Here is a 125,289-nt window from a genome sequence, read left to right as displayed (position 1 = left end):
AGTGTAATGCCCAATAGAGGTGTCTTTATTTTGAGCAGAGGAAGGACACAAACATATTCCATGAAGGGTTTTTTTGTTATATAATTCCCGTCATTCCTTCACAAAAATTACAAGGGGAGCACATTAAGCCTGACGGTCCAGTTTCCATGGTAATCCAGGTCTGAAAATCCCGGATGATGAAATTTAGTTTTGGTGTCTAGCCGATCCACCAAAATAGGAAATTGTACTCCCATGGGTTTAATAGTTTTTTTTTAATGTAATAAAGTTCCACATCAGGACGGATTCGGTAGACATGAGGAGGACGTTCCCCATGAGCAACAGATTTCGGTGAAGGTGCTGGAGTGACTGGGCGCTTCTCGACGCCTCCTCTGAATATTTCCAGATTGTTCTGTCCTCATCTGATAGGCACTTGGCGCGCATGCGCTGACCAGTTTTGTCGGTCCCCTGTTACCGCATCTTAACGCAGGCGCACTTCTGCCTTGCATGTACACGCTTAATATAGTAACAAAAGCAGAATGATGCCGTGCCATGGATACAGAGCTTTTACAAACAATTGACTATATTTGAAATAACTCAGATTAATCATTATAAAGATTTCCGGGCATGAATGTTAAGAGGAGTGAATAAACTGAAGACAAAGGTTCAGCCACCATTTAGAAAGAGTTGACAATTGTTCTTGTTTGAAATATTTAACTTATCTTTATACTGAAAACACCATAGACATTTTATTAACAGGCACTGTCTAGCATTTAAATAATCAACACTTGCAGCTTTAATTAATCCCTCATCACTTCTTATCACCTTTCTCTTGAACCTTTGGATATAGGCCATTGTTTCTTGTTACTTATTAGCTTAAGGAAGACTCAGGCCAGATCAAAGTTCTTGACTTAATAGCCCCATCTTAGTTGTATTTGTTTTGCCAGATACCATGTATTGCATGCAAAATACAAGAGTAAAGCAGAATAAAAAAAAATAAAACACCATTACAAGAGGTTTTTTTTGGTCTTTTGTGTTGCTTTGCAGTCCTGTGTTAAAACGGAACATGTTAGGGTATTCTTTTTTATTACAGTAACCTTTAATTTGCAAGATATTTAAAAACATAAAGTACGGTCTCCTCTGAATGTCAAGTCAGCTCACAAACCAAGTTCCTTTACAATGATCCCTGTCACTTTCAGTAATTCTAGTCATTAAGGCTGCGGCTACACGGAAACGTTTTTCACTGTAAACGATACTTTTTCTTATCGTTTCGCTGTCGCGGCCACACGGAGCCGGCGTTCCCACTACCCCAAAACGATAGTTTTTGAAAACGGGTTCCAGAGTGGGAAAGTTTGAAAACGGCCTCGTTTCGTTTCCATTGTTACAGCGAAAACGTTTTTGCGTCAGTCACACGTTGACGCTGTGAGCCAATTTTAACACCTCTCTATTGTCTCACAGCGTGGCGTGACACAGTGGCGTGTGTACTGCATCGTTTCATCGTTCTCGTCTGGACAGCAGCGCGTTTCCGTGTGGTCGCAAGAATTTTCGTACCCGTTTTCAAAAAAAACCTCGTTTCGTTTTCGTGTAGCCGTAGCCTAAGTGTAATTTAGAGTTTTGATGATGGAGTTGAGTGGGATAGATGTAGTGTGGGTAAAGGCATTAACAAAGTAAAAAAATTCTCTTTAAAGTTGGGATAGGCATAAATCAGGAAAAGGCAAAAAACATTGACAGACTGTGAAAACACAGCCCCTCTCTTGCAGCCTCCCTTCTCTGTCTCTGTGAGCTGATGTTGCAAAGGCATATTCATGTGCTTTACACGCAACACAAACATGAAATTCAATTAGCCACAGCCATGAGCGTTCATCTATGGTTAGTAAAACACTAAACTAGAAACTACATGCAGTATAGCCACTCATTGGCTGCTTTCAATAAAACGCTACCTACACAACCTAACCAACCCTTGCTACATTTAGATATTACAGCAAAATAAAGCCCTCAGCCTAACTAACCAGAGGAAGGGAAAGCTTAGAGGCTTCGAGCTCAACAAACATGTACACACCACTAGTTTGAACCCGCACACACGCACATCACTAATACATAGCCCTATTTTGGGGTCTCTTTGTTTCTATTAACATGCTTATTGCTTTTGTATTTGTACCATTTCTTTTGTTACTAACAGTGTTCTTGTTTGTAATGCTTGTCTTTGATTTTTATTTCTTTGCTCCACCTAGCCTGCCTATTTGGACACCAGATGGAAATTAGCATTTGTGCTAAAATCTGGCACATTTCCATGTATGTACACTATGTATATGTTCATTAATGTGCAATGTCCTGAAAAATAAAAGTAAAGTAAAGTAAATGTAGTAGTTACTGGATGTAACTTACCAGCACTGTAAAGTGTGGAGATAGAATGGGCAGGAGGCAAAGTTATTGCTGAGCAGTAGAGGAAGCCCCATAGTCGATTCAATGTCTGCGGTCCTTGTCACACATAGATAGGAGTAAAATGCTGCAAGGGGGGGCGGGTAATGCTGCCCCTCTTTGTACCTTCTAAAAGCACACAGCCATTGTGGAATCAAAAGGAGTAAATACACATCGGTCTCCTAGCTTCCCTTATCTACACTTGTTGATTTTTTCAGATTTGTGATTACTTCGAAGACTGGATTAAAGGAGATTCAACTTTTTGCCCCCATTCCCGCTTCAAACCTTATGGACATAGTAACCAGGATGAGAGAAAATGACTAGTTTGTAATGGAGATCCACTGCAATAGAAACACCATTCGTCTGATTCTACATATGACGTATTATATAAAAAGCACACATCGAGGTGGTACTACGCCGCCTCTTTTTGGTCAGTGTGAATGAGTAAACGTGAGCAACAGAAGCACAACCTGAGTGAAAAGGGCTATTGACATGTTATTTACCAAAAATCTCCTTTGGATCACTCTGTCCTCCTGTTTTGGGGCTGCAATGATGACACTTGTTAACAGTGCTGGAATACCAGCTTTATTCTGTAGGATTTTCTACTATTTGAATGAATGTACCCCTGCTCTTGCATTTGTAGAACAGCCAATAGGAATACCCTCCCTATGTGATTGGCCAGTGTCATGGGTAAAATCCTCTAAAGCATGAAAACAAAACCAAACAGAGCTTCAGATGTCTACTTTAATCTCAGATTACAGTATGTCAAGAGGCTATAATGGAATCTAATCTAATATAATATAATGGAATGATAGCAAAAAGTTACTGCCTACCTCAGCTATTGTTTAGAGATGCAAAGTCTGAAGTGTTCCTCTGATTTACAGAATTCTGTTATCTACAGGTATGTAATGTGTCAAATATTTAATGGGGTATAGATATATTTCACTTTGTTCCAGCACAATGCTTTACAGACACTTCCCTCATGCCAATCACAGCTGTCCTTTCACTTCCAGTTTCCTGCACACAAGTCTCTGCTTCATCACCCAAAAACACACAACCTCAGTTTAGATGGAGGGACAGAAGCTTCAAACCGACTGAAATTCTGCACATAGGCCTACAATTATTTTTCTGGTGTAAAATGTTAATGTAAACGTTGTGTTTTAGATTGTAATTGTAATTAGTTATATGTGCATCCATCCAATTTTCAATCCTATGATGCTGGTCAGGTTGGAGACCATCCCAGTTACACCATGTAACCGCTGTTCTTTGCTCTAAATGACAAAACAAGAGCTGGGGAATCTAAAAGCCCCGTTCTTCTGTGCTTGATAAGAAAACAGTTGTGGCAATTGTGATTAATAAAATATTTGACAAGTTCCAAACGTGGGTTTATTTTACTTTGCACAGAAATTGCTTCACTTTTTTGTACTTAACTGGAAGCGATGGGATCCTTGTGCGAGTCAAAGCGTCTCAGATGTCAAAGCACCAACACTCAGCCAGGGGTTTTCTAACGCATGCGCACGGGGGGGCGACTATCTCATCGGGGAGAAAAAAAGAAGTTCTCACACAAAGCCACGCCTGCGCGGTGTGCCTCTCATTACAAGCGAAGTTGCTGCATCTTTTTAGGAAGCTACATGCTTTCTTTCGACACCCAAAGGTCGCATGGTGTCAGGGACGCGCCTAGTCACGGGAACAGACCGGAGCGCGTTCACGAGGAGGTGCAAGATCGCGCTTTTAACAGTGAAGAGTATCAAACAGCGTGCGGGGATCCAACCTTAATGGTTTACATTGGGTCACAACGACCAGTCAATGATTTTCGTCAAGTATCTTTTTTTCTTGTTCGGCGCTTATTCTGCAGCTCTTCTGTATTTTGCACGCGGAGAAACTGCCACAGCTAACTCATCTGTATGATCGGGCAGCAGGAGCACACAGTATGGTCCGGGAAACCAGACATTTATGGGTGGGAAATTTACCCGAAAATGTGCGAGAGGAGAAAATTATTGAGCACTTCAAGCGGTGAGTAGGAGCACCATGGAGAGAGATGTGTGTGTGTGTGTGTGTTTTTTTTTTTTTACATTTTTTTCTTCATGTAATGTAACGACGAGTGCACAGCCAGCATCTCCCTGCCTCTGTTGTGTCACATTTTAGTGAAGTCGGGATGAAGCAGGAGGTTCCCCTGTAGCAAAGTCCCATTTGGCAGCTGTGCTGTCAGCTCTCCGTGAGCAACATTGTGTGTGTGTGTGTGCTGCTTTTGAGCCGAGAGGAAAAAACAAAAACGGCTTGCACGCCTCGGCCAGCCAGCTCGCGAACATATGGTTTTGCCATTCTGCCACGGACACCAACTTATTGTTCGACTGATAACTTAACGCGTGCCCCCGTGTCGGGTGATTGCACATTTCTACCAGGTAGTGACTTACAGCCTGGACTTTGGTCCAGATCGGCACGAGGAAAACACCGTTTTCCCTTACGTGGATATTAGACGCACACAAATCAGTGTAAACAAACTTCAACCCACTTGGAGAGCTGCTGGCGTTGCGCGAGCAATGCCTTTACCAGCCTGCATCTTTAGTCAGAGCACATTGAGTCTGTCGCCTGGCGTTTCTGATGTCTGACGGAGGTTCTGGGGTTTCACTTGACTCCGCGAGTTGGTCAGGTCACTGCTTCCAATCAGATCTCTGCACAGAGTGTGTGTAATTGGCATACTGTGCACTCGTCCATTAAAATGGACCGCAGCTGGCTGTAAAAACTCATTTTTACCTCCTAAATCTTAACATTATTTTTTTGATTAAAAAAAACAAACAAAAAAAACCCCTCAAAGGTGACGCGACATCACGCTGCAGCATTGTTGCACACCGGCTGTGATTGAACGGGCAGCATTGTACTGCTTTAGCAGCCTGCTTGTGTTTACTTTGTGCGCCCATGAGCGCAGAAAATGGTTGTCTACTCTGCCACACTGAAGCCGCGCCGCTTCCCGCAGCCGCTGACCCGCACAGCCTTGCAGCGGGATCCGAATCGAGCAGAATCAGACTCCGCGCATCCATATTTCAATTTAGCCCGCGATATTCCCACTAAGCTGCGCTCGTTTGTTTTGGGGTGGGGGGGCTGGCTGCTGGAGCAGACCAAGCCCATGCACAATTTATTGGCTTTTTAGCTCTTTGTTGTCTTCAGTGGACTGAAAAAAATGTAAATATGTTTGTGTGTGCGTGTGTGTGTGTGTGTGTGTCTGTCTGTCACGGTTGTCTGCGCGCTCTCGCCTTTCTCCTCGGCTGTCAAGGAAATAGCAGTCCGCTTCTCCGTTCATATGTGCTGGAGACCAGACTGCCACAAAACACTATAGTCTACTTATACTTTACATTTACCCCCATCCCCTCCAACTTAGTTGACGTCGCAAAATTGGACGAAAGCCCCAAATATAATATAATATTGGGGGAAAAAATTTAAATGAAAGGCAAAACATACCCCAAAACACGGTCGGATGGAATAGCCTATATTAGGTTGTATTAATGTGGTGCTTTTCAGGCTTCCTTTTATTCACGGTGGACTGATGCAATGCACTGTCTCAAGCAGCCTCGCAGGACGCGCTGTGATGAGCTACCTATATACTGTTTTATTTTCATAATCCCCTGGTATGATGTGCGTAACGTTTTGTTTGGGGGATGGTGACTGGCAGCCTGTTATTGTAATAGCAGAGGGGAAACGGTGCTGGCGGCTCCTTTTTTTAGCATGCTACCTCATCCCCAGCGTTAACCCAGAGGTAGTCAGAGTATGCAGGTGCATGACAGCCAAATGTGTGATAGAAGTCATTGAAGATGGGGGACGGCAGAATGAGTAAGCAGTGTGAACAGCTTTTCTAAAATGGCGTCGGGGGCTGTTCAATGTAGGGAACTGGCATGCCAATAAATTTATGGGCACCCTACTGTCTCTGTCAAGCAGCAAAAACCCACTCCCGCAGGAGAATTATTTCTTTCTTTTCTTTTTTTCTTTTGAGCTGGACTCGCTGCAGAAAGATGATAGCGAGTTTTGTAATCACTTGGACTTGTACATTTTGTGTAACAGCCTTCCTATATGTCAAATAAACCATGATTTATTAAGGGAGTTTGGCATTTACAGCTTGATTACTGGACAATTGTGTATATGTATACATATATATATATATTAAAAACTCTATTGCCATAAGAGGGTATTTTTCAAGAATGGGGGGGTGGGGTAGAGAAGGAATGATGTTCAAAATGTAAAACTACACCGTTGTTATGCCCTGTTTTAATTCACAAAATCAAGACCTCTGTATAAACAGCTTGGGCTTCTGTGCGTTTCCCAGTGGCTATAGTCTTAGGAGAGCTCGAGGACACGCTAATGTCAGAAATCATATGCATTTATTAACATGCAATGTTCCAAGGTTCAAGTCTAGTTGCTGGGTTACTGTTGCCTTGAAGCACAGAGAGGAAAGCAAGAGTAACAAAACCACCTTACCTCCCACCCCTTCACCCACACGGAGCTCACACACACGCTCGCTCGCTCGCGCGCGCGCGCACACACACACGCCGCGCACTCACATTGACACAGTGGATTTCAGCAATATGGTATTTGCAAAAGGTGACATCTGTGAAATGACTGATAAATAATGAATGTTTTGAAAGAATTCAAGCAGAACACCTTGTGTTAGAATCTGTAAGCACCAATGCAGCATATTTGAGTTTGAAAACCTGGTGATCACCATGCTTTTCCTTTTGTTTTTTTTTTTGTTTTTTTTCCTTCTTAAATCTTAGATATGGACGAGTGGAGAGTGTCAAGGTCCTGCCCAAGCGGGGTTCAGAAGGTGGAGTTGCAGCCTTTGTGGATTTTGTGGACATTAAAAGTGCTCAAAAGGCTCACAATGCTATCAACAAGATGGGGGACAGAGACCTGCGCACTGATTACAATGAACCAGGCACAATTCCTAGTGCAGCGAGGGGGCTGGACGATAGTCTGTCCTTAGGCTCTCGTGGCCGGGATGTATCAGGGTTCACAAGGGCGGCAGGGGGGGCTGTGTATGGGGCCCCCACGTCGCTTCACAGCAGAGATGGACGCTATGAACGCAGACTAGACGGGTAAGTGGACAAAGTTTCTCTGAAGGCAGGGCGAAGCGTGGTTTCTGGTAAACACATTGCCTCCAAGCATCTTTCCACCATCTATTCATTTACTTGTTTGGGGGTTAAAGAGGAGGAAAAGAGTTCATGCTCAAGAATGAAATCTTTTAGGGATCCCATCTAAGGTCCTCAAAGTGTGGCCAGAGCTCCTGGATTCATATTTTCAGTTAGACACTGATGCATTCAGAAATGAGAGCGTGTTTGTACACAAGTGTATCTGTTGCTTACATGAATAGGAGGTAGTTTAAGTGGCTGTTGGGGATTATCTTTGTGAGCTTAAACATCTCTTTGAGGTGGATGTATCAGTTGCGGCAAACACGATCAAAGATTGGATATCGTAAAATTTCCCGGGATTATTGGAGATTGCTGGAGAGAGAAAGAGAGGGAGAAGGGGAGAGAAAGAAAGACAGAAAGAAAGAGAGAGAGTGGTCCAGCGGCCATCCCTGGGATTCCCCTAATCTGGAGTTACGTACCCTGTTCGATGGATTAATGTCACCAATTTTGCCTCATGTAACAAACCAACCAAGACACCAACACACATTACAGGTATAAGACACCATTGTTTGGATTAGTCTGATTTTGTTTTCAGTTATTGTGCTCACCTCACCGAGGTGCTCACTTCTCTCGTGGGTTGGAGTCATGTGGATAACCTACACAGGATATTTATTCCCCACTGTTGGATTAACACTGGCCAGACACATGAAGAATAAGCTATCATGCTAAAGGTATGGGTTGCTTTCTCTGTTTTTTTTTTCTTTTTTCCTTTTTGTTTATGGTTTTATTTGGGATTATATCTAATCAGGGCATTACAAATTAAATGCTGGGAGAACTCTACTGGTAATCCAACTCAGTAGAGACAACAAGTGAGCAAAAGACTTCCTTTTTTTTTTTTTTTTTTGCCTGCCTTATTTTTGTGGAGATTATTTTTACGCTGCAATGACTGAGATTTGCTGAGGATCAGCAAGGACTTTGTTTGGATCATACAAATCAAAGAAGCATGCTGGAAATGTGACTGGAGACATGAGCAACCTTTCCAATGGAGATAACCTACTGCGTGTTTGTGGATTACTGCCTCCTTTGTAAACGTGGAACTATACAACTAAACTGTGGATACAATTACTGAATTGCATAGAATCAGAGGCTAAACTGCACCTGTGAACCACACTTCCCATGGACTCAGCCCAGGTTTGGACTACACACAATCTGTTCTTCTCATGAAAGAGATGATGGACAGACAACAGACACGGACATCCATGAGGCTCAGAACTGTATTGTATCATCTCCACCCTTTGGATGAATGCAACGCCACTATGAACATTAATCTGGATTACTTTACAAGACATCTTCACTCCTAATCTTACCTGGGTCAAATTTTCCTCCCTGTACAAGGAATTTGATTCCTTCACGGCTGTGCACAGTGTTACCAAAGTGGATGTTCGGGACTTCAGAAAAGAAGGTGCAAGACTTTAATTTTCACTTTTATCGATGCTGTCGAGGAATCGGTGACCAATTTACCGAAGATGGGCCTCTGGATTTTTGTTATTTCACTTTGACCCGAGTGCAACACTTCTTTTCCCACCTTAAGTTTGGATGGATATATGAACTCTGACATTTTCCAGCGTGCAAAACAGCCTAACTTGGATCTGTGAATTTTAACTAAAAGAGACATTCCAGTTTGTCTGTGGACATGAGGTCCCACGCCAAGAAGATGAGGATTATGCTTTGAAACGTGAACATTTGTGCTTCGATTTTTTTTTTTCCCCTCCTCCACTCAACGTTTTTGCCCATTTTTTGCTCACAAAGTTCTATCTCCCTAAATTGTATTTGGAATTATAGGTCAAGTTACCACTCTCTCAAAAGGTTGGTATGTCCTGCCCTGTGTATTTTAGCTGTCCTCTCTAACCCCCTAGTTTGAACCCCTGTCTCTCTCCATTTTCCCCACTAACCAAAATAGCTGACACCTAGACTTTTTATTACTACCTGAATGTCTGTATTCAGAAATTTGTAACTCACCTCGTATTGTTTTCCTTTCTCTTCCTCTCACCTGACCCCACCCTCAGCTCCTGCCCCTCTGTTCTCCTGTGTTTAATAGTTTTATAATGCAGCTGGAGATGAATGAAAACGTTCCTTTTTAGATATATATCGAACTGCCTTCATTTAAAAAAAAAAAAAAAAAGTATTGAGCCAGTTAATCTTTTAAAAAGCCCTTTAAAGGAAAATTTAAAATTTCCCTTTCCCACATTTGTAATTTATGCGGAGAAATGAAGGGAAGTGATGTGCTTCAGGGCTGACATTCAACGATTAGAGGAAGAGTGAAAGTAAGGGCACGTTTTAGTCTAAAATGCTAAATAAATTAATGAAATGAGAATTTTTTCCCCTCAGTGTTATTTTCTTGAAAATGATATTTTGAAAATAATATCTCAGATTGCTCAGTTCTAAAAAATTCACTAGGTCAAACTTGAACATTTTTACAACTGTTATTAACCACTAACATAGTTTATTAACAGAATTGTAAAGATGAACTCAAAATGATCAAAGATTTTCGCTTGATATTCCATTTTTCTCAGCTGTAAATACATTTCAGATTAAAACGTCTTTTTTTTTCAGACAAAACTAGATTCAAGAAGTAGATTTGGTGGCAAAGATAAGTCGACAAAATGATTGTTTCGTTGAAAATAAATCTGAATATTCAGATCTGTAATAAATATAGTATTAACAGTTTGATCATGAGTGTCTTCTTCACTGCAAATGCAGATTTGAAGTCGTCTCTTCCTTTTTAGGGGAAAGGAATAGAATAAAACAACTGTAAAACTGGTCCCTGCAGACTGAAACTGGATTCTCAACCATACACTGCAGAGAAAATTGCATCCATTTTGAATAATTTTTGTTGCGCTCGTACTCTGTTTCTATTAGTTTTTATTGTAAGATTTATGACTAGTTTATGATTTATCGTTCTCTAGTGTTTACACAGGGGTAGCTATTCCTTTTGTTCCAGGTTCTCTTATAGGGCAGCAGGTAATGTTGCAAGTCATCAAGCACAATCCATTTGCAATACTGGGATCACTAAATTGTCAGTTTGATGGATTACATTGATTTGGAATCCATTTACTCAATTACCACAAAACTGGCTTGGTTTATTTCCAGATTCCCTTTCAGTTTAGTTTGCAAAGAGAATGCAATATGCTATGCTTTAATATTACAACATAGTATTATGAAATCCAAGTTCCATAATTTGTGCTTTAGCCTGTTGGGACAAGTCAGTTAATCCGTTTAGTCATGAGTCTGCATGTATTGCACCCATACGACAGAGTCCACGTATATAGAATGCCTTTTTTTCACGCTGCTGGAATGCGTCCTCATAATTATGCTGCTCACGTAATCCCAAAAACGGTTCATGTGCTCAGCATGCAAAAGAGTTGACTAATAATCACATACTGATGGAAATTTGGCCCCAAAAAAAGTCTAACTGAATTATTTTTTAAGCTCTATGAATAATGTAGAACCTGATTTGTGTAAAGTTAAAATTGAAGGGTATCTGTTGAGCAGTGAGCCTGCGCCACCAAATTAGCATTTTTGGAGAGCATCTGGGGGTCAAGGTAATCCATCAATTTCACAGCACACATCCTTACGCCATAGATGTTATTCATGAATCCAGCACACAGAGGATTGAATCCAATAAGCTGAAACAGAATTTGCCCCCAACCCGTTGTACGTTTCTGTATAGTGCAGGGACAAGACATGGCGCTTTTCTCCTAAACCAATTTAACGTCAACGTTCGGGGGAGTATGTAAAGCCTGTACAATCTTTTGTCTTTTTACCCCATGGCTAGAGTCTTTGGTGGAAAATGCCACAGAGAACAAAGGGTTTTTTACAAAAAGGTTTTGGTTTTTTGTACAGAGGCTTACAGGTTCCTCTAGGGAAGTCCTCTCAATTTTGGCAGTAAAATGTAGGTGTTAGGTGTAAAGGCTAATTTGAGGATTTTTAAGAAAGTCATCCAAGCCATCATTTACCAAATCGCCTTTCAGGACATCGTAGGGCACCAGTGGTGCAGAGGAAGATGATTATGTGATACATCTTCAGAGAATTGGCAGCAGCCCTCTGTAGCACACGTTTTCGTCGGTTTGGATGCAGGCAGCTCATTTCAGTGCAGTTTTGAATTAACGAAATTGAAATGGATCAATATATAGCCGCTGATGTTTGCTTTGAATCACCCTGAATAGAATTTGATTATACATTTAAATATTTTAATTTGCCAGATTCAGTTTCCACATAACTGGTTGACAAATTCCTTCATCCAAAAACAACTAACGGGAAAAATTTTAAAGGAGAAAAGCCATATGTTGAAGCTGTAATAACACAAAAACATTACAAACACATAAGGAAGCAATGACCAACTTTTGCATTTGATATTTAAAATAAAATGCATTTGACTGACATTTTTGTTTATATGAAAAGCAAGTGAATTTTTGTATAAAGATTCTAACCACAGAGTGTCTGAAGTTTGGACTTTACAAATGTCTTTATGTAAACAGTTAAGCAGCCAGCACGCATTAATAGCATAGGCTTCTTAAAGAAGAATACATGTCCAAGTAATTCGAAGATTTAAACGATTTAGGTGCTTTCAGTAGTTTTGACTGAGAAAAATTGTATTAAATCTCTCCAGGAAATAAGCTTCAGTCTCCTACGGCCCTGAACAGGATAAAGCAGATATGAGGATTGATGGATCCACCAAGGGAATAAGCTGGAGTTTCATTCCTCTTTTCTCATATATGATATAATGATCATTACTCTGTAAGGAGGTGGAACATCTAATTCAGTTGAAATTCAAGCTGCGATTACACTGAACACATAACATGTGCAGAGCGGCTGCTACAGTAACTCTTGCACTATAATCAATAAAGCTGGGTACGGCAGGCGTGAGAGCAGCCCGAGATCCTCTCTGCAAATGTAAAAATAGGTCGGACTTCCTTTTGTATTTTGAAACAAGTTGAGTGTCTTTATTTTTTTAAATTAAAACACCAGAAGACAGACGTGATATTTATTTTTCCGGTGAATTCACATCACTTTGCTGGTCCAAAAACTGAAGATGCATCACATACCCGAAACAAAAACATGGTTGTGCTTTGTCTTTGACACACACAGTCGTACTCTGTACCTGTGCTGCCAGGGAACCAGTAACAGGATACAGGATTGGTTGCGGTCGAAGAATCAAAAAAATGACCCCCTATCGACGTATCCTAAGCTCTTTTCCTTGACCTGGTTGGAAAATGTTGTGGGTTTAAGATGGTACGAGAATTTCTTAGAGACTTCAGAAAAAAACAGCCACGGGGTAATGAGAATTGGACCACACTTACACTAAGCTGTGATGTGGGTCTGCAGCACTAAAACTACACTAAAAGTGCTTTAGACTCTTCATCTAACGCATTCTTATCAAGCTGTTTTAAAGAGGCTATAACATGAATATCATATTAGTATGATAAGATATAACAGACAACCTTATTAACAGGTTCATAATTTAACTTTAAAAAAAAGGCTCAAAGTGACTCGCGTTGTCATGGGCAGCTCACACTGACCCTCCTGTCCTCATATTTATGCACACAAATCAGTTAGTTAGTAGGATGAAAATAACCAAGCCTCGCTTTGAATTTTGCAGCTGCAGGGAATTGTGGGACAAAATAATCTCCTTTCTTTCATAACAGACGGTCCAGTGTTTCCTATGTTAAGGCAGATAAAAGAAGCACTGAAGCTCCTTTCCTTCAGCATTTAGAAAATTCAAACACGGCTCTTATCACGGCTGCGACTTAAATACTTCCAGGCGGTTTCGTTCGGCTGGGAACCTTCCTAAACAAAAATAGCCTGGACCCATTCTGTGGTACATGTCCAGTGTAGCCAAATAGTTTGTTATAGTTGCACCATTCCAGTGTAATTACTTACTAAATGTTGCAGCATCAGGAGTATGGGATTTACTCATCTTTCACAGAATCAACCATAGGAAACAAATTGCAGTTTTACAATATGTCCATTTTAAAATATTATGTTATTAATATGATTTTTTGTTTTTTTTTTACAAGCAAGAAATGTTGGATACCATCATTTTTGTAGAATTTGCAGTACATTATTTAAAGTGTTCACTTATTTAGTGCAATTCATGCTTGCTCATTACTCCCGACGGGAACCTGGCCTACATACTAAATGTTTCTTCAATAAACTGGAATAATGCCTTCATTTTACATTGGCATATCACAGCAGAGCTTCATTTAGTCCTAAAATCCCAAATATTTCTCTTGGATGAAAAATTAAACAGTCTCTTATTTAAAGTGGCCTTTTAATGAGGAGTTTAAGTTTTGTCATATTAAACCATATTGGGCCCCATGTTGGAACACCATGGCTAATTTACTGATTATAATTTGATCTAAACTCAAACAGCAGTAATTGCTGTCCTGTCCTGCTCATTAGGGTGAGTTTTGTAATATGACTGCTGTAATGACACAGCAGTTGTATTGCCAAATTAAATTCTGATTGCCATATTCAGAAAGAGGATGTTCAAGTCTGAACAGAATGTCCTTATTAGCACAGTTTCTAGGGTGCATCTTGCCAAAAGATGCTTTGAAGAGTTTTGTTTGTCAGAAGGAACAAGTGATGTTAAATTATAAACAATAGGCTTATTATTAGTCACATAGAGAAACCTCAAAATAAGCTCTTAGATTCATGATTAAATGCTTCAAAAAGTGGCCTTTCTTATATTTGCTGGATGTTACAAGATCAGCATGACTTGGCAGTGTACAAAGACACAATCTGCCATTCCTTTATCAAAACTAGTCTTTTGTGCAAGCAAGTCTGCTATGTTGTTCAATTAAGCTTTGAATTAAGCTGCACACTTCTGTTCCTTTATACACCAGGTGTCTGGTGTATATGCTGAAAATGTCCTCTTTGTGTGCTATGTTGACTTTTTCTTTCTTTTCAGGATAGTTGTAGGTTCTCACCACTGTAAGATCCAAGTATTTCTCCGATGTTTAAGCGGGAAAATTTGTTAAAAGAAACACTATTTCTCTGAGATAGAGAAGATGTTTGTTTGGATATAGTAATCATAAAGTTTACAGGAATGCATAAAAGATAGTTGGCTTACAGCGTTTTCTGTTGCTCTGATGACGGCAGAGAAAACGGATGTGTTTAATCTAAAGACTTGATGCTCACGTATCTGAACCAGTCAATCATTAAAACCCACTTGTAGTTCAGTCTGCACAGCAGTAAAGAATTCTCTTTTAAGATGCAAAAAACAATTTGCTCCTTCTTTCCCCGCGTCTAAAAATGACAAACCCACCATACGCCTGGTGAATTTTTGTTCACTGTATGATGCCAGCACCTGTCTTGAATGACTCAAGTGTAACTGCAAAGTAATTTGCTGTCTCTTCATGTTCTTTAGGACTGCTGAAAGTCGGGATCGGGCGTATGATCACGGTGCCTATGGACATCACGAACGTCCTGGAAGCAGTTTCGACCGTCAACGGCACTATGAAACAGACTATTATCGTGATGCAAGGGAGAGGACTCTAAGCACAGCTGGGAGTGGGTCTGGTACCTCCAGTGGAAGCGGTACAGCCGTGTCCTCAGGAGTTGTAACTATAGTAAGCGCCGTTCCTGGAAGCACAGGAGCTAGTGGATCAGCCGGAGCCTCAACGGGAGGAAGTGGAGGATCTACATCCAGCGGGGTTGGCTTCTACCGCTCCCACAGCAGGAGCCCTTGTCGCTTTGAGGCACCAGAGCCTCGCTATGAGTCTCGTGCCAGAGAACCTTTTGCTTTGGCCAGTGTGGTTCACAGGGACCTTTATCGGGAGGACCGCGGGCGGCGGGGAGAGCGGTCGTACCGCCACAGCCGTAGCCGGTCTCCACATTCAACACATTCACGAAATCCCTCTCCTCAGAGACTGGTGAGTCAGGCTGCCCGTCCTCCACGCTCCCACAGTGGGTCAGGCTCTCGCAGCCGCTCCTCCAGTTCAGACTCAGTCAGCAGCACCAGCAGCAGCACGAGTGGCAGGTGAGTGAAGCTGAATCATGCCATCAACATTTCCTCCCTTGTACATGGCTGTTGTTTACCCTTGTGCATCCTATTCTGTGGCCCTTTTGGATCCAAACTGACTTGTATGCATTGAAATCAATTGAGATTTCACATTAGCTTCGGTTGATGCCGTCTTCATGACAATGTCGTTTCTTCAGCATAGGTTTTTATCAGCTCTACTGGCCCAATGAAGTTATGCAACAGTTTTTAAGTTGAGACCACATTCTCTGACAAGCTGATACTTGTGTAAATTTAATTTCCGTCGATGGTTAGCAGGGAGTCTTATCTAGGGCTAAATATTGCTCAACATGCATCAATTCAGAAGCTGTGGTTTGTCTTATCAGACTTAATGTTATATCCCTTTATACTCAGTCATCGTGTCAGTCCATTTTTAATGAAATAAGATTAATATTTTGGTGATGATTTAACTTGTGCTCACTTTCATCGTATGTAAGTTCTTAAAAGAAGAAAAAAAGATCTAATATCACGGCCAAACTTGGAACGTTTGGTTTTCTTTAACTCAAGACATACATTGTCAGTGTTGTCATACATATCTTGTATGACCCATAGGGTGGAGCCTCAAGTGTCTGCTTGTTGAAAAAAATCATTTTAAAGGTGGTGTCTGTTTATGGGTGACAGCCTCTTTTTCGTGTTGTCACTTTGCCCCTCTGGTGTAATCATTAGTGAATTTTTCAAATGACAAAGCCATTTTCACGGGGCTGTTGGATGAGTAATTGCTGGTAGGAGTCAAAGTAACAAAAATAAGAAAAAAGAAGACCTTTGTAACTGCTTTAATGACACACTTTTTGTGTTGTTAAGATTGGGTTAAGGTTCGCTTTGCTTAGCATGGAGCAAGTCTCCTCTCCCCATGCTTATTTGTTAATATTCACTGCGTTCGGCTGGTGTTTGAGGGTGTTTCTGGTTACCTTATGTACTGCTATCGAACAGTCATGTGACTCATCTGCCACCATAAATGATTTAGCGTCTCATACTCCATCTCTTTAACATTTCGTTGAGTGATATTAATACAACAGGCGTAATTACTACAATGACTGCTCTGTTTGTAATCCTGACGTTTTCCTTGCTGTGTTTTGAGTTCAGGTGTTACAGGGACCATCAGTCTTGTAATGCCATTGACTCCTGTTGGTTTTCATTTGACTTGCTAATCCAGCCTTTTTGTTTGATGCAGTGTGGCTCTGTTTGTAGTAACAATTATATTTTCAAGTTCTTTCAGATGAATTAAAAACATCAAAATAGTCAAATGGTGGAGAACTCTTTCCATTCGGATTTCTACCACTAAATATAGGCTATTTACTTAAGTCCACTTCAGTTGTTTGTTTTTTTTCCCCCGACTGCATCACCTTTGGACACAGCTCTGAACGACATGTAGCGACACATGTGGTTTGATGAGGAAGTGCTATGGGGGGCATTTCAGGAGACGGCTGCTATATTTTTCTCACTGCCTACCTCTGTGTATGGGTAATTGCTCCCCCCCCTCCGTGAGATCCAGTTGGAACTGGAAATTTCTGGCCAGTGCTGGCTGCCTGCCCACTCCCACAGGCCAGGCTCTGTCAGCGGCACTTCCGGGAGAGTCTGAGCACAGGAGGAGAAAGTGAGAAGGAAACAAACAGCACAGGGCCTAGAAAGCTGAGACAGACATGGGAATCGTTTGAGAGAGAAGGTGGAGGTGGCAGCCATGAATATGCCACTCATGCAAATCCTTATTTTTGTAAACATTATTTTTTTTTAATACAGAGTACCAGATGCACCACATAAGTGTCAAATGAGGAGGAAAGAGCCAACAAAAAAGGCACTGAATGAACCATTCACGTCACATTACATAAGCTTTGAATCTGAAAAATGCGTATAATATCGTCTTTTCAAAACCTTTTGTAGTCTATCCTTTCATCTCTGGGGTTTAGACAGAACAAACCCGGATTTTATCTCCTTTGAATCAGTGTTTATAACAATCATGTCACACATATGTTATTGAGTATTCATTATAGAATAACTAGAAGCACTGCACGATAAATACAAATCTTTGTGTTTGTTCAAATCAGTTTGCAGCAGATGTTTAGGATTACCTGAATCTCTGTAAAAAGATCCTATAGTGTTGGATGAAGGCAGTGACAAGACAATAACACTTTCTATCATACATCTTCAGAGGTAAAATGTGAGGCTTGTTTCCATTTTTAAATTTGTGTTCCTCTTTTGCTCCAGTGATTCTAGCAGTAGCTCAAGTGACGACTCTCCAGCACGTTCTGTGCAGTCTGCTGCTGTCCCGGCACCCTCAGCTCTTCCTATATCCTCCCTTGACAAGGATGAACCACGTAAAAGCTTTGGCATCAAGGTCCAGAATCTTCCTGTACGCTCCACAGGTAAGTTTAATGGTGCCAAAAAAAAAACATTTTTTAAAATGTTTTATTTCTCAACCCATGATTTAGTTTAAGAGCCATATTTTATTGAAACAAATCACTTTGAAATGTGGAAAAGGTGATGCATTTGATATATTTTCTACAGATACAAGCCTAAAGGATGGTTTGTTTCACGAATTCAAAAAACATGGAAAAGTAACATCTGTACAAATCCACGGAGCTTCAGAAGAGAGGTATGGGCTTGTCTTTTTCCGCCAGCAAGAAGACCAAGAGAAAGCCCTTGGAGCATCAAAGGGAAAGCTTTTTTTTGGCATGCAGATTGAAGTCACAGCCTGGAATGGCCCTGGTGAGTTTTGTTCTTTAATTGAACCACAAATGAATATTGGCAAATCCACATGCTCACACTCTGCACCTTTCAGAGACAGAAAGTGAGAATGAGTTTCGGCCCTTGGATGAGAGGATTGACGAGTTTCATCCAAAGGCCACAAGGACATTATTCATTGGAAACTTGGAGAAGACCTCCACCTACAATGACCTGCTTAATGTCTTTCAACGCTTTGGAGAAATAGTGGTAGGTTAACATTGTTAAGTGGTTGAGACTCTTGCTGTATGCAATGAGATTACCATGCTTACAGACAGAATTTATTTGTTTTCACCGTCTTCAAAGGATATCGACATTAAGAAGGTGAATGGAGCCCCACAGTATGCTTTTCTACAATACTGCGACATTGCCAGTGTCTGCAAGGCCATTAAGAAGATGGATGGCGAGTATCTTGGTAACAACAGACTAAAGGTGTGTTTTATGAAGATCTGATTTTAAATCTTACCTTTACAACACTACGCTGTTTTGTCTCTCCGGACTACTCAGCATTAATAATGAAAACTACATGTATAAGGTGTTGAATATGAAAAATAATTGCTGATGTTTATTCTTTATTTTCCAGCTGGGCTTTGGAAAGAGTATGCCTACAACATGCGTTTGGCTGGATGGATTGGCGTCAAACACAACTGAGCAGTTTCTCACACGTCATTTTTGCCGCTATGGACACGTTGTCAAGGTAAGCTCGTGTATTTTCCTCCTCATAGTGGTCAATAGTTGGCTTTTGTCTCCTTCAATTTTACTGTGGCCTGCAGGTTGTGTTTGACCGGATGAAAGGAATGGCCCTCATCCTGTATAACAACATTGAATATGCACAAGCTGCAGTCAAAGACACAAAGGGGTGGAAGATAGGAGGCAGTAAAATTAAGGCAAGTAAAATATAGCTTTCCTTTGAAGTCATATTGATCTCTCAGTGCTTGATTGGCTGTAACGTTGCAACTGAATTTTCTGTTTCTCATTTAGGTGGACTTTGCAAATCAGGAAAGTCAGATGGCTTTCTATCGCTCGATGCAGGCGTCTGGGCAGGATATTCGAGACTTTTATGACATACTCTCTGAAAGAAGGTTTGTGTTGTTTTTTTGTTAAAGAAAAATGCTTTTGCCTGCGTATTGTTTGATACTAAAACTGAAACCATTTTAATTTATTCTTTTGCAGGGATGAGCGACGAACCCAATACGAGTTTCAAGCCGAGAGGCAATATTATGAGACTGTACGAACACCTGGAACATATAGTGAAGATCCACGACGTAAATACTCTGCGAGAAGCCGAGAGTTCTACGCTGAATGGGACCCATATCAGGGAGATTACTATGATCCACAATACTTTGAGGACCCTCGGGAATATCGGGAATACAGAGCTGATCCTTATGAGCAGGACATTCGCAAATACAGCTATTTGCAAAGGGAACGTGAAAGAGAGAGGGAGCGCTTCGAAACGGATCGTGGACGTGATCATGGACGGAGGACCATTGAGCGTAGCCAAAGCCCATCTCACATTTCCACTCGTCGTCCTGCTAGCCCTACGGCATCTCCTTCACTCTCTGAGAGGATACCGAGTGATTCAGATCGGCGAATTTGTTGTCCATCCTCTGAAAGAAGTGGTAGCTGCAGTTCAATATCCCCTCCCAGGTTTGAGAAAATGGAAAAGGCTCGATCTGAAAGATATAATAAAACTGAAAAACTTGAGAAGGATCGAGTTTTTGAAATTGAAAGGGGGAATTTGGTTGAAAAGGAAAAAAGAACTGGGCGAAAAGAACGAGGTGAAAAAGACAAAAGTGAAAAACAGAGGCTTAAGAAGCTTAAGGTCACGTCACCCATTACCCAGACATGTGAGACAGAACCTGAGCTTGAAAGAGATTTGAGCCCTGAGTCTGCACTACAAAGCAAGACCGGTAAAATCTTAAAGGAAAGCTCAAGCAAAGGAAGGTTAGACCTTCTCCCATGTGTGGTGCAGTTAACACGTGTTAAAGAAAAGGAAGGAAAATTGATTGGTCATGCTGTGCAGGAAAAGCAAATACAGAGAGGTGGGAGTGACAGTCCTAGATTGGCATCACCTACAGCTGATCAGAGGAGTCCTTCATTTCGCTCAGAATCATCAAAAGGTGACATCTCTAAGCATGGGAAGATGCCCAGAGACAAAAATCTGCACAGCCTAGTGGAAGTTACTGACAAGGACAGTAAAATCAAATCCAAAAAACATGGAAAATCTGAAATTGGATTTGACAATAGTATTTCTGTGGATATTGACCGTTTAGCTGCAAGGAAAAGGCGTTTTGAAGACTCCGGGAGAATGGATCGACAAAAGAGAACAACTGAAGAGGACCCTGGTCGACCTGGACTTTACAAACTGTGGAACAATGCAAAGGAGACAGACTTGGAGAAGAACCTTTTGATACGAGGAATGCATAAAAAGGAGCATCATAAGGATAAATGTGTGCGGATGGCTTCAGCTAACAGTCCTAAAGATGGACTAGACAGTGAAAGCAACCCTGTAGGACTTCCTCTGGAGAGCCAGTCTCATCTCAGGGAGCTGCGTGATGACTCTGTGGAGCAGATAGGCTCTCCCTACCTTAAAATGGATTTAGAGGGCTCAAAAAGTGAAAACAGTTCCATTCTCACAAAGATATCAGATGACGGCAGTCTTGATTTGGATGAATTAAAAGAACAAAAACTGGTTTTGTCTGAAAATGAAAAAGGGAGAGCAAAGTACAGAGATTCTGATGGAGATGAACATTTTGTGAACATTGACCAGACTAATATTTGCACAAAACGAATTGAACAGAGTCAATGGCTGCGATCCAAACTCGGTGATCCTGATAAGTTAACTAAGTTTGAAAAGTCACCCAACAATGATACGTTTGATTTTGAAAAGGACTTCATCATGCATGATGTTGGGAAATCGATTCAGGACATTTCCAATGATGACTTCTCCTCTAGTAAACGAAAGAAATTTGAGAATTTTGACTTTGAAATACTCAAAGTAAAACGAGAGTGCAACTTTACAAGTTCTCAAAAGTTGAACGAAGACATATACAATATACCACCTTCTAAAGGAGCTGCTCAGTTTTCTGAAAATGAGGAGGATGAAACTGCCCAGATCTCTTTGTCAGTTACAAAGAAAGAAAGAAAATCTTCTCCAGCAACAGATAAATTTTCACACACAGAATCTTTGAAGAACAGTTTTGGCCTTACAGCCAGACATTTTCAGTCTTCTGACAGTGAGCTCTCAAAGCTTAAAACATCCTTGCTTGGATGTGATGATGAATTAATGCAACATTGGGAAAGACGGATGAAATCTGATTCTCTAAGAATGGAAATGACATTCCCAAGTGATATTTCTAAACGAGAAAGCATCCACAAACGCATTAGCCCGGATTTGGAACCTGGAGAAGTGCAGTCTGATTCTGATGATGATGGAGAAAGTAAGCACATCTCTCCTAAGTCGAGCAGTTCCTTGTCTTACATCCTCAGGGATCGCGATGAGAGGATCACAGATCTCAAGCTTTCAGGCTCCTTGGAGAAAAATAAGTTTTACTCATTCGCTTTAGATAAAACAATAACTCCTGATACAAAAGCACTCCTTGAAAGAGCTAAAACTTTGTATTCCTCAAGGGAGGATAATTGGTCTTTTCTTCCCTCACGCTTTCCAGTCTCCCACAGCTGTTCAGATAAGGAAAAGGCAGAGCTAGCACCACGACCTATTCCTTCTTGGTATATGAAAAAGAAAAAGATCCGTACTGACTCTGACGAAAAGCCGCATGATAAAAAGGAGGAACTCAAGCCACAGGACCAAGAGCGTCAGGAGTTATTTGCCTCTCGTTTCCTTCACAGTTCAATTTTTGAACAGGATTCCCGGCGATTACAGCGCCTCGAACGGAAAGACCATGATTTTGAAAATGGAAGTAGTAGGCCTTTTGCCAAGCTTGGTGCGTCTGAGCCACATTCTGAATCTGGAGGAGCTGACATCCCACAAGAGCCCATAGTGCTTTTCCATAGTAGGTTTTTGGAGCTTCAGCAACAAAAAGACAAGGAGCATCTCTCACATGATGCTGAGAATGATTCAATGATGGAGATTAAAAGGGATGAAGATCACTATTGCGATAATGTCATGTCTGATAAGGAATCTGAGCCAGCACTTAAGGCTAACGACAAATTGGCCAGCCCCCCATTAACCTTGTCAGTTTCACCATCTGTTTCTTCCCCCAAAGAAGCATCTCAATCAGAAAAGAAGGATGTTTTGACTCCATCCTCAGATCAGCCTGTGTCATTTGTCAAAGACGAAAAAGAGGAGCCACTTCTGGAAATGTCCCCATCCCATTCTCTTCCTGTGGAAGATTTAAAATCAGCTGCTCCCAAACTAAACATTGCACCTACACTTACAATTTCAGAACCAGAAAATGAAACCGAAACAAAAGCCGAGTTAATTGAACCCAAAATTAAATGTGGTGATAGTTTGGCGGTGGAACATAATCCTGTTGTGGAAGATAAGCCTCCCACTCCTGGTGGTTCCCTAAGTGCCTTTGAGAAACAGACTGCAGAATTTGCTTACTCTGATTTCTCAAAAGTAGAAGAAAAATTAGAGATGATGAAAGAGTCTGAAATTAAAAATGAGGAAACAAAACACTTTGAGGAATCTCAGAAAAATGAGACAGATAGTGAGCCATGTATGCCAGAGCTGGAGGCTGAAATAAAACCATTACCAAACCGCAGACAGCCTAAAGGTAAAAGGGCAAAACCCCTGTCTGTACTGCGTACTGCACAACCAGCTCAAAATGTCAGCACTGAAAAACCGGCAACGCGAAAAAGTGAGCGCATTGACAAGGAAAAACTCAAAAAGGCCTCTCCTCGAGCAGAAGCACCTAAAATAGCATTTGAGTCTAAGACCACATCCAAGTCACCAATACATGCGTCAGATTCAGAGCAAAACCTTGAGCCAAGTTTGATTCTTGGGAGAACACGTCGAAGGAATGTAAGGTCAGTCTACGCTACGCTACATGAAGATGAGCAAGCTGCTAAAGATGTAGCAGAGTCATCACGCTGCATGCGTAAACGTGCTGCTGATAAAGAACCAGTGCAGCAAGATGTTCAAGTTCCTACTAATGCCAGACGAGGACGCCCTCCTAAGAGAGGCATTAAACGAGCTGAGGATTTATCACCTCAAAAAGTGGATCAAAAGAAAATATTGGAACTAGATACAGAGGTCAAAGAGACATTAAGTACTGTAGAAGTTGTAAAAGCCTCTGAGGGATGGCGTTCACCCCGCACACAGAAACTGCAACAAACACCACTAACTCCATCTACTTCAGTCAACAAGAAAGGAAGTAGAATAGACAAATCTTCTGGAAGTAAGTCGGTGTTAGCTGAACAAGCTAATTCAGCAAGTCATGATGAGTCGGAGCTAAACGCAAAAGCTGATTCTGAACTGTTTGGCAAGTTATTAGATAAGGAGGAAAATGCAAGTTCCCCCGTGCACAGAATAGAAAAAGATTTAAAAGATTCCAGTGGAAAAAAATCTACTGATGCTGATAATGAAAAGATAGACACCACCTCCTCTGAGAGAAATCAAGAGACTGAAAAGAGTATTAAAATGAAAACCCCGAGGCTAAAACGAAATACAAAGCAGGTCCCTGAGGACAAATCACACAGTTTAAAAAATCTTGAGATCCGTGTTAGTGTTGATGATGTTAAAGGTTTACTTCGTTCTCAAGATGTTGAGCCTGAGACTTTTAAAGCTGCTACGATAACAAAAAGCAAGCCAGTAGTACAAGATAATGAGGGAGAACAGATGATAGACTTTCCAAAAGAGTCCGAAGAGTTTGTTTCACAGGAAAAAGAGGACACACTTTCAGAACCTGAACTTCCTGCTGATCCAGCTGCTGTTCTGTTAGCACAACAGATGGAACTAGAGCAAGCAGTAGAAAATATAGCCAAACTTACAGCTGACCAACCTTCTCGACAGTATAAGGAGCCACCCTCAGGACAACCTAGTGTATCCACCCCTGTCATAGTGGAACCAGAAGGTGAAGTTGAGGAGGAGAAGCGAACCATTCCTGCAAGTGAAACTGAACTTGCAGCTGCTATTGATTCCATTACAGCTGAGGAAATCTGTGCAGATGCAGATGGGTTCACAGCTCCCCCAACTTACTCTACTCTTGCTCCTACCCCTGAATCTGTAATATCCTCTTCCTCATCCTCCAATGAGATTATGGAACCTGAGACACATATGGTAATCAATAGTATTCTTGCCGGGGACCTAGATGATGATTCCCAGTCACCAAGCCCAAAGGGGTCAGTAGTAGAATCTAAGGCAGCTGATGAACCTATTCTACTTGAAACACCTAAGAAAACAGGTAAAGTTAGAGCCAAAACCCCAAAGAAGTCAAGAAATCGTAAAGGTGCAGCTAACAGAAAAGTGGATACTGCTGAAGAGGTTTCTCAGTTGGAACCCTCCCCTGTCAAGTTACCTGAGTCAATCCCAGATGATCCAGAAACCCTTAAATCAAAAGCACCTACTGTTACAGCTGGGGACACTGCAGCAGCTTCTTTGGTCACTGCTGTTGCAACTTGTAGGCGTGATGTTACAAGTGCTATAACTGTAGACACACCCAAAGAGGCAGAACAACCGGAGGTTGAACAGCCCGTACCCAAAGAATCTGCATTTCATTCAGACACAGGCAACATCTCTGCGAGTAAAAAGCATCCCCTTGCACCAGAGCCATGTACTACTACTTTCAGCCCTGTACGCTCTCAGCCTGTTACCCAGTTCAGTGCACCCCTCGCGAGACCTGCCAAAATGCCCCTTTCACTTGACTGGCCTCAGAGATCTGAGGAAAGCAGAATCTATGTGGCTCCGTCATGTCACGTCACAGTGGTAACTCCCTCTGTACCTGCATCGACTGCACTTGGAACCCCTTCAGCAAATCCCCCAATGCCCCCTGACACCAAGGCCTCTGATATTGACCTTAGTTCCAGTACTTTAAGAAAAATCCTTATGGAACCTAAATATGTGACAGCATCAAACAGTAATTCTATACCTACGACTAAAGTCACAACTGCACTGTCAGGTCCTTCCCGAATGTCAGAGGGTTCAAATCCCACCGATACAGTGGGCTCAAGACAGTTGTATCTTGAAGAGAGGCCACCATTCTCACCCCATCCTGTCCATCATAAACCATCTCCACTGACAGAGTCCCAACAGAACTGTGGAGAGAAGACTCAGCATACAGTCATTTCTCCTGCTACCTCAGTGATAAGTCGAATTCCAATGCCTTATGATACAGAAGAAACTCCTCGAATTTCCCTAAGCAACCGAACCATTGGCTTGCCCATTCCTAAGCAGAAGTATAGATCAAACTCCAATGAGAATAGTCGGTGCCTTGGCATGGATTTAGTTGAGGATGGGACTAGAGGGCGCTCGGTTGTTGAGCCAACTCCCTATCAAGCAGGTTCCAGCCCTGGTCTTAGGGTCAATACATCAGAGGGTGTTGTTGTTCTAAGTTATTCTGGTCAGAAAACTGAAGGACCCCATAGAATGAGGGCCAAAATTAGTCAGATTCCTCAAGCTAGCGCTGGTGATATCGAGTTCCAGCAATCTGTATCCAAATCTCAGATAAAGCAAGACCCACTTATCACATCATCCCAGTCAACTACCCCAAAAGTAGCCCTAAGTAATGCAAGTTATGGGCACACAGGAGTTCTTTTGACAGGCCAGTCCTATAATTCTCAACCTGTCATTTCCAGTACCAAGCAGGAGAGTCTTGGATGTGACAAATCTGAAGCTCCATATCACACAGGGTCTCAGGGGGTGGTAAAGATGTTCCAACCACCAGTCAGTTCTTCTCAAGTCTTGATGTACAACCAAGCTGTTATTCAACAGCAGCATGGCAAGAGAGGACTTGTGACAGACCCCCTGGCGAAAAAGATGGACCTAGGCAAAGCTGTTCAGTCTAACCTAAGCCCTGTCATGAGTCCACACCACCCATCATTATCAGGAACACGCATGAGTCCTAGCCCAGGCATGGCAAATGATCGATCAGCCCTGCACCTCAAGCAAGAACCCCAGTCTCCACGAACAGCTGGTCACTCCCCTTCACCCTTTGTCAAAGCCTGTCCACCAAGCAGCTCTCCTATTGGAACATCCGTTGTTCTCAGTCATGGGATGCCACCGATGTCTACGTACCACTCTAGTGTGCATCACTCACACTCGGAACAATCCTCTGTGATAATTCAGCCTCACAGTATCACTCAGTCAATGGCTCATGAAGCCAGATTGAATAACCCACCCATGTCTGGGATAAACTATGGAAGGCGAGGTGATTCCCTCTCTTCTCCACACCCAGGGCCTACACAGCGCTCAAAAACACCACAGCCTAATGTAATTCGAGATATGGTTTTGCAATCTCATTCAAATCCCCAAGGATCAGTGTCTGGAATTGGTGGCAACAGTGTAAATGAAGAAGAGGCCAGACACTTCAACCAAGCTCTTAGTAGGCCTTCGGTTTCCCAATTTCAGTCAGAAGTAATGATGGTTCACAGTGATCACAGAGGGCTCCACCCAAGCATTCGCATGGATCAGTACAGAGACATGCACCAGCGCATACTCATGCACCAGCAACTGGGAGAGCAGGCCACTGTGGAAGCAAGACAGTCACGCAAACCAGAGACTGGAACAACATCTTCAGGCAACATCTCCGGGCCATCAAAAAGTCCTATATTGGGAAAGAACATTGAGCTTTCGTCAAAAGAACCTCTGAAACCACTCGAAGGAAAACTGATACATCCGACCTCCAATGAAAGTAGAATTCGAGGAGTCCATGCATCTAGTCCTGTGATGGTGTCTCCTCACCCCCATGGGGTTCAGCTGATGCATCCTGGAGGGGCAGGCTCCTTTCCCGTATATCGAGACATGAGGGGCTTTCCGACCCAGTTTTCTGGACACAACCTTGGTAACCAAGGCATTACATCTTCACAGGTAACTTGATATGCTTTATTGCATGCTCATTTTTTGCAAATATTTATGTATTACTTAAATGGTTATCATTAAACGTTGTGCCCATTTTCTTATACAGGTCCCTCCAGAGCCAGAGCTTGGTAACAGAGGTAAAATGTCTCAGTCACATGGGGGAGGAAGTGACTCCAAGTCTGAGGGCTCCCTTCTTCGCCATGCTACCTCTTCAGACATCTCTCACATTTCCCGAATATCAGGGGACACAGTCTCACCATCATACCAGTCTCCCTTGATGTCCCCTATGGGTCTTACGCACAAGCCAGACCTATCTCTACAGAAAGGCCCTCCAGCGTTCCTACTTACTCCTCCACCAACGGTGCCCTCGTCGAGCTCACAACAGCCACGGCATGATGCCAAGCTGGAGCATTCAGGACATCGGTCCATTGACATGGTGCAGCTTTTGAAGGTAAGAAGATTGATGAGCCGGCACTGTCGTTATACATGGAATTAATTTTCAAGATGATGCCAAAGAGGGTGATATGCTTAAAAACATTTTCTGTTTTGTTTCTGCAGAAATATCCTATAGTATGGCAAGGCATGTTGGCTCTGAAGAATGACCAGGCTGCTGTCCAGTTGCATTTTGTGTCTGGCAACACCGTACTGTCCCAGCGCTCCCTGCCGCCTCCAGAGGGAGGTTCTCTTCTTCGTATTGTCCAGAGGATGAGGCTTGAGGCTTCCCAGTTGGACAGTGTGGCACGCAGAATGACTGTGAGTGTTCTTATTTAGTCCAAAATGACAGATTGTAAAATGTAAGAATCAAACATATCAGTTATTGATTAGAAAAGTTGAATTTGTGAGCAGCTGAATTTGTGATCAAACTTTAGAATATGATGTGATTATTTTGTTTTACATTTAAATGAATAAACTAAATATAATTTTCATGGCAGGTGGAAAATGACTACTGTTTGCTTCTGGCCCTACCCTGTGGTCGAGATCAAGACGACGTTCTTGGTCAAACCCAAGCCTTGAAAAGTGGCTTTATCACCTACTTGCAAGCCAAACAGGCAGCTGGCATCATTAACGTGCCCAATCCTGGCTCTTATCAGGTTTGTAGTTATTTAAGTACATACGGTTTTACCTGTCCTAAAGTTTAGCTGTATGTAATAATGAAATGCCCTGTCATGAAGTTTCCTTGCTTCTCTCATCATACCCTTTTCATCTCTTGATATACAGCCAGCTTATGTGGTGCAGATTTTCCCACCATGTGAATTCTCGGAGAGCCACCTTTCACGCCTGGCCCCGGACCTTCTCAACAGCATCTCCAGCATTTCCCCTCACCTCATGATTGTTATTGCCTCAGTTTAATTACCTCCATTTTATTTATTTTTTCCTGAACAAAGCCAACACCAGCCCTTTTTGACAGTTTGAAAACTGGAATTGTCTCATATTTGTATGAGTTTTACTTTAAAAAAAAAAAAAAAAAAAAAAAAAAAAATCAACTAATTTATCTTGGACTCATCCTTTCTCCTTCACTTCACCAAGTCCTTAAGTCACCCAGTGATGATGAATTCCAAAAACTATACCCTTTTGAAGAGGATACAAAGGGTCGAATGGGGATTTTTGATGATCATTACTGATTTCTCCTCATTTTTTTTGGCCATTTTTGGAGGTGGTGTACACAGCCTTTTGTAGTCATGACATTCATAAAGCTGTGGATGGTGACCTTCCAATGGGATATTTTTTACCTTCATAAAAGTGATTGTGATTTTTTTTTTGTTTTGTTTTGTTTTTAAAAAAAAAAAGATGATGTGAGAAGTCATTGCACTATGTTGAACTATGTACAGATTTGAGTATAAAATGATACATGTTATGGATTTATTCTTGTGATCAGTCATGCTTGTGCTAGAGTAAAGAAATCAATGCCTGGAAAATGATCAAGAATCATTTTAGCCTCATTAGTCATACTGCTTTTACTGCTTTTGCTCCTTCACCATCAGCAAATTTCTACGTCATTTCCGGACTCGGCTTTCCATCGCAAAGTGTTCCCCACCCCAGGAACTCGTGATGGGACGTTAAAGAGTTGTACAGTTTACACTCAATGCCTCAACAGGGGACTATATTAAGAATATTTCTTTTTTTTTTTTTTTTTTTTTTCTTTAAGCCTAACGGTAATGCGGACAATGCTAAAACTGTAAATATTATAAATATTTAAAAACTGAAACAATGTGGTAAGACCAAGTTAATTATTTTAAAAGACAGAACATGAAATATTTGTTTCTTTATTTCTGTCCTGTTTCTCGTTTTCTCTTTTTGTATTTATTTTTTTTCCACTTTTTTTCTTTGGGCAGGGCAAGAATGTGGAACATTTTGAAGGACATTTGCAAAAACAAATAAAACACAAATTGATTTTGTGCCAAAATATCTTCTGCAAATGCTCAACACACTTATGTATGTAAAACTACATTTGATCAGAATCTATTTTCATATGTGACTTTGTATTTTGCCATTCAGAGGGCACGTTCAATTTTTGTTTTATTCTCTTGTTTTTGGTGTTGTTCATCAACATAATGCTGTTACTACAGTGCTTTTTACATGATGAAAACTTATCTTCATCTGAAGGATTTTCTTTTGTACTGAAGGGGTTGCATTTCTCTGTTTCCGTTTCATTCCCCCATGTGATCCTGTACTGCCCCCTGCTGTCCGAAAACCATTCTCCTCGTGTATTAAGAATTGCATACTGAAGTCATTTAGGCCACTCCTTTGTGTCAGGTGTGCTATGGCATGCTTTATTTTCAGATCTTAAAGGGTAAGATGGGATCATAAAGGCAAAGAATGTGACTTATACTTGACATCATGCCGCTAATGGATGTGTCGATCATCTGTGTCCCTCCCTCATCTCAACTGTCTGCTTGAGCCAAGCTGTAAATACTGATGTCCTTAATCTGTGCTCTTGTGTATTTCCCCCATTACAGTTGTCTTTCTTCAGGGTCTTCATTTTTGTTTTGTGCAACAAAACAAAGCAGTCTGATAAGAGACAGGAGAGATGAGGTGTATGAAACCGATGCTGAAAGTAAAACCATGCTTGTCAGTTTTGTGGTGTAAATATTTCCATGACTGCAAGCTGAATACGCTCATGGTTACGTTGAAGGCACTTATAATTTTTGATATACAAATGACAGAAAAAAAAAAAAAAAAACAATCTTTAAACGGTGATTAATATGAAAAATGTCTTTTGATCAATCTTCATTTTGAGTGTATTTTGCTGTTCCTCCATGAGGACATTTTAAACTGTAACATAAATGGTTGTTTAACTTACTTCTGAAGATCATTAAATGGTCCCTAACTCTGTGTTTGGTCTTTTTGTTTGGTTATTGATTCTGGTTGTGTTCAGATGCAAACTGGTGTGTCCCTTAAAGCAACCTGTAATCAACATTTTATCTGTTCAGCTGAAAAGGTTCATGTCTCTGCAATATGTTGCAACATTTTTCTCAGGTTTCCACAATTTAGCAGTTAAATACTTTACCTGTTTAGTCATTGCTCATCACAGGGCAGGGCTGCAGTCAATTCAGCCACCAGAAGATGTCAGTATCTGATTAAACTACAAGGCAAAGGTTCAAGCCCAGGCTACCAGAGAGTGCAACTGTCATTTCAAATCACAATGAAAAGGGATTGTTCTTGAATTTTTAACTTGACTTGAGCTCCATGTTGACATAGCTAACAATCTTGAAGTTGAACATGTCTAATAAATATTTGCATCCTCTGTTGCAGAAACCTGGCAAAAAAATAAAGTAAGTGTTTCTTGTTTGCAGTCAGCAAGACTTTGATTATTCAGTTGGGTCATATATAGACATGAAAACATCGGTCAGCCATGCTCAGAAAAGACACCACAGCTTGTTGTCTCACTGTGTCTTCACTTATACTTTACTTTTGAGTACATGAATATAACCTCCTCAAGTTCTAAAAGAAGATGTAGTGAACTCCAATGAGTCAAAAACATTCTACTTGGTAATTTTATTTTATTTACCAAAAATATTCAATGTTATGTATTTAATTCCCACCAACCAAAAACATGCATGTCAGATTAAGTGGCGATTTTAAGTTGACTCTGGAAGTGAGTTCGAGCGTGCATGGTTGTTTGTCTCTGTGACAGACTGGCGACCTGTCCGGGGTCAACCCCACCGTTAGCCCAGGTATAGAAAATGAATTGATGAATGATTAGAAAGCAAGATAAGCATTTAAAAAAAAGAAAAAAAGATTAACTAACTAACTTCTTTTTAAGATTAATGACTGAAATATTTAGAAAGTATACTCAGACCTCTTGATGAATATTATATACTTTTATTTCTAAAATTTTCACGTAAAGTCAGCTTTCCAGTCAGAGTTTGTGATGTTTGATTAATTATATTGATAAATACTAACACCGTTGCACTAACACATGTTCACTAAAATGTAATGGACCTATAGAACTGGGTTGCTCTATGATTCCAGTTCGGTCGCTCATGTTTTTTATGTCAGTTACCGTGTTTGTGCAGATGAGTGTTTTAAAGGAGATTTATCATTTATTTTCAATTCATCAAAGAGCTTTTATGTGTTTATGAATATAAATATTGAATATTATCACATTATAGAATAAGAAATTACTTCTCCTAGACAGCAGCATGCAAAGAAATTAGTTCAGTTTTACTAAACCTCTCTCATTATTACATGATAAAAGACCTGTTCTGTCTGTTCTGATAGATTAACTCTGACAGCCCCATCAGGCTCCACCCACTATTCCACGTCAGATCAGGTAAAGTTTCAAATTTTGAGAAAAATATTCAGCCTGACAAAAATCAGTCTATACCCCTGTGTGCATGTTGAATTGTCATTATCTTCTATTTGTTTTATAAACAAATTGCAATCTGACTCCAAAAATACCTCTAAAGACACCCCAAAACCTACTTTTTCCTTCTTGGTTGGATCAGATACTGGGGTTTACGTGGCATATTGTCTATAAAAACACATGAGCAACGATTCTGGTTTCGTGGAACTTGAGTGCGTAAAACATTTGTCTTATATGTGAAACAACAAAAGTATGAATGTCACGGCTTCTAAAAGCATCCCTGTGGCTAAGTTTTAGAGCAGCATTCAAATGGATATGGAGCACTAGAAATGAGCACCATGGCTGTCAAAGCTGTAGTTAAAGACTCATCCCTGGAGGAAAACATCTCTACGGTTTTGGGAATTTTAAGACTGTGGCTTGAACATTAGGGTTTCCGGCTGCTTCAGTCCAATTCAAGAGTTTTCAAGCCAACGGATTGGAGGCCTGTGGGGATTTAGTGGTGATTGAAATTCTATTTGGGAACATTTGATGCTCAGCGCTGCAGTAACTTTAACTATTTTCATTATTTTTGGAAGTGCTCGTCCAAGAGCAAATAACCAAACAGAGGTTAAAATTAAGTCATTTAGTATAGTTGAGTCCAATTTCTTTTTGTACTCCTCTACACCTCAGAGCGAACAATAGTACTTTTTACAATATTCTTTTTTTTGTAACCGTTGCTGTTACTAATTACAAATTGAGAGTTTTCCTCAGAATATATTAAGTTATTAAGGTATAAGTTTTGATATTTATCCAAATTTATTTCAACATTTTGTACAGATACAGTCGAAATGATTTGGCAACTTCTGATGGAATTAATAATCTATCTAGACTGAATATTTTTCATTTGAATACTTTCCACTTTTGGCAGTACCTTCATACTTTAGTAAACATTTTTTCAACAGGACTTTTGTTTTTGCATTGTGTCATTGATACTTTTACTTAAGTCAGTGATGTAAATACTTCTGCTACCACTGCAATCAAATACAGACAGGCTGTTTACCTCAGTGGTAAAGTTCTTAAACTTTTTATTTTGATGTAACAATACAGCTGCCAGAAGTGTGTTATTGTCTATGATTTTTCATCTTCATCCAACAGGTCTGATCCAGTCAAACAGTGCTGTGTGTAAAATAAAAGATGACTGCTGCAGCATAAGCTGGTGAGAAGTGCAAAGGTCATGCCCGAGCTTTGTTCTTTTTCTGTATCTTGTTATTATGCCTATACAGTGGGAATAAATACAAGCAGAGAAGCTGAGGCAAAAGTGATTTATAGGGCTCTGACAGGCCAAAACTTGGAATGTTAATTGACACCCCGTTTGCAGCGTGAGAAGAAGCAGATGCGACTGGAGCATGCCATTAAAAAGCTAAGACAAGGAAGACTTCCGTTCATGTTCCCCCTCCTTCAGATTTGTATTTTTTTTTTCCAAGACTATAAACTTCTCTTGAGCTATGTCAAGGCGGACTTGTACGCCACTGACCTTAAAGCAGACCTCATCTATATTTCTGGGCTGTTCTCCCCTTGAATTCTTTGCCACAGCATGACATTTCAAAAGCCCAGTTTTAGCCAGAAAACAAAAAGAATGCTGAAAATTTGGAGGTTCTTTTTTCAGACACTGATAAGTGCTTGTTTTCTTGTGTGCTTTTGGCAACAAGCTCGCTACATTCCACACGGGTGTTTTGACAATTTGTCCTCACATGAGTGGACACAGAAAACCAGCTAAAATGGTTACTTTAAAAAAAAAAAAAAAAAACTTTTTTAAGATGCTGAAAACAAACTTAATTTTCAAACATTTCTGAACGCACTGTGATGCCTCCATCTGGTGACTTGAACCACCAGTTACTGATTCAGGTCATTCAAAAAGCAACAAGACACTGATGCTAAGTTAAGTAAAATGTTTGATCAACAACATGGAGATGGGCAATTTTCCAAAAGTGCCAATAAAAAGGTACTTTAAAGGTTTTCAGTTTCTGAATAATCATGAAATGGACTCAGATGTTAACCCACTATAATAACAACAAAGCAGAAAAAAATGTCTTCATGAGAATGATCCCACAAGTGTGTCACACATTTCCTTCTGAATTCCTTGTAGAAATATTCAAACCAGCCAGTTCGAAAAACAGCCAATTTATCTCTGGTGAAGTTTGGTTTCTGACCAACCACTCTACCATTAAGGCGCGATTGATGGAGTGCTGCATTGATGCTTGTCCCTCTGTAAGGTTCTCCCATCAACACAAAGGAACCCTGGACCTCATTCATCATAACCATTGGCTTGCTGGTCACCAATCTGATGGCACGTCTTTCGCCCTGTTTAACTAAGCATATCTAAAACCTCTGTTTGCGGTTCCAAACTTGTTCTTTTTAAGAATGATGGAAGCTAATGGGGTTCTGGGCATTTTAAATGCTGTAGAAATGTTCTTGTATCCTTCTTTAGATTTTTGTCTTGAAACATTCGAGTGTTGCAAGTGGGTAGGCACCAATTGTAAAAGTCAGGGCTGATACCAAAATAATGATATCTGTTAAAGATAAGATTGTGGCTGATGGCAAATACTGTTCTCTATCATTTATTTTCTCTCTAAGGCGAAGGAAACAATGAAGTGTTAATTATAGAAAATTAATTAACAGTTTTAAAGAGTTTCAGGCCTTCAGAAAAACGACCTTTGGATGATTATAAATTCTTTCAAATAATGTATCAAAGTCTTTAGTCTTTAACCTGCCGAACCACTGACAATCAATGACTTCTCAGTTCTTAAATGGCCCAATAAAACTGTTCTGAGGCCAACAAAGTTAGATGTAAAAAAATATTGTTGGTTTCAGGGCAAAGTCGATGCACCACAACCAGGAAACAGCTGGTGAATATCAGCCACTGCGATTGATTGATGTTATCCCACTTGCCTATAGCCTAATTGTAGTCAACAAGCTGAATATTGGCTGATGCAGATGTTAGGCTGACACATCTGTGCATTCCTAGATGAAAGTCTGAACATTTTTCACCACCTTGTCTCTGTCATAGTGTATTGACTATGAGACCTTGTACACAGCGAAGTGTCTTCCTACTTCATTATGTCCAATTAACTCCATTGGTACACAGATGGAGTCCAGTCAAGTTGAATGAATCCCAATGACCACTGGTGGCAGTGCACACCATAGCTCAACTGTGAGTGAAAAGATAGATAGTCTGAACACTTACAAGAGTTAAATGGCATGTTGCAGCTTTATATTTTAGATAAACAAAAGCATCATTTGCAGACCATTTGTAGATTTATGAGAGAAGAAGTATCTGTTTTAAGATGGGTCAGAAATCAAACAAAATGTGGACAATGTGGTTCTGAGCACTTTACATCTGCACTGTGCATTAAAGGATTTTAAAATGAACAGCTGGACAAGAGATTGTTGTGAGGCTGTATTTCTTGCACAGGACCTAAACCTTTATAACCAGCATATCACCTTGTAAAAAGTTCTGAAGTGCTTCACCGGCTTATTTTCCCTCGAGCTCTGAGCCTGAAGTCTGATTCATGGTTGAATCCTAAGACTTGAAAAGGTTCGTGTCAGCCACGCTGTCTACAGCTGCACGGGAGACTTACGATACAAGGGTGTTATGATTTGTTGCAAGTCATAACATTTGGAAGCTTTTGTGTTGTGTGGACTCCTATGTGGGTGCCTACTTCCTCATGCGATAAGAAAACAGGGTTTGGGCTTTTTGTTGCAGTTAACTGTTGGGAGTATACAAAGGCTCTCCACATAGCTTCTACATAATTTGGTGTTTTTGCAGAATTGTACTTGAAAACCTTCATCAAAATATGTATTTTATCTTTCATAAAAGATGATAAGATATAAAATCTATTTTTCAATTCATATAGCAAAAATTATATATGATAATGATATAGCATGGTTTATTCTGTGTAAAATCTGTCATTTCCTCAGCTCTGGACTGAACTGCAGGGAGTCATATGCAAATTTTTAGATTAAAATTTCTACAAGGTTAATGTTAAACCTCAACATTCTTTCTCAGAAAGGGACATATGATATTTTCTTTCCGACCTCAGTGTTTGACTAATGGAATACCGGAGGTGCAAGTTGTCAACTGTATATAGAGGAACGCAAAGTACAAACTAATTGAAAGGTACAGCCGCATTGTCTGAGGAAGAATTCAGAGGATTTTTCTGAACACTGAACCCAATCCTTTTTTTCTTTTTCCTTTTGAACAGCTTCCTTTTCCACTCCTGTTCTTGTTATTCGTGTTACTCTTGTTCTAGTTGTAATAATCTTGAATATCCATATAAAAATAGGCTCTATTGATGGACCTGATTAACAGAGATGCTGTTGAATTGAACCCAATGAGTAGAAATGTTATGAAAACAGGTTGTGTAAATTGTATAGATTTTTAGGGAAGATTTCTAATGCCACAAAACCTAAAAACAGAAGCAGGATTATTTACATTGTTGCATCATTTGAAATGCTATGTTAGATGAAATACAAATTTATGTTGTTTTGTGAAAACTCTTGCAAGTCCTCACTCCGTTTGGAGTGTGATCGTGCACTTGTGTGAACTTAGTTTGGGCATTTTAGATCATAATATTTTTCTCGCAACAACCAAGCAAACATTCTTGAAGGATGTGTGCTTGGTTGTTGACTTGAAGTCCAACAGTCTTTCTCCAGAATGAGGAACTCCACCTTCAAGAGTTTTCTCAAAATAAAACCTATGATTCAAAATCCTGATCTTAGCAAAGGAATTTCACTTGGTTCCGCTACAATTTAATATAAATTAATAATTCCTTAATGCCACCTTTTGAAATGGCTTTTTTGATTATTTGTTTTTGTGCTGTTAACAGTTACCTTTTTATACAGTGTCACCTTCCTCCATGTCCTTGATATCAAATGAACGCTGGACCAAACTCAATCTGTTGCACTGGTCGACTGGATTGTTTAGTGGTAAGATTGCTGCCCTTCATGTGGGTGACTGGAGTTTGAATCCTGACCTCACCCCCTGCATGAAAGGTACTACCTCCAGTAGGGGTCCTTAGGCAAGACCCCCTTATGCTACCTGGGCTATGAGTGTAAGCTGCTTTGGATAAAAGCGTCTGGCAACTGGTGAACCACAAGAAAAGTGTATTTTATCACATCACCGAGCTGGTCCGGTCCAGTTTCAGTCATATAAAAAATATTGACAAGATTCAACCTGTTTTAAGGTTAAAGTAGTTGTTCTATTGTCCTTGTTTCAAAGGTCATTTAACAGATGCAAATCAGATATCACTCAACAGGCTCCAGCTAGTACAGAATACAGCTGCAACAACTAAAACCAGGAAAACTGATCACATCATACCACTATATCATGCCAGCTCCTCTCTTTACGTGCAGCTGGAAGTCCTCAGATTAAAAACCTACCGGCTGTATCGGGGTCTAGATTTAAAACTTTTCTGTTAGGACACCTGGAAATATCTGCCATGCTATTGCCTATTTAAATCTCCCATCAAGATTAAATTTTATTGCTCAGCCTCGGAGCTATTTTGATGGGAATGAAATGTATATTCACATATTTCTCATGGAACTTTTTGCAGTGGCCCCTTGTCACAAATTATACAAGAATACTGGCTAACCAAACATTTCAGAGCCTCTCACAGTAAGGACTGGTCACAAACATGGGAGAAAGAAAAATAATTAAACAACCTCTCAAACAAAGTAGCCATGGCTGATTTCCATGTTAACAAGATAAGGTACAGTCATATAAAATATGATCTTTGTATATTGCTCTAACATTACTGTTTGTATAATCCAAAATAAATGATGTAGGGAGTGTTTGGGAGATAAACATTAACTGGAGCCTTAGTTTAAATGCTGTAATATGAGAGATGTAATGTGAACATAAGCTGTATAAAAGCCTGGACTGTGTTAGATAAGATGCTGTTTTAATGTTTTACTGAACCTTCTAGAACATCACAACCAGGAAGAACAAGAGGCAAAGGTTATGTAGATAAATACACAAAGGCTGTATTCAGTAATTTAGAAAATGTGAACAAGGCTGTCACTGTAAATTTCCTTGCAGTTATGAATGGTAAACACTTCCTAAAGCACTTTAAGTTCACTTTATCTTGTAACTCTTCAAATAAGTTGTCAGAAAAACAAACTGACACATAGGTGATTTCTGATATGTATCCAAGTAAAGTGAGAAATGCCTCTTCAGGCTGAATAGGAAAGGTCAGTGTCAGGCAGATATCACTGAGTGAGACACAATGATGCGATCGCTCCACATTACAATGGACAACAGTTAGAAATAGATCAAGTGACTGATGGGGTCACAGTACACACAAGGTGTGGACAAGGAGAACTAAAGCTGTGTGGCCTCACCCTAGTGACTCAAGCCTCATTAACACAACACCGTCCTCTGACATCATGGATCTGTCTGTGTCCCACTTGCAAGCTGATACATATGATGTACATGTACACGTCAAGTCACTGATGTTAGCCTACAAAGTGCTTAATGGATCGGCTCCCATCTACTTGAATGCTCTCGCAAAGGCTTATGTCGGTCACCCCGGTCGTCAAAGGTTTGTCGTCTAGCAGTGCCTACACCACGCTCAAGACCATCCAGACTCTTTGCATGTGTCCACGGTGGTGGAATGACCGACCGAGCGTCAGTCACTTTGGTTAAAAGCGTCTGCCAAATGCATAAACATGTAATATGTGATTTTTCATATAGTTCTCACTCTCACCTTGCTGTATTGGAAGTATTGGAATGATGAAAATATGAATTATAAACATTCTTTCTTGAGTCTTTAGGGAGAACTATTTGAATGCTCATGCACACGGATATAAAACAAGGTTTTCTGCACATCTTCCAGCTTTATGCAGCTAAATCAGGTGCTTGAGGACAACACAGCAAAAAGAGAATTTCAGTTGATTTGCTTCTGATTTGCAAGTGTGCTAATAGCTTAATTTGGCCTTTTGTAGACTATCAAGTGATTTAATTAAAAGATTCTGAATCTAAAATCTAAACAAATGAATTTAACAAACAATGCAAACAACTAAAAAATTGCTAAATTATCATCTATATCTGTTTAGCAAATCTTGTTCATTCCCTCTGCTGGTAAAAAAAAGCTTTAACATTTTTCTACACTGTTGCATAACATGTAGCTGGGGGCACCTATGTGCAAAATCCACATGCATGTGGGTTTTCCTATGTGTGTGACATATGAACAAAATGGGAAAGGACTTGAAACAAAATGGCCCCAGCGCTCAATAAGTGATCAAAAACACCCAAAGGCCACCTTTAACTCAGTGTGTGGAATGTTATTATTGCGAGACAAGAGCAGAGTCAGCACCCTGCTGCTCCCACCGAGATTTATTAGCAAATACCGTGCAATGTCTCTGAGATCTTCTGATTATTTTTCAGTCTCACAAGTTGTTTCTAGTCTGACATTGTTGGAATTAAGCTCTCCAAACAATATTATGTAGATGTTCAAGTTAGGTTACTAATTGTAAAATGACAACAAGAGCAAGAACAAAAATGAGTTCCTGTTAGCAGTGCCACTGGTACCAAAAACCTTTTGCTTTATTTCATCTGTTGCACAGCTTTGTGTACACATACTCCACCAGTGACTTTAAAATTGAATAACACATGTAGAGGAAGCATAAAATATGTCAAACCAACACGTGCTTGTCACTGGATTTAAATTAGTAGTTAAACACAGTGAAGTCCATATATTCAGTTGGACTGTGTGTGTGTGTGTGTGTGTGTGTCTGTCTCAATCCAGAGCAGCGGAGTTTGGGTCGTGATCTGGCTCCAGGGAGATGTTGAGTTGATTTACGGTTCTTTCACTTTTGAGGGAAAATAAAAGACAGGCTTGTATTTTGCTGTCTTTTTTCACCATCCATCTATTCTGAATTCAACCACTCCCCGCCTCCAGAACCCAATCTGTCAGCCGGTATGAATGAATGTGGGAGACTTGAGATTGAGCCTCGGGTGGAAAAACTGGACTTAGGTCACTTGAAGTGGGTGTAGGTTTGAAAACTTTGTATGCGACATCCTTAAATAGGTTTCCAGTGGTGGGGCGTGTGAGCACAAAGAGCTATTATACCAGTCAGGATGTGTTGATTGTTTGCCCGCTTAGTGCTGAGCACGCTCACAGTGAAAATGATGGGGTTGGAATTCTTCAAGTCTGGAAACTACAAAAGTGTAATTAAGGAAAAGATAAAGCACAAAGAAAGGGATTTAGCAGTCAGGAATCCTCAGCAGCACTATTTTCTATTGTGCATCTGTGTTTGTTGGATGGCTAATTGTTGTCTTACAGTTTGCTGGTTTGTGAATGTCCTCTGCTATGCCTCCAGCACAGTAACAATCTATGAACTGTTTACAAGAATATCACTGCTGCCCTCAAACCTCGACCATGTTATGATTTATGGAAAGCTGTGGTCTCACCAAAGATTTGGGTAATTACCAAAGTCTAGTTACACACTGATTTATGTCTCAGTGAGGGACTCTTGAGCCTTTTAAGTTGTATAAACTGGAACACTGTGCCTCTGACATTACTGATATTTGGCCATTTCGCATACTTAGAGGGAGATGGTTAAAGTTAGACTTCTTCCGCAGACTGGCTTTATTTCCCTCTTATGAGATTTCTTTTGAACTTCTGAGTTAAGGATAAGTGTTTTTAGGACCAGCGAGTTTCTAAGTTGTTTAAAGAAACTTGTTTCATTTCATTCTGCACTGCTCAGGCAGATTAGCAGTATTTTGTGCCTTGAAGTAAAGGTAGAATAAGAGTATGGTGGAAAATCCTATGTAAACACATAAAAATTAGGGAGTTTATTCATTTAGAATAACAGAGCTTTTTATCAGTCGCTGGGAATCTTTGGTGCCATTAAAGCTGGCACTAAGAGGTCTGAAAAGTTTAAATGTCAACACATGGAGGATGATGTCATCAAACTGCACACGGCACTCTTACATTCAGCGGTCCTACCAGCCTCTGATGTGTAACACTAAAGAAACCAAAGGGACAAGCAAGGTTAAAGATGTAATTTCTAAATATGTACACATGGCTTTCTCTGGAAAAAGAGCTGATCATACCTGACACCAGATTTACATCTGGGCCAATCAAGCAGCCACCACCATGACCAAATGCTGTAGTCAGTGTAGAGCTGCCTAAAGGTGCGGCACCACTAATGGTTAACAGATGCCGGCTCTTGAATGTTTCTCACTGTTGAAATTTGCAGTTCTTTAAGTGTCCCTATTTTTTCTAGAAATATAAAAATGTGAATAAAAATGTATAAAAATGTGTTTTTTACCTAAAGTAAGACTTGAATAGGCTTTGTGTGACTGATTTGTTGTTTGTGTCTGCAGTTTCTAGCGGGTGATTTGCACATTACAAATCATACAATACAAAGAAAACAAATCAGGAGCGGTTAATTACCGTCATTATCCAGTACACAGTCTTTGGAAAGACATCATCCTTCTCCCTCAGTAAAATTTTTGGCTCATGTTCACATAAGACCTTTTTTAACCTGCATTTATGGATGGCATAATGAACTGTGTTCACAGACAATGATTCCTGAAAGTGCTCCTGAGCCCATGCCCATGTCTGTTTTTAATACAATGCAGTCTGAGGGCCTGACAATCACGGGCATCTAATATTGATTTTCAGCCATGTCTCTTGCACACGGAAATGTCTCCAGATTCTCTGAGTCTTTTTATTATATTCTGTACTGTAAATGACGGTATATTCAAAGTCTTTGCAAATGTTTCTTGATTCATTATTCTGAGGATGCAGCCATGTTACCCATTGCCATTTAACCAAGTGTTCCTCCAGCTATTTCTCTTCAGTACCACTATTTTTCCAGTGTTTTCTTGAGAAGTCTCAACATTTCTGAGACCTGCTGCTGCCACCAACTTCACAGAAAAATATTTCACTTTTTGACAGCTGATATGTTTTCTATGTTCGATTGTGAATCAAATATTTGTTTAAGAAATTTGAAACTCATCACATTCTGTTTTTTGAATTGGGGTTCTAATTGGAAATGTCTTAGTTGCAGTCCAACTTGGTGACTTGTGAGAGATCCTCTCAGGAATATTGTGTGGGTTCTGCAAAGAGGTAAAATATGCACCACAAAAATTCACAGTCATTACACAGCTTATATTCTCTTTTATTCCTTACCACATGGCCGTGAGACCTTTTCAGCCTCACAGGTGCGGAGACAGACTTGCTGTGGTATTCTGTGTTTGCTGAAAGAGCTCAACAAGCAAGAACAGGTTGTCTGTGCTGAAGCCTTGACAGACAGGCATTGAAATGAGCCGTCATTCCACAAACAGCTGTCAAAAGCATTGCTCTGCTGCATCACCATCACCACAATCACCAACACCAACAGCTCCATCAGCGCTGGTGAACACTGACTCTCTAATATGGCAAAGAAACAAGTTGGTACACGAATGCACCTGCCTGAACATATGCAAGCATGTACGCTCACCGTGCATTCCCACACTTGAATCCATAGACGGGACAGCTGCAGGCAGCCTGTCAAAACACTGCAATGCCACAACCACTTCTGACAACACTGCAAGTGAAAGTGAGCGTGTGTGTTTATAGTCATTTGCCATCTGGAGGGTCATTTTAGGCATGTTTATGGTGGCAAAAGGTCAAAAGACTGGAAGTTTCTTACTGTTCTGACAAAGACAACTGTTGCATTGCTCCACCTGAGTCCCTCTGTAAACAAGGAAGAAAAGTGATATCATCTCTTATGCTGGCATTTTTCATCTGCCCACACACATACATGCCTCATCATGCAATATCATCCCATCTGCTATCCTGTCTTTGTTTGGACATTTTTAATCATTCTTTTGGCACACCTACACTTTGGTGTCACAGCTTGCGAGGATACGTTCGAAAATGACTTGCAAACATTTTTCCCTCACTTTTATAAATTCTTCACTGTTTTTATGGCTGATATAAAAGTGGAAGAAAATTGCAAGTATTTAAAGTTAACCACAGAAATTTGCTCAGTGGAAACTGAAAACAGCGTTTACACAATAAAGTGAAACCAGGACATTTTCTCCCACAACTGCTGCTTCTGCAACTTGAATTAAAACACACATTAATACCAATCAGCAGTGGTGAAGGAAGCATTTCAAATGTTAAATTTTTTTTCCAAACATTCAGCCCCTTGACGAGCACTCTGCAGTGTTTAAGACTGTTAGTGTTAAAGGTTTACAGTAAAAGTAGGACTACAACAATGAAAATGTGCTCTTTCCGAGTGCATTTTGAATATTGTCCTATAATGAATCTAATAATGCCGTATTGATCTGTTGTTGAAAGAGCATTTTGTCAGGATGCAGAGAGCCTCTCCTGCACTTTTCCAACAACAGCATCTAAAAACTGGCATTGTGATGAGTCACAGCTTTGTGTATCAGTCATTTTGAGGACAAATTCTCTAAATTTTCTTGACTATTCATGACTATTTTTTACATAGTATTGTTCTCATGTAACATATCACAGTGCTGACACTCAAGGACTTACACTGCTGTAAGTACATTTAGAAGGCCTTGGTCTGAAAAAACTTCATATGAAAATTCCAACAAAGCTTTATTTTGACTGCTCCCAAAAGTTGAAAATATGACCAAACAGATAGATTTGTCCTTGTTCTTTGTCCATTAATATAATAAAGATAAATAGATTCATAGATTCATAATAGATTAATTTACCATTATTGATGAGAACTGAGAGCTTTAACTGACTTGATTTTTCAGAGCCTTTTCACAGCTGTAGTAGACAGCTGCTTTCAGCAAAAAGGGATTATTAGCATGAAAAATGTAACCAAAACAGCAAAGATGTGGACCTGGTGCAAAAAAAACAACTTTCTAATCCTTTGAATGTTTAATTTATAGACAGTCCTCCTCAGTATTGCTTTTACTGTCATTTTTAGCTGCTCCTTGACAGGATAGATCTACTTTTCTTTTTCCAAATACCCCATACGTGCTCTTGGCCAAGTCATATCTTCACTTTTTTCCTCTTTAGACGCTCTTGATTGATTTTTGGCAGTGGGCTTTGGGTCATTATCATACTCGTATATTCCTCTAACTATCACATTTTTCAGCTCTCCTGGTAATTATTTTTGCATGTGGATCCATGATGCAGGCCTGCAGAGAGAGACAGGGCCTAAAGGTAAAAAACTGTACAAGTTCTGGTGTTCACAGGTCATTAAAAGGCAATCTTTGTGCGATTAGTTCAACTGGATGAACCGGTGTTCTCCATTTTCTTTCATTGACCACAGATGTGTTCACTTTTGTTGCACAGAGGTTCTATTTTGGGGCCCTATATTTCAATATAGCCCATCAAAAATGTTTATTATAAGAGGAATTTCTCTTCTTGCCAACCGAGAAAAAAATTAATTATTGAGGGCTGATGTTTAAATGTTATTGTTATTTACCCTTTGATGCAAGTGTCAGTATCTTTAGCTTTGTTACAAATATATTTTAGAATTTAGTAGACATGAGGGGGACTAAGCTTCTAAAATACAATCAAATAAACATCCAGTCTTCACTGGGTGTCAGGACACACACATGAACACACACACACACACGCACACACACACAGCTGTCCCAACAGTTTCACTGGAATAACCACCCCTCTAACTTAAACATGCCAGACGTGCTTACTTCAGCAAACCGAAAACCACAGTGGGGAGGTGGGATTCAGCCACCAGGACAGGTGCAACTGCAATGACATCACATCCTGTTTGGGGCAATCGAAAGGCTCTCACATGTCCAGGACCAAGAAGTGATGACGGATAAAACCGAGGTTATGAAGATGTAATATAAAATATCTATTTGTTTCAGAGCGACTTTGCTGCAGTGGAGATGAACTGTAACAGAGATCTGAGAATGAGAGGTGTTCATGGATGTTCACAAAGAAAAGAAGTGACATCAACTAAAATCTATTTTGGTTTAATTTTCAGAATGAGCCTTGAATGTGCAGCCAAAGAGCACCCTGAGACGCTCTGTGGTTTCTTGTGGGTAGCTTTTACTGGTTGACATTTTATGTGAGCACAGCAAAAGTAAATCACACGTTGTGTGAGCATAAATAAATAGTTTAATGTGTCAGAATCTTGGCAAAGCTGACAGCTCTCTGTTTGCTTTCAGAGCAAGTTGTGTGACTCAGGCATTTTACCAACTGTGATCAACAGTAAAGCATGAAAGCTGCGCACTGTGTTTCCAGTCACCTGTTACTAATTGCCACAGGCAGGGAGGAGGGGAACGGAAACTAAAAATGTTTATCTTACTGTTGATCTTTAAACTCGCCTACCGCAGCTTTAACATCTGAGGCACCTTTTAAGGCAAGTTCATACTTAGCCAGAGCAATTTTCGATTCAGACAGATCCAGTTGAGAGTGAGGGACTGAGTTTTCACAAACTTTCAGGACACTCTGGTGGAAATGTTTGCTGGCAGCACAAGGTGGATTGGAAATGCCGGTGTTGTGCTGGGGCAGAGAACAAAGCTCTGAGTGTATCAGATGAGCTACAGCTCGATTCTTAACCAGTACAAAGTTACAGTGCTTAGTTTATTTGCAGGATGTCTGCATAAAAAGGGATCTAAGGCCCTTGGAGAGAGTTCTCAGAACATACTGGGGGCATTTTCCATCTGACCTGAGAATGCAGCGTTATCCTTCAAGAGGAGCTGAGACATGGCAGTTAAATCGAGGATGGATCGGTGACCAAGAGGCAGAATGTTTGGGGACCTAAAATAGAACTCTGCAGGAAAAAAAAAAGAAATGTGAAATGAAATGTCTGGAGAGATAAATGAATCTCTGCGGTACATTTAGAAGAGGACTTTGCAGCAGTGACTCCGGAACTGGAACCGCGATCCACTCCCTTTCTATCTTTATTGATACTTTTTGTCTATTTTAGTGTATATTCTATTTCCTACGTTGCATTTTTTTGTACACAACTCCCTCTGGTTGTTTTAAATGTGCTTCACAAATAAAGTTAATTTGAACTGACTTTAGTAAACTGCAATATCATGTCATTTTAAGAGTAAACAGAAATGCTCCAACATTATATTTCACATTTTCACAAACATTTTTAAATATGCATTGTATTAATTCATTTGCCCCTATTTTCATTTAACTTTTTCATGTTTAGGTCTTTTGCGGAAGCATAGATGATGTGTAAATGTATTAATTAGTCATTGTTGGTGAACCTGGTAAATGGGAAACCTCTCAACCTTTTCTACAGTTTTAAATAATAATGATAAAAAACACAAGATTTTCATACAAGTACAAAGCATAAAGAGAACCTTGTTAAACACAAAGTTAAAAGAAAACAGCTCAGTCATTTATCTAAGAAAAATAATATGCATAATTGTATGTCAGTGTGAGAAGAAAAGGTACATGAACCTTTATCAGTGGTTTATCTTGAGGAAATTAGAGTTAGCTGTTTTCAACCAATAAGATAACAATCAGGTTCGAGTGAGGACCCCTCAAATAATAAATATCTATCAATATCTTATCTTCACAACATGTGTTATAAAGTGTAACATGGTGTAGAACAGAGGCGATTTCTAAGGACCTCAGAAAAATTGTCGATTGGGCTGGATTAGGTTGCAAAACATATTCAGTGCACATGACACACACATAAAAGAAATACAAGACCATTGTTAAAAACTTTAGGACTGTTTGGCTAATAAATCATTCTAAAAACAAGTTTGTAATAGTCCTCGTGGTCACAAAGGAACAAAGCAACTAAAAGCCTTTCTAACAATGGCTAATGTTAATGTTTATAAGTCCAGCATAAGGGGGACACTAAACAGTGATGTGCATGGCCCGGCAGCATCACCGCTGCAGCTGTTCAAAAAGGACGCTGCCGTCCTTCTGCACTTTGTTAGAGAGAGGGAGGATCCAGATGGCTGCTGGAAAAGTGCTTTGTTGACCTATAAGATCAAAAGAGAATTTTTAAGCATTGATTTATAAAAAGGAACATCATTTTTTAAAAAGAAAAGAATATACTGCTTTCCAGCAAAAGATTCAACTTCCATCTGTGTAACTTTGGTGGTGGTATCATAGTTTGGGCCAGCACTGTTTGCCATCACAGATGGAACAATTGATTCTGATTTATACCAAGCAATTGTAAAGGAAAATATCAGGATATCTGTAAATAAGTCCACTCTCTGAATGAAACAACAACCCAAAACATACAAAGAATGATTAAAGAAATGCTCTTTCTCCCAACGGAAATATCATGGAAGGACCTGAAGAGAAGTTCATGTAAGGAAATACACCAACATCCCAGAATTTAAGCTGTTGAGTTTAAATTGTTGAGTTTAAGTTTTTCTTTTAAGATTTTGTGGGTTTAGTAGGCCTTTGTTTACAGTGGAGAGAAGACAAGAAGCAGATAGAAAGAGGGGGTTGACATGCAGCAAAGGGGCCACAGACTGGGACTTAAACCTGGGCTCATTCTTTACATGGGGTGCCTGCACAACCAGTTAATCTACCCAGTGTCCACAAGCTGTTTTATATGGAAAAATTTGATCAAATTTCTCCAAGATGATGTGCAAGACTGATCAACAGTTACTGGAAAAAAGTTATTGCTGCACACGCAGGGGTACAACGTATGCTGAGAGGAACATACTTTTGCCTCTCACAGATATGTTGTATGCAATCATTTTGCTCAAATAAATGGTCAAGTATATGTTTTTAACATGTATTACTTGTGTAAGACACATATTCAAGAGCTGTTATCTTATCCCCCCTTTTTTTCCCCACTAGTCGTTTAAAAAAAAGGACCTGAACTTTAACATGTGCATGATAAGTGTTCCTATTTTCAGTTACTTCTGCATGTTCCTCTGTGTTTCCTCCACTCTCCATCCCATCTTATTTCAGCGAGCCCAGTGGGGTCATCTGGAACTGACTCAACAGGTGGCTTTCAAAGGAGGCTCCCAGCGGCCTAGGGGCCCCTTGTCAGAGCCTGAAGGATGCACCCCCCTCCCCCACAGGAATCCCTCTTCTAATCACTGTCTTCTATGCTCTTCCCTCTGCGCTTCCTTAAATGTCCACAGAGGACTTAAAGGTTGCCAGTCACTCGATATGAAAGGAGAAGAGGAAGGAGGAGAGGAAGGAGGTGCCGTAAGGAGCAGGTCATTCTACTTGGGTGAGCAAATGGGAACATCTGCCACTCCACTCTGACCCATGTCTCCAATAAAAAAACACTGGAGGCGTCGTCTGAGAATATGAGCACGTTCCAGCTCAGGGCATCGGAATGCTGAGATAATGTTGTGATAAGGAATTGAATGAATGGTACCGTGTAACTATTCTGCCTTTTTCCCCACAGGCTCAATCAGTGCTTTCCAAGGACAGTGGTGAGGATGAGGGGAAAGGAAGGAAGAGGAGGATGAGAAGGTTTTGCAAAACAGTTGTTAGATTAGGTCATGACTTGATTCAATGGTTGGATAAGTTTCTAAATCAGGGAGATGTTTTTGTTAATAAGGAAGTTTTTAGTCTTGATTAAGTGGTCAGTGGGAGGGCTTGTGTAAATGATGCTTTTATAAAGCATATGTTAAAAATCTGACAACTGCCCTCAGTGATAACTGCTAATGTAAACTAATTAATCTGTGGGTGGCAGCATTATAGTTTTATATATATAACAGGTCCAAAGTTGTATCATAAACGTATTATCATAAAGCATTATCAAGCAGGTGATAATAGGCTTCATTTACACTTTTATTGTAAGTTTTATTTGTAGCTTTTTACTGGATAAATTCAGCTTTTAAATTGTTGTTTTTAAAGTTTGCATAAATTTCTACCTGACAAGGTGTATTGCATATTGACAAGTCCATGAAAAAATTATTTTTGTTTAACCTTAACCCTGTTTAAAATTTTCCGTAAGTTAATTTTTTTCATAGCATAGTAAGCATTACATGACTCCTTTACCAATAAATAACACATATATTGTCCACATCAGTAGCATTGTCGAGCTCCTGTCCATGTGCTGTAATTTGAAGGTTTTCTCTTGGACCTTCAATTATTTCTCTTCCCGTTTCTCTCAGAATGTGTTTTGGATTCTGAGATTTCCCAAACGCATTTTTTTCAGCACTAACACTACCATCTTCAGCTTTTTACTATTCTAAATGTGAACGGGCCCCATATTTCATAATGATAAAAGATCAAGAAGCTTTTCTGAAACTTTTGGACTTTCCCCGTCTGTCTTGTCTCCTGACGACACCATTACATTTTTATGAAAATTAAAACTTTACTTCTTTCTTGTGAAGACTTTATCAAACTGCCTTTGATATCACTTAGGAAAATTTACTTTCTTGCACTGAATAATGACCATACGCCTTTTTTCTTTGGTTTTCTCTGCTATTTCAACTGCCTTGACTCTCACAAATAGACACACATACAAAAACACCCATTATATACACTGACGGCAGAAGCAATACTTTTAATTGGAAGTAAAAGCCAACAGATTTGGTTTGATTTTCCAGATGGAGCAGATCTCTGTCTTTCTTGTGTGTAAAAACCCAGAATGCTTTTAAACCAACCAGAAACGTATCCATAATATGGACTAAAAGTTTGTTGTTATTATTTTTCTGTAATGGATTATGTCTTTATTGTGCAATGTATAAACAAAATAACTGAATGGCAGCCACCTAATGAGCAGTAAGAAAAAAGAACATGCTTAAAACCTGGCTTTTGTGGGAAGATTGATATGGAGAATGTGAAGATATTTCACACCGTTTTGCATGCTGGGAGGGGAATGCCATCTTATAAGGAATGCTCTCCCATGACCTCCCTTTAAGACCATTGTTGCCTGCTTAGATTTTGTTTTGTTTGGCTAAAAAAGGTCAAATCGAGTGGAGAAGAGAAGAGAAGAAAAAGGAGAAAGTAGATGGACTTTGTGAGGAGTAATTGAATCACACCTCTGAATGCAAGACCTGCTGACTAACAAGCCAGCATTGTGCCGAAATCTGATCCCTCACTAAATCCAACCCGTTTTTTTGGCTTATTTATTTAAAAAAAATAAACTGATTACAATACTTCCAAACACAATCAATTATGTCTTAATTTTATGGTGACCTGTGTAGTGGATTATATGAGCCACTGTATTGATAAAAAAGATATTAAGAGTAATTGAAATTGTGTTTTTTTTATTCTTTTTATTAGAAAATGACTGAGCTTCTGATTTTAGAGCCAATAAAACCGCATATTCCTGTTTGACATATCCAAAACACACTAAATATAAAAATGGTCTGCACTCAGGAATTTATTAGTTTCTAATTTTGGGAAAAACTGTAAAATTCCCCCAGAGCAAACGTTTCCGAGCTCATCAACTACATTCTTACTTTTTACATCTAATGCAATGTTCCATTCTTTTCCTCTTCTGAAAACTTCTGGTCTGTACGATTTGATGTGAACTCACTATGGTGAAAGATGTTGGATGCTTGGTGGGATTGTTTGTCCCATTGTTATGGAGTTGCACTTGTGACCAGGATCAGCACACCTTGGTCTCCGCTTTGATTTTAATTGTTTATTTTTGAAGCAATTTCCTATAAGATGGCCAACTTCGTAGAAACATAATTCTCCCTTTCACAAGTTGGTAATTTCCCGATAACCATTAGAATGCCCAGTTGGCTATAGCGTAAAAACAATTAAATGTTTCTCGTATTAAAGTTACTGACCAAATATATACAACTCTGAAAAGAATAACAAGACGGAGATTAAGGTCACCATCAGCTGCCTGTGAATGTTTCCCCTCAGAGCTGGCCTCTTTAGCTGTTTGAAATACAGATGACCACACTGGAGCCAACCACACATGGATGGTTTACATTACCTCTCAACACATAGCTCCACACATGCCCCCGAGCTTCCCGACTTCTCACCTCAATACACACACACATACCAGGGCCACATTACCGCAAAGATTTGCTCATTACCACATACACGAATCTGTATGCATAATGTATACAACTTACACATGTCTGCCTTGTATGTTGATTTGTGAAAATCCAGCTGCCTGGTGCTCAACTTCTAAAATGACTGAAACTGTTTGTGCTGTGTGGTTGCTGTCTGTTAAGATTGAGAGTAGCTCAAGTTTAATTCAAAGTGATTGTTATCTTTCGTTAAACTGTGAACAGCCTCCACTGAGCGGAGCTTCCAGGTAATTTGCAATTCATCTGCACAAACAGCTTCATGTACCTTGACCCTGCTTCTTAATTCCACCCTCACCATCTCCCTTATCAGGTGGCAGTAAATCTTTGGCAAGGCACATGGAGCTACTTTCTCATGCCAGACCCTAAACTAAGTGGGATCAAAAGGATCAGGTGCTGGTTGTGAGGGTGGAAATGAGGGAGGCTATTTTCTTGCAGGAGATGGAAGAGCTAGGATATATAACTAATCAGACAAACAGATGAACCAATGTTCTGCTCTCACATATGCTGGCCTGGGCCACACTTGTTGCTATGTGTGTGTGTGTGTGAGAGTGGAAACAATGGCCCTGCTGTTTGCCTATTCGCCACTGCTGCTGTAGTTGCTTTACACCTGTGCTTGGCAACTCTCCCGGCACCCCCACCCCCACAAGACACACATTACCTCAATATACCCCCCCCCCCTGCAACCACACACTCCAGTCCACTTTAGTTCTCAGTTTACATCCTGCATTAGCTTTTAGTTCTGCATTACAAAGAACTATGCATATTCAACAGCCGTACCAGGGCAGATTATGCTCATGTGGCCCCTCAGGCACGTCTTATCGTTTCATATCAACATGGAAATCAGATGATTGAGGTTTCTTCTTTCCCTCGCTCCTCTTGAACACTTCTAACTCATGAAACTGAAGCCAGAACTGGTGGGAACTCCCCTCACAGTCCTGAACACAACTTGAGGACGAGATGCAAGAAGTGCGAGGGAGCATGAAGGCAGCTGCAGAGTCTTTGGTTGGATTTTAGGGGTTCAAAAGCCCACAGAGAGTTACAATATTCTTCTGTGGTTTTAGGGGGGCTTTGTGAAACTGGAGCCCCCTGAAGGAGCAGGGGAGGGTAAGGGTTGTGGCAGAAGTAGTAGGGGGCTGGGACACAGGCCCAGATCCAAACAGAAGCCCACCTCTTTCCTCGCCATGTCAGCGTCACAGGTGTGTGGACAACAATGCGTGTGTGTGTTTGAGACAGGGTGACCCATGTCCAATCAATGACACACTGTACTGTAATCATCTATTGTGGGAACGAGACTGGTACTCAAAAGTAAAGACAACTGGGAATAAATTGGGAGTCAGCAGGTAAATCCCTCCGGCTGGAGTTCTGTATTCACTGATGGGAGGATTTAGAGGCGAGATGTAAAACACAGCATCTTCTTATCGTTTCTGTAGCCATTGCTCAACGTTTTGCCATAGTAACACCAGGCAACAAACAATGAAAGCAAATCAGATAAAGCTTGACAGTGAATTCCTCTCTTCGGCAGTTGCTAGGTAAAGGGCTTTTTTTATTTCCCCAAATTCACACAGGACTCCCCCACTTCCACTCCCACATGCCCTTCTGAGATTGAACTTTTTTTTTTACTACTGTTCATCAACAGAGCTGGCAGGTTGTTGCATTTTTGGGATATTTCCCATGAATTATGATGGGCTATCAGTAGGCCAGCTGTACTGTTGAATTCTTGCATTCAGAGTTGCTATTATGCTTATATGAATACATCTCTCTCCGCTTGTCACAACGATTTAACCTCTGTATGTGTGGATGCTCAGAACAAAGGACATCATGTAAAGCGGATCCCGCTCTTTTTCACTCCACAGCCCCTTCAATGCAACAGAATATTCTAAATAAACATGCAAATGATTCTGTTTCCCTGCAGACTGTTTGATATCCAGGTAGTTAGGACTCTAACCGGGCTTATGTCGCATTCAAGTTCTCCCTGTAAACTATAATGTTCTGCACGTAAGAAGGGTGGCAATTTCACTTATTTCTTTAAAACAAAGAATCGATAGTTGAGTTTATAAGACATGATGAAAAAAAATCACTTCACACTTTCCCCAAATTCTGATGTAAAGTTATCAAACTGCATGGCTTAATGTCTTAATGACAGAAAAGCACCAAATCTTCACATCTTTGAAACTGAGACCTATACATATTTGATATTGTAGGCATTAAATAATTACAAAACTGATGATCAAATTTGTTCATTTGTTTAAATGATTTTCTGCCTGATATTCAAGAAGGATGTATGTTTTTAGTATGCTTTGTTTATATATCTGTCTGCAAGTTTGTTTCTCTGTCAGCAAGCTACTTGATCAAATTTCATTAAATTTAGAGTGTGGATAAAGGAGGAAATGTTTCTCCAAAATTTCCACTCTCACTGAAATGTCTGTCTAGATCATTTATGTAACAAACTATACTCGACTGCAGTGTATCACCTTGATGAAATATTCTAAGATCTCAGGGCTTCTCTGGATATATTATAAAGACACATTCAGAAAGTACAGATACTGTGTTACAAGTAAATATTACACTCTAAACCTTTCCATTGTAGCTAGCTAATATTATGTTTTATTACCAAACAATAAAGTATAAAATGTCAGCTTAATAGGTTCTGTAAATGTCACTATGTTGTTTTCTCATTATGCTGTCATTATCATTACAGATTTATTAACATGTAACAGCACTTAGATATTATGGCTGCCTGAGTTAGAGCTGATTTTCCTTTTTATATCTACAGTTAGGTTGTTTAACTTCCTGTAAAAGCATATCAATTCACTTTGTTTTATAGATTTTATGACCTACCTACACACATGATTTCATAATTGGTTTTTAAAGTCTTATCAATGTCCTATCAAATAGCTGTCAGGTAAATGCAGTGGAGTGTAGAGTAAATGCCACCCCCCTCTGAGATGTTGTGTGCTCCAAATGGAGAGTAGCATAAAACTGTTATACATTTAAGTGAACTACAAGTACTTTGAAATAGATTCACTTTACATTTTCTTTGAATTCAAAATAACAGCCAGAATATATTTCTTAAAAAGTAAAACAAAGTAAAATATCCTAGTCTGGCAGTTGTTATTTCGCTTTGTCCCTTGGAGGAAAGCAGCATTTTTGAAAGTGGATAACATAAACAAAGTGATTTCTAATTGTTTTTCTCAATTTGCCTGCACTAAACAGTGGTCTGCATGGAGTTTTGTGCTTTTTAAACATGTACATGTTGTGATATGCGAAATATCCAACAGTCCTCTTGAAGGTCCCAAAAGTTTCTCATGCGGCACGGTCGCCCCCTTCCACCTCCGCCCCTGAAAACACAAAACGCACCATGCCTACACAAGCACACGCATACAAACGCACACGCGCATTCCAGCGGGCGGAGTCCGTGACGTGCCGAGCCGTTTGTGAATGAGCTGCCGAGCGGAGTGCTCACCTCTCAGAGCGAAGTCCCAGCCAAACCGAGGAGCGGAGAAAAGAAGGAAAAGTTTTCCAAATGGATTCCTTTTGCGGAATCAGACATTTATTGTTTTCATATGTACTCATTAATGGCATTTTCATTACTTTACAAACCAAAGAAGGTAAGTTTTCCTTTTTTTTTTTAAGTTAATTCCATAAAAGCTTTTTATATTAATATTTCTGTTTAACTGAGGGGAAGCACGCGTGCCATGCGGAGAAGCTCCTTTAAACAACTTTAATAGCAGGAAACTTTCTCATTTCCTTTTGTAACAGCCATACACTACCTCAGACTCTTGAGCTATTTAAAGAAAACGTTTTATTTGAGTGAGAATGTCTGTTTTGAATGTCTAGCCTACATTTGCATAGTGAGTAGAGAGTTTGCTGGCTGCGCGCTCCCCTAAACTTCTTAACACCAGCAGGTGAACACTTGAAATAGTTTGTCGCACTGCAATCTTTTTCCTTCAGAATGAGCCGTTTTATTTTTATATACAATGTTTATTTTATATTCCTAGTTCAGCATCCTGATACTCAAGCATATCAAAGTTCGCTAACCTCATTAACAACTTAGCATTTCGGACCTTTTGTAAATTAAACGAAAAACAATTTCGTTAATCTTGCGAAATTAACCTTGGCATTGTAGATACAGCGTATATTTTTTCTTTTCAAATAGTTTGGAGATTTTCTTCTATTCCAAATGAAAATGGTTTCTGTTCTGATTATTTTTAAAGGGGCATTCTGGCTTACTGACATTATTCCCTTTTCTCCACAGAGGTGCTTTTGGACATGAGGGCAACAGGAGGAGAACTTGGCTGGTTGACATGGCCCTTAGAACAGGGAGACAAACCTGGGGTGAGTATCCCTCAGGCTTCTCCTCCAGCTCCCACGTTTCTAGTTGGAATTTGCCTTCGGATAAACCAGCATGGAGAAAACGTGCATGAAGTGCTCGGCTGTGCTGAGAGCCTCCAGCACAAAGCACATGGCCATCTGACTTGAGCAAATGCTGAGTGGACCCTGTTTGCGCACATGTCAGTTTTCGATAAAATCTGGCAGTGAGAGCCTTCTTGAGTATGGACATGAGAAGGAGTGGAGGGATCCTATACAGAGTTGCCTTCAGAGCATGTCGGGGCTGCACCAAAGCTTAGGCAGATAGAATAGCTTCTAGCTCTGAACTGGGAATACTTGTGGCTTCTTGCGGTTTCAAGGCTTCAGCTCCAGAATTCTATGTTAGAGAGCAATTAACTTTTAAAGTTTGCAGCATGTGGTACCTCTTTTTGGAGAGGAGGGGTTTCAGAAGGAGCCAATCAGTCAGAGCTTCCTTTTCCTTACACCACGGGAAAATGTCTACATTTAGTGATGCATCCCAAATGCTGTGGTTATGTCTTTAGCAGTTTACCAGAGACATGTGTGCCTTCCACCATCATGCGGTTACAAAGTAATTGACCAGTCAGGCCCATGCAGATTCACTGTAAATAGCCTAATTTCATGTGCTGATGACTCAAAGGCATGTGCAGGCATGCTATTCAGTAGCTCACTCAACTCGCTCAAAGAGGTTTGACTACTTTGAAGTTATCTCTGACACTTTACTTTCTCCTTTTTCACCAATACATTTAAGGTGTCTCCATATTTTTTGCAAGAATGCTTTTTTTTTTTTCTCATGTAACTACCATCTCTTATATTGTTCTCAGCGTCGTGGGTTGCTTATAAAAAATGTCCACCAGCTGTTTAATAGAGGTGTAGGGTCTGCTGTTGTTCGTCAGGTTTATATGAAGAACAACAGACTCCGCCAGCAAAGCACATTCCTTTAATTAATAGCACAGTGGCTACATGCAGAGCGTAAACCACAGCTTCTGCGTCTGTTTGGGCCAGTTGTTCTTCATGAGCCAATTTTATGTTAGAAGTTGCTGTCACTGTTCTCAAACATATTTGCGGCAGCATTTAGTATGCATCCAGCAATCTTATCTGGGGCTGAAGCCAGCGAATGCAAAAAAACTGAAGGGAAATAATTTGGTATCTTTGCAATGTCAGAAATGCTCTGTCAGTCAGCATCCTTGAGGTTTGCTGTATTGATATCCTGCAAAAGCTCATAAAGTGGAATTCTGTGTGTAGTAAAAAAAATGCATTATTGCTGTCAAGAAAAAAAAAAGAAGTAAAATATTTAGGGGAAGTAATTACTAATATATGGAGTCATAGGCACCTGCGCACAAACACTGTTTTTGTTTCTAGGTTCAGATTACAGTGGCCGAACTCCTCCGTTGTTTTGACATCCTTGTAGTTTTGGTTCAGCCCAGCATGGTCAGAAAAACTTACCGCTGGGGAGCTTCTATGTCTAACCTTTTTGGGTTGTGTGGCTTTTCTTCCAGTGGGAGGTCGTCCAGAGAACTCTGAATGGCTCTCAGTTTTACACCTACTCCGTCTGCAATGTTGGGGAACGTGAACAGGACAACTGGTTGCGCACCACCTTCATCCAGCGGCGTCCTTCAGCCTCGCGGGTTTTTGTGGAGCTTCAGTTTATCGTGCGTGACTGCAACTCATTTGATGGAGTCTCATTGACCTGCAAGGAAACCTTCAACTTCTTCACGTCTGAGTCTGACGCAGATGTGGGCACAACCTTCCGCAAGGGCCAGTTTAAGAAGGTGGCCACCATAGCTCCGGATGAGATCACCAGCAAAAGTGAAATGCGCATCAACACAGAGACGCGAGTGGTGGAGAACCTGTCTCGAAAAGGTTTCTACTTGGCCTTTCAAGACATTGGAGCCTGCGTGGCTCTCCTCTCTGTTAGAGTGTATTACAAAACTTGCCCTGCCACGGTAAAGAGCCTCGCATCTTTCCCTGAGACTGTTGCCGGAGGTGAGAACCAGGCGCTCAGGGAGGTGAATGGGGTCTGTGTGGAAAACGCCGTCAGTGAGGAGGTGCCTCGCATCTACTGCACTGTAGATGGGGAGTGGGTGGTACCAGTTGGACTGTGCCAGTGCCAAGCCGGCTATGAGGAGGATGAAGACTCATGTCAAAGTAAGGATGTGCTTTAAAATCCTCAGTGCACCTCTACCCTGAGGCACTTTTTCTTGTTCAGGCATAAACCAGGATACATTCTCTTTAGATGATGTTTTCAAAGCACCTTGTACCTTTATTTTAATTACCATAGGTTATAAAACAGATTATATGACAAATATTTATCATCGGTGCTATTATCATTGTTCAGAGGAATTCTCCCCTTGGCTAATACCACTGCTCTATGGAAGGAATGCTGGGGCCTTCTTGTACATGTCCTGACATCATCCCTGACCTTGAAGTGAGAAATGTAGGAAACGTTTGGGATGCAGCTTTGCTTCTAAGAGCTGCAAATCTTTGGAATAGTTTTTACAAACACAGTTTACTTCTGCTATAGATCACATCATGGGAACTGGATAGTGTAAGATGGTGGTAAGATTGCCACCTTTTGTGTAGGTGACCTGGGTTCAAATCCCCTGCATGAAAGGTACTACCTCCAGCAGGGGTCCTTAGGCAAGACCCCCTTACCCTACCTGCCTACCTAAGTTGCTTTGGATAAAAGCGTCTGCCAAATGCATAAACATTAACATTAACATCAACATGTATCACAAAGACTGAGGTTAGCTCGCTGGCCCAGAAGAGCAAAACCCAACAATAGGGGTCATAAGCACAAAGGGTTCTTACAGAGGATGCAACAACATAAAACATGACATTTCACAAAACTACATGCCAAAGAGAAAAAGATATAAGAAAACAACTTTTCAAAATCTTGTGGGTACCAAGAGCTATCAGATAGCAGAAATGCTGTAATGTTCATAACAGAACATGAACATAACAGCATTTTAGACATTTACAGCATGTCCCTTTTTTAAGAAAAATATAGTTTCGCATTTTACCTGTTGGGTTTTACATTGATCCTTTTTAGGTTTTCCATCCTAGAGCATCAAGTTATGATAACAGTTTCAGTCTAAATAATTTCATTTAAGTTACAAAAAAACAATTAAGAAAAAATAAGATGTTTTCTTTGTATGTGTGTTTTTTGTAAAGTTGATGAGTTTTAAACTTCTGAACAATTTTTAGTTGGGCACTGGAGAAGTTTCTGTTCAGAGCTGTCATTCGGGTTGAAGTTATTGTTTTTAAAAGCAAACAACCTAATTGATCCTTTCTGTTGTGAAAGATGCTGACGTGTTCTTAGAAACTCACTTTTAGTAGCATAAAATGCCCGCTTGTCTTCTTCTTTTATAGCGTTTTATTTTGGCCACAGTGATGACCAGATTATAAATCCTGGACAGTATTCTGAACGCTGTATAATGAATGTCTTGCTCAAACACTTTTCACAACACCTCTCCTTGCTCATAACTAATGGCCTGTTGCATCAGGTGATTTCCTGTTCTGTTGTTATCACCCGCTCTCTTATCTTGGTATGAGTGTGCTCTGTAGTCCGGCCATAACTCAAGCCTTTGACTTTGTAGTTATGGCGCAGTTGTGTTTTAAGTCCAAGTAAAGAAAGCGTTTATTGTTGTGGGATGGGCTGCCAGAGTGACTGAGAGTGATCAAAGAAGCCAGGGGGCTACTGTACTGTGATAGAGTGGCATCTTTAAGGCTCATGGGAGGAAAGAGGAGGAGGCAGGATGAAGCTCTTGAGCTTCACTGACTTAGTCCATATTATGCATCACAGAAAACAGAGCCTCCCATTCCCCTCGACTGCATGTTCCTCTGTCTCTCTATACATCCATCGCTTTTTTCTTCCCCCTTTGTTTTCGCAAATTTGCTGAGTCTCGTCTCTGGTGTGTGTGTCTTTATGTGAACATACAACACAGGCTGGCATGTCAGGGCCTGTTCAGATCTGTTCCATAACTGAACACTTAAAGACTCCCATCAGCCCCGAGTGACATTCCATCTTCGCTGCTTTTGTTTGTACCAATGCATGATCCGAATAACTCTCATATAGACACCTCTAATTGTAATCTGGGGCATAAACCTTGAGCTGCAGTAAGAAATTCACATGCCATTTGCTTATTATAGATTTGACTTGCCACTTTGTTTTCCTTCGCACTGGCAACAGACCGATAAAAGTGCTGAAGATTTCTGTCAGTACATAATTTCTTGCTGCGGAATAGTGCCAGGTAAGAGGATTGTGGAGGAGGTGGGAAGTTGGAGAGACAGGAAGGAATGAAGGAGAAGTCATCCAAAAGTTAGAGGTTGTGTTTAGAAGAGGGGTGTGATTTTAAAAACGGAGAGAGGTGAGGAGCGGAATGCAAAGGTAGGAGAACAATGAAGTTCTGTGTTTCCATACAAGGGCGGCGGATCCCACATCCACCTCCTCTCCCCCTTGGTTGGTACATTCCTGATCAGTTTGCTGAGAAGGAGACTCCCAACATTACTCCAGACCTGTGGAATTCCCAGGAGGTGGGAAGAACAGCTCCGGGTCAAGCCCTCACATTAAAATGGCTAAACAAAGAAACCCCCCCAAAACTACTAGGATGAAGTCAAATGACAGGTCTGGGATGCATGAGGGCAGTTGCAGATGAAGGTGGAAATGAATCACAGGGACGCAGAGCAGGGCCTAGATGAATGGCTTAAGGGCTTTAAGAGAAGTATCCCACAGACACACAGTTAATCATTCTCCTGCTTCGTTCCTGTATGGATTGGTGCTTGGAAAGAAACCACGAAACTTCAACTGTGGTGTTTTTTTCTTATTTAGGTTGAAAGTTTCCATGTTCTGCCGTGTGTTCACTCTGTTTTATTACTCTTCGACCCCATGGGACCTGTTAAAACAGAGATCTGTGACTTCATCTGGTTTTTGTCTCCATCTCTTCATCAGCTCTCACCGCGGTGGTATTTTTGGCCAAGAGATCACTGGTCCATCAAACCTTATTTTTTTGGATATTTTTTTCCCATAAACTCTGTTGAGGTTTCTGTATGTGGCGTGTGGCGCTCGCCTCTTGGTGGCCGTCAGCGCTCAGACTAACTGCTGAATTGGACAAACAAACTTAAAAGATAAAACACTTCTTTTTCTGCAGAGTAGTTATAGAATAGAAAAGCATTTCAGGTTGCAAATCGTATCAGGAGGCAGTAGCAAGCTTTTTTTTGTTATGGAAATATTACAGATTCCTTTAAAGAATTAACTCTAAAACACTGCATTAATCATAGGAATTGATCAGAAATAAAGTCAGCATTGTAAGAGCTGCTCCTGGGTTTAATACACAACCACAATCACTGTATGAGTGATGAGAGATTAACTGAGTTCAGTTTTTATGCAGTTAAATAACTAAATTGGGTAATGTTTTTTGTTGTGTTTCCAACTATTTTTTAAATTTTTTTATTGCTATAGCAATCCACAATTTATATTGTTAACCTTAATCTAAAAAGCAAATACAACAAAGCTTTCATTGATTAATTGTTTTTTTTGTTTTGTATCCACATCGGATCAGGATGTCCTGTCAAAACATCAATTTCTTTCCTTTGGTTTAACAAAAACTTAACTGCAAATTAATCAGCAAGTTGGCTTTTAACCTTGAATAGTTTTTGATTTACTGACAATCCCTTCCTTACCCATAATCCACCCTGACTCAGTGTAATGACTGTGCGTCACCCTTCAGAAGATCCCGGGCTTCCCCAACTGGTCCTTGTGTTAGTGCCTAAATTGTCCCGGTCCACACCTCCTCGCCTTCTGTACAACCTCAACAAATAGGGTTTAATCCAACATTATGGTTACACAAGGCTCTTTATTTAAAGGGAGACACAGTATGGAATATTTGGTCTGTTGGTGGCTGGTTTGGTGTCTTTTAGAAAATGGCATCTTGGTGGAACAACCGTCCACTGAGTTCCAGTAAAGTTATTATTCCTCTCGCCAAGGAGGTTCCAGTAAACTATTTTCTCTTGCCCACTCCTTTCCTCTGTGCTCGTGTCTCCAAACTCATCTCAGCTGATGTACCAAACAGTGGGTTACTAAGTTGTAGTGTGACTGCACGTTGTGGTGAGTTATTTGTATGGGTAGTAATTGACTTGGGTGTGTTTGAGCTTTTTAAGTGAAGTAACTACTGGTTCTGCTTGCCTTCTTGCTTTTGTGTAGTCTCTTTTGCTCTCTTCTACCCCTCACCCCACATCCTCCCAGTCTCTGGAGACTCTGTCTATTTTAGCCTCAATTTTCTGCCTCTCATCTTGTATTTATTTGATAGTTTCTTATCTCAACACATTATTCCCAGGATTATTTTGCAGCACTCCCAGCGAACTTCTCAAGAGACACAAACTGTTGCACAATCTGTCCCAAACACAACAAACTCAGAGACAAACAAAAAGTTTTCTTTCTCTGTATGTTGTGTTCATGTTGCCCAATAAATCACAGACTGGCTGTTATTTTTGGCTGGTTTGCAGGTCATGAATATGACACCAATAGAGTTTAAACATCCCGTTTCACACGACCCTGATGGGACTATTTAGACTGTGTACACTTCTCGTCTTGCTCCCTGATAAATACTTTTCTCCCTGACTGACTCGTAAAGATAAATAGAGGCTAAATTAGAACAATGCTGCCAATCAGAGAGTTTTTAGTGGAGAGGAGGAGAAAACAGTTTGTTCCAGTCACATAGTGGTTAAGGCATAAACATTAGGTAGAGGTAAAATGTCAGTCTTAGCTGTCTGTTTTAGTTTTTGTTTATAAGAGATGGTACGATTTCCATTGTTGATTGTTCACTTAAAAATTCACCCTCCACAAATGCTAGAAATCAAGTGTTTTATGGCTATAAAGTATTCTTTAAATCTTCTTGTACCTTGAACCAGCTGACTTTTTCATAATATCCTCAAACTTTTACGACCAAGGTCTTTTGCAATTTCAGTTTATCTGATGTTGGGTGTACAAAGGCACACGGCACCACTCCTCAAGATCTCTGAGATTTCATTTAGTTGGCTCAAGGTGGATTTCACATAATGGAATCATCTCACTCCTGCAGGATAATCCCTGCAGTGTAATTTTCTGCTCCACCAATTTCCCCTGACTCTCGATCCCCTTAGCTGGTCTTAGTAAAACTGTAAGTCACAGTCTTATCGAACAACGCTGCTCATTTAGATGCACAGGCTGGATATTGCCTCTTTTTCTTCGTTGGCTCTTGAAAGCCACTGTGATTACTTTGAGTTTGTGGATTTCTCAGATGTTGTGCCAAGATAACGTTTGCCTTGCAGGCTGAACTTGAGGGAGTTGGTTAGATGAAGAGGGGGTGGGTTTGAGGGCACTTTTAAGTGGTGTCATGCACCATCTTGTTTCACCATCCTTTGTTGCGAATAGTACACTGGCAATTTCTGCAAACAATGATGGAAAATATCCCACAGAGGATAATGGAGTCGTGGTTTAAAAAGTGTTACCACTGAAGGTTGTGTTGCATCAGAACAACAGCAAATGGTCTCTAGCACGTTAGGTGTTATCCTCTGAGGATGTTGCAGGAAAGCAAACCAGTGAGTGAAAAGAAGCTAAAAAAGTTTAAAGAGCAGCACACATCTCCACAAATACATCTTCACTTAAAACATTGTCATTTTATCTGTTGTAAATATAAATAATATCTGTTGTTGGAGCTTTTACCTGCTTTTTGTTTCTGTTTTATCAACTCACTTCTATGTTTCACCCATCAGTTGAATAGCTGAACTTTAACAATTCTTAGCTTGTGAGTGTGTGTGCATGGGTTGTGCTGTGGAGTTGGGACATATTTCCTCTTGGTGACATTCCTGTGCCTGCAGGCTGTGTGTATGTATGTATGTATGTGTGTGTTGTGATGGGGGGAGTCCACAGCAATGTGAAGCGCTTTGTATTGTACTGCTGGTTTGTGAGGTCAGCACTTTCCTTCCCCCCAATCAGTCAGTTACCCCCCCTTGTCCCCCCCAGCACAACACAACACCCACCCACCCACCCTTCGCTGCTAACAGGACGAGCCCACAGCGGAAACCGGAGGTCACCTAATCCCTCGGTGACTCCCCAACTCGTTGGCTCAGGGCTTTTCATTGTCGGTCTGCCCTCAGCGGACTTGCTCAGCCGCTTTCTATTTTGTTGTCCTGCCTGATAAGTCATTTTGTTTATTGGCGCATTTGGTCCCGTTTTGGCCACTTCCCCTGGCCAGGAAGCAGACGTCTGTCAGCTTCCAGTGTGCAACCTGTTGACTTGCAGAGGTGTTGTAAAATTGTGTTGCATTTGTCACCTGGGTGCGTGGAACTGATGAGCAACATGGCGAAACCTGGAAAAAGAACAACTCTGTGTGGAAGCTGTGTGATCATGTAAGCCGAGATTAGCAGAGTAGCTGCATCTTTACACTTTTTGAGCAGCATGTGCTCCTCCTCGACTCCACATTTCACTCCCTGTATCTCTCCTCCTGTCAGTGAGTGGGAGGGAGACAGAGGAGAAAGGGGATCAGAGAATTTATTGTGTTTGTTAACAACCCCAGATGAAAGCCTGAGTGCAATTGTAAAACAGATGTAATGCCATTACAGCTGCTCCATTGGTCAGCTAATCCTTTTGACTAATGCCCTCAACCCCCTTCCACACACTTCCATCAGCCCCTACACCTTTATTGCCCCCTCCTCCCCTCCTCTACCTCAGTGACCTCTGGATCATGTTTCCAAGTCCACCTCCCCCATCAGAGACCCCCTCTGCTCCCCCCTCTGCAATCAGGTACCCAGAAATACTAATGGCATGTTGTCACCCTGCATATAAACAAAATGACATGACATATTGCAATTACAACCAGGGTTGTCCAACTCGGGGATGAAAACAGGGGAAGTGTACAGAAAGAGGGTACAGATAAAGCAAGACTAGCTTGCCTCCAGAAACGACTGGGGAACTGCTCTGATATAGATCTAGACATTGTGTTTACTTCTTGGTTGGTTTTATTTTTCCAAGATCTTTTTTTGCTCGCTGTCTGTACCTCTGAATTTAACCTTTCTCCCTCTTCCTCCTCATCAGCGCGAGCATGTGTTTGTTTTACTTGGCCAATGACTCTGTGTAATGCCATGCACAGTTTAACTCACGACTACCCTAAGGCAGACATGACCTTTCTGCCTCTTAAAAGCCCCGCACCGGACTCGATTGTGGGGGCCCCCCTACCACTTACTCCTCATGTCCTGAAGGCGACTTCTGTTGTCAAGCCGCCATGTTACCCATTCATCCATCTATCCGACCAGGCATTCATCACTGTCACTATCTCATCCATCTTAACTTCTTCAGACAAACCGGGGAACCCTTCGAGGCTCCTATTCCAGAGCCACTTGGGCTCCCTGAACGTAACAGGCCCCTGCACTCATTCTCAATAAACAAACACAGAGCCACTCGAGGTGCACCGGGCCTCTCAATGACAAACAGCTCTTTGCTTTGTAACAAGTGGGAGGGGAAAAAAATGGTCGGCCTAACTTTGTCAAATGTTTCAACTAAGGAGAAGTTGAGAGACATTTGTTTATGAGATCATTCATCTCAGGAACCCCCTTATGGGTTTAGTGCCTGTGTTCATATTGGGTCAACACATTTTTGCTTCCTTTTTGGTTATTATTCTGTCTCACAGGGCTCTTAGCCTCAGCGCTGGTTCTTCTGTTCGTCATGCTCTCCTGTGCTTCAGTGCTTTGATTGGCTGCTTTAGGAAGGAAGGCTGCGTCAGCCGCATACTTCCTGCTTCCTGTTGTGTCCTGCAACAAAGCCAGAGTCCCCCCCCCTTTCCACCTTCTCCATGGAACAAGGAAGTTTGCTTTTACTGGACTTTTCTTTTTTGTCGAGGAATCATTCTAGTTAAATACCTCAGCAGAGAGTCACCTAGTTCCATTTACTGTCACTGTGACTCATATTCAAGACACACAAACTTGTTCACTTTTATAACAGAGGTCTGGACAGAAATTGAGGCAGAACTGAAGGCGCTGTGCTCCGGGCCTCCTGTTGGGTGGTGTGCACTGGAATGCATCTTGATTATAGAGGCGACACACAGTGTAGGCCATCATCTCCACAGCCCTGACCACGATGCATTGCAGCCGGCACTGTAGCACCAAAAAGAGGCTAGTCCTCCTCTATTCAGTTGCCATGTGGCATTTCAGCTATTCCCATCTGCAATGCTTGTGTGTGTGTGTGTATGTGTTTTCTTTTAGCACTTGAATGGCATGGCATTCTCCTTGCCTGCTGGTCAGTGGTGAATAGCAATGTTAATGGGTTAGCTGGGAGCCCTTTTAGTGACGACTGGGAGGAGAGAAAGCAGTAGAGGGAGGAATTTGGGGATTACGAGGTGGAGAGGTAGGGGAATGAATCGGGGTTTGAGGCAGCAGCTGTTCCCCTTCTCAATGCAAGAGTTTGCCCCGGCCTGTCTCTTTTCTTTCTTCAGTCCTCAGCAGGATACAGTACTCCTCTCTTCCTTTCTTAAACCTTCTGTTGCTTCATCCCACCTCTCCTCTGCCTCATTTGCGTTAATGAGTAGCAGTAACTGAAACAGCTGGCCAAGACAGAAAAGAGACGTCGTCAAGAGGGAGGATTGAGCGCCACGTAATCCTATTGGACAAACGTATAAACTCTTATAGTGCTGGGTGTTTTTCTCTCCACCATCGTGTCATGCTCTTCAGATAATACACACCTCCTCACAACAGCTCTGCCCCTGCTCTGTGAACCAGTTATATGAAAAGCCAAGCAAAGTTGAAGTGAGACGCATGGTCAGTTGAGTAAATCCCCTTGATATGACTTAAATGGAGCTGATACTAAGTGCTTTCCGTCTTGTGTGTGGTCACTTGTGGCTTCCAAATGAGCTTCATTCACGTGAAACCGTAGACTATATCTCTAAGTGAATCTGATATTGTCTTTGCCCTTGGCTCTGCTTTTCAGTTCGCCCCTTTTGGAATCTGGGCTGCACTCTGTGTTTGCCTTCGACTTACTGTTTCATTGCTTCTCCCAGTCAGTGGCTCTACTGTAACTTCAGTCTCTAAATGCCTCATTTCACTTGGCTTGCATGTCCCGTTTAGTCAATGCCTAATTACTGTTTTGCCAAAACTTTACTCGTTTCAAATGTTTGCCTCTTTGTTTAAATGTTCCTCTGTCTGCTGTTGTCCTTTGGCCCAGATATTAGCCCTCATTTGCATTGTCAACATCTTCCAACATCTGTCAAGAGCTATTTAAACCCTCTAGGCAACCGACAAGGAAGGAAGGAAATGTGTGTGTATAATGTTTATGTGTGCAGCTGAATTGACCAAGCAGACAGACATGAACAGGTGACAGCCAATGGACATAATCCCTCTCTTGATGCCAGAATATCCATGTGTCCAAGAGTATACTTTGCATACATGTATGTGTATTTTGTGCATGCATTTGGATGTGGGTGTCTGTCTGCAGTGCACACATAAACGCGTGTGCTTGTGGATGAATGTGCAATGATGTGAGGACATGAGCAGCAGCCATCGGAATGCTCTGATGGAGTTAAAGGGGAGCCGTCTCATTTTCACTCTCCTTTATGGCACACTCTCTCCAAAATTTCACACCATATTAAGTTCAGATTTCACCATGGCTATGCACAGCTGGACCTTGTACCTGCATTACTTTATTCTGAGTTAGAAGTGTGAAATTAGGTGTCATCTTATCTTGGCGATACAGTTTCAGAGGTCTTGACGTTGGTCTCTGAAAGAAAAAATATAATAGACCTGAGAGTGCCAACGGATGCTTCTCTGGCACTTTGCTGATTTCTGTTCCTTGTATTTCCTTTCTGCTGCAGCATTGAAAACCGACTTGCTGTTGTGGAATGTAGGAATACTGGTCGTGTTTGTTGAGACAGAGACGGTAAGAAAGCAACAGCAGCAGAGGGGGGTTGGTGGTTTAATAAAGTGAAGAGTAGGAGTGCCAGTAATGCAGCGAGTTTGCATTTTTGTTTCAGGGCTGGGCTCATGTGAGCAGCTTTTTATTTGGAATGGACAGAGTTTTAATGAGTAGAGTCAACACTGTGCAGAGTCTTGCCCATGTTTTCTTCCCACATCTTCATCCCTTGTCTAAACGTGGCCTTTAGCCTTGACATAATAACGTGTCCGCTCAACCTCTCCGTGCTGCACTCAGAGGTGAAAAGTTCATAGCATTACTGATCTTTCAAAGAAGCTTGAATGATCTGGAGGAACTGGCTTTGCTCCGTGTCATTTGGGATGCTGCTTGGTGTCACTTTTGTCTTTGGTTGGTTGCTCAGTGGCTGCAAATGTCATTTTGTGTTTGCAGAATGTCAGCAAGGCTTCTTCAAAGATAAAGCATCCAGTGGCAAGTGTGAGCCATGTCCTGCCAACACACAGGGGCTGGACTCCGGGGCTTTGTCTTGTCCCTGCATGGATGGCTTCTATCGCGCTCCTACAGACCCTATCACTGGACCCTGCTCAGGTGAGAAATATATATCAAGAGAATTTTACATCTTAGCTATAAGTGAAATGCTGTGTAAGGCCACTTCCATTCATGACTTTCCCAGTTTGAACTAAACACAGAGACATTTTGAAAGTGACTTTTTTAATCTTACAGGATGTGCAGCAACTTTTAAACAGATGTAGAACAGCAGCTATGGTTTCTGACCTCATATGTTTCATGCCTAATATGCTCTTTTAGGATCAGAAACTAGACGTTTAGAACCTCATTTATAATAGTATTCTTATTTCTGTCATGTCAGAGGAAAATACTGCACAGTTGGCGTCCTGTGGTTCTCCACTTCCTTCTTTCTAATGTTTTATTTTCCTTTCCTAATCTCTCCTTATCAGGCCTCCCCTCCGCTCCTCAAGATCTTGTGGCCACCACAACCCAGCTCTCTGCAGGAAAACTCCTCCTCTCCTGGAAGGCCCCTGAAGACACCGGAGGCCGAAACGACATCACTTACAGCGTTGAATGCCAGCGTTGCGAGAGTATCGTGTGCCAGCCTTGTGGAGAGAAAATCCGCTATGACCCATCCAGCACAGGCCTGACTGACACCAAGGTGTCTGTGAGCGAGCTGGATGCTCACCTCAACTACACCTTCACCGTGGAGGCGCATAGTGGTGTGTCGCTCTTTGGCAGCCAGGCAACGCCACGGGCTCACGGGCTGCCTTCCTCTATCACTCTGACTACATCCCTGCACTACACAGGTGAGCACTGCTGATATGAGACAGTAGGGTGATGCCATCTGTGCTGCTGTAATAACAGATGATATCTACAAGGTAGTGACGTGCTGTAAGTCAAATCTTGCTGCAGGTGGAAGATGAATTGTGGCTGCAGTGTCGTCTTTTTTTTAACATGTTTTTTTTTCAAGGTTTTTACATCACAAAAATACTCAAGTGTTTTCTTCCCTTTGTCTTCAGATCCACCCAAAATTACCACCATGCGACTGGTTGAACGGGCTCCCACCAGCTTGTCCCTTTCGTGGGACGTGTCCCCTCGATCACGGGTCCAATCCCGGCCCATCCGCTTTGAACTCACCTACCGCAAGAAGGTGCGCCACTCTCATTTGATCAATTGCAGTGCCTTGAAATTAAAGAGTTGATTTTATGTGGTTGTTGCCACAGTACATGTTTAAACCTGCACTGAGTTATGCACTATATCAGTATGTAATTTGGTATGATAGGCATGAAAATTCAGTGGCACATAAAACTATTTTAAGTTCTGAGCTCTTGATCTGATTATCATCCAGAAACAGAGACACTATAGCCTGGCTTTGTTACACTAAAGACCAACTTGACCCACTAATTTAAAAGTGGAAATTAACCATGACCTCTGACCTGCCTTCTTCTCCCTCCCAGGACGATAACTTGGATGTGACTACCTACACCGTGCTCATACTGGAGAAGAACTCTGTAAAGATCAGCGATCTGGACCCAGGCACAGCCTACCTCTTCAGGGTTCAGGCCCTCAGCAGTGATGGCAGCCCTGGAGGCTCCAGCATGGAGGAACAGTTTGAGACCTTGTCTGATGGTACAAAAAGGACTAACAGAAGAAAACGATACTAGCTGTGATCAGGAATGGCATCTCTCCTAAGTGTTGCTTGCTTTTTTTTTCAGGACATCACCCTCCTAACAGGACCGCAGTTATCCTCGCTGCAGCAGTTGGAGGAGCGATCATGTTGTTCATAGTGGTCATAATTCTGCTCCTGCGCAGACGGTGAGTAACGGCCCACTCTGCTGCTGTCCTTGTCTTTCTGTTAATCTGTCACAATGCACTGTTCTCCACAGCTTTTCCCTATCATTCTTCTGGCCTTCCTTTGTGGATCCTCCAAGTGGCCTTTGCATTCACTCTCACCTCACCTCTCGCTTTCTCTCTTCCTTTAGCCAACTGTCTCTTTCTCTTTATCTGGATCTGTGTCCCAGTACTCACCAGGGAGGAATTTGTGTTGAATGTGTCTTGTCATTGCTCAGTGGTTACATTCTAGTGAGTGTTGGGGCCTTTGAAAGGAAATTAGCCCAGAGTGGCACATTGTTGATGATAAGAGGCGCTTGGTTCTTTCTATACCAGGCCACAGGCACTTTGTAGAGGTGACCTGGGTCTGTACTGTAGCAGATTGTAGTCAGCCTGTCCAACCCCCTCCTGCCTGCTTTCAGTCTTTAAACTGTCTTAGCAAACAGCCTTTATCAAAGGGCCGCTTCTGTCTGAATGGATGCATTGCATCAGTGTCTGAATGCTTTTGAAAGCTTAAAACATCCAGAGAAATGGTTACAAAGGTTGCTATTTGCTATTGATATTAGTGGTTGGATATGGTTGGATAATTTAAAGACAAGTCCACTTGTTTTTTCATAGTGGGGCATTAATTGGCAGCTGCATTATCTTTTTATTCAGGAGAAGAAACTCGCACACCAGGCAGGGACCAGAGGACACTTACTTCTCAAGCCCAGGTAAAAAAAAAAATACAAATGAATAAAAGAATCCTCTAATCCTGCAGTCTCACTTTATTTGATTTGTTTTTTATTCACTTGTTAACACCCAATTATCTTTCTTTGGCCCACAGAGCAATTAAAGCCACTGAAGACCTACGTGGATCCACATACATATGAGGACCCCAACATAGCTGTTCTGAAGTTTGCCACTGAAGTTCACCCAAGCCACATAACCAAACAGAAAGTCATTGGAGCTGGTGAGTGACAACCCTGCTGAGACAATCTGCTGTGGGGCTTAACTCAGAGATGTTGAAGGATCTTTCCAATCCCCAAATTCGCTGTTTATATTGTGCATTTTCCACTGCTTGGCAGACTGACTGACAGTGGTTACTTTAGTGAGATTAACATCAATCTGGCTGTGTTCTCACACAACAAGCTGAGACATTTTTTTGTTGTGGGGCAACTCCTGGCTGCGGGATCGGTGTGTTTTGGCTGAAGTTGACAGAAACATTACACAAAAGAAATTGCTGCAGAAGCAGTGTTTTGGAAGGATATCAGAGCACCTTCCCGTGCCTTGCCCAAGCTTTTCACTGAGGATACGTTTATTCAAGTGCGACCACCTTTACCCTTTGAACCGGCAGCCTGTTTCAACCCCCAGCTCCCATGACCATATGCCCCCCTTTCTTCTCACGTGACAGCTGATTCCCATGCTCCCACACCACAGGCCATCTACCAATTACACAATGTAGCCTCTTTTTCTCTCAACACCACTCCAAAACACACCTTTGTTAGAGCGCCTCAGGCTAAACAGCCACAGATACTTCCTCATTTTCTTTCTGTTGCACAACCAAGCCCTGCAGCTAGAAACTTAAGATGACATATCATATACACATCCATTTGATATCTATTTTCTAAAACAATCGTTCCAATAAAAATGTTTTCCTGCAGGGGAGTTTGGTGAGGTGTACCGGGGTATTCTTAAGGTGCCAGGGAGGAAAGAGGTGGCAGTAGCTATAAAGACCCTAAAGCCTGGCTACACAGAGAAACAGAGGCAGGATTTTCTGAGTGAGGCCTCCATCATGGGCCAGTTCTCACACCAGAACATCATTCGCCTGGAGGGGGTGGTCACCAAATGTAAGGATTTCTGTGAGTTTTGTAGTTTTAAAACCTTTTCACAAATTTCATTCCCTTGCTTGTTTTGGAACAGATGAGACTCATAATTTGTTCTCTTTTTGTGCAGTTAAACATGCTATGATTGTGACTGAATACATGGAAAATGGAGCACTGGATAGGTACCTGAGGGTAAGTCGACCGCATTTGTCACGATGCAAACCTTGATTATTTTTTACTATCCTGTCCAAGCCTGTGAAGTCAATGTTTTTTTGTTGTTATTCTGTATTTTGTTTAATCATAGCTCAATGTAACAGATGTCTTCTTATTTCCTCCCATCAGGACCATGATGGAGAATTCCTGTCCTTACAGCTGGTGGGAATGCTGCGCGGCATTGCTGCAGGCATGAAGTACCTCTCTGACATGAGCTACGTGCACCGTGACCTGGCTGCCCGCAATATCCTGGTCAACAACACCCTGGAGTGTAAAGTGTCTGACTTTGGCCTGTCCCGAGTGCTGGAAGACGATCCTGAGGGGACATACACCACAAGCGTATGTACACATGTCTTTCCTGATAACTTCAGCCAGTAAGATTCACCTCAGTCACACGAGGAGTGAGATGTTGTGGGGTGTTTGAAGCCTTTTATGTGGATCTTTCATTTTATTAGTTTCTTTAACTCAATGGTTTTCTTGAACAGGGAGGGAAGATCCCTATTCGCTGGACGGCTCCGGAGGCAATAGCTTATAGGAAGTTCACCTCAGCAAGTGATGTGTGGAGTTTTGGCATTGTCATGTGGGAGGTCATGGCATTTGGTGAAAGACCTTACTGGGACATGAGTAACCATGAGGTAAGTTTTTAGATTTATTTATTTTTTAATATCACTTTAAATACTTTTTAAGAAAGCTACAAGTGAGAACAAGTGATAATATGTCATCTGATAAACTACTTGCAGGTGATGAAGGCTATCAATGAGGCTTTCAGGCTGCCTGCACCTATGGACTGCCCCTCAGCTGTCTACCAGCTAATGCTGCAGTGCTGGCTTCAGGATCGCTCCAAGAGGCCACGCTTCGGGGACATCGTCAGCTTGCTGGACAAGCTGCTACACAGCCCAGAATCCCTGAAGGCCATCGCAGACTTTGACCCACGGTAAGATTTATTTACGAATCAGACAAATAATGCACATTTTCCTAGTGCTGAGCTGCCACTGTCAACACCCAGTTCTTGGAAACTAACCTGTAATCAAAACCCGTTCAAACAGCTAATATAGATTCAGTTTTTAGTCTCTCTTTGATATATTTCCCAATCCTCTCTTTTATCACTTTATGTGGCATCAAATCCTGACAGTAAGCATCGGACAGGGGGAATTTAAAAAGAGAAATGAGGCCGCATTGATTTTTAATGATCACACTCTGCTATGCAGCAGCCAATGTTGAAGATTTAAGTCACACACATGAAAAGAAAAGAAAAGAAAAGAAAAGAAAAGAAAAGAAAAGAAAAGAAAAGAAAAGAAAAGAAAAGAAAAGAAAAGAAAAATGATGACTTCACTAATGTGAAATGTACTTGGTACTATCTAAAAACTTGACATCAGACTTCACAGGTTTTACATTTAAGTCTTTGCAAACAAAAACCCTGCAAAGAAAAACAAAATACAGCTGCAAGTGCACTTAACTCTAAACCTTTTCTTTGAGACTGTGTGCACGAATGCATATTTTCTCTTTTGAGAGAGTATTAACGGCAGAAACAGTGAGAAAGGACAAAAGATTGTCATGCTCCTATCTTAATTAGGTCTCACTCTGACTCCCCTAACCGGTTTTTATCACCAACTGGTTTCCTGCTTAGTAATTACTGGGGTTTGTCATCTGCTTTTGCTGTGGGAAAGCCTGTTGATTGTTATCATTTGATCTACATTTTTTCGATAGCGTGTCCATCCGCCTTCCCAGCACCAGCGGCTCAGATGGTTCTCCCTTCAGGTCAGTGTCAGAGTGGCTTGAGTCCATCAAGATGAACCAGTACAGTGAGAACTTCAGCCATGCTGGGATCGTCACCATGGACCAGGTCCTGCAGATGAAGAATGAGTACGTCTGACATTTGACATTCAGTTTTGGGGGAAGAGCATTATAGGAAAACTGACTTTATGTGCTTGCATGTTCTTGGCAAAGAGGAAGAAATTTAGTTTGTTAACCAATATGTTGCACAAAGAGATAAAGCCTGTCATGGCCTTCTGTGGCAGTTTATACTTTGTTTTCCTATAAATGTTAATTTTTAACAGCCAACTGAATAGTTTGCGCACAATATAATCTCTAACCTCGGTTACAACTTGAGAAATGTTTGAGACGGAAAATGTAATGAAGGGAAGGAGCTGGAGTGGGCTCATTTGTGGTAGGCTGGTGGTGGTGGCTTGTGGTTGCTGCAGCTCTTATTCTGCTTTGCTCTCCCCATTCTTTCTCCCATCCCTCCCTGCACCCACACAGACTAGCTGCCCTGGGCAGCACTTTTGCTTGAGCCCCCAAAACCAACGGCTTTGCCTTTTTAGGTCAAAGGCCTTTTGTGGCTTCTTCAGTGTTAAAGGGGAAGGAGAGAATAGCCTGTGGAGAAAAAGCATCTCGAGGACATTAAGGACCTGAAATAAATGGACATGATTTGAACTTCTAGAAAGACTGAAGAGGTGTGCTCAGAAAGTACCCCCTGAAGCTGTCCTTAAGGCAATTAGATCTTCCAAGATGTATAGTAGTGCTCCAAGAGGTAATTTAACAAATCTAACTCAACCTTTTGGGAAAAAAAAAAAAAAAAAAAACTCAGTGAAGCGCATAATATAAGGTTGCTTTGTTACAAAAACGAAGGCCTGGGCATTTTCTAACCACATGACCAGCCAAAAAAGAAGCCCCACCCACTTCTGCCTTTGTACATATATGTCACTCGCTCTTGATCTTGGGAAGATGGGCAGACTCTAAAGCCTGGACAAACTCTTTTGAAGTGTTTGTCATACAGTATGGTGTGATTTCATGGCCCCATGTTTCCATCTCAGGGCATCTGGTAGCACTCAGAAAACCACCAGATATTTACGATCCACCCTCTGCTTGCCAGACAAGTGATTCATGATCAACAGGGAGAATCCTCGTTAAGTAATTAAGGCTGTAATTAAAGCTTTAGGACTGGTGTGTATGCCGGGCCTTTGCAGGTTTGCATGACATGCTGGTGAAGAGTGAAACCCCCGGTAAAATCCTTTCTGGTCAAAGACGAATTAAAACTTTGGCAGATTAAAAACTTGCAGAGCACCCCACTTAGCTGATCTGGTTCAAGCCAGACTTGAATGCCTTTAGCTCCAGGCTGGCATCATCACGTTGAATGAGGCAGTGATTGCTTCAAGGCTCGAGAGGCAGGAAGGATGTATGTAGAAAGTGTTGGAACAAGGTCAAAATGAGAATCAATGCAGCTCCTCTTAAACACTGTTCTGTCTCTCTTACACAGGGATATCAAGAACATCGGGGTGAGGCTGCCAGGCCATTTGAAAAGAATAGCTTACAGCATCTTGGGTTTAAAGGACCAGACCAGCACCCTGAGTGTATTTGCAGTGTGATCCTTACGACGGAGGGAGTTAAAATCAGGCACTGCAGCAGGCAGCCCTTTGAACTCTATGCTGAGCTGGAGCAATACTGCAGGGACGGCTTTGGATCAACAGAACCGAGAGAACTGTGCCATCCTTTGGGCCGGATTAATCAGACTGACTTACTATACATTTGTAATTTCTTCATCTTTCACACAGGATATGGAGCAAATACACCACAATAAATGTATCAAGTAGACTCTGTATATCAAAATATCTATTTTTCTATTATACATGTCTTCTTTACAGATACAATTTATTGTTCGTGCATTATTTTTTTTTCCATTCCTGCTTCATAAAAATCAACAATCAACCGGCTTTAGCTTTACAAAATTGTACCCTGAGTTTGACAGTGTCAAACACATGGGAAGCAGAGGATGTGGTAGCAGCAAAGTCCAGCTGTGGTTCAGATTGTGGTTTGATATCACACAATCCCCCTTTAACTGGCATTTTGCTCCATTTCCTGTCAGACCAATGAGGACTGAGCATCAAGAGGTCTGAAATGAGCTAGAGCTGGTCCAGAGTCCAGAGTCGGGACCTGGTATTGTTACATGCCTCCTGCTGGCTCTGTGCAAAAATTAAGCTATGCTCTTATGAGTGTTCATGTGGAAAAAGAGACATGTATACGAACATGTATAAGGTACTCTGTGTAAAGTTTTCTATTTTTATTCCTTGTTTGTGTTTTGGCAGTTACCAAAAGCCTTTTGATTAAGAACCTATGACATTGTAGCACTTGGATCAAGTATAATATGACTTCTTATGTCTCAGAATTGCAAAAAAAAAAAAAAAGGGCAATTACACTAAAAAATACTGAACTGAATGAAATTGTGAAAATGGAATACGTTTTAATAAGAAGCTATGCTCAGCAATGAAGTGATGGTAGAGAAATGGTAAAAATGCACAAACCCCACAAAAAATGGTCACTGATATGATCTCTTAACATCTGTTTGGTTTGGTTTGGAATTTCAAAGTCTCTTTTATTTTTTAAAAAGCTTTCCAAATGTTCAGTCATAATGCTGTAGGTCTGAGTAACATGTTTATACATTTATATACATTTTAAAGTGCCTCTTTGGGGAAGATTAGCAACCTCTGTCTCTTGTGTAGTGTGTTGTGTACAGCAGACCCCCGGTGCTCTTAAATGACGACTGCAAATATTTGTGTTACTGATGTACACCTCCCTTTACTTGAATTTTCACTGTATTGTTAATTGTATGATTCTGTTGTAGCTGATAGACCCATCTTTGGAAAAGGGATCTTTTTTTTTTTTTTTGGTATTACTCTGGTTTATCGGTTGCAGTTACATTTTGTACATTTTGTATGATTTCCAATATTAATCATTTTGCCAGACTGGTTATTTTTCCAAGTTCACTCAACTTCCCAAAGCGATGTCTACTACTTTTGCTGCCTTTCCAAATTTGTTGTGTTCCTACATCAAAGAGCAAACTCCTTTGCAAATTCTTTCCTTTTTGCCTTTTGTTTTATATTGTATTTAATAGCCTATTTATTTTTTAACTTTTATTTATTCATCCTGATAAACACTGAGCTGGGTTTATAATTTGAGGTTGCTCGGAAATTCTCAATAAAAAAAAATGCTCTCTATTCGGCTTTGATTCCTGAACTGTTCATACCTGAGACTGCATTTGCAAAATAAAGTCTTAAATTGAGTTTGGCAAAGTTTGTTTAATATTTGTCACACAATAAAACAAAGGAAAGCTTTATTTATCATTTATAGGGTGCCAGGATGTTTATACTTCCCACAAGGATGTGCTTGTATGTTTCTGGGTGGTTTTAATTCCAGAAAGGGAACCTGTAATAAACACTTGAGTCTTTACCTCCTGGAAGCTGACGTCCGAGCAAGCAAACACACACACATATGATTTTACAAAATACAAACTTGCTCAGTCAGCGAATATTGACATTTTTTTTCAGAGATTTAGACGCGCTAATCAAATCAACCATGAAATACTAGTATCTAAGAAGATATTAGATGTAGCCCTGATGTTTGAATGAATCAAAAACAGATCAGACTCTGATTTGCTAGTTGAGAATGGGAAGTAACCACCACACTAGGACTTTTCTGTTGCATCTGAGGTCAGAGAAGTACAGTGCAACAGCCCCATACATTGGAATATGAAGACAAGAAGGAAACTATTGCTTTCTTAATGGCCCTGTCACACTGTTGCGTATGAGAGAAGCGTATGAGTTGCGTATGAAAATTAATAATATAATTTTCTGTTTTCATACGCACGAAAAGTCCTTGAAAATAAAGAATTGTGCGTATACTTACCGTATTGAACCTATGAGTAGCGTATGAGTAGCTTATGGTCAGCGTATTGACAGCGTATGGCCAGCGTATGTCAGTTTATGAACAACGTATAACCAGCGTACTCTGCGTATGACTAGCGTATGAGTAGCATATGAACTGCGCATGCCCAGCGTACGTTTCAACGCGCCTATATCAGCAGCCTTTCCACATTGCTCCATTATTATTATTGCAGTAGACGACGCGCTATCAACATCTCTCGAGGCATTCATCTCGATCATGCCTCCCAAGAAGCAATCGTAGTTTGCCCGGGCCCTGGGCCGAGGCCGAGGTCGAGGAAAAGGCAAAAAAGCACAAGAATCATTCTCACCCAAACCTGCTGAAATGCCTGATGCACCTGCGGCTGATGAGTTACATGCTTCTGAGCGATCAAGATCCCCAACTCCTCCTCCTGACCGCTCCCGTGAATCGTCGGTTGCCTCAGATATGTCAGTTGCCGGAGATGGAGGCGGCAGACGGGCGGAGGCTATAAATACGCTAGCTGTACGGTACACCTTCATGCCAATGTATGGCAACTTATGTCCAGCGTTCTCGACCTATCAGTAACGTACCTATATCGTACCTCTAGCGTATGCCAAGCGTATGCTTAGCGTATTAACCATACTCACAAAAGTTTTGAGCATGTTCAAAAATGTATTTCTGCCTCAGCGTATGCCAACGTATGCCAGCGTGCTTGAAACGTATACAACCTATGCCTAACGTTCCCCTAGCGTATGTCAGCGTATACCAGCGTATGAGTGATAATTTTCATACGCTGGCATACGCTAGTGCCATACGCAACAGTGTGACAGGGCCATAAGGTGTGACACAAAACTCGTTCTTTTCACATGCCCATACATGCTCCAGAAATGCTTGAAACGAGGTAAACATTAGATTTTAGGGAAAATAAGTGCATGATTTTGCACTCATTCCCCTTCTTGTGTGCAGTAAGAGATAATTCCAGCTAATTTTATAATCTCAGCCATTTTTAACTACTAAAAGTTATTATGATGATGATGGCTCCAAGTAGTGTGTCCCAGTAAGTCATGACAGTTAGACACTAGATTTTCTTACACTTGTATTTGTTTCAATACATTCAACATGTCTGTAAACACCCTTTACATGCACGCTTAACATGCCTGCCTTGTGTAAAAAGTTCTCTTGTGCAGCTTTTTTTTTGCTTCTCTGACTTTCTGACTCCTCCTGTTTCTTGTCCTATATGCATTCATCACTATCATATCCAACCGAATGATGGGCAAAACTTACTGAAACGCAGCAGAATCTAAATGGAATAATTTAATTGTTGGCCCTGCTTCCACACACGAAAGGGGAGTGTTACCGCTGAGTCATGAAATATGAACCAGAAGAAGGTTCAGCTGTGAGTAATGCATCTATTCATTTGAGGGTTTATTTCATGCCAGGACACAGCACAACTATTTATTAAACCATAAGACAGGTTTTACAAATCTGTCATCTGCATGGAAATTATGTGAGCTCTCAAAGCAACCATCAGAAAAAATAAAAACGGTCATTTTTAAAGTAATTCACCAGGAATGTATCCCTGTGTTTATATGATTGACCGAGTTGGGTTCAGCTTTATACTGGACAGCCTCTGCTGGCACTCCTACACTTTTGGATCGGGCCCTGTCAAATAAATTAGAGGGTGATGTTATTTTCTACACAGTCAGTCTGAACATGGCTGTGGAGTTAGTGTGTCAGTCTACATCCTGACGGCAAAAGATTATCCTGATCCCTAAACTCAGCCACAACAAACTAAATAAAATCAATGGAATTCACTTCTCCCATTACCGGTGTTTGAACATTTTTTCCTCTCATCAGTAAAGCACTTAAACGCACAGAGGGCAGAGGTCACAAATTATATTTGGAACCCTTTAATGCATGACCTTCATGGGAATGCAGCGTGGCAGCAGGCAGGACAGCAAGTACATGTTAGTGTCAAGTGTTGCAGCGGTGGTATGTTACATCAGTTTCATTTTTCATATTTTGAGACTGGCAGTGAAAATATAACCATACAAGAATCCAACAAGTCCATACATGTAATATGTTCACTCTTCTTTTTACCTCATCTGAGTCAGCTTGTCTTATCTCTCTGTTATAACTTATCTGTGACAAGGAAGTCTCCAGCGCCTTGCATTCTGAAAAATGTATCAGCTTTCGCTGATTGATGCAAGTTACAGAGTCATAAATGCACAAGATAAGAGCCACCCACCAAAAAGAGGAATGACAATTGATAAATATTGAAATAATCTGATAAGAAGCAACAAAAAGACCAACACAGACAGAGCATGGGAACTTGGATCTGCCATTAAGTCCCTCATGACTCTTTGTCCTTGACTTCCAGCTGGCTGTATGTTCTTGCCACTGTTAAACCAATAGGATGCCCAGAAATAGTCCTGGCTTTATGTGGCGACTGTAAACTGAGAGACTCTTCCACTATTTTCCATCTCCATCCATCCATTCCCTCTGTGTTTCACAGCGTGGTGGACTTTTTTTCTCTCTCTTCTGTCCAAGATGGAAAAAGAAGAACAGAGCTGTACAGTTGAGCTGGTGATTGTACTGTTAGGATTTATGCAAATCCTCTTTTGAGTGCATCCAAGTTGAGTTTGGTTTACGTTCCTGTCGTCGGCTGTAATGTGATTATCCTTGCTCAGTGGGGGTTGTATGTGTGGAAGTTTGTGTCTTGTCATTAGTACTGTAAATGACAGAGAGACAGAGAAAGTGCACGGGGGTGGGGAGTAAGCCCTGGTGATGATGGTGGGAGTGGAGGGGGTTAGCTGGAGATTTGAGCCATACCAGAGCTTTACTGCAGGCCACAATAGCATGTGTGGTGATTGTGTTGAAGGCTTGGCGTCCAGGGCCTGAGCCTCCCCTCTGTGGACTGTTGTGTGTGGGGGCAGCAGCTTTCCCTCCTTCTTGTGGCCTGTTAGATGTCTTTGTTCCCCAGGCGAAGGCCAATTAAAAAAGAAATAAGGAAGAGGGAAAACATTACCACTTCACTGTTCATGCATTGAACTCTGGCTACGACACTGCCCTAGTATTTTTTCACAAGTTTAATTTATTCATTGATTTTTTTTTTGTCTGTTTTATGTTCTGCTGGCAACTCTTACTGTCATGAAGTTGCCTACAAAAACGGCAACTCTGTGGAATTTACATCCTTGCTAATTTTAGCAATGGGTTCCTGACCAGAAAACACATCCTCCAATTTCTGTCTATATTGGTCGTCCTGCGTCTTTCCGTTGCTGCTTCTCTCACCAGCACTGCATGGCTTTCGCAGATTATTCTCCGAACTCCAAGCCCCTTCACTTTCCTATTTTCATTGCATTCTCAACAAGAATATCTGATGTGTCCTAGTCGAAAATTACAAACCAAGTCCTGCCAAAGCTCCTCTCCAGGTTTAATCCATGCAAAAACAAACTAAGCTGCTACAACTAAGAGCTGCAAAGAACATGTTTAATAAGATAATGAGGGAGAAATAATCGTTGCAAGCATCAGTCACTTCCCGAACTGTGCTGTTCAGAGCTGTTTGATGTCAGTGCAGACGACATGTGGGGAGTGGAGAGCAGTAATACAAGCTGCTGTTGATATTAGCCGTGTCTTTCTGCAGACTCTTTGTATATTTTGAAACGTCTGCCTAATTCACTCCACATTTCTCTTAGTCACACAGCTGATGTCACTCGACGCTTTGAATTCTCACAGATCCACCTCACAGAAGTCTGTTCACATTGTGGTTTTAAAGAAGCTTTGGTCAGGAAATAATCATGGATGTGTGCTGTAATTATATCGATTCCAAAGGCTGAATAAAAAGAAAGATCCTGAGGGAAGCTTGCAGCACAAGGGCACCTTACAGTACTTTAAAGTAGAAAAATAGTGTACAAGAATCAATTCAGTGCACAAACCCATTTTAGATCCACTGGGATGCTGTGTGAGATGTAAATTTGATCAATTTGCAATAATTTACAAGTAATTTAAACCCCTTATCACACTGAAAATTGAACAAAGACAACATTTGGAAACAGAGAAGACACTTGAAGTGGTTTTGAATGCGACCTCTTTTCCCATTTTTGCTTTTTTTTAAGCTGCTCAACACTGTGGCTCCTCTTTTGTGGTATTACATGTTTCATAATGCAACAAATATTTTCAGTGGGTGACAAATATGGACTGTGGACAAATCCTATAATATGTACAAAATGTAGTTTGGCTCCGTCTTTCTGAAACAAACAAGGCTTTCCCTGAAAAAGAGGGCCCCCTGTTTCTCAAACTCTTTAACGATATCATGTCATGTTGTCAAAATAAATCCAAATGGTAATTTTACACTGATAGAGACTGTTTTTAAGTTGTCTCCACAGTTATCCACAGAAAAGGGAGCTCCTCCACATTTCAGAGTTTCCTTTAATACCAAATCAGGTTATGAATCCATTGCAAAATGACTCAATTTAGTTGTGAGATGTTCCACTCAGTGTTTTCATCTTTGTTTTGTTCTCAGCGTACAACACCAAGTTGTACGCTGAGCCTTTTTTAGGCTTGTGAACAAACTTCTTTTAAAATATATTGCTGATATCAAATTCTAAATACACATACATTTTCTAACATTTTCCAATGCAGCAGCAACTGACTTTCTCAGTTTTAACATTTTTTTTATGTTGTTTCAGAATGATTTGAAATCAAACATTTAATTCAATTCATTCTAAATAACTGCTTTGTGGTTTTAATTGCCCAACGTGTCCACGTCCAACGTTTTTGGGAAATTGGAATATATATGGTAGTGTGTGTATGTTTGTGTTTTCTATTCTCTTTTAGCAGAGAGCACATTTTACAAAGTCATGTGTGAAAAGTGATCTGTGGATTCCTGAAGGGATGTTTTCAGGGCTGGATTAGAATTTGAACCTGTGATTCCTTTAACCTACTGGAGCCAGAAAAATCCACATTTGATTAAAGTGGAGAATATGTGAGGTCAGTGGACCATTCTAGAGGGTTGAGTAACAACCACTCTTATAGGCTGAGGCATGTACGATTTAAGATATTCACTGATATATGACCAAGATATATGTGCTGTCCGACTATTGTACTCCATTCTATAATGGGAGAATAATTCCAAACAAAAAAAAAACACTGAGGCAATTAGTTAATTAGTTAATTGTAAATTGATATCAAATTTAAATATTTGTTGATTTGCTCCGACTGTTAGAGCTTCACTTTCTCAGCTATCAGAATTTGTCTCTTTTGTCACATCTCTACACTTAGTTTTTTCATTCGTACAGGTAGGAGCACATATGTCTATGTAAGATGGATTAGACTTTTTGTAGACTTTACTTGGCCAGTTTCTAGTCTCGAGTCCAGAAAGTTTGCACCTGGTTTGCCCCTGTGTCAATAAAGCAGGTAGTTCTCTGGAAAGTTTGTATCCGGCAGGCAGTGCATACTACTAAAGGTAACTGGGCTCTATCTACTCTTTGCCGCTTGCCTCTATTCTCCTTTCCACCATTTTTTTTTTTCAAGGAGGCTTATATATATATATAGTTTAGATATAAAGACAAAAACATTCATCATTACAAATGAGTAGGGAGCCTCATCCTCCAGCCTAGATGAGCTGTAAGCAAACAACTGATCTGCACAGTGTGGAGATTTTCCGCTCATCTGACACAGAAAGTCTCTTACTGTCTAGTGAACAGGCAACTGCAGACTGTCTGTTCCTAATTCTCGTATGGTGATGTGTGAAAATGGCTTAATAAATCTTTTAAAGCAGTGCTTACAGGATATTAGTGGCGTGCAGCTTAAGCAATCACTTCAGCAATAAGCTTTCAGACAGTTAGGTAGCTCTTTGCATCCAGATGGTTTCTTGAATCTCATTAAAGTGGCAAAAAGTTCACTTTTACCTTTTAACTACATGGGTGGTATTCCTGTATAGCTCCATATGTGCCTCATATTATCTCTCATTAAATGTTTTTTTTTTTTTTAAACCAAAGAGGAGTCAAGCCCAAGAATTTAGTAAAACATTTTAAACATCCCCTGCCTCTTCCGAAGCCAACACACACACAAACAAAATGTAAAACCCTGTTTCATTGTTTTATCTCTCTTCCCCAGCAGGACGTGGCTCTCTCTGCAACTTTATGACTCTTTTCTTCTGCATAGCTATTCTTTGTCTCTGAGCTCCCCTCTCTTAATTTCCTCCTGTCTGCATATGTTTTGGAGGCCATTAATCGTCCCCTGCACAAAATGCACCCCGGCAGATAATTACAGTCATTAAACCAATTAGGGAGCACATGGAGGGGAGGCCCTGAGGCCTCCCACTCCAGTTCTTTTCTAACAGGACAGCTGAGGTGGTCCGCTAAAACTCTGGCAAAGCCTTCAAAAAAAAGAGGGAGTGAGTTACTTCAGCCCAGCTTTGGATTAATGCAATTTCCTGTTGGTGTAGCCTTGAGAGACCTTGCCAACTTAGCTGCAGGTCAAGTAACCAGAGCTGTTAGGCAGCAGAAATCCTCCTCATTTTCAGATCTTTTTTTTTTTTTTCCCGGGGCGTAGCCATTGAGGTTGGTGTCATCAAAATATGCTCTGCCCAAAGCTGAGAAGGATATTTTGGTGCTTCTGCGTCAAAACAGAAAAAAAAAGAACTGAAGTGGCAGGAAAGGGAGGGAAAAGTGGTCAATCTGCAGACGGTGGTTTTCAGCATGCTCAGTCTATCATGTGATTCTAGAGCTAATATTATGGTTTCACTGTGCCTGACACAGTGGGAGTTCTTGCAGAACGAGACCGTAACACACTTGACTTGCAACTGTGATAATTTCATTATTCAGAAAAATGGAAGTGAGACTTCCAGTCACCGTCCACATGTGCAGTCAAGCCACAGAAAGTCTATCTCACCTCCTCCGAAAGTCGTGTTGGAAGACAAACTGTCTTCTGTTGTCTCAGCGTGGTATTTGCCAGCATTCTTCATGTTGTGCTTGGCACATGTGTTCTGTGACCTTTGCAAAAGAAAGAAACAGTGAAAGCCAGCATGGAACAAAGAGCGCCATACAAGTGTTCTCTGCTGACTTATGAATGACATGTAAAAATGAAATGTAGATCTTGTAATGACTCCAGAATACACAAAAAAAGAACATATAAAATCCTTCAAGCTGATGATAAGATTGTGACGAATGGGCCAAATGGGGCCGGGCCTGCACTTTTTACCATATATCAATATAGATCATAGAAACTAAATCTGAAATGAGACACGTGGAAAGCAGGGATTCAAGAGGTCACAGCACAGCAGGGACATGGGGAGGTATCTTGACTGTCACCATAACTGAAAAATGCCATAAACACCTCACAACTGACATGTTGTGACTTTTTCACCTGATCCACAGACACTAGACATGTGAACATAACATTCAGAAGGTTTAGTGTATGTTTATTGGTTGCTCATCAGGAGATGCTTTCCCGGTATTTAAACAAAGCAAGGCTTACTACCACCCTATACAGAAATGTAGATACCATGTTTGCTATGGAGACGTGAACCTACATGTTTGCCATATTGGCACAGCGAACATCCGTTGGACAGTGGGTCCATTTGAATAGTCTTATTTGCTTAGGAAGTTTCCGAACTGAGGGAAATGACCTGGAAGCATCCGAGCTACAGCCATGAGAGCTCTCTTTGAATTCTTTTGCTACATTGATAGTGCAAATTCAATGCTATGGAAAGGAGCTTCAGTGCTTCCTTTATTATCTCCTTTAGCCTTAAAAACACCAGTCCATTTATTAAAATTTGAATAGATAACTATCTCACAATCTTCTTTTTTGAATAAGCAACCATGATAATTAACAAAAAAACTTATCATGCTATGACATATTTGGTATAGCTTCCATGAAATAATCACAGCATCACAGCTTAGTGCCAGTGCCTTGAACATTGTTTTCTTTTCTTAAGTTCTTATGAACATTCAGACCATCTTTATTTACCCCATGCCGTATTGCAACAAGGTCAAAGTGCTTCAATAGACACCCCAGGAGGTGATTATCTTTGACGATTTGCCTGTTGTATTCAGATCAACTGCGACTCCTAAAAATTTGCAGTGGATTTTCTTTAAATTTGAAAATGTAAATTTAATGTTGTAAAGGTGAGAATAAGATGAGAAATACTGCTCATTTACTGGAGTTAAGTTTATCTTTTTGTGGAAGGTCGGACTGGCACTACACCAAAAGTTTTATGACCTTCTGAACCCATCTTCCACACCGGTTTTGATCATTGAATACGACAGACCACATATAGTACAAATATATTTAAAATTTCGGTTCCTGTGAGCCTTAGAGAATTCTGTATATTATTTTGTTTTGAAGCCATATAGTTGCTGTAATTAATGAACTACATAAGCAATTTTTTCTTCACCAGACTCTATTAATAGAAAAAAGATCCAGTGAGTTCTTCCATTTTATGTTGAGGCATGACTGCCTCTGGTCTCACAAATCTTCGCCCATATATCCCACATGTAGTTGAGACTGTTCAAAAACCAAAAAAATGATCCATTCTGAATTTAATTCCATTAAATATACAGTATTATGCTCAAATCTTCCCTTTTATAATATATAAAAATTAGCTCCTGTCTGTTTACTCCAACTGGTTTCCTTGTGTCCTTTTTGGGCCACAGTATGCAGCAGTTTTTAGCAAAAAAAACTATTCAGCACCAAACACCAGACAGACTCAGCAACATAATGGAGCATTTAGGAACCAAAGAGCCGGCAATTTCCCTTAGGATTTGGCAGAAACATAAAAAGAGCTGAATGAGGGTGAATATTGGCCTCACATTCCCTGGACACCCAGAGACATGACTCCACACAAATGATAGGATGATATTGCTCTAACTGCTGGATGTGTGAATCAAATAAGGATTCATTTGCTATCAAAATGCCTTACAGGTGATTGGAGGCTTTTAAAATAATGCTGGATGACTTGGAGGCAGATACATCTGTTTGTAGCTGTTCTGCCTGATTTTCAGGTTTTAATTTTGTATGTGGTTTGTAGGTGTGTTGATCTGTCTGTTTGTATATTTGTACCTGCGTGCTGCTGTTTTGGCCAGGACACAAAGAGATTTTTATCTCAATGAGGCTTTTCTTGGTTAAATGAAGGTTAAAAAAATGATAATACTCACCGCTTTTGTTTCCGTTGCTTCCAGTGTGGCTAAAACAATGACAAGATAAAATTGGATCATTTTATGGTGGCTCAGTTCCATAAAACACCTAATAATCCATTACAGAGAGCACGCAAGCACAACAATGAGTCCCTGGAGGATATTCACCTGAGTGGAATTCAGCTATATATGTGATGTTCCAGATATGTGGAAAAATACTATAAACAAAACTTATATCCATTTATATTGTAGAAAATATATTAATAAATACAATATATATTAATTTCTAAATAGATCCAAAAAATATTTGGATTTTCCATATATTTTAGTTAAATATCATCAGTTAATTCTAAATCCACTTCTATCCATTCATTTCTATTTCTTTTTTGACCAATCATTTTACTGTTTTGATTCTTTATGGTACAAAATGATTTTCTGTTTTGGGATCATTAAGTTTTATTCAATTCAATTCAGTTTCAATGAATCATAGTTCCCAAACAGAGAACAGTAATCAATCAATTATATCTAAACAAATAAATTAAAAGAATGAATGAAAATTCAATTTCAAGCAATATATAGAAATTTTTTTATGTGATCAGGTAACTATTATTTATATATAAATATGCACTGAAATAAAAGAAAATCTTAATGGTTATTTAAAATGTTTTCATTTGTCTTAATATTTCCATGCTTATTTTATTTATTTCTGTTTATGATAATTTTCTTAATTTATTTGGTTATTTTATGACATATTTACTCTTTATAACTCTGTATTGTTGCACTCCTTTACAGAATTATGCCTCCCTGATATCTGTTGTGATAAGGTTGTTAAATTTTGAAGGAAATCCGTCTGTTTCCTGTCATGTTGCATTCTTCGGGTCACATGATCTGAGGATTGTTCCTCAGATCATGTGACCCAAATAATCCCTTAAATACAGAAGAAACTTAGTTATCTGGATGTTTCAGTTTTGTTTTCTAACAGCTGATGCCTGAATTTAATCAAACATCTAAAAAACATGGCTTCAGGCATGGCTGGCCTTTTACATCAAGGTTTCACCAACTGAACTTAATCATCTTGAATATGATAAGATTTCACCTCCTATTATTCTTATTGGAAAGTTTTAATTTTGTTAGCTCTCAAATTTAGGTGGTTAAATGCACCAAACAGACGGCGAGTTGGTTCAAAATCTTCTTTTCTTGAGCCTCATCCAGTTTTTTTTTTGGCCAAACAAACTTTTATCCAAGAATAATCAGCCCTGATGGATTGTAAACAACCTGAAACTTCAGTGTAGCCAAATCCTGTCAAGTTTCCATCTAGAGCATCGTGTTTTCCTTAAGGAGACTGAAATTTCAAACATGAAATATGAAGCAGGATGGACTATTAAAAGCCTGGTCTGTCAGCTTGACCTTCTGAAAGATTTAAAGATCCTACCTCCAAGGTAGTTATTATCTATGTATTTTTTCAGTGTGGGAAATTCCCACATCCACAGAGACTGCAATAAAAAATTAAAGTTAAATTAAAGTTTCCCAGAAGCTGGATCTTTACTTGTTTTATAATGAGAGAAATAATGTAATCACACTTGTTTTCCATTTTAACAGCACATTGTAAAATAGAAACCACTTTTTCATAAATATTGTGCAACATTTCAGAATTATTCAGTTTTGAAAGGCATCCAACTCTCTTTTCGCCTCAGGGGACCACAGAAATACGGAGGAGCATCACAAGCTCGTGTGGGGATGATAAACATTCCTCCTCCCACCCCTACGGTCCTAAACTACAGGGCAAAAACCCACATTCTCATCTAATCAAACTCAAGATTCACTCTGTTTGATGTAGCCCAAAACAGAGTGGAGATTCAGTCACACAAAAGGAGCAAAAGGAGGCCACTTTTACAGGCAGCTTCTGAAAAGTGCAACCAGTGATAAAAGGGTTTATACATCGGTCAAGACTGAGACATGTTGAGGCATTGCAAAGCGAGGATGAGATTGTCTAACAGTTTGAGAATTGACTTTTCTGCAACATGCCTAGTTAGACGAGGGAATTGACCCACAAGCGAACACTTTCTCTTGCTGGACTGAATTATTGATGGAGCACTTTCCAAAACCCCCTGTAATCTCATGCTTTAACCACGTGCCATGTTTGGTTCACCACAGTATATTTTCTGGGAGCTAATAAAAAGTCCTCTAAAGGAAAACACACGTGGAAGGGATCATTCAATGGTTTTAAAGACCTACTGCAGAAGTTAAATGACTAAGGAGTTAATGCACTGTTGTCTTTTTACCACCAGAGGTCAGACTCCTCCTAAGCCTGGCCGCTCCTTTGTCCTTAACAGTTCTATCACGAGTCTGAAAGAGTCTCATCGTAGCACAGAGATTTTTAAGAATGTTGACGAGCAGATTCAAAATTCTTTTGGGGTAGTGACAACGTCCTTTAATTTCATGGTCCACAAACTATTTCAAGGGTGGCTGAGCATCTTTAAGATGTCCCTGAGAATATAATATGTTCAATAAGAGGTTCCAGAGTCCCTTGAGGGTTTTCCAGGGTTAAGACTCCCATAGGTTCAAGTACTGGGTTCTTCCTTTTGGCTTCTTTTCAAAAGGTTTCCTTAGAAGAGCACAATGGTTCTCCGAGGGGGCCTGTTTTTCTTGAAGGTATATTAAGGTTACATCAGTGTATTTGTGCCTTGAGGAGATTTCTGAAACACACAAGCGATTATCAGCAGTCCTTAATACAGGCTTTGGGTTTATTTGTTGTTTGTCAGAATGTCTTCAAAGGGTCCCAGTGGACTGCGGATTTCTTGAGAGATTTCCACAACTTCTTGATGAGGTTGTAGGGTTCATTAAATTTTCCGGGAACACAAATTGCCTCAAAATCCAGAGCTATGTATGCCTGCCCAAAAGGGACCCATGAAACCCAGGGGACCCCAAGAAAACCAAAAAGGCATTCCAGTGGTCTTTACTGTGGTTCCAGGGAATTTAGATTAATCCATGTAAATTGATAAAATTCTCCTCAAGCAGGTTTCCACATGATAAAAAGAATTAATTATAAAGAGTTGAAACCCATGTAATTCATTGTACTGTACACTGTACTATTACTCTACTGTAGATCAGTTCTTCCCACTGTGATTAGAGTAGGGAATAACTAAATTAGGGCTTATTATGCTGTAGTTACCATTACTTTTAGTTTTTTCCAAGCCCTTTACTCACCATAACATTCTGTTAAAGTATCGTTTACAAGTGGCATCATATTCTGTCACATTGTATCATATGATTGCATTTACAGCAGGATAAAACATTGGGCTGAAAGAAAATCTGATATTTGTTAAATTGTTTGTAATGGTTCAGAAGTACATGAACGAGTAGTGATTTTTTTAATGCATGACATTTTGTGCCTTGGTTAAGTGTGAATTATCTCCATTCACTGCAAAAAAAGAAGAGGACTCTGGACTCGAATAAACACTTCATTCAGCTCCTTCTAACCGATTTCTTTAAATGTTGAGGTTAACGTCTCATGTCTTGCTAACTTTATCAGCACCGACCTTCTTTCTGTTACGAAATTATGCCCCCCCCCCTCCCCCTCTGTGGCCAATTATCGATGAAACAAGCTTCAAAAGCATGGAATGACGTGGTTGCCATGGCAACATGATTTTCCCCACCAAGGAGGCAAGGGCACTGTTGCTGCGGGTGATGTCAGCAAACCCCAGTTAGACTATTGGGGTTATACCAGAAGGAATCTGAGACAAACAGGGAAAAAGAAAGGAAAGAATACAGATTAATTCATTTCAGGTGTGTGTGTGTGTGTGTGTGTGTGTGTGCGCATGCATGCGTGTGTGTGTTTGGCACATATATGAGTCATGCTGTGTGGATTTGAATCTTCAGTCACACGTCACCATATTATGTGGACTTATATATTCTTATGAGGTTCCCTTAACATAAATCCTTAAACATTAAGGGTTGGTAGATGTGACCACATGTTTGACGTTTAGGGTAATGTTCAGCTCATAGGGTAAGGGTTATGGTTAGACCAATAGTAGCCATGGTTAAGGGTGTGTCTGAGGGACAGTACCGGGTGTAAAGCTGCTTAAATGTCCTAAAAGACTTTCATTCTTTCCTACACTCAGGCATTTGATTCTTTCTCTGACTGTGATTGTTGCCATGATCACAATCACAAACTAAAATGTACAGCAGATAGGTGCACTTGTTTTCACCATGACTTACTCACCGTTTTCCTGGTATAGTTCTGACATTGTCCTTTTTGTCTACCTCGCAGTCTCCGTTTAATCTGAAAAATTTGTCCTGATGTTCAGGTTCCCATAATTTACATTTCTTAATAACATTTCAGATGGCGCATCCTGGGAGCACCTGATAACTTTTTAATATTCTTCACCTGCTCTGTACACATCCATTAGCCTCACTTTCAGGTCCTCACTCAGCTGCTTAGCAGAACCCATTGTTGCTGAAATTGTCAACACAAGCGGTGAAGAGACAATGAATCTATCAGCTTTGAGCTCTAATCAGCTGACTCATGATGACAGGACAAGTCAATTAAGGTTAACAAGTTAATGAAGGTCTGATAATCTGTACTCTTTACTAATGCTCTAATACTAATTTCAGCATCTGATTGGATAAAATTCTGCATACAACTGTAAATATACAAATACAACTGAATATATATATATAAATATATATATACTGAAGAAAGTATACATTGATGTATCCTTTGCTGTATGTTACTTTGCAAAGTGATGCAAAATTAAACACATCTTTTTCTCAAAGTTAAAATCTCTAAAATGTCTTGTTCATTAAAGCCATTGTCACATGTTTGGAAGATGTGTGCAAAATAATGAATATATATTGTGATGTCTGCTTGATTGATTGCCAAATGACCTGCCAGGTGACATTAATGATCTAAGAATAACAATCAACCAAACAGGTTTGGAAGCACATGTGCAGCGCATAATCCTTCCATGTTTGAATAGGAGGGAACAGCAGCTACGCGCTCTTTGAAGAGGAAAAAGAGTAATGGGGGTGCACAATGTTGATAGTGGAGGGCAAAACAGAGGAAGAGGCACAGATGAATGTGAACAGGTGTTTCCAGTAGTCCTTTACCTACTGTTGAAACCAGAGTTGTAATTAGACAATACTATCTGTCTAATACACACTATGGTAATCCCCGGCATACAACCCCATGACCCTCTGCTCCTCGGTGAGATGGAGAGGGAGAATGGAGTGGGAGGAGAGTTGAATATACAGAAGGGGAGGGCATCTACAACCGTCAGCAAACAGGCATTCATGCCTTCTCCCCATTCACCCCCCTACTTTGTCAGTGTCGCTCTCTCACCTCTCTTATTCTGTACAAAAAAAAGTCAGCCAGTGCATCAGCCTTCAGCTCATCTGGCATTCGCTCTTATTCCCCCCCTGCCTCAGTTTCTCACCTCTCTCTGCTCCTCTCAGCTAAGTGATACTTCTGCTCCAGCAGCCTTTTTTTTCTTCCCTTTCTTCCCTCGCTCCTCACCCTCCTCAACTTCAGTCCACCATGGTGAACAGATAACCGCCTGGGCGTGCTGAGACCATGGGTGCCTGCCTCTGCAAAGGTCACAAAGGTCAGTGTCTGAGTCCACCTGTTTGTGTTTCGTGTCTGAGTGTGTGTGCAAGGGTTGGCTCAACCTGCGGGACCAGTTGACAGCAGAAATGAATGATCATGGAGCAAACTTTTGAGCGATAGCTGTTTGTGTTGAAACATTAGAATAAGTGCTTGACAGTTTTGTCCCGTAGTTGATTGCAGGCACGGTTTACTAATGATCCTGAGGTGCTCACAGCAGAGATGGAGAGTAAAACCATCTCAGTGGCATTTTTGGCCCGACAGGCGTGCTTACAATGTGAATCCAGCATCAGAATAATAACTGTGAAACGGGAAAATTCTTCCATGAAAACATCAATCTATAAACTTATTTTCATCTATTCCCCTGCAGCCATTCTCGAATGCATCTGCAGAGGTTGCTTTAGAAACAAGACTCGAGGACGGGAGGTTTATGATGGGGATTGTGCGGATCAGTGGAGGACAAAAGTGGCATTAGGATGCGACAGCTTCATTTCACTCTCATCCCCAACTTGTCGTGACTGTCGTTAAGATGTGACTTGAGTTGCAATATTCTCTCGAATTTGCTGCTTCAGTAAGAAATAAGTGTTTGATGCATCTCAGAAGCGGTCAGTACAAACTCCCTCAGCTGGATGCATGGCCTCTTTTAGGAAGAACAAAAGTCATTTGTGTCGCCAAAATAAAAGATACAGTGACATCAAAAATTGATTGGACTGTACAGGCTTCTGTGATATCGCCAAACAATGTTGTTATTTAGTCATTAATTGACATTCAACAACATAGTGCTGCATCATCTGTTATTTTCAGCATGAGTTTGTGATGTAGAAAGGAAATATTTTGTGATACAGAGTCTGCATTATTCAGAAAGACCCCTTTAACAAGGTGGAGGGTATTGAGTGCAGCGCTTTCAAACTGCAGGGAGAGAATGCAACTGTGAGGCGCCAGACAAACAGATAAGAGAACAGCAGGACCGCGTGTGTGTGTGTGAGAGAGAGAATGAGTGAGTCAGGGTGGGATTTAGACCTACATGAACAGTGGCTTGGTTGAGTGATCATGATGGGGTTTCTTGACCATCTTGATGGGGCCAGAGATCACATACAGCCTCGTCCACCAATATGCGACCCTATCTGTGTGTGAATATGAGTGTGTGCTGTAGACCGTGATATAAGTAAATGAATGGGTATCACTTGCCTTCTGTGGCTTTGGGGTTTCCATGGCGACAGCCAATTGTCTCGACGACACCTCCCCTGGGAAACCCCAAACGTGCATTTGTATTCTTATTTTTGTGTGTTTCTGAGTGCGTGCGTGTGTGTGTTTCTGTTTATGTGTATGTCTGCTGACCTTTCCAATGATGTTAAATCTCCATCGCAGTGGCTTGCGCTTCATTTCCTCTTTTCATTCATAAGAGCCTCATCACCATCAATTATGAAGCAAATAGGCAGACGAGCTTTGGTTAAATGACTCGAACGGGATTCAAAGCGCTGTCTCTCCCACCCTCTCATCCATAATATATGAGCCTCGCTTGACCCTTGGCCGCACATATATAAATCTAACACAGGTGTTTGTGTGTGATTCCCGACAGAGCTTCATCTTCCCCTGTCCTCGCTGCACCAAACTGAGGAAGGCCAGTCGTCTTCTGGCAAGGTATGCAGAAGCCCCCATGGTCACTCTGCGGGTTTCGGTCTTTTCAGGGTGTTTTCAGGGTCTTTGCCTCTCATGTTGACAAAGAACTATAACACCTCTTGGCTTTTAGATTTTGACTTCACCTGACAAATGACTTGATCTAACTCTCATTAAAAAAATAGAAAGGTCCTTATAGAAGGAGGTGATTTGTAAATTCCAAGAAAAAAGAAAAGAAAAAAAAAAGTGAGATATTCACTGTGCATCAGAGTAAAATTACAATTTTAACATTAGCCACAGTTCAACAACAACAAAAAAAAAAAATCATGACCGTACAAAACTGTAGAATTCTGTAAAGTGACGTGCACATTAGCATGCTACAAAATAAATCGATTTGTGTGGTTAGGCATTTTACAGTCAGTACAGGTTTTACATATCATACCATAATAGAAAATGATTTGCGCTTTATTATTTGGTCTTAAAATAGTACATACAACCTCAGACGAACAACAACACTTGAAATATTGCACAATGTCATTACTCAACTTAAAAAAAATAAAGCCAAAATGCTAAAACAGTATGTGAAAAACTACAAAATTAAGTACTTTAACCTTACTGCATCTATAGGAAATAAAAAGGGTAAATAGAAGTCAGCTATGAACTGGAATACACTTCATTTATAAATCCTTCGCAAGTGTGAGTATCTCTATAACAGCAGAAGATTAGTCAGTTTGCCGGTCTGGAGCATTCAGGTGTGTGTCAACACAATGTCAAGGAGGAAAGACATCAGGAATGATCTTAGAGAAACAATTATTCCTGCCTACCAATCTGGGAAGGTTTATAATACCATTTCCAAACTATTTGGAGTCCATCGTTCTACAGTCAAGAAGATTATTCACAAGTGGGAAACATTCTAGACAGTTGTCAATGCTCAGAGAAACTGCAAAAACCCCACAGCTACATCCCAGACAGAAAAAAACCCTGTTAATTTCATACAGAAAAATGATCGCTTCAAACCAAAGATGCCTCCAAAAAGTTATTGAATTGCAGGTTTTTGTTTAAGAAATAATGACAGTGTAATAAATCATGTATTGCTCTTCATCTGAGGTTGTATTTACCTCATTTTAAGACCTGCTAAGGAGCAGATGATTTTTTTCATGACATAAGATTAGATTTTTGTACATCTATTACACCTCTATGCATCAGTATTCATCCCCAAATTGAGAAGGACAATCTACACATTTTTATTTAGTGTTCTTTAGAAATGCTGACGCTTGTCCTACATTTGTAAGCATATACAAACTTTGTGTCCAATAAAATGCTTTCTTGAATTTTGGCAGACCTGATGTGCACTGGTCCCCAATCATGCCACTGGAACCTTCCTAAAAGAGAAGAATGGAGTTTTTGGAGAAGGGGCCAAACTCCTTAAATTTAGTTTTAAAAGGAAACATAACAGCACTCCACAAGCCTTTTCATTGGCACTTTAACATTATTTGGGGTATATTTTTTATAGTGCCTAGAGAAGAATTTTAATACTTCTATATTACTGATAAATTTAATTAAAATTTTTATTTTTATTTTGGATAGGCAGCTTCTTATACTTGTTAAACTCCATCAAACAATGCCTCTCAATAGTCTTTATCTAAATACTGTTTGAACTCTGAACATAAATGCATAACTATAAGACGATTTAGTGAAATGAAAGTTTTCTTTTAATGAGGAAATATCTTAGGTGAATGAAGTAACAAAATGAAAAAGGTGGCCACAAGAGCATCATGACTTCCTGCAGCAAGAGTGATGACGACCCAAGAGAAACCCCTGAGAGATTTTCACTTTTCAGGCTGACAGAAAAAAGTTCATTTACATTCATGAGAAAAATACCACCTGAATTAGGCATAAGGAGTGAGACTGATTAGTCTTGAGTTTCCATCCCACCTTCGTTTTGACGGGGGATGAAGGGTGCACCATCCAAATCACCATAAATGACGACCAATCAGAGGCAGAGTAGTCCGAGCTTTGCCATTGTGACTCGGCACATAGGAACATTTTCTCAAATTATCTTGAAACCATACACCAGTCTCTGACCATTTTATTTGCACTATATTGAAGACTTTGCTCCCACCTCAAGAATACTAAACCATGGGACATCTATTTGAAAAGTAGCTGCTCTTTTCATATAGATTGCACCTACTTGGGTGTAAACACAGAACAGATTTAGAATATCTTCTGTTATTTGCACCTCATTCAGACTGAGTGAGAAAAACTCCCAGATTTTTGTCTGTTTTTGTCATTATCACCATGTTAGCTGAAAGGGAATAAAGCAGAAAATGTGTGGGTAGACTCATCACACATAGGATGTGATTGTTAGCGGAGGGTACATGTGAATGTTCTTCTGCTTGTATGTGTTTGTATTTACAGTGCTGCACATTTCTGCAGAAACCTCATAACTGATGTTTGGCTTGAACTGACCAAAAGGTGGAGGAAGCACACATGGAGCCAGGCATAAACTTCACAGTGCACAATTCATTTACAGGGTTTTCATGGACTAAACTAAGCTGTTATGGCTGGGTTTGGCTGAAGATAAACTTCAGTATGAAAACCCACCCTCAGTTACCATGTAACTCATGTATGATCGCATGCCCTGGGTGGAAAAAGACAGCTAGCTCAATGACTACAGACTGTTTGAAAATACAGAAAACACATTTGAAAATGGGAGGATCTGTTGTGCAATCGATGGTACAAACAGATTTAACAAAAAGACCAGATTTTCTTTTTTCAAACTCCTTAAAAAGCAAAGATTACAAACTCCTTGAAAAGCAAAGATTAAAAACCAAAATGGATTGCTGCAATTCATTGAAACAACTGGAGTCCAGGCTGGGAGTCTTTGGATTTACCATGAACACTTAGTGTCTAGTAAGATAGAATTAGAAGCAGGAGTAAAAATCATTATTGTAGAATATTGTGACAAACTTAGTTATTTAGTATTCCCCACAAATAGCGAGTGAAACTGCAATGTTGTCAATGTCTGATAGAGAAACATTTGAAAAACTAATTTTGGTCTCTATTGCACCGTACAGCTAGGCAGCCTTACTGAGCTAGACTTTGGAAACAGATGTTAATAGACAGATCAAGACAGATTCATTTGTGCAAATGATTGTATTAGCACAGTTTGCCCGCATAAATATTTTTAACTCCTGCGCCCATCCATCTGTAAACTCCATTTGCGGGTAAACAGATCTGTATCTCCTGATTTAATCGGCTGCATAGACACCAGCACCACACACAAGATAAAAAATGCACTCAGCTTGTTTAGCAGGAGTAGCATGTGGGATCACAGATCCGATCTTTGTCAGGTGTCTTGTGTGGATCTAACGATTTCATATTCTCCATGTAAGGGCATGGGTTGGTCCCATGATCATGGTGATTTCTATAGTTGGAGCAAAGATAAATGTAATGAATGACAATTTTTTTTTCTTGTGCATCATATCTTGCAGGATGGCCAGAATCCTTCAAATGACAGCGTGGCAGAGAAAACCAGCCGCTATGACATTGCTGAGCTGGCTACATCCTCTCTGATAGGTGAGACGCACAAACACACAAACATGTTTAGTTCATTTTGGAGAGGAGGGCGGCCTCCTTGAATTGTTTTCTCTGGAAACATAACAGCAGTCATCACACTGTCTCATGGAGACTTGGAACTATTTTATTCTAGCACTTTTACTTTTAACAATGTAGTTTTTAGTGCCATATTAGTACATTTCTTAAGCAAAGCATCTAAATATATCCTCCTTTGCTGGTGGATTACATCTACACCCAGAAATTTGACATTCTTTTTTTCCCAGAAGGCAACTTTCTGAATTAGAACTAAACTGTATTAAAAATACATACTTTAAAGGCTTTTTTGATTTTATTGATGAAATAACTGTTATCAAAAGGACCATAAATGACCACCAATTAGAGGCAGAGTAGTGCGAGCTGTGTCACTGGAAATTGTCCAGTGTGTGTTGGAAGCATACACTGTGCTCTGATGTCCGACCATTTTATTTTCACTCTAATGAAGACCTTGAAGACTTTGCTCTCAGCTGAAGAATACTAAATCATGGGCAATCTATTTGAAAAGTAGCTCCTCTTTTCCTACTGATTGCAGCTACTTGGCTGTAAACACCGAACACATTTAGAATGCCTTCTGTTCGTGTTGTGTGTAATTCACAGAGTGTTTCAATATGAATCGAGCATTTCAGGCTGGGAAAATTGTGTTTGTAACCATGACGGGTTGTCTGTGTAATTTCCCTTGCTCGCTCTCTCTCTTAAATATACTCCAACACACACACATTTCCTTCTTCCATTTTCTTTTCTTCTCCACCTTTTGTCTGGTTTCCTGCTCTCCTTATGTTGGTGCCTCATCCTCATTTTTCACATCCTTTGTCTGTCTGCGTCATCTTTCGAGCTTCTCTCACTCTGCAGGTTCATTACTTCACCTAAAGTGTTATGCCTTGCTGAAGTGAAGGTTCCTTTATTAGGCTGAGAGTGTAATTATGAATAGCATGAAAACCCACATAATTAAGTTAGACAAATACAGGCATTCAGCACACAGCTGAAAGGCTGACACCTGCTCCTTGAGTGACAGATTCAATCCAATGAAATTTAAAAAACATATTTTTAACATTTACTCAGACCAAATCAGATGTCACTCATCATTTAATTTGGCGAAGCATGGTCTACAGGCTTGGTGCTGACAACAGAGCAGCTCAAATTAGATCACACAGCACTAACTCAAATATTATCACACAAATGTGATTAGATTGTATCATGCATACATTGCTGCTTTTATTCCTCTTGTAAATGTCTGTTTTATAGATGCCTCAGGCTCAAGAGATTGTATTAACAGCAGGACTCTGAATCTGAAATGTTCATTAGATTGAAAAATGGTTATTTGTGATGTAATTAAAAAAACAAACAAGGTTTTGTTATTTTTATAGCCTAATGGGGCTTTAACATGCATACATGAATGCCATTTACCAGGTTATGTTGTGTCTTTTGGGTTTTTAATCTTACTCTCTTTATGTTATATAGATTAATTTGCATGTAAATCAGTAGACTTACAAATTAACTTTTTTGACACAGATAGCAGAGCTCTCTATCTGAAATGCTGCTTTTTAAGTGCAGGTTTTTCATAAGTTTCTTATCTGGGTAACAGATTTGGGCAAATTATTTTGGCTAATACCTGTTCAATGGCCAGTTTGGCATACCTGAAAGAAAGAATGATTTGTTGCTCGCTATCATCTTTGAGTGATCAGAGCAAACCAGGCTACTTAGAAACACTACTCATTGAAACTCAAAAGAAAAGGGGGACCTTCCCTCTGCAAAATGGAGAAACAGGGACAAGGGGAGAACGCTTTTAAATGTTTTTTTTTCTTGTAGACTTAAAAATAAAATTATTAGCCTGACATTGAGCAGACCTTTGAAAAATTAAACGAGGTTATCCTTGTGAAGGTCTTCAACAAACTTTCTATAAAGTCCCTTATGTTGTTAAATTCATTTATGTGATAAAGTAAAAATATTTCATTGAGATGCTTCCTTAAATGTGTCAAAAAACAACAAATGATCCATTTTCTTTAAAAAAATGTGTAAAGTGTACCCAAATAAATATGAACATTTGCCTTTCTCAAAAGTGTACTCAACAAAAATATCAGTAGATGAAATGCTCCGCTGTGGAATAAAGAAAGGGCATCTTTGTAGAAATACTTTCATGTGACTGTTTTTGTAAAATTCCAAAAGAAACAAAGGAGGACAGGGAAAAGACATCAATCGACTGGCAAGGAGCAAATGAAAACCAGGAGGATATAAACTGAGGGAGTTAACGAGTAACACGAGGTAGGTGGCGATAATCAGCTAACTGAATCCAGGTGTGCAAGGGGAACATTGAACAAACTGAGGAAATAAAACAAGAATACAGGACATGGAACAAAGATTAAACATAAGCTAAAGCACCCAACACAGAAAACAACCCCAATCAAAAACATAAGTTTTATCCACAGACCATGACAGGCCTGTTTTTTAGCTGAATGTTCATTAACAAACTTTAGTTGCACTGTATTCAGGCTTTTTTTCTGGCGTTTCTCACATGCAGGCTCTCTAACTGTAGATATCTTTGACACCCACAGCTGTACGAGTTACCTGCAGATCTTTAGATGAAAATGTGGGTTTTGAGGATATATTTTTGCATCAAACAGTTTAATCTTTTGCTGGAGCAGCAAGAGCTGGAAAAACTGACAGCCATGTGATATTTACATGACAGTAGATCATAATCTTCACTGAAAAAAGGCTGACTGAGAATAAATTGGAAATCTTTTTAAGCTAATTGTTAAAGTATGGATTCAAGATTTCATAAATCTAGGGTATACTTTATCCATGTAATTCAATTTAGTTTTTGTTTATGCGAAGGATTCCTTTGAGACAGCCACTTTTTTAAAAGTTGTTTTCCCCCTTGTTCAAGTATAATAAAAAGACAACAATTTCCAGACATTTACTTACATTTTATGACCGTATCTTTCAGATCACTTCCAAACTTTATTCTTTTAAAATCACAAGGCTTTCAAGTTTGAATTAAAAGTAGCTGGTGTGTTGCAGTAATCTGTCTCGTCATATAGATGGCATATGACAACAACACACACATAAATTATTTAAATTCTAATTGCTTTCAGGTAATCACCAATACAGTTTTACTTGCTTATTTTGTCATAAGTTTGGTTTATCATTGCTTAAAACAAATACTCTGTTTGGCAAATCACATTCCTTTGAATTTAACCGCCCTCTAGGTCTTTTTTTTAAGAGTATTGTTGATAAATAACAAAGTCGTGCAGCCTCAGGTTTCATAACCTGCTTTGTTTGTGAGTCTGTGCTTCCCCTTGTGCCAACAGAGCAGGAAGTGATGGTCAACATAATGCAGTTTATATCTATTTTTACAAGCTGACGTAACTGTGAATGAAACTTATCCCTGCATTGAATTTGTAACCCCTTGTGTTTAACAAATGTCAAAATCAATTTCTTATAGCACTCAAGAAAGCTCAGATGATTGTGTTGACAAGCCTTAAGAATATGAGTCATGACTCATCTTATTTGTGATGGACTGGCGACCTGCCATGGCTGTACCCTGCCTCTCGCCCAATAACAGCCTAAATTGGATTAAGCGGGTATAGAAAATGGATGGATGGACTCATCTTGTCTTATGTGGTTTCTGTTTAAAGGCACCAAAGTTTAGCCTGGCACCCAGTGAGCAGAGATTGCACCACAGCCATTTGTCTGTTACGCAGTTTCTGAGGATTTTATTGGTGTGACAGTTTGGTGTGGTTGGTTTGACTCATTACACACATCTACCAAAATTAGATCTGTCTTACTGTAACATCCACACTGACTTTTTTTATTTAAAAAGTGTAATAAAATCAGCACCTGTTTGCTCAGATTACTTGTTATAATGGATCAATTGATGTTAAAAACCATGACCTTTGCAATACAAGCCTGATTATTTGATTACTTTGAGTCAAGCTGAACTTAAATAGCCTCTGTCTCTGTAGTGCTGGGAGGACATTTGAAAGCACACACTGATATGTCACTGTTCTTCCACTGTTTAGGCTACTAGGCCACAAGGCCTATTTATTTGTTCAGGTTTTTGCTTAATTGTCTTAGGGCTGCTATGATTGTCACTCAGTTGCCTTGGCCTTTTAAACTTATACTTGTATGTACTTCCTAACTGTGTGTTTCTGTTGTAACTGTAAAGCGCTTTGTGACCCTGGTCTGTGAAAGGCGCTGTACAAATAAAACTTACTTACTTACTATTTAGTCAAAATGAACAAGCAAAGGCACCATTTTCTTTGTGGCTTTATGTCATGACCATTGTGTGACTTGAGTTGGAGGAACCAGTCACAATAAATGCAAATAACAGCTGCTGACTTTTTAGCTATGAAGCACGCAATCACCAGCAATTTTATTGTTAACACTAGACAATCTAACTTTAACTTCCCCGTTGTGGCTGTTTTGGCTATGCTGAGCATTTTCTTAAAACATGGGACAAAACTTTTGTCCCATTGTTTTCATCACCTTCATTGTAATTTTATCGTAGAAGGTTTTTTTTCCCTTTCAATCCTGATTCCAAATCCTTTCCAACATCGATTTTAAACCCTCTCCAATAATTTTTTATTGGCCTCAGAAGGATAAGAGATCCTTCAGCTCCAGCCCACATTTTGAGCCTACAAAAAAACAGGACTTTAAGATTATTAAAGTCCTGTTGATGAGTGCTCCACTCACTACAGATTCAACTTCGTTCTTTAAGTACACAGAAGCTGTTAACATTTTTGTCAACCACTCTGTTATCACCGCTTTGGCAATTTCAGAGCAAGGAAGCTGAGATAGAAATAAACTTCTGTAAGACATAATGAAATAAAAAATAAGCTGAAGAAAAATTTAGGTAAAAAAGACGGAATTTGAGAAACGACGCCCACATTTGATGCAAGTTGAAATTGTATACCATCATCAAATGTTTGGACTGAAGTTGTTTATGCTGAAATGTAATGATAGTCCTACAGCAGCTCATGTAAACGACTCCCACCAGCACAGAGTACAGCAGCCTCCTGACGAGCCAGAATACTGTTTAACCGCACTGTACCTACAAATTAACCAAGAAATTATGTCTGGCCTGCTGCTGTCTACATCACCCAGGGAGCACGTTTAACACATCAGTATAGGGTGAACTATGTCAGCCGATCTTAATTTGATCATTTTCACAATGCATTATGGACATAAAAGTGCTCAGAAGTTCAAACAAGTGAAATGAATGTGCCTTTTTAGATTTTGCCTAAAAGAAACCCTTTATGGAATTAATGGAATGGAATTACCAAAACTATGATTGATGCTTGCACATGTTACAACTGATAAAACCTCAAATGTAGCAGCACAAATAGAACACAGGCCGTTTCTCAATACAAAGTATGCTAAGTATGTACTTGTGTACTTACAAATATGGACGTGTCGGAAGTAAGGATTTCTGAGTACAGAAGTACGCTCATTGTGCAATTGGATCGGAAGCGTGCTTGATTACGACGTTGACGTTGCCACAAAAAATTTAAAAAACGTAAACGATTGTTTTTTATTTTTCTGTTCATTGCTGCCTGTGTGGGATTTCAACAGCAAAGAAAAATCAAGAAAAGATTCTAGAAAAGATGGAATGCTTCATTTTAAAGCTGAAGAGAAAGCGGTGAGGCTGAGGAGGGAGAAACGGGAGCGACGAGCCAGGATGTGGAGGAGGAGCAGGCTAATGGCATACCTGTCAACTTTTGTCAACTCCTCTGCCATCTTCGCTTGACCTGCACTGCTCTCTGGGATAGCGAGCTGTCTGAAGTCTACACAAGTCACCACAGAAGCATACTCGTTAAAATGGGCGGAGCAAGTACACATCCGGGAATGTGGAGCGTACTTGTCTGGATGCATACTTTGAATTGGAACAGTACTTGGTCCTTTAGTAATGACGTTTCAGAAGTACAAGAGAACACAAGTACAGACAAGTACGCATATTGAGAAACGGCCACAGAGTTCCACCATTTAATGGATTCATGTTTGTTATAAACACCTGAACAAGGAGCCAATCAGCTCACAGGCGTCCAGTGTTGAATACAAACACGTGATGACAATATGCAACAAAAGAACATCAAGCACAGAACATAGAAAAAGGCTAAAGTCGGTTTCTTTATTTGGGTCTGGATAACCTCTTTCCTGCATATAAACAGTTTCTCAGCAATAATTTTCGCCTCAAATCTCCTTTTTGATGCCTTACAGGCCTTCAGCCATAAGCGTGTCTGGACTGCTGCTGTGCAAATTGAAGAAATATCTAGCCACAGGGTAATCCAGAGTTGTTTTTCTGATTGCATATTTATTCTCCCGTGTAAACTGTGTAAATACAAACACAAAAACAAGATAAATATTACACATGGTATTATATTTTAATGGTTTATAATACATTCTATGGGTCTTAATGGTCTAAGTCCCACTATTTTTGTGCAACTGCCAAAGCTATGTTTACAGCAATGATCAATTAAGTATTTCTGTAATCACTGGAAAGGAGATAACACTAACCCATCATGTGACAATAGGGTCACTTTTATTGAGATTACAGTTTGAATATATTCTCACTTCTATGGAATTTGCAATAGAGTGATATTCTGTGACAAATTTGTTGTGCTTTTGTCTTCTTGTAACACCAGAATGCAGCACCAGTGTTCTTGAAAACTGTTTCTTATTTCAGTCCATTTTCTCCTTTTTGCATATTGTTATCAAGTGTTCCTGTTCTACACTTGCCTCCTGAGAGTTGATAAAGTTATTGCTCTGGTGTTTGCAATCGTCCTCCATCTGCTAAATTTGGAACACCGTGTGTTGTTTGTGCTGCTCTTTGTGAGCTGTAGCCCAGTTCCTGTTTTAACATGCAAAAACAGAAGTTAAAGAGAACACAAGCTAACTATCTGAATAAATGGTATTTGATCTTTTTGCAAGGAGGCTGTATTGGACTATTTTTCTTTAAAACAAGCAAAAAAAAAAACCAACAAAAACAAACAGGATCTTTCTTGCTGTTTGCACATCAACAGCCAGGCAGAACACAACCTTCTGACGGAGTCGGCACTGTGCGAATGCAGTTTGAGACAGCAGTTGGTATCAGTGTGCGATAAAACAGCACATGCAGGAGTCAAAAAAAAAATTAAATGACTGGCATGTTTGTTTATCTTGGATTCGCAGGACCCATCACTTCCTCAGACTAAAATATTCTCCTACATCTATTGGTTGTTTTTTTTCTGTTGTCTTGTCTGGTCTCCCCTCCTGGTTCTGACATTTTTCTCCTCTCTCGTATTGATTCTTACTTTTAACATTTTTTCCTTGGTCTCTTTTTGGACCTTTACCTTTTCAACCTTTCCGTGCTTTTATAACAGCTCAAATTTCTGCTCTGCAATACTACCAAGGTATGCTGTCAATTTCACTTCCGCTCCTCGCTTTCTCAGACCTTACTGCCCTCGTCCTCTGTGATTAAATGAAACAATGGCTTCTTTGTTGTTTCGCCCGGTGCTTCGACAGGTTATGAATTAAACATTAATGTGGAGATACAGGAACACTGTGACTCTCAGATAGTGCTTGACAGTGGAGTCAATTTAGGGAGACCCCAGTGATGTGCCTTTACTTTCCCCTCAAAGATAGAAACATCAAGCTACATTTTTTAATCCTGCTGTCATAACTATAAACAATGGTTTCCTGGCTGCAGTGCTGTGAAAACACTGAGTTATTAAACAATCACCATGGATGTTAAAAAGGCATTGATTTTTGAATCAGTACCTTTTTCTTTGTCTCTTCAAAGGTAACAGCAGAAATCTCTCCTCTTTACTTAACGTCCTCATTAAATTATCCCCCTTTATCCTCTTTTTCCACTTGTACATCCCTTCTTTTCTGCCCACCTGCCCTTCATCCAGTCTGTTTAATGAAGATGTATCTCTTCTTCTCCTCCTTCCTTTGTTCAGGTCTGGTGGCCACAATAAAGGACCATATCACCAAGCCGACGGCAATGGCCCAGGGGCGGGTTGCCCACCTGATAGAGTGGAAGGGTTGGGGGGGTTGTGGTGAGGGTGGGGGAGGTGGGGCAGGTTGGAACGGAGCCTGGGGTAAAGGAGGCGGTGGCTGGGGGGGCATAGGGGCTGAGCTGCAGAAGGACGAACAGTTCTACTCCCAAATGACGGACGAGATCAAGGAAGCTCGCTTTGCTGCAGGTGAGACAGACGGATAAGTTTAATTCAAGAAAAACAAGAAAGGTGCTCAGCAGAGAGGAGGTGACGCTGTGATCCCTCTGACACTGTTTTTGTTTGATTAGCTTGGGCTTCTAAAATCAATAGCCCTAAGGGCTTCCTATGACAGTGACTCAAATCTAGAGCACTTATTGAATTTCTACAAATTTGTGACGTTGGCAGACCTTTTGAGAAGCACCAGCTTTTGAAAAAAGCAACATAAATTGTGTTTGTTCATCTTTGTTTCTCAGGCGTAGCAGAGCAGTTTGCCCTGGCTGAGGCAGCCATGAATATGTGGCCCATGAGCGACAACTTAGAGCTGCCATCCACCAGCTTACAAGGTTGGAGCTTAGAGTCTTGAATTTCCATTATATTTCACACACCCTGCAAACTCCGCTGAACACAATTGAAAAAGAAGATTAAAACAACAATACAGGCGTCTTCTGTAATAGTTTGTGTCTGGCTTTGGCTGATTATAATCTCAAAGTCATTATCTGAAGTCTTTTCTTTGTTGATAATAGTTTTTCTTTTGGCCAAAAGGGACATAACATAAAAAGAGTCAAGATAAAAGATATCAATTCTTTTTTTTTTTTTTAAACGTAGCTGCTTTTACAACTTAAACAATACTGATGGAAATAATCCAATTGACTCTGGTAATTTCCCAGTTTATATCTTATGTCTCAGAAATGTACTCAGCATTCTCACTCCTCGTTAGAGATTAATGCTAATGTGATGCTTTGCACCCTACAGCAACATGTTAACACGCTGTTATTCTGGTCAATGTATCGGATTTTCCAAATAAGAAATAGGTGGTGTTTTGAAAAAAAGTGGGACATGCATATGTTGTATTTCCACAATACTATCTCTGCCTATCATGCAGCTATAATCCGTGTAAAAAATTAAGTTTGTAAATCATAAACGCAGCAAACACTTCTGGGATATCTTTGCGTTCAATGGTTTACCTTCAATCTCACAGACAGTACTATGCAGTGCACTGTGTGAAAAACAAGCTGACTTTGACATCCTTATATGACTTCTGCAGAAAATAACTCTCCTTCACCCAATTATGACATGCAATCTCCTTGTTTTTTTTTTGCTGCAATTGTGTTAAAGATCACAGAACAGCAGTCTAATTAGGTTATGGTTTTCGGTGATAATATAACATTAAAATGCTGGGTACCACACATTTTTTAAATTTCTCTTTTTATGCACACATTTCTTAAAATGGCACAACTTATATCTTTATCGTCATGAGTTACCATACTTCACTTCAGCTGATAAAATATTTGCATTGAAATAGATTAAAATATCAGTTTTATATGATAAAAAGTCTTAAATATTAGAGTTTTTTGGTTCTATCATGTATTATGGCTCAACATCTCAGCTTTCCACTTGTAAATAATCTTACTGATTGTAGAAATAAACTAAATTGTTTGAGAATGGTATTATAACCCTTCCCAGGTTGATGGACAGGAAAAATAGTTTCTTGAAGATTATTACTGATATCTTTCCTCCTTGGCATTATGTTAACACAAAGTTATGCTCCAGACCAGCAAACTGCCAAAACGTCAGCTTTTATTGAGCTGCATGCTTGCTGATGGACAGCTAATTAGGTGCATTTGGTTAGCAGCACCTGGCTGCTCCTTACCCTTTAAATTTCTATGAAAGCAGTAAAGATGCACTTCGATAATGACTTCATGTAACATGTCATGTGTTGCTGTTCATCTGTTTATCTAATTACACAACCTGGTAAGGGCAAGATGATTTTTTATTATGTTCTGATATGTAAAAACTTTAAAGAATTGTGAGAGGGTGAACTTTCTCTTGAAGAATGTGCAGTATTTATGTAAAAAAAAAAATTACTACAACTTAGGAGGAGTCATGGTTGCACACAACAGTTGCATATTTTATTACTCTTCATTTAAAAAAAAAAAAAAAACATGGTCCCGCTGACATTAACACTATTTACTGTATTTATGACTGGATCATGTTTTCCCATTTTCATGTATATGTTGTTATTTAATTCCAAGCTGTGAGGTGAAATTCAGTGGATATCATAAAAAAAAAATCCTCAGTTTGTATTTATTCTTATACTTTGGATTCACTCTACTGTTTTATCCAAGATAACAGTTGTTATCAGTTTCAGAGCGGTGGAACCTTACTTACGGTTTGATTTAATATATTTGTGCATCTCTTGTAATGCCTTTACTTCCATCAATCTGAGAAAACCAGCTGTCATGGTTCATAATACTGATGCTGTTATTCATCCACAGCAGCGCAGAGCCACTTCTTGTCTCAGTTCCTGCTTGATGGTGGAAGTGTCGGTGTTCCACAACACCTGTACAGCATTCACCACCAGACTTATGGCAACAGCAGTGCAGTCAGCTTGGTCCATCCACCACCAGTCAACTCAATTTCCCCTACATCTCATCCTCAGCAGGATGGCGTTCATCCCCTTGAGGACAGAAACACGGTGACTTCAGAAGCTGCAGTCCGACACGTGGACAGCAGCTCGCTGTCGGAGGATGATGTTTTTTACAACTAGGCTTGGGAAAAAAACAACCAGCAATTTTGATGGCATTCTATGAAAGAAGACTCTGTGAGGGGACTTGAGTTTCAACCACCAGCAGCGAAAAATGAAGCTAAAACATAAACGCAGATATTTGGGAGACAATTTGAAGAAGAATTCTTCATAAATACTTTTCTGGAAAGGTTTAAAAAAATCCGGCTTTAAGATACAAACTCTAAAAAGAATATTTTTTCTTTGGTTTAGGCATATACTTTTGTAAATGTAAAGAGTTTAACTGTAACATTTTAGTTTTTTCTTAGTTGTACTTCGAACACTGAACTGAGCTGTGAAGAGTTGAATGTTGCAGGTGTAAATATCTTGTTATTATAAAACAAGTTTTTATTTATTTATTTATTTATTTTTTAAATTTTTGGGCTGTATAAGGTTGCCTACTTATGTTTTGAACCTCCTTTTCTCCCACGCTGATGGACTGAGGATATGGATATGGTTTAGCAATGATAACATATGGGAACTGAAAATGAGTCTCCTTTTAGATTTCTCAACTAAATCTAGGGAAAAAAAGTATATCCAGTCTTCTGTCTGAGTCTGAGCTGTGATCAGCTGCAGTTCATACCTTTTTGTCTGAGAACCACAGGTGCAGGGGAGAAAAAAAGTGATGGAAATACAGACAGGGAGAGGTGCCCTGCTTGCATGTAGTTGGTGTGCATTTCTGTATGTCATTAAGTCTGTGTGTTTGAGTGTGAGAGATGGATGCTGAATGGAGGTGTTAGTGCTACCTGTTGTGGTATTCTTGTACAAGAGGTTTACACAAAGTGACATTGCAGTGTGTGTTGTGGCTAACAACCCTTTTGTTACTTGGGTGCAACTCTGAATGGCGTTCAGACAGTGGATGCACCAGAACAAAAGGCTGTGTGTGGTTAACAAAATCACAGCAGTCATCAAAAGCCTCCAGATGAATAGAGAACTGAAATGACGGTCTATTTTTTGCTCCACTATAAAAACATCTATGGTAACATACTGTTTAGAAGAATTGTTTCGGGTTACTGTTTAAGATTACAGATTTAGAGAATCACAGCCGATGCGGGTGTGGGTGTACCCCACCTTTCACAGCTGGGATAGGCGCTAGCTCCCATGAAGTAGAGAAAGAGGGTCAAGGAAATCTATGGATGGATGGATTTGGATGCCATGGGTATGATATGATTAACTTATGCCTATGAGGCTCAATTTACCACTTTTTTTTTTAATAGTGTGGAAACTAATGACTATTAGAAAGGAAATCTCAAAGATAAAGGTTTTCAAACTGTGAGTTTGGAGAGGAGGAAATCCTAACACTGTAAGTAAGTGTATTTTAAATCAAACCAAGGCCATTTCTCAACCTTAAATAATTGTATTTATGTGTCTAAACCTAACTAAACTGCAAAACAAAAGTGAACAGTGAAAAGCAAACTGAGAACAAAAAAGCTGAACAAAATAACTTGACCTGATCTCAATTCATTGTGTTAACTGGTGTATGAACTGTTCAACGCGCTTTGTGTTCATGCCCACTGAATATTATTTTGGGTAGCTATATTTATCATAATCCCATATCAAAACAAATAGATCAGTGAATGAGACTGTGGGATCTACTCAATGGATGGTATGCTGCTAATTTCAAGAAAAGGCAAGACAATAAGCTCTGATGAATCTTTATCACTTGAGCCACCCGTTAATAACAGTTTTGTTTATGTGCTAACACTGTTACACTTTGCGAGCGAAGAAGCAAAATCATTATCAGACACATTTGTTACATTCTAATCAGACAGAGATGCACTCTTGTAGGCTTTAAAAATGGTCACAGGAAGTGCTTGTTTCCTTTGTGATGTTTCTTAGATTTCTTCAGCCAAGCTCTCTATTATGCGCTTCATCTGAAACAAAGAAAAGAAGGGGGAGGAAAGAAAAGATAAAGATGCTGCACTGATTTTATAAGCAGCCATTTTCTCCTTGTGCATCCAGAAAAAAAAAATCTAAATAAGATTGTTTGTGTATATCAACAAACACCCACAGACATCAGACTCAGAATAATCAGACTCATGCACAGAAAGCTCTGAGAAACTACTGAAGATATTTGTAAGAGTGGGTAAGTGTGAACACAAACATAATAAGCAAACACTCATTACCTCTGTCCATGTAACGTGCCCAACTAGTCTTCCTTTGTCTGCCACAAACAAGGTCTGAGCTCCAACTAAAGACAGTATACTGTGAGCCTGGAACAGCAGAAGTAAAACAATCTGAAGCAACACATTTTTAAACATTTAATGGGGCTTATCAGTTTCAGAAATGTGCCCACTGATTTTCTTCAATAAGAAAGTGCAAAAGCTACTAACATGATGTCATTAATGACTGCTTTTCTTTTGTCTTTTACTTTTTGACCACTTGAGGTCAGCGTAAAAAAAAAGTCAACCCAATAGTGTGTCACGTGGGTTTTTATTGCTGAGACCAGCTGCCTGCTGTGGTTGACATGATGCAGCTGGAGTGAACAGTAAATTTATGGGCCATACAGCTGAGAAAATGAACAGATGCTTACTATGAAGCCATATAAAACTCTGCTGTGCTGCAGATATATGCAATAATTCTCTGTACACTCATCACTGTGACTGACGTCTTCCACACTCTCACTGTTTTCGTGTAAATATCAATCGACGCTGCTTTAAGTACAGCTGACAGCATGGTACAGGAACATAAACTCGGAGGATACCTCCAAGATATAACATCTGAATGCACGGGGACTCCCAAGCTGATTAGGTAACAGTTGCTGGATACATCGCCATGACAAAGCGGAAAAAAAAACATTTGGAAAGCATTATGTGCCTCAGCATGTTTTCCTTACCTTAATCAAGTACTTTTAATGTGTAAGAAGTGGAACAGTAGTGGAGTGAAGGAAAATGCGACCACTACACCGCAGTAAGGGAACCGGGAGAGGTTATACTGGAAGTACACCATGCATACACAAATTCATCCATAAAGTTTCAACTTCTCTGCTTCCCTAATGTTGCGGTATTGCTAGTGGTATTTCATGTTATGTTAGTAGTATAGTTAGTGGTAATAGTTGTATCTTCTCGGGTCTCTACAGATGCCTATAGAGATGGACCTGCTTGCTGCTCATCCTGCAAGCAAACGGCATGCTAGAAATTTGGATGTACCACAATTATAACCCAGCACTGTAGAACAACTTCTTCCTGTCACCACATTGGAGCAGCCGGAGCATCACTTTGAGATGCAGAAGGAAAACTGGCACTATGCGGCCGTAGAACAGCTCCCTGTGTGTCAGCAATGGTATCTCATACAATGAAACGCAATGAGTGAATGCTCATTGAGCAAGTGTCAGAATGCGACAAATGTTGGGAACGTGAATGTGTTGTCCTGACGTTGCATCAGGTAGTTTTCATGGAGCTTTCCTGACACACAAACAGGAAAACAAATGCAGAGAAAAGATACCTCCGCCTCAGCAGATGTCGTAAACTTAAGAGAAGTCCCTCTTCACCAAAAGCCACACTGCTCTGTTGAAAGTTTTTTCTTTGCACTTTCTTATATATGGTTTTCTGCTCACAAAGCAGAACTTTTGAGAAGTACTGAGTTCTGCCCTTTACAGGCTTCTGCAATTGGCCCAATGAGAAGACAAATGGAGTTATGGGGGGACAGGTCTTAAAGAGACAGGAGCTAAATGATCTCATATAAGTGAGTAGGTGAAATATAGGGCTGCATTAGTGGCTCTTGGAACATATATGATGATTTTTTTTCATGCAAAAATCAGAGATCATTGTCAGTAAGTGAACATCATGTTTGGAAGATAACTGTCAAACTTTGCCTGCCAAAAGTATTCCAGTGTTCACGCTAAGTTTGGCTAATTTTCTCAAGTGACAGCCTTGTAATCAACAAAGGTAACAGTCTCATATCTATGCTTATTATATTTTCCACTATAGTGTTTTGCATCTCCATACCTCCTCAACTGTATTGTGAGGTGATAGCAGGACTGAGGTTGGGTGAATGCTGCAGACCTCATCTAGACTTTCCTCCAGACCCTGAAAAGAACAGTACAAACGTCACAGGCATTCATATCACAGAGTAGTATTACGATTATATGTTGCTATCAACTTGAAAATTTGTTCTTTTTCTCCTATGCATTTATTCTAGGCCATAGCTGCCATCCCGTGAATCCGTTGTGGAAAGCCATTTCTTGATAAGGTGCTCTTTTTCCCTCAAGTATTTTCCTCTGACTTGATGATCCTTTCAAATGGATGTGAGCTGTCATGAGTTGAGCTTTTATATCAGGTAGGTAGATGTCTGTCTGTGCATTTTTCTCCCATCATCTTTTTTTTTTTTTGTCAAAAAGGTTTTTGAAGACATGACCTGCTTTTCAAATAGCTGCTTTTTAAACGGTGTTTCTCTCAACTCTGCAGGTAGTTGTTCATTTCTATGCAACCTTTTACCTGAGTCGAACAGTGACGCAGGAACATCTGCAGCTCTGATCGCACAACAAAGCCCAGTAAAATCTGTGACTCTGCAACAGAAAAGAAAATAGGAAGTCAGGTTTTTATTTGCCACAGTTGGTGCTACAGTTTAAGACGTGCGTGCAGCTGGCTAGTGGTTGTTGTTCCTGTTGTGTGTTCCAAACATGTTGAACATTCATCCATGTGATTGCTATTGAAAGGCTAAGCCAATTGACCATTTTCTCAAAATTGCTGCTTCCTCAGTGAGGCACTTTCACTCTGCTGAACGGCTCCAACCTTTAAAACAGTTTATCATAATGTCTCCTCATCTTTTCTCTTTAGTGGCGCTATGCTAGGCCATAACAATGACCATAATGCTGATGACATTTTATTCAAAATTTCAATGATTTGTCAGCACTAGTGTATCCATAAGTGTATTTGCTTTTTTTTACGAGAAGATTAAGTTGAAATACTGATGACATTCCAGGCCGAAGGATCAAGGTCTATATATTTGTTAGCGCACCGTGCGAGTCCACCACAGGGATTTGTCCATCAGTGCAGGTGTTGACAGCAAGCTGAACCTCTGCTGGCCCAGCTGCTTTCTGAAGCCACACTGACTTCACTCCCAAAACCTGCCCAATTAGTGTGGAGGGAAGCCTGAAGAAGAGACAAATTGTGTCACAAAAGACATATAAACAAGCTGGGATGGTTATAACAGTGACACCACAGTCTTAAGCTTTATGTTGTATAATGCAAGTTTGAGGCTCAGACACCAAAGACCCTGAAATTAGGGTAATCACACCTTGAAATGAGATTTTTGTGAATAATTCAGAGAGCAGATAACAAGTTGATCCATGACATTTCTAAATTTCCACCGTTATGAGTGCTGTTGATAAGAGGCTGAGTATGATTATCTGTTTTCTATCTAAATGCACAATTAAGTTCTGAAACCTCTTTGGGCCAAAAAAAAACTGATTAATTGTTCATGTAATTTCAAACCATGTAACCTTTAGCCACAACATCCATGAATTACCTGTTATTCATATTTTCTTTTAGTGATTTCACTGAATAAGCTTTTATAAGAAATGGTGAGGAAAATAGCTCATCTCAATTAAAAATGCTAATATTCCCTTTTAATGCATAGTCTGTACCTCGAGATTAGTTGATTAGGCGATTGTATATAGGGACAGCAAGAAAGGTTTTCTTTATAGGTGGTAGCAGCTTAAAGTTCACATTTGGATCAAGTAATAGAAAGAAAATGAAAATTCTAGTGAGTGTATGGCAGCACCATCCTGTGCCGCCACAGCACGAACAGACACACAAACACGCGGGAATGTCAGGTTAACCAGGCTGCGGGTTGGTATAATTGATAGGATTCTTGATTAGTTCCACTGCATCAGTCATAATTTAAGTGGCTGCTCGAAATGCATCGTCCCACCTGTTCTGTTACCGTGACTGAAAAGTTTAAAGGTGACAATATTTTGGACATTAGTCTTTGAGTTATATAGTCATGAATGGAAATGCTGAAGAAAACTTTAAGTCACCCACATTACTGGAGTTGATGACCCATCAAACTAATTTGATGGCATCCATCTATCAGCTGTTCTATTGCTTAACAATTTTCATAGTTGACTCAAATCTGCCTGACCTGGAGTCAAGTTTTTAAGATTTATAGTTTTAGATTTTAAAGAGCAGCTTAATTTAGAATACACAGTGTTCATAAAACCATTCAGTTTTTGCTATGGAGCACACTCTACATGGCCACACAACAGTGAGCGTTTTATCAAATTTGGCACATTCCATGTAGCACTTTTCTTCTACGAACCTCGGACATGCCTTCACCAAAGAGGGCAGGTGTGGGAGCCTCTTGCTGATAGAGAGGGCATCATAGAAAGATGAGCGGTTCCCAGAGCGTGTCAGGGCATTGGCCAGCAGAGTGCACAGGAGGATGGGGACAGCATGACTGAACTGGCCAGTTAACTCAACCGCCAGGAGAACCGGGGACAGTGTGTGAGTTACAGCACCGGAAAAGGCGGCTGCGCCTACAAAATAGCCAACATGCTTAAGGTGAATAATGATGATGGAAACTATATTATTTTGATAAGTTTCTGTTCTTAAGTGTTAGATTACACTTCATCACCTTATGCATTTGTGTTGCAATTTTTCTTTTGGATACCATGCAGTTTGATTGATAGCATTATTGATATCCTGATATGAAACTCAATAGTTTTCTGTAATAAGATTATTAAAGGATCACATTCAGAGATCAAATGTTACTTGAAAGAAAAATATATTTCTTCTGAGCAGATTATGTACACAATTTGAAAATAGTTACCCAGATTTATACTGGTTGATACAACATTCACAACACACTGAGATACATGAAAGAGAGAAATGAATACCCCAGGTGCACAGCACAGATTAGACTACATGTCAGCCTTTTGTATCAGCACAAACGAGATATTGATCAGATGTTTCTACCAGCAAGTGCATATCCTCCAGGATTTACAGATTTCCATTGCTGGCCTAAAATCCCTTCAGTGGAGGACAGATAAACCACTCCTTCACCAAGCAAACGGCCAATAGCTGCCCCTAGAGAAAAAGAACCAAGACAAATGAGAAGGGTTTCTATAGCAATGCATGTATTTCATTCTCACATATCAGAAAAAAAATCTGCAGTTTTTACATTCTAGGAGGATGATGCAGTGACTCATGCTTGTAATGCTTGAACTGTTCACATATTCTTTTACAAAAAGCTTATTTAAGTTCTGTCTTGTCACTCACCATAGACAAATACTGGCATGAAGTATCCAGCTGGCAGAGGCAGAGTGCAGGCAAGGACCAACATCCACATCTCAGAAACAACAACAAATAGACAGACTGTCAAATCTCTGCAGCTTTACTGGCGAATGCATCATTGCAGATGAGTCACCGTCAGAGTGCGTGTGCAGGGAACCACCTGCACTGCTCAAAGTAAATGTTGATTCACTTCTTTTTACGTTTTTCATTTACATGTGATAACAGGAGGAAACATCATAAAGTGATCCTGAAAAATATGTACCCTGCAATTTACGCCTTTGAGGTGCCTTACTTTACCAGATATGGCTCAAATGGCTGATGATATTTTTGTTAAATGTCAAGTCATTTCCAGGCAGGCTGCTGAGATTTCAAAAGTCACAAAATTGTTCCTTCTAATTGCAGCATTGCTGAGTGAGCATCAGGCAAAACAAAACAGCCTCGAAAGGTCAACTGCCTTTTGTTTGCTGAATCTATTGTGAAAATGTCAATTACCAATGGTCAATTTTGAGTCATTGTAACAAAGAAGGTCGGCAGAAGATAAGACTCAATTATTGACATTTCTAATATATGTACCTTCATGAGCAGAAAGAAAGCCAAAGAGTGGAAGATGGAAATCCCTGATGAGCTCCACTCCAACAAAGGCTCCACTTGCACAGATGCATTGTGGGATTGAGAGCTCCACTGCCTGCTATCCAGTAGGGAACCGAGGAGCTGCTTCATAGTGTACTGTGTAACAGATAAATGATATTTGGATTAACGTAAAGCTGGTATGAAACAAATAAAACCAAAAAGGTGGGATGCTGTTGTGTGTTATTTTGTGTTTCTTTCTGTGGACAAATGTAATGAAAAGACCAAAATTAACCGTCACTTTTAAAAATATGCAGATTGTCATACTCAGTCATAAGTTAATCTGTTCCTATTGAAATGATAAATCTTCAAAACACACTCCACATTTTAAATTCAGTGAGGGTTTGATGGAGGCTGGAAAATGTTTTTAGCTCATTTGGCAACACAATTTAGCAAATCAAAGCTGTAAAAAAGGATTGAATATGAGAACACCTGTTCATGCCACATAGTGGAAGGATCAATTGGTTGCACAGAGAGGACTAGAATTGAAGATAGTAAATAAAGAACTATCTACTAACAAAAAGATGTCGTGCAACAGATGGTATAGCCCAACGTAACCCAAATAAAGAAAATGATTCCATCTGGAATTAAATTAAGAGGCAAATAGTATAACTATTGGGAACTATTTGACAGATGTGGATTCAAAGACATCTTCATGCAGTATTTACAACAAAGCAGTAGATCAGTATACACAGGGCTGATCAAAAATAATATTTATTGTAAGGAAGAAGCATTGAGCTGGTGCAATATTTGTTTTCACTGATGAATTTTAATCGTCTCTTAGACAACAGTGGAGGTCTGTTGTCCAGTTGACGAGGCATTAAACTTGATCTCTTCATGAAGCGAATCAAATTTAGTTCCAAAGTTTTCCATAGACACATAAAGGTGAGATACAAGACTGTTCTCCCAGTAAAACAAATAATAAAACTGATTTAGATATGAATAAGATAAGCTTTTAAATGCTGCTGATGCCCACCTTAGAAGCCATGTAATGACCAGCAGAGTAGGGGAACGTCAGCGATGCCAGAAAGAAGACCACCAGGCCAGAGTAAAGACCCTTCCTGCAGAGAGGTTTCCAGAAGCACACACATTTGGAAAATTCTAGCTGAAATTTTGATGGGTTTTAATTGAATAGCTTCTCTGTACATTTGAAGGGGTTTCAAATAAGAAACAGGTTTACTAATACGGGATAAGCACAATCACTAAGGACCAGTCCTTAGTGATTGTGCTTAGACCATTCAAATGTTGCTAGGGGAGGCTCTGTAGATGACTCATCAATGCACCATAATCTGGCTTTCACATTATAAAGAGCTCTCACTCTGTCGTCAGCATCTTAATGAAGACTGGGCTTGTTTTGGTAAAGTGCAGGATCCACCGATGGCAGAAAAGGTAGAGGCAGCTCACAGCCCCACACAGCAGCCTGTTTCCACACAGTGACACCATCCAGAATGAAAAAACAGAGGCTCATGTTAATCCGAGCAGTAACAAATGATGGGGAAGTCATAAGACTTGAGAAAGCAGGGGAGAAGTGACCAGGAAATGATTAGAGTGAGAAAAAAAAATCAGAATGTCAATTAGAACAGAAGGAAACACAGCAGACCTGCTTTTCATTGTGACAGACATTAATATAAAGACCAAATGGCATTTTTTTTTTAGGAAGACTTGTTTAACCACACAGACGATGACAAAATAAACTCACCCAAGAAAAGCAAACAGCAGAATCTCCATTGGGTAGAAAGGCAAAGCGGTGGGGAAATTAGTTTTGAACAAAGCCTGAAGAGTCTCTGTGGACACAAAACAAATTGGAGTCATCACTCTGGTTTCTACGAGCCTTTCATGATCTAATATTCCTGCACGTTATTGCATTGGGACTTAGATTCAATTTGCACTCAACTTAAATGCCTCTCATAATTTTCCAAAAGCAGATTTTTCCATTCATTTCAATGGCAGGTAATTGGATCACTATAAACGTTGCTGACAAATGAAATAATCAAAGCACTAAATTTGCCTGAAAGTAAGTATTTACCTTGAAGCGTGACAGTTTTAAATGAGCAAAGGAATAAGACATATTAGAATTAAAATAAGAATTTGCTGGTTTTGTCGATTGACTTAAGTGAAAACACTAAGGATTTTCCAGCTGTTTGGATGATTCTATCGTGAGATGCAACATTTTTTTGGTTGTTTAATATCACATTTATGGCAGTTAACAAAATGTAAGCATGTTACAATTTGCAAAGAAAAACAACGGCATGTAATGTTATTACGGTCTTGAAAATGTACTTATTTTACCATTTTTGAGCTGTGTGACAGTGTCACGCAATGCAACGTGTATGTATGCATTTAACAATTTTCAAAGACAGACAGATATATTATGATACTATATGCTACATTCATGTGCTACATTAGGTGTGGTGGAACCAACAAAGCTATATGAGACTGTAATGCATGTTATTAATATTCTTGAAAACCTCATTTGAAAAAAAGAATTGAATCTTACAAATTCTTTATTTTTTTATGTTTGGATCTCATAGCTAAAGTTTTTTAACAAAGCTTTTAAGACCAGAGGCACTAACATATTGCAAATACATCTTCCAACTTTGGGATTTGATTGCACTCCAAAACTAATTAATCTGGCTTGATTACCCTGTCATACTGAAACATTTCTCCAAACTTTTGGAAGTTAGCACAAAACCTGAAAGCACACGCATGTCTAAAATGCCATGTTATGCTGCAGCATTAAGCTTTCCGATTATATAAATGAAATAGTTCTCAAAAACTAGAGGTAAGGGTTGTTTATTACTTTACCCATATACTGTAGATCACATGCAAATGTGAGATTATTGTGTTTGTTGTCCTTTTATTTAAGGTTCAAGGTATCAGTAACTCTATAGTGAACTGTTTCCTTGTTGACCATTAGGGGGCGAGTGCTGATCAGTGCAACCATTACCTCCATCTCCACTCCACACCGAGAACAGACGGAAGGTCAGCGCCCCGAGGGCTGCTGAGAAGAAACACGGGCAGTAATGCTTCAGGGCGAAATGAGAGCACGTCACCTCCACACTGAACAACACACCTACACCACCAGAAGACAAATAAGTAACAGCTGAACTCTTGAAACAGCTGCAATAAACTGTTTCACTTCCTGGGATGAGCCACCGAAAAAAAATCAAAGATAAAGCCATAAACATGTACGGTATTTTAGGTATCAATAGGCGGTCGGAGATTTTATGTTAATTGTGACATTTTGAGTTTTTTCAGCAAATGGGATTTGAGAGATGCAGAGGTTAAGAAAAACAGAGGTGAGGAAATCAGTATATTAGGTTTGGAGGTGATCAAAAGAGGAAGGCGTGCAAGATGTTTGAACAGGGGGAGCAGAGGTGTGGGGAAGGATAAAAGAGAGAGCAACTTTGTGAAGCGTGCAGAAGGGAAATCAAAGATAAGAATACATTAACCAGCAGACAAGAATGAAATAAACAGACACAGCATGATCCCATTTTTTAAAAAGGCATTAAAGGCTGTTTAATCCATGTACATGGTCATGCCACCTCTTTCCTTTACTGGCTCTCACCACTGATGGGAGCTCCGAAGCAGCTGGCTACCCCGACAGCAGCAGCTACAACCAACATTTCTGCATCTGCTGTCTCCTAGAAGACACTCTTGTTGTAGTGTACAGTCTCTTTACTGGCATTTACATCAGACAGACAGTAACAGGGGCATTTTTTACGATTTTCATACTTTTAGTTATTTTATGAAACAGTCAAGTAACTGTACCTACTTCTTTGTGTAAAGGGTTAGCAGGGGCTGGAATGCGGATTCTTTCATTTTCACATTTTGTGTTTCAGTACCCGGAGACAAATTTTTGAATGTCTATGAATCTCTTCTACACAATAATCTGGATTCATACTTCCTGAATTTCCAGCCACATCTATTCAATTCAGTTCAGTTTAATTAGCTCCAAATCACAACAACTGTCATCCCAAGGCACTTCAGAGATTCAGTGCAAATCAAGCCAATTATAATCCAATTCATTATAATCCAGTTGTAATCCAATGAAACAATATCAGGGTTTTCATCACAAAATGTTATCTTGACTCAAAGTCAAGATAATTTGGACACTTCAGTTTCCAAGTTTAGAAATAAACTTTATCGTTCATTTAGCACTGATCTGAGGTGTCGTTTTGCAGCAACATGTCTAGTCATGTGAGTCCAGTGTTCACATTCACACAGAGCCGCTAAATGTTTCACAGCCTTCAACTTTGTCTGCCTGCAATTTAGCTCTGCATGTGTGAAAAGCATGAAAATGGAATATATGATGTGATAACACTGATGTGTATGGCTTATGTAATGATAGATAAGACAGATTTAAAATAACTATAAAATTACAAATGTAGGCAAAGTGTCCCTCACTGTTGTTTACCTTCTTATTGCCTTTTATAAGAGTGCAGAGGTTGCCCAGATAGGCTCCTAACATGGTGGAAAGATGTACAAATGGACCCTGATTTTGAGACAGATGTTAAACTCATGATAAATCTAAAACACACAATAAACTGCATTACACATACACACTTCCACACACATACATATATATATATATATATCATAAAGTATATGGCTGCATCATTTGAAAATCAAGTATTCTGAGTCGTTTCTCACCACTTTGCCGAGGAAAACAGTGCTGCCGGCTGCCAGTGTACAGATAAGGCCCAGGAACTTGGTAAACATATTAGTGAGAGACAAGTAATGAGGCATTTCAATGCCATCCAACATGGTTCTTACCTCTGGTATCCCTGAGCCTGAGAAGAAATAAAACAACATGACCCAGAGATGAAGAGGATATGCAAGAACAATATCTCAATAATTAAACCATCAATTAAGGCAAAGCAAGTTCCTCTGTGGGATTTTGAAATAGATGAGTTACAAATGAAGTCTCATTCAGATTTTGTTTGGTAAACTGTGATAACTGCACGGTATGTTTCGAAGACTGAGGACGCTTTACCCAGGAACCTGGTTAGGTGAACTGATTTCTCAGTTTAGATTGAACTAAAACTATATATATTTTAGGCCTGAACACCTGTAACATTTGAACAACTCATAGATTCCCCTTTATTGAAAACATGTGAGACTTCATGGTCTGTGATACTGATAACATCACAGTTTACTCTCTCCCTATGCATCTCCCTTTACAACTGCCTGAAATTTTAAGATTATATCACACTTGACTTTTTCTCAATGTCATTCATTTCAGATAGGAAGGAAAGATGTTTCAAGAGGAAATGGACGGATGGTAAAAATATATTTCTAAGTTGCTGATCTTTTCCAAGATAGTACTGACAACGAAAACCTGGAAATGTGACCTTACAAAGTCATACTGGATAGACAGCTGTGTTCAGGTTGTGGCATATGTTTACAGTTTAGCCTCAAAATATTAATATATTTTTTAGTTATCAGTTTCAAACACCTTCTTAAAATTGCTAGTAAGCTTTCTGAATGTATCAAGTGGGATTTGGACCACAGCCTTGATAGGACGGTGAGGTTTGAAGGCTTCTTGAAAAGGGTCTTTTGAGTTTCCTCAACAGAATCAGGATGGGGCTCAACTCTGGGTTGTTGCTGGGTTCCTCCAAAATGTTAATAAATCTCTCTGATAAGGAATTTGACTTGATCACTTTGGCTTCAGATCATTCTTTTTTCGAAGGGGTTCAATTCTGCCCAAGGCTAATTTTCTTTTTTATTTCCCTCATGATACCATTTACTTTGACAATGTTACTTAGCCTTTGACTGGGTGGGGAAAAAAAAAAAAAAGCACAAACCATCATGTTCCCGTCAGTATACTTAGCAGGAGGAATGGTGGTAAATGCCTTTCCTTTCTGTTTCCATTCATTGTCAAAGTAAGCTTTTGAAAAGGTTAGGTGAGCTTTTGTGTTCATTTCTTGGAGAGTGCCGGTGTCCATGGAGACCAGACTCATGCAACGTCTGCTGGATGTCTTAAATTTCTGGTACCAGAATGGTTAGGATTTATCTCTGGTGGTGATCCTTTGAAAGCACGGAGACTGATTATATATATAATTGCTTCATTAGTTTTCTGTTTAAGGTTGAAATTTGATACAATTAGGTAGTCTACAGCAGAAATATGTGGCCTTGTTGAATATTTACCTTTCAACAAGACAATGATCTGAAACTTGGTCATGAAATGTTTATCAGAGAGGAATTACAGACCTCCCAAAGTGATGGTGTAAAATCCTTCAAACCTAAAAGTTCTAAAATCTTTGCCGCTGAATGCAGAGGAAAAGCATGAATAATTCAAGATATGGTATTACTGGTTTGAAGAAAAGTTTAAAAACTTTTCATGAACATTCCTAACATAATGTTTTATATTACGTTTATGCCTTTTCCATCCAGAAGAAAGAAAAAAAACCCGACTGCAAATCAAAATTATAAATGGATACATTAATAAGTGTAATATTAATTGGATTGTGGACAGTTTTTCCTTTTTTAACTTTTGTGATGTTCTTTTAAAATCGTGTAATTAAATACTGTTAATTATAATATTATATTAATATTTCCACTGCAGATTCAGGGAGAAATGCTGTCGGCAGAAAGAAAATAATGGATATGATATGGATATCGGCAGCTAACTATTGCTCTGGAAAAAAACAAAAAAGGGAAATATTTTGAGTAATTGATTCAGAAAAATCAAGTCTTCATCTTGAGTGACTGTTTCATTTAAACAATGAACTAAAAATCTACTGTTCTCTGTGTGACTGTGAACAGACCTGTAGAGAAAGGACAAATGTTGTGGGAGAAGGATGATGCAAAAGCACAGAGGCATGCTGGGTAGAGAGTCCAGCAGAGGAACTGCAGAAGAGTATTACCCTCCAGGTTCATATACAACCACTGGTGAGCTGCAAGCGATATGAGAAAAAAAATGAATCACCAATTTTTTCTTTTACTTACTCAAGTGTGTATTCTTGATATATTGGAGTGTGCTTTGTGTGTGTCTACCTCTCAGCAACTTTGTTACACTGAGATCCATGAGGAAACTTAGGATGGCTGTCAGAATCCCCAGAGTTGCGTAGCCATACCACTCAATCCCACACATTGCTCCAAAGCAAAGCCTCAGCTTTAACAGCCATTCTATGAAAACAGAAACCTGCCAGTAAAATCTGTATCTGAGGCCTATGTGAGGGCAGAAAATACCATTGATGCAGATTGTCAGACGACATAAAGATTTCTCCCACATACACAGAAATTTTCTAAGTAATTCAAAGTTATGACTAAAATCCAAGCAGTCTTTGGACTCTTTATGGCCCCTCCCTAAAAGCTGCTGGTTCATCTGATTGCTTTTGATTGGATATAGCTACTTCTCAAATCCATGTACGATCATTTATCTTCGAACCCGAATCTGATCTAGAACAATCTGGACAGTACAAACATTCAAAGAAACAACACTCATACTTGTTACTTGTTACTTGCTTAATAATAATAACACAAAGATGCCAGCTGAGGCATCGGCGGATCCACCAAACATGGAGAAGGGTATGGAACTTTTACTCGGCCATTTTCATTTTAAAGTTCCTCCAGACGACGGAGTCGACAGAACCAAAGTCATCTGTAAACACTGCCAAGTTGATTTGTCTTCTCAGCGTAGTAGTTCCAGTCTAAAATATCACTTAAAGGCAAAACACACAACTGATAGCAGCAAGTCATTCAAGGAAACAGACAGTGGAGCGAGGCTTCTACATAAAAACTACAGAAAGATGCTGATGTTAAAAATGTGTTTGCACAACAAATGTTATGGCACTTTCATTCATATGGCAGCACATTTAAAATAAAACTAAATGCTAAAAGCTATACACAACTTTTGAATTCATTTTGGGATTTTGCGGACAAATGCGATTAATCGTGATTAATCAGGGAAATAATGTGATTAATTAGATTAAACATTTTAATCGTTGCACAGCCCTAGATAGCTAATTCATCAGCATAAAACAGAATTTTCTGGAAAACAGACCCCACCCACTGTCGCCATGAGTGTAGAGGTTATCTTATTTGACATTACACAGTACATTCAAATCTGTGGTCTGTTGGTTGGTTTTCTACTTTTTTATTTGTGTGACCAAACAAAAGTCATGTATAAAGATTTAATTCTGTTAGATCTAGATTAAAATTCATTATTTATCATTATTCTAAATAGCAATATATTGGTGCAGCTGGTAACAGTCTTTTATTGTTATTTAATAACAGTCTCTTTTTTTTTTGTTTTACTACATTTTCTTGTATTTCATCTTCAGATATTCATGTCTATCTACAATAAGAGATCAGGTAAGATGGAACATGTAAGCATGAAAAAGTGTATATATTAATATTCAAAGTTTTTCTGGCCATGTTAAACATGACAGTCCCCCGTGATATTTGACAGTATCTCTTTAGGTTCCTGAAGTGAAAAGGCTTTCAGGATATCTGTTTCCGATGTGGTCAGATCCAAATAGCAGATCATTATTTCTTATTTTCTTAAAGGTAATTAAAAAAGAAAAAAAAAAAGCCTGACCAACTGGAAAGCTGCAAAATAATAGACTGAAATTACAGAGCATGAAAAAACATCAGAAGGTCACATGGGCATTTAAATCAAATTATTACAAGTATACATTTAAAATAAGTAAGTATGATTTATTATGGAGACAAGGCTGTCTGTTCTCTAACTCCTAATGCAGAAAATACATAGACATAGCATTACAGATTATCTTTTATCACCAAAATCTTAAAGCAAATGGATTGTGATGCCCTTGAATGTGTAAATGATTTATGACGTCTCAGCTTAAGGTAAAAGAAAACTCAAATTATTGTGCACGATCATATTGAAGCTTGGCTTTCAAATAGGTGCTCTCAGGTGAAATGATTGTGTTTCTATTGATCATATTCTTCTAATTTTTCAAGTCACTCTGACCTTTGACAGTTGCGTGGGGCCCTCTGCATGGTTTCCATGGATCCAAAAGGAGCAGGTTCTTATTATGGGATGTTTCCGAATGATTATATTGCTCCTGGATGTTGATCTCCATGTCTATTTCCTTCCGAGGAGATTTATCTGAGCTATTCAGTTTGCAATGAAATGTGTCATAATGCCATGAATTAAATCTCAAATAAGATGCCTTGGTGAAAATGAAATACAAGCATTTCAGTCAGATGGACTTACCTTTTAGTCGTACTTGAAGAGTTATATCTGTTAGTATGTAAGTGTAGTGTGGATCAGTTGGTAGGTGGCTGGTAACTGACCTCTGTTGAGGTATTTGCATAGAGATGATGGAGCAGTCACGGTTGAAAGCGTAGCTAATATTAACTCTTAGAAGGAACATTTGTAGATGCCCTTCATCTGCCTCGACTGCAGACATGCAGAGTTAGA

General features: G+C 40.0%; 4 protein-coding genes across 4 annotated transcripts; 3 read left to right on the top strand and 1 right to left on the bottom strand.

Moving 5' to 3' along the window:
* Positions 1 to 3,995: 3,995 nt before the first annotated feature.
* Positions 3,996 to 30,622, top strand: spen (spen family transcriptional repressor). The gene is made up of 15 exons (XM_075476288.1): positions 3,996 to 4,407; positions 7,158 to 7,478; positions 14,941 to 15,552; positions 17,794 to 17,951; positions 18,094 to 18,294; positions 18,368 to 18,519; positions 18,616 to 18,741; positions 18,893 to 19,006; positions 19,083 to 19,196; positions 19,291 to 19,391; positions 19,483 to 27,298; positions 27,396 to 27,740; positions 27,848 to 28,042; positions 28,222 to 28,380; positions 28,508 to 30,622. The coding sequence occupies exons 1-15, from the start codon at positions 4,325 to 4,327 to the stop codon at positions 28,637 to 28,639; spliced, it is 10,629 nt and encodes a 3,542-aa protein (XP_075332403.1). The 5' UTR covers positions 3,996 to 4,324; the 3' UTR covers positions 28,640 to 30,622.
* Positions 30,623 to 54,468: 23,846 nt separating this feature from the next.
* epha2b (eph receptor A2 b) lies at positions 54,469 to 75,848 on the top strand. The gene is made up of 17 exons (XM_075476287.1): positions 54,469 to 54,641; positions 55,289 to 55,368; positions 56,880 to 57,528; positions 67,706 to 67,861; positions 68,230 to 68,589; positions 68,803 to 68,933; positions 69,241 to 69,412; positions 69,499 to 69,598; positions 70,271 to 70,326; positions 70,440 to 70,565; positions 71,257 to 71,442; positions 71,549 to 71,610; positions 71,761 to 71,970; positions 72,117 to 72,266; positions 72,372 to 72,565; positions 73,339 to 73,494; positions 74,888 to 75,848. The coding sequence occupies exons 1-17, from the start codon at positions 54,557 to 54,559 to the stop codon at positions 74,994 to 74,996; spliced, it is 2,982 nt and encodes a 993-aa protein (XP_075332402.1). The 5' UTR covers positions 54,469 to 54,556; the 3' UTR covers positions 74,997 to 75,848.
* A 15,970-nt stretch (positions 75,849 to 91,818) lies between these two features.
* On the top strand, positions 91,819 to 108,361 carry fam131c (family with sequence similarity 131 member C). The gene is made up of 6 exons (XM_075475596.1): positions 91,819 to 92,047; positions 93,626 to 93,687; positions 97,158 to 97,242; positions 105,213 to 105,458; positions 105,725 to 105,814; positions 107,747 to 108,361. Exons 1-6 carry the CDS (start codon positions 92,017 to 92,019, stop codon positions 108,016 to 108,018), a joined length of 786 nt encoding a protein of 261 aa, XP_075331711.1. The 5' UTR covers positions 91,819 to 92,016; the 3' UTR covers positions 108,019 to 108,361.
* A 1,279-nt stretch (positions 108,362 to 109,640) lies between these two features.
* clcnk (chloride channel K) lies at positions 109,641 to 123,293 on the bottom strand. The gene is made up of 18 exons (XM_075476286.1): positions 122,895 to 123,293; positions 122,666 to 122,794; positions 120,549 to 120,688; positions 120,313 to 120,390; positions 119,464 to 119,539; positions 118,843 to 118,968; positions 117,595 to 117,679; positions 117,214 to 117,315; positions 116,872 to 116,956; positions 115,842 to 115,994; positions 115,254 to 115,323; positions 114,951 to 115,061; positions 114,295 to 114,511; positions 112,993 to 113,126; positions 112,470 to 112,540; positions 111,981 to 112,061; positions 110,160 to 110,246; positions 109,641 to 109,907 (listed from the first exon to the last, which is right to left on the bottom strand). Exons 1-18 carry the CDS (start codon positions 123,223 to 123,225, stop codon positions 109,869 to 109,871), a joined length of 2,115 nt encoding a protein of 704 aa, XP_075332401.1. The 5' UTR covers positions 123,226 to 123,293; the 3' UTR covers positions 109,641 to 109,868.
* Positions 123,294 to 125,289: the final 1,996 nt, after the last annotated feature.

The sequence above is a fragment of the Odontesthes bonariensis genome, chromosome 10, assembly GCF_027942865.1.
Source record: "Odontesthes bonariensis isolate fOdoBon6 chromosome 10, fOdoBon6.hap1, whole genome shotgun sequence".
In the NCBI taxonomy this organism is placed as follows: domain Eukaryota; kingdom Metazoa; phylum Chordata; class Actinopteri; order Atheriniformes; family Atherinopsidae; genus Odontesthes; species Odontesthes bonariensis.
This window is presented reverse-complemented; position numbering and strand designations above follow the sequence as displayed.

Excerpts from the sequence above, each read along its gene's own strand:
- epha2b (XM_075476287.1), top strand. The coding sequence starts at position 54,557 with ATGGATTCCTTTTGCGGAATCAGACATTTATTGTTTTCATATGTACTC. Across the intron at positions 70,327-70,439 it reads CACTTACTTCTCAAGCCCAG|AGCAATTAAAGCCACTGAAG; the intron begins GTAAAAAAAAAA and ends TTTGGCCCACAG. Across the intron at positions 71,971-72,116 it reads AGGGGACATACACCACAAGC|GGAGGGAAGATCCCTATTCG; the intron begins GTATGTACACAT and ends TTTCTTGAACAG.
- fam131c (XM_075475596.1), top strand. The coding sequence starts at position 92,017 with ATGGGTGCCTGCCTCTGCAAAGGTCACAAAG. Across the intron at positions 92,048-93,625 it reads CCTCTGCAAAGGTCACAAAG|AGCTTCATCTTCCCCTGTCC; the intron begins GTCAGTGTCTGA and ends GATTCCCGACAG. Across the intron at positions 97,243-105,212 it reads GGCTACATCCTCTCTGATAG|GTCTGGTGGCCACAATAAAG; the intron begins GTGAGACGCACA and ends TCCTTTGTTCAG.
- spen (XM_075476288.1), top strand. The coding sequence starts at position 4,325 with ATGGTCCGGGAAACCAGACATTTATGGGTGGGAAATTTACCCGAAAAT. Across the intron at positions 7,479-14,940 it reads TATGAACGCAGACTAGACGG|GACTGCTGAAAGTCGGGATC; the intron begins GTAAGTGGACAA and ends CATGTTCTTTAG. Across the intron at positions 19,007-19,082 it reads GCTATGGACACGTTGTCAAG|GTTGTGTTTGACCGGATGAA; the intron begins GTAAGCTCGTGT and ends TGTGGCCTGCAG.
- clcnk (XM_075476286.1), bottom strand. The coding sequence starts at position 123,225 with ATGAACCAGCAGCTTTTAGGGAGGGGCCATAAAGAGTCCAAAGACTGC. Across the intron at positions 114,512-114,950 it reads TGGAGGATATGCACTTGCTG|GCGCAGCCGCCTTTTCCGGT; the intron begins GTAGAAACATCT and ends GCTATTTTGTAG. Across the intron at positions 110,247-111,980 it reads CTCACAATACAGTTGAGGAG|GCTCACAGTATACTGTCTTT; the intron begins GTATGGAGATGC and ends CTGCTGTTCCAG.